The 144179-nt window shown below is 44.3% G+C and overlaps 1 protein-coding gene across 5 annotated transcripts; it reads right to left on the reverse strand.

Annotated features, from left to right (window-relative positions):
* Positions 1 to 9303: 9303 nt before the first annotated feature.
* Positions 9304 to 101416, reverse strand: EIF4G1 (eukaryotic translation initiation factor 4 gamma 1). 5 transcript variants are annotated; one of them, XM_073626614.1, is made up of 33 exons: positions 101275 to 101354; positions 69115 to 69268; positions 52585 to 52681; positions 49359 to 49439; positions 46564 to 46584; positions 44284 to 44454; positions 44093 to 44189; positions 43217 to 43314; positions 40318 to 40410; positions 39386 to 39455; positions 37859 to 38725; positions 36729 to 36817; positions 35611 to 35791; positions 33754 to 33887; positions 33547 to 33666; positions 33116 to 33289; positions 32647 to 32844; positions 28342 to 28488; positions 27996 to 28232; positions 27366 to 27470; positions 26944 to 27204; positions 26742 to 26841; positions 26557 to 26653; positions 22092 to 22336; positions 21850 to 21977; positions 21589 to 21761; positions 19897 to 20022; positions 19723 to 19804; positions 19536 to 19634; positions 15589 to 15726; positions 15414 to 15495; positions 11890 to 12030; positions 9304 to 10657 (listed from the first exon to the last, which is right to left on the reverse strand). In XM_073626614.1, exons 2-33 carry the CDS (start codon positions 69216 to 69218, stop codon positions 10467 to 10469), a joined length of 4947 nt encoding a protein of 1648 aa, XP_073482715.1. In that variant the 5' UTR covers positions 69219 to 69268; positions 101275 to 101354; the 3' UTR covers positions 9304 to 10466. The 5 variants fall into 5 exon arrangements, with proteins under 5 accessions (XP_073482715.1, XP_073482714.1, XP_073482717.1 ...); XM_073626613.1 differs by having other exon boundaries at positions 43217 to 43317; XM_073626616.1 differs by lacking the exon at positions 69115 to 69268 and having other exon boundaries at positions 43217 to 43317; positions 101275 to 101416.
* Between the last annotated feature and the right edge of the window lie 42763 nt (positions 101417 to 144179).

Consider the following 144179-nt stretch of genomic DNA (forward strand, 5'->3'; position numbering starts at 1 on the left):
CGGAATGAGTATGAGTATCTGAAAGTGAAGGAGTTTAATATCCCTACAATCTACATCATTCCTAAAGTCCATAAATCCCTGACGAACCCACCAGGCAGGCCAATCGTTTCAGCGGTGAAGGGTCCTCTGGAGAAAATTGGAAGATACCTAGATGCCCTACTGAAAGAAATGGTCTTTGAGTTACCCTCATACATTAGAGATACCCTTGATGTATTAGCAAAAATTGAAGAGGTAACCGTATCTCCTGGAACTCTCCTGGTAGGCATTGATGTAGAGTCTCTTTATACATCTATACCCCATGCATGGGGCTTGGCAGCAGTGGCACACTTTCTTGACCAGAAATTTCCACGTATGGGACCTCAGAATGAGTTCATCCTTGAGATGCTGCAGTTTGCCCTGACTAACAACTGCTTTGAATTCCTAGGGGTCTATTACAGACAAATACAAGGCACCTCTATGGGGGCCCCTTGGGCACCTTCCTACGCATGTTTACATCTTGGTTATTGGGAAGAGGAAGTTGTTTATTGCTCTGAATCTTATCTAGACCATGCCAAATTGTGGCTACGATTTATCGATGATGTCCTGCTGCTTTGGCAGGGGTCTGTCGAATCTCTTGAAGGGTTTTTGAGTGAACTGAATGAAAACAGCCGTAATATACGCCTAACATTTACCTACGACTTGAACGAAATTTCTTTTCTGGACCTCCTAATAAGGATTGATGGAGACCATCTGTCCACGAAAACATTTCGTAAAGCAACAGCAGCAAACACCCTTCTTGAGGCAACCAGCCATCATCCCAAGTCCCTGGTCAGAGGTATACCAACAGGGCAATTTCTGAGAATTAGACGCAACTGCTCACTGGATCAAGACTATCAGGCTGAATCAAAGCAACTCTATAAAAGATTTAGAGAAAGGGGTTACCCGCATAGATCTTTAAAGAACTCAAGAAAACGAGCATCTGCAATTGACCGGAAAGAACTGCTAATACCAAAGAATGACCAAGATGCCAACAAGAGCCTTTCTGATCAAGTGAAAATCATCACCACGTTTGGTACACAGTGGGAAGATGTGCGAACGATCTTGACTAAACATTGGCACGTACTGACTCGAGCTCCCCAGATGGCTTCTATAGTTGGCCCTAAACCCTTCATGGTAGCAAGAAGAGCCAAAAATCTGACTGATGAACTCGTCAGATCTGAATATACCAGACCCAATCCACGCAATTGGCTCACGGACCTGCCTCCATTGCGAGGGATGTATGCTTGTGGAAAATGCCATATTTGCAGATTTGTAGATAGATCTGACTCATTTACAGATGCAACAGGAAGAAAGGTGTATCAAATTAAACATTTCATTAACTGCAATACTACACGAGTACTGTATATGCTGGAATGTTCCTGTCATAAATTGTATATAGGCAAAACAAAGCGTCCTTTAAAGGTCCGTATAGGGGAACACCTCTCAAGCATTCGATCCCCAGATGATGATACCCCCATAGGAGAACACTTTTCAAAATATCATAATAGGGAAACAAACGGACTCAAAATTAAGGGGTTCTATGCTCTAAAACTTCCAGTAAGAAGAGGTGACTTCGACCTGATACTACTTCAAAAAGAAAAGGAGTGGATTTTTCGGCTGGGGACGCTCGCGCCAAATGGATTAAACACTGAGCTGAATTTACAGGTATTCCTGACTCCATAAGTTGATCTCCACTGAATTGATCGATTGTCAAAATATCATAATAAGCCTCAGTCTGTATAAATGTATCTATCTGTATTTAGCTTTACATTCATATCTTAATATAACTACTATTGAATTTAATAGATGTGATTAAAAGCATAAAATGTCAACTTGTGAATGGCAATTTTACCTTTTACATCAATGATTATACTATGAACTGCAATAGTCATATACTGCCACAAGATGGCAGCTGTGTAAAAACACTTTTTCCTTACAGCAGTCTGAATTCCCCTATGGGGTTAACATGACCAGGTCTAGGCAGGAAGTGATGTAACAGGAAGTAATTCACTGAGTGTCACTCTGCCTATAAAAGGATTCTGTTCATGCAAACACTTCACCCTGAAGAAACCCACGTCACAAGTGGGTGAAACATGTCGGTGTGTGTGCCTACGCATGCCCTCTGCTGATAGCCAACTTGGGCTTTTCATCACTCCTTAGCCCTCATCCTATCTCCGCAAACTGGAAATCCACAAACAACTGAAAACTGGAAGTAAATGGCCAGGCGGCCCCATGCTGGTTTTGAGTGGATAACATCCTGTGCGTGTCACCAGGACTAGGAATACAGAGATTTGCATCCTGCACACCTGTGGACCCCTGCAAAGGACTCTGGATTCACCACCTTGTCGCTGCTATTGAGCACCAATCTAATATCATCTAAACAGTGAGTCTCTTTTCAACTGGTATATCCAGCAAGCAATCACAGCCTGAACATTTAAAGAATAGAAAGGGAAGAAGGAAAGGGAAAGAGAATTTAATTTTTTTTTTTTTTTTTTCTCTTTGGAGGCTCTGTATTTTGACTCAGCTGACTATATTTTCCCATCCAATCCATATGCGGTGCTATCTTTAATGTTTCATGGAAACATGGTGCTGAATGACTAACAAGCTTGTTGTGGATCTATTGTTTCTCCTGGACTCAAGTCGCATGCCTGCATCACAGCGTGCTGCATTTTTTTATTTTTATTATATATATATATATTATCTCTATGATTGATAGTGCTACATCCAGAAATCAAACCTGTCCTGTTCACCAACTATCAGGAATACTTTCTAGCCAGAATTGCATTTATTTGTCTGAGATAACTAATGCTTTCTTTAACATTGTAAAGACTCAATGCAGCAACTCTATAGGCATATAGGGAGTCTGGAGGTCCATGGTTAAGCACAATACGGGTACCAACTTGTGCTACCAAGGTTTCCCGGAACTCACCTCGCCTAAACATATGTAAGCATTATATATTAAGTCACACTTAATGACTTGAGATGATTGACACGTGTGGATGACTTGGATATGGCTGAGCTCATGGGCATGCGTTTTTAAGTGACAACGTTGTCAGTTTTTACCTTATGCAATCTCCTATTGTTTATGCTTTCCTTTCAATGATTAAAATGTTTTTCTACTAATTGTTCTAATAAAGTTATATCAGGTTAAACCGCAGTTTGTTCCTTTTCCTTCACTGAAGGTAAGGACACCTTGGGTCCTATCCCCAATCTCCTTTTATTTTGACTACTTCTCCTGTTCTGACAAGGAACACCACCTTATTAGGTGAGCCGGTAACCTGTTACCTGATTTGACTAACGATGCTGGTCATCAGGACCCCGCCCATTGCGTTTTTTTTTTTTTTACTATGATCTGTGTGCTCCATAGACAGCCTGATCGCTCGCAGCCCCAGGATGTTGATGGATAGCCAAGCCTCCTTCAGAGTCCAGTGATCTAGTGCAGATCTAGAACCCAGAACATCTAGGCCAGACAGGCTGGCAACTGTTGTGACTATCGTCCAGTGAAAGGAGAAAAAGGACTTCCTAGTCTCTAGGGGAGAAAACCCAGAGGCACCAGTGGAGGTAGGCACTTGTCGACCAGACCAATTTGGTTGTCCAGGGAAGCAGGAGTCCTGTCCAATGTCAATAGGATTTCCCTGTGCAGAACTCTTGTACGGAAGTACACATATGGGGCTGCCTTTAAATCAGACCTTAAGACCCAGAGCCTGCATGAAAGGACAAGAGTAGTTGAACGGCAGTCCGAGGGCTTTCAAAGCTCCTCAACCTTTGCCACCAAGGCCTTTTTAGAAGTTTGGTCAGCAGACGAGCATTTGAGCCAAAGCACAGCAGCCAAGATGTAGAGCTTGGAATGGAGCAAAGCAGTATCGAAGGATGCATCACAAACGTGTTTCAGGCCTTGGGCCAACTGGTCCACCAGATACATGTATACCTAATCACTTGTCCATTGTACAAACTTTGCCACAGAACCTTGGCCCATTCATTAAGCGTCTGATACACCAGGGCCGTGGCTAAGATGGAGCATAGTGAACCCCTCAATAATATCACGGCTGCTTTAGCCAGCCTCAAACTAGGGGGATCCACCACAGGAGACGAGGTCCACTTTTTCAGAAGGACCTCCTCAAAGGGCTAACATACCGCAAAGCATTTCCGAACAAAAAGGATGCTTCAGACATTCCCAATCTTTGTAAACATATCAAAGCATGCATGGTAAGGAAAAACCTTAATGGACCTAGCTAGCTGGTGCGTTCCAAAGAGGACAGATGCATTGTCAGCCACCCTAGCAAAGTCTTAAATTACAAGCGTCTCTTGCACAGAAGTAATCAGCGTGGTCACCAGTGCTTTCCCTTGTGCGATTACAGAGACAGAGGACTCGATTTTGTTGTCAGAGGAACCAGGTGAGGCCTTTTCAGGTCTCACAGAGAACGTAGAGCTGACTCGCCTTGCACCTGAATGCTGCCTCCACCTGGGAAATGAATGACTCCAGCATCCTCTACACCATGTCTAGGGGGAAAGAGGACCTTGAGGAGCCTGCCACCTTCATAATGGGACCAGGAGGGGACATTATGCACCCAAGACTCCATACAGCCCACCCACTCAGGCAAGAAATCAAACATTAGGACACCCGGAGCCAGCAGTGGATGCTGCTGTTCTGCAAAAAGCAAGCTCTCCTGTCCTAAGTACTGCATCTGTGTCCAGTCAGAGAGGGGATCACTGGCAAGATGGCCAAAATGCAATTCCCTAGTCAGCTCACATACAAGCCAATAGGGATCACTGGCAAGATGGCTGCTGCCATGTGGCTACAAGAAAATGGCTGCCATGCACTTCCCCAGCCAGCTTACATACAAATCAATAGGAAAGTCCACCCTTCCTTTACAACACACACTGGCAGCTGGATCACTGAAAAAATGTCTGCCACCAGAGTAAAGCACATGGCAGCTGTAATGCGGCACTATGCAGAACTGAGAAGGGCCCCCTGCTACCCTGGGATGCCAGGAACAAAACAGCCTAAGCACCAAGGATTTGAAAGTAGGATGAGGGGCCAGGATGAAATACCATAGTGGGGGCAGAGGGGACCCTGCAGGACTGGCTCCACCCCAGGAAGTACCCACACCACATCTGTGGAGGGGGCATCTACTTACAGATCGAGCAGAGCATGCAGGTAAGGTTCCCATGACAGATCCTCCACTCCATCGAAGTGGGGAGGTGTCGGCCAGGGTAACATTGTGACATGAACTCTGGTGTCTAGTTATATGTGGCCCTGCGAGACGTTTAACTTACTCCCGCTCGGTGCAAGATGGGACTGTTGCAGCCAACCCAGCACGTAGCTAAAGGCCTGCGTGCGCTCGTTGGCCAGACTGGGGTGAACACTGAGTTTAGATTGGCCAGCTGTTAATTATCTCAACAGGAAAAAAATTAAAAAAAAAGCTAGGGAACTAGAAAGCTGTGTCTCAAAAAAAAAAAAAAAAAAAAAGGTAGTGTTGGATGACTAATCAAAGTATGAGTGCTGAAAATTGGCCAGGGGTAGGAAGGGTGTGAAAGTGTCTAGTACTGAAGTGGTTAAATTATGCTATGTTAATAGGAATATGTAACAACTATAATGTAGGCATTATGCTAATTTGGCTGCAAAAGTGGACACACCCTTTAAGCTATATGTCTAACCAAAACATTTTAGAGTTAGGTTGGAGGGTTAGAACATCTGTCAATTTTTGTTTACTTTCTGTCCTGGTGAATATAGTTACATTAGACAGGGAGCGAGTGTAAATCTACAAGAGACAAACACCAAGCAATAACCGACTGACTGGGGTTCAATATATTATATATTTATTTGGGAAATTGTTGTGTATATATATATATATATATTATATATCCGATGGGAAACAGTATATCCACTGGGAAACAAATCTAGATGCCTCACATCTTCCCCTGTGGTCCCCACTAGAGAAAGGGGTTATTATGGGCTTGGGATATGCACTACATATCCAGTTTTAATGTACACAGTATCACCTGTCTACCTGACTGAGGAAGCGTGAAATTACAACACCACTACTTGGCTTTATGCAGTAGCTTCTACATTAGAGATCAATTATAATAGACGACTACCATGTCTTATAGCATTCAATATATGTAAAAATAAAGGGTAGCAGACTTTTTTTTCACAATTTTCCTTCATACAAGCATTTTAAAAATACCAAAATAGAAAATGGTGAAACTTAATTTTCACCCTGTCGTTGCAGGTCTTGAAAATCAACTCACATCCTCTCCGAAAAGGCACAGAGCAAGGGGTATAACACCAAGGAATCACAATAACTCAAGTACTGAGCTCCTGTGGCTATCTTTGAGGTATTGGGTAATATGTGAGACATGTCAGCAGAAATGGCAGCCAGAAGTGCACAATCACGGGGTCTTATGAGCATGTCAATAGCCAGAGGAACTTCCAGTAGTGAGATTGAAAAGACTACCGCCAATTTTACATAGATAAAGGTTATAATGTTGCTTATAAGGCCAAGTGAGCAAGATAATAAATGGGTAAAAGCATGTAAAATGTTTTTTTCACCATAACCTAACTCTTCAAAACCAATTGTGTGCCTAGCACTGCAGTATGTCTTAGAGGTTACAAGGATATAGTGTAGGATCTACTACATATCCATATAATAATCTAACAAGATATGTGTAGCCAAGAACCAATATGTAAAAAGGTACAGGGAAACCCTCTTACCTTATTCCACATCTCAGGTCCAGGCTTCGCCTGTCACTGTGGATATACCCCTGAAGAGATCTTCAGGGTTTGGGTGCCATAGGGAATGGATCACAGCCCTGGACCTGTATAGCAGGCTGCAGCTAACACACTCAGCACCACATACCCAGGTGTGCAGGATTCAGTGCCATACATAGTCATACGTTAAAAAGGTCAGCCCCGCTACCGAGGTGTGGGTATAGTTCCAAAGATGTACATCAAGGGAAACTGCTACTGAGCCATAAGAGAGTCAGATTTTGAGTGTCAGCTAAAGAACAAACAAAAACTGGTAAAATATAGTAGTCTCTCCAATAGCAGAAGGGGTCTATACCAATGGAAACTAGCAAAAAACTGGAGCCTCACAAAGTGGGCAGTTATATGGGTATTCTGGGTGGTTTCCAGCAAAGCCTTTGCCAATCACCTGAAGTTAGTGGCATATAGCTCATGATCTAAAAATCAACTTGTGTGTCATGTACGGTTTCTCACTTTTTACCACAAGCTTCCAGCTGCTTTTGGTGTGTTGTACCAGTGATGTCCTTGAGCATTCTCCCAGGGTTCAGGAAATACAAAAGATCCCAGATCTTGTGAGGAGGCACTCCAGCACTATACAGAAGCATCTTGTGAGATTTGGAATCTTCAGCTTTGCTAGGATAAGGCTCAGCAGCATTCATTTTGTCTAAGGAAACTCATCAGAAGCCTGGTGTAAGGGAAGTATTTTTTATTTTTGAATGCTTTTTTTTTTCCTCTCAAACTTTACATTTATTTTGCTAGAAGGAGATCTATAAGGTAGGAAGAGTTAGCATTTTGATGCAAGGTCTGCTTAAAGCAACAAATCAGAAGAAAACCTTATGCGCCAAATGGAGCAATTCATAGTAACCATGAAATCTGTTACGTGGGAATACATTAAGCTAAAATCTGGTTGCCACTGCACTTTAGACCCTTTCCCACCCTGCCATTCCTTTGAGTGGGCCTATTATGCCCCATGAGCAAGGTCTGCCCGAGCAAGTGAATGCAATTGACTCAGTCACTGTGCTAGAAACACACTTTCAGCACAAAAACCTCTGCCATCTATAGAAGTATATATGTGGCATGGCCATACCGCATATGCTGCAATCAAAACTTTCGCTTTTTTTTTTCTGCTGAGAGACGTATGGAGGCTGTCGTTTCTGAAAATGCAAATTACTACCTCCTTGCTTTAATACGCTTACGTTACTGGTCTGGAACAAGCATGACCAAGTGAACACAGAACTCTAGATCTGGACCAGGATAACTAAACCACTACCTTTCAGAAGGACGTATGCAAAGAAAGCCCAAATTTCCCCTAGTATTCTATTTTCCTACAATATTCTATTTCCCCTCCCCAAACTGAGTTTATGCAGTTCAGAAAGGAAATTTCAATAGTTTGTGCTATTTTAAAGACACAAAACTGCTTCTGGCCCTTCATTTATAAATAGGTCCAGTCGTGGTGTGCTTCATAACAGATACAACAGTGACACCTTCATTAGGATCTGTAGATGAAATGGGAAGGTATGAGGGACAGATTACGGTTGAGAAATCTCTGCATTGTAAATCTCAGGACATATGCTGATGCACAATCCAGATCACCATGGCTTGCCCAAAACAAACATAACCTTTTGTTAGAGTGGACCTTGAACCAGAATATTTGCCTGTATAAGTATAAAACATGAAAAGGTGGCTGGAACAGCAGGAGTCAAACTGTAGATCTGAACGAACTGCAGGCCCTAATTTCATAATAAATATAATTTTAACACCGTCTTTATATCAGCCATTCCATATATCAAAAATGCAGTAAGGCTGGGTTCACATATATGAGGATTCCGTTCTGGTGCATTGTCCGATGTGATTTCCATTCAGTGGTTCAAGTGTGAAAAATGCACAGTATCCTTTTAAAATTCGCACCGCAAATGGCCCACATTTATGTGAGCCGGCTCCATTGAAAGCCGATCTGGTTCACATGTTATGTAAATGGGATGCAATTCAAATTGCATCCCATTCACATATATGTGAACCAAGCCTAACACTGTTGGAGGCAACAATTTTGCAGATAGCCAAGTGGGGTTCAGCTCTAAACCTCATGTAAGAATGATAGTCTCAACTTTATTTCACCTTGGAAATAACACCATAATGTGTTTATAAACTAGAAGATACTTATTGTGTGATGAAATTGTGTGTTTAGTAGGTGCTATTAATAACAAAGAGGTATTGTGATGCTTTAGGTTGCATTTTACTTGGGTACAATAGCATAATTTATGACCCTAATCATAGAGATTGGGAGAAAAAAAAAAAAACACACCTTAAATGCTAAATGTTCAAGTTTCAAGCCTGTACATCTTTCATATTATTCACAATTCTACAAGTGTATATAATCTCTGGAAGCATATACTTGCCAGCATAAACAATTACAGCATACATCAATTAGAAGAGATTACGCTTGTGATGTAAGCAATATGGAGACTGCTCCCCAGCCTTGTTGATACAGATGGGGGACATTACAGCCAATTTTGTGGACACAGAAAACAAGACACATCATATAAGGTTCTTATTTATTCCAGTTTCTGTGAAAAGAGGTTTTGGTGGGATTTGTAAGTCAGAATCATTTAAATACTTAATAAAGAAAGCAAAAAGTATTTACAAATTTCATTCTTTCTTGGTTTAATAATTACAAGAACCTCCAAAAAATTTTGGAAGGACAAATAACCAAAAGGCTTTGCTTTCTCTATAAATACAGAATTTGCTAGGGTTGAGAGATGCCTCTTTCCAACACATGGTGATTGCATTTGAAATAAAATAAATTTCTGACTCCAAGGAAGAGAGGAGTTTAAAAAAAAAAAAAAAAAAAAAATTCAGCTGTTGGTAATCGAGCATCCATCTGTTTCGATCATTACAGATCAATTAGAAGTTCATCGGATCATTTTAAAAAAAAAAAAAAAAAAAAAAAAAAAAACCAACACACAAAGAAAAAAAAAAAAAAAAAAAACACAAACATTCGCCGGTGTCCTGAACTCCATCATAAGATGGACAAAGGAGCATGATCTGAAAATAGCTTGTTGCCACTTCAAATCAAAAGAATTTGTAATAATTATATATATTTATATATATATTTATATATCTATATTTCAGCCATAAAGAGCATTAGAGAAGCTCAGGTGCTCCGTCCCACTGAAGCATGTAGGCTTCACACGCCCTTTTAAAAATCATATTTCCACAAGTGAAAATTGTGCATGTGCCCCAACCTGTGTAATGGAGGGCAGGGGGAAGGTTGGGCACAGCTTTCCACTCATCCTTCAGCAGTTGCAATACCTCATGTACTTTTTTTTTTCTTTTAATTATAGTGAAACCCCCCAAAAAAAAAACAAAAAAAAAAAAAAAAACCCTTCAACAAAGGAAAAAAAAAAAAAAAACCCCTCAAAAAAGGAAAAAACAGAAACAAACAAAAAAAGCTTGTGTACACCCCATGTGCCAACATTCTCTTTCAACAGCCCACACATGGCAGGCTTTCTGCCTTTCAATGCTGTGTGTCAGGCTACCTCCTACCCTCTGCCAGTCTTCATTACTCAAGGAGTCAAAACTCTCTCGCAAATGCAAAATCATTGGGATTTATGTATTTCTGTTAAAAAGTCAGCAGGGGAATGAGGGGAGAAAAAAAATGGAAGCCCCAGTGAAAACCAAGAGCAAGCATATGGGCAAATTTGTTTCAGTCCTTGTGATCGGTATCGGATTCATCTTCTGCTTCCCGCAGCCATGTAAAGAAGGCTGTTACAGATTTTAGAGCTACTCCTTTTCCCTGCTGCTCTGCTGGGTCCTTGCTGGATTCCCACTTGTAGAAAGGTTCCTCTTTTATGACGTCCTCATCATACAGGGCATCAAAAAACATTCGCAGCAGATCTGCAGGAGAAAAAAAAAAAAAAAAAATTATATATTATATTATATATATATATTATATTATAATGACTATATTATATATATAGTCAGTTCAAAATATTGTGAATTGTGCTTTCCAGAAGAAAACACAATCGCCTTCTAGTCTGCCAAACACAAGATGCAAATCTCAGATGACAAAGATCAGAAATGAGCATTAAAGCCGAACTCCATGTTTGAGTGAAATTTAACTAGTTAATTTGGACCAAGCTGGTCCAAAACTATTTCACTAACACATGCAACGACTATCAGCACTGTAAGAACTGTATGTAGCCACAGCTACATACCGTATACAAGCACTGCGTTCCAGCAGTGGCACAGGGACTTTGTCCTGCTCCCAAAACAACTGAGTTGGGATTATCACTGCTGAGATTGTGACATCCACCTGCCTCTCCACCTCAGTGACTCATAGGAAGTCTTGCATTCATTCAGAAAACACAAATCTTCCTATGAAAAGCTTAACTGCACTCAGCTCGACTCCATTTTTCTCCTGGAGCAGGACTGGAAGTCCTACTCCTGCTGCTAGAAAAAAGCTCTCAATACTTTAGCTAAGGCTACATAGTGCTGACAACTGCAGCACATTTGTAAGAAAATAGTTTGTTTGGACCAGCTTGGTCCAAACAAAGTTCACTAGAACCTGGAGGTAGACTTCTTTGAATAAGTCAACAGTATACCAAGTTTGAAGTTGTTTTTTTGTTTTAATATAAACATATCAAATGCATTCTAATATACATGTAAATACATAAATTATGTTGTTAAAATACTAGCAAGAAATATCAAGGACACCATCAAATATATAGCGCCAAGGCCTCATTCACACTGACAATCCTGTGTTTAATAATTATGCTACCTAGATAAAAAAAAAAAATGCCCCTGCTTTTAGATTTTCAGGTTTAAAGCAGGTTTAGGCAAGTCTGGCGTTGTTAATTAGATCATGGGCACACACACAATTATTTCTCGAAATGCAGCTAAACTGATCGCACCTAAACTCACTCAAACGCCTAGTGTGAATGGCACTTGAAAAATCATTACATATATTTATATGCGCTTAGAAATCTTGTTTAAAAGATATTTAATCACAGGTTTGACCATGCAAATGTAAATGAGGCCTAACACCTACTATACATTTGCATGCAGACATAAATCGCCAATGACTGTATAGCTAGAAAAAAAAAAAAAAAAATCAGATTGACACTTACTTGGAGGTTGATCTAGTTTAACAACTAGTGCTTGTAGCGAATACAATGCCTGCAATTCCTTTGCTTCGCTATTTAGGTATTTATGAAGTAACTTCGCTCTGTTGTGAATCACATTAACATCCACTTTATAGGGATTGTCAACTGTGGGGGGGGGTGGGGGGTGGAAAAAAAAAATAAATGAAATTAAAAAAAGGTTAAAATTGAAACTTAAAAACGAATGTGTGGTTGCAAGGATTTAAAAAACAAAAACAAACATATCAGAATAATAAATAAATCAGCATAAATAATAGTTAAAGTGGTTGTAAACCTCAGTCATGAAATCTGAACGAAAAACATACAGCATCTCACAAAAGTGAGTAGACCCCCTCACATTTTTTGTACATATATTATATCTTTTCATGTGACAACACTGAAGAAATGACACTTTGCTACCATGTAAAAGTAGTGAGTGTACAGCTTTGCTGTCCCCTCAAAATAACGCCACACACACAGCCGCCATTGTCTAAACCGCTAGCAACAAAAGTACACCCCTAAGTGAAAATGTCCAAATAGGGCCCATTTAGCCATTTTCCCTCCCGTGTCATGTGACTCAGTGTTACAAGGTCTCAGGTGTGAATGGGGAACAGGTGTGAAATTTGGTGTTATCGCTCTCACACTCTCATGGCACCTCATGGCAAATTACTCTGAGGAACCAAGGAGAAAAAAAAAAAAAAAAAAAAAAAAAAAAATTGTTGCTCAACATAAAGATGGCCTAGGCTATAAGGAGATCGCCAAGACCCTGAAAATGAGCTGCAGCACAGTGTCCAAGACCATACAGCGGTTTAACAGGACAGGATCCACTCAGAACAGGCCTAAACTTATTTAGTTCAGATGGTGTCAAGTGTGTGTGGTGGCAACCAGGTGAGGAGTACCAAAAGACAAGTGCGTCTTTGCTACAGTGAAGCATGGTAGTGGGCATGTTATGGTCTGTGACTGCATGGGTGCTGCCAGCACTGGGGAGCTACAGTTCCCTGAGGGAACCATGAATGCCAACATGTACTTTGACATACTGAAGCAGTGCATGATCCCCCTCCCTTCGGAGACTTGGCCGCAGGGCAGTATTCCAACATTAACGACCCCATGATGAACTGGCCAAGCATGTTTCCAGGCCTAAATCTTATTGCGCATCTGAGGGGCATCCTCAAACAGAAGGTGGAGGAGCGCAAGGTCTCTAATATCCACCAGCTCTGTGATGTTGTCATGGAGGAGTGGAAGAGGACTCCAGTGGCAACCTGTGAAGCTCTGGTGAACTCCATGCCCAAGAGGGTTAAGGCAGTGCTGGAAAATAATGCTGGCCAGATAAAATATTGACACTTTGGGCCCAATATGGACATTTTCACTAAGGGGTGTACTCACTTTGGATGCCGGCAGTATAGAAAATGGCTGTGTGTTGAGTTATTTTGAGGGAACAGCAAATTTACACTGTTATACAAGCTGTACACTCACTTTGTAGCAAAGTGTAATGTCTTCAGTGTCACATTAAAAGGTATAATAAAAGATTTACAAAAATGTGAGGGGTGTACTCACTTTTGTGAGATACTGTATATCTGTAGTGTTTTTACTCATCGCTCTCCAAAGCTCTAGGTCACAGGTGTCAAACTCCAGCTGCTGCAGAACTACAAGTCTCATGAGGCATTGCAAGGCTGAGTTACAAGCATGACTCCTACAGGCAGAGGTATAATGGGACTTTTAGTTCTGCAGCAGCTGGAGGGCCACCAGTTTGACACCCCTGCTCTAGGTGGTGTTTCTCTCTGGTGCTTCGCTCCTGTTATCAGCACGAGTCACTTCTGAGAAGTTTTCCCAACACGAGGTAAAATTTGTGTCAGGGAAGAGAGCTCAGCACACAGCTTGTTTATTCACAACACAGTTCTGTTGTATGAAGAGAGTGTTCCTTTCCTGCAATCAGCTCTCTCACAGGATTTAGTAAAGCTAGAGAGGGCAAAATTAGTCGCAATTCTGCAGAGAAACCAATGAGTTTCTAACCTCAGCTTGTTTAATTAAGCTATAGCAAAAAAAAACCTGGAAGTTTATTGGTTTATCTTCAGCATTGTGACTATTGCCCTCTCTAGCTTTAGTAAATAAACCCCAACAGTGTCTCAGATCTCTAACTGCAGCTCTCCAACCCCTCCTCCGATACTGAAAAATGCAGGAGACAAAGTCAGTCAGCCAGCCAATGAGAAGAGAAAAGAAGTGGGGCAGGCTGCAGCTCTGTGTCTGAATGGGCACATGGAGCTGTGACTCGGGTGCCCCCATAGCAAGCTGCTTGCTGTGAGGGGCACTCAACAGGAGGGAAGGGCCAGGAGCACTGAAGAGGGACCCGACAAGAGGAGGATCCAGGCTACTCTGTGCAAAACCATTTCATAGAGCAGCTTAGTATAACATGTTTAAACAAAAAAATAAATAAATAAAAAAAAACCAAGACTTTACAACCACTTTAAAAGGTTTTAAAGCATTGTTTCGGGGGTAGAATCTGAAAATGTAAGGAGAAAAAATGACTGGCAATATTTCAGAATCATTACAACACTGCACAAATGAGGATTGTGTTTCACTGCTTATTTTCACAATGTAAGCGCTCTTGCACTGTAATACAACTGTGAAGTGGATTTCCCAACAGTTGTTAAAATGTGGTGCTTCATAAATATAGTGGGCCTCAAGTGTAGGCTCCCAACATATCCAGAGTGTCGCACAATGGCTTAGTTTTCATAAATTTGCTATTCATATTGCATTGCTATGCACCCTAGAAAAAAATACCCATTTAAAATATGAATGTAAATACAGGATAAAAACCAAGTCGGGTTTGTGCAGAGAATTAGCAGGATAACGAAAATTATCACAGGTTTGTGATTGTTAAACATTTGACATAATATGTCAAATATATATTTGTTGTAAACGGGAGAACCCCCCCGATTTAATAAATTTAAGATCAGCTGCAGGACCTCCACCACCAGGAAAGCCAGTGTGCCATTTGCTGTGCTCCCACCTAGCGTCAGAGCTAATCAGTTACAGCTGCCCTTGTTCTGAATCACAGTACAAGGGCCTCCATATGGGCAGGCAGTTACTAACCTGCAGAAAGTGTTGGTGAACTATGAAGGAGCTGATGAGCACCCTAGTAGTTCATTGAAAACTACAAGTAATCTGCAACGGTTGCAGATGGGACTTTTAGTTCATTTATTCACAGATCTGAATGAATGATACAGCTGCCCAGGCTGAAGCCCACACAGCCGCATTTTTAAAAAATTTTTTTTTAAAATGTGTTGTCAGTGAGTGGATAGAGCAGAACCCCTGCCTGCTGTCACAGGGGTGATGTATAGTAACAGGTTACACGCTAAACCCTAAATACAGGTGTAACATTATTTAATAAAGTAAATTAAAATGCAAGAAAGGAAAGCTAAAAAGAAAAATGTATTTTGTAAAAGTGCTCACCAAAATTACCTAGTACATTCCTTTTAATACATATTTAGAATTTCAAAACTTTTCAAACTTACAAATAATGGCAGAGTGGCACACGGTACTCATTAGTGTCCGGACAAACGCGTTGGATGCCAACTGTTGGTCAGTTAAGTTGGCCTGTTGGTAAACAGAAAAAAAAGTGGATATTAAAACTGAACAAAGCTTGATGTTGGCTACAAAAAAAAAACTGAAGTCATTTTGTATTCTTACTTCGATCCAGTCGAATATCTTTTGGTTGCTACTGTTATTCTCTTTCAATAGTCTTGTAAGGACTTTTTCTAGCTCTGCTGGTGAAAGATCTTCCTTGCTAGGCGTTTCCGTCTCATCACCCAGGGTGTACTCCAGTTTCTACACAGAAAAAGCAAAAGTTTAGTTTGTGGCTTAAGGAAGATTTTGATTACCACTGGGAAAAAAAAAAGCTGTAAGAGAAAACTAAGATTTGTTTTTACTGTAAATGTTTCTTGCAGTCCATTGAGGGACACAGGAATTCTATTACAGTTGAGTTATGTTGACTACAGCAGGTTGAGACCCTGGCAAACAGAAAAACAGTAAGCCAGTCACCCATAAAAGCCCTCCTCTACCCAGGATGCCTCAGTTTTGTGAGAAACCAATACATGGGGCCGGAGAAAATACAGAGGGCAGGGACCAGTGTCCCGCAATGGACTATATGACAACAAGGTATATATAAAATAGGAATTTTGACTTGCCTGTAAATTCCATATTGTGGAGTACAATACAGGACACAGGAATTCTATTACAATTGGAATGCCCCAGAGCAGCCTGACTGAGGGGGGCAACAGCCATGAACTAGACCAGTGCTTTTCAACCTTTTTACAGTCAAGGCACCCTTTAAAAATGGTCAGTCTCGAGGCACCCCATTCTAAAATGTAAAAAATATTCTGATAGTTTTACATAACACAGCAACAGCAATACACATAGGACACCCAACATAGAAGTGAATACACTTTTGCAAACTGGCACTAAATAGCATTCCAACGTTTCTCTTCTCCAAGTTTTTCTCCATTCAGCTAATGTGACCCCAAAGCTGATGGAGAGGGGCAAGGGAGGGTCAAACAAGGATGCTATGCAAGCAACTGACATCCTTCATATCAACTGATGACACCATTGGTTGTTAGGACTCTAGCAAATAGAATATTCTTATTGTGCACAATGAAAACTTTGTGTAACTAAAAATGCAAGCTTCATCCACACGTTGGCTTGTATACAATATTTGGGTCATTTTTAGGCATTTTGCCAAAGCACCCCTGAAGACACCTCAAGGCACCCTGGTTGAAAAAGGCTGAACTAGACCATAACATTTAAGAGACTATCAAATGTCGGAGATCTCTAAAGGGCTCGTTCACACCATGGTGCAGAGACGTTAATTTTTTTCTGCACACGTTTTGCAAGGGCCCAAAGAAAACAATGGTTCTCTATGTGCCCAGTTCACCCCACAGCGTGTGGATTTTTTCTGCGCAGGAATCTGCAACGTGTATGCAGTTTACTGCACAGGGAGAAGAAAAAAAAAAAAAAGGCATGAAATCAACATTGGTTTGAACAGGACACAACTGAAGCGCATGAAAACTGAGGTCAACGTGAATAAAAACAAACACATTGAAATGTGCATGGAAAGGGATGTGAAACTGAGGTCTCTGCAAGTGAAATTTGCCTGGTGTGACCCCAACAGTCTAAATAAGTAAACAGGCTTTTAGCACCTACCTGCAATGACTGCAGTAGAAGAGGGAGGTTCCTGTGACCATTTTACAGATCTCCTGCCAATAAACTGTTCTGTGCCATGGTGTCAGATGCCATTGCAAATCAATGTGTCAAGAGTCAGTACAAAGAAACAATGTCCCTTGAAGGGCAACCGATTTAAATGCTCCCTGGACATATCTGTGTCCCAAGCAAGCAGCCCAAGTGCTCTCAGCTATAGTAACACAAGTCCCATGCAAGACATAAGTTTAGGTTTATGCAACAAGCCATTACAACTGAAGCACAAGACTCCAGGCATTTGTTCCAATCACTCCATAACCAGATAACCTGTGCTAGTCATGGGAGGGGTTCCATTTAAAAGGGTCCATTGATTCTGACACAGTTTGACAGGATAAGGTCACCATCAAAACACAGTGGAGAGCCACTCCAGTAAATCCAAACTGGGATCTGGAGGAGAGAATTTTACGGTCAGTAAAATCCCAAAAGGTGAGAACACCTCTGTGCTTGTAACCATGGCTAATTGGTGCATCCATGGTGGGAAGAGACCACCGATTTATGAGCTCCCTGTTAGAAGGTTGAGCTCCAATACACTTTTAAGATCAGCCCAGGATCCTTATGGGAGTTTCCAGTCCTCAAAAGGCACAACTCAAACAGCTGGAGTAATGAGTAGGTCTTAGCAGCCGAATGAGATCCAAAGACCCCAAGCCTGAACACCAGACTGATCCTTCAAATGCAGGATATTGCACTAATCAAGTTTGAGAAAACCCCTTGAAAAATCACTAGCGGATAGCACAATGTCAAAACTCTTCAGGAGAGGACAGTAAGGGCTCAGGAGGATCACAGGCAGACTCTACTGCAGATGGTGTCAAGGAACACTTAGAGCCATTAAGGGCAGATTGTTTCAGTACCTTGGCAGAGACAGAAAGCCCAGGAAGGACATGAGGGAGGCCTCAGCCAGCCTCACCTGACAGAACTGCAGGAGATTTGAAGAGGACCCAAAAACTAGTTAGAAGGCTAGCAAAAATTACATTGGAGATGAACAGACATCCAACCTTCTAGGACACTAGCAAAAACTTAAATTGATTGTAATTTTTTAACAAACATCTCTATACTTACCTGCTCTGTGCAATGGAGGTACAGAGCGGACATGAGCCTTTTTTTCAGGTCCCCAGCTGGCGCTCCTGGGCCCTCCCCTGTCCAGTGCCACCATGGGAAGCCGCTTCCCATGGGGGCACTTGTACGTGCTCGCACCCAAGCCCACACTACTGAGTCCATTGACACGAACAGCAAAACTGGGCCCCACCCCCCATCACTGGTTTAGATTGATAGCACTAGGAGCCAATGGCTCCCAGTGCCCCAGCAAAGCCAGCGAGACCCAAAGTGAGGGGAGAGAAGAGCTGCAGACATGCACAGCGCTGGATCAAATGAGGGCTCAGGTAAGTAAAGAGGGGGGGGGGGATGAAACCTCCAAAAAAAACTCACACCCTACACAAACACAACAGACACCACATGCCTATCAAAAGATTTAGACAAAAGCCAAAACAATGACAAAACTGCCTGTGTGGATAGTTAGCACACAGGTTACCACAAAACATTTGTTTTCAAAGAATGAGCTGGGGGTTTTCTAAAAATTGTAATGTTACGTTATGTTGACCTTTTGGATGCAAAGATTTTTGTGGCATTGTCCTTTAAATTGCATTCTTGACTGTCCGTGTTTGTTCAACACAATGCAGAAGATGTATAACTGAATGAGGGTTCTGTAGTCAATAATGGTAATCGCAAGCACTCTTAACTGCCTCTTCTGGCAAAGAGACTACAATTCTGGAGAAACTGTGTTGGTGTGAAGGTATGGCATCCTAGCTGCTAATTTTCAGACGGTTGGTGACAGAAGGGGTATGGAGCTTTATACAGAATGGTTTTATCTATCAGCCATTTTGAGGAATTGACTTTTCTCTATTGTAGACAAGCAACACAGCTAGGTCCCCTTTCTTACTCCAGCTTCTTACCGGATAGCAACAGACTTTTAGGCAATCGTGTCCCTTGTCAACAAATGTTAATGAAGATACCCGATTACTCCCAAGTGCTGCAAATGTTTCTCTAGTTTTAAAAGATTTTGTTCATAGCCATTACAAAAAGACAAATCAAGTCAAATTCAAGAACTTAAATATTTACTTCTGTATTTGCCTGGAATTCAAGCTTCAGTTTTAACATGCATAGAATAGGGTTAACATGTTTGTTGAAGAACCTGATAGTAAATGAGGCTATGGATCTATAAAGCTAGCCTAGAAATTACTGTATTTTGTCTTGGGGCTCTATTAGTTGACCAAGTGGATATCACCACAGCTCTGACTTATAGACCAAGGCAGTAATAGGAAACCAGGGAAAAAAGAAAAAAGTGGCTCCAATTTTCATTTTGTTGACGAAATGACAGCCCGTATACTTACATGATCAGTTATAAACTTGTTCACATCCTGATCCTTTGACAAGAACTCCTTCCAGGTAAGTCCAGATTCTTTCCAGAGTGCACCGGCTTTCTTATGAGACTACAATAGAAAAGAAAAACGTTCATACATTTACAGTCCAACACCAGCCAATCTTCAAAAGTAACCTAATAACAAGACTGACACTCACCATTCCTTTGCACTGCAAACCTAGGATTTCTGCTAGGAGGATGCCAGCCTTTCCATTTGGTATTAAAGGCTTTGTCAGATCTCTAAAAAAAGAAAAAAAAAAAAATCAAAAATATTGAAAATTGAGCAAAAAGGTTATTGGGCAACATGCCTTCAAGATCCATTTGATTTTTACCTAAACAACTCTCCCATAGGAATTCCTCCTTCGATTAAGACTGGACTGATTAGCTCAGCCAAGTAAAGCCATATATGAGGGATGTCTATCTCCATATCTTCTCCCACCTCAAGTACTTCCAACACTCTGTAAATAAGAAAAAGGTGTTATTAGTGAAGACACTTTACAGTTTTAAAAGTGAAAGTGAATCTCATAAAAAAGTAGTACCGACTTAAAAAAAAAACAAAAAAAAAACAACATTTTTACTACCCTAGGTGGATGCAGCATCACTCCGATGTGGCATCTGTCTCCTGTTTGCTAAGTAGTGAGAACTAAGTGATCAAACACCTCTGTTCTCCCCCTCCGCTCTGAGCAGAGCCGTGATGGTCAGTAGCTTGTCTGCAAAGGCCAACAAATGTTTCCCTACTTTGGAAAGAGGGCGTTCCCTCAAGCTGAAGATTTAGTTGGTCTGGGGAACTTGGAAGTCCAAGGTTTACAGACAGACTGGGAGAAAGGCTTGAACTGGGCTTTGGTGGTGAAGGCCTGAATGTAATGAAAAAACTACTTTTGGCCTACTCTAGTGTAAACCCTAGCCGCCTTCTGCTGAAGCGGATGGGTACTCTTTCCCTGAAGTGAAATGATTGCCAAGGGTGGAGTGTCAAAGGGATGCCGTCATTCAGCTGTGAAACAAGCATGAAAAAAGCACCCGCTTTGCATGCCCTTTGAACATTAACCAAAGAGCCTGACAGGAGACTTGTACAGGAAACGAGAAGGGAGACCAACAACCCAAACCATGCAGGCATGTGCTCTAAATACCCTTTAAGGAAGCTACTCTCAGTGTTTTGCTAGCAAAAGGCCCATAAACCACTAATTCTGCTGGCAGATCAGATAAGGATTCTGCAAGAGAAGGTAAAGAAGCACACTTGACTTGTGCAGTCAGATTGAGCAGGCAAGACTTTTATTTGGCCCAAAAACTCCTGCACGATTGTGGAGTAATTCTCTGTGCACAGAGTCGATAAACGGGCCATGCCAGCCAGAGCTAAGGAAGACTTAAAAGATGGTATAGACTCAAGCAGAGGATAAGATGCCAGTATCAGGCCATTCAGGCTGTACACTGAAGGCAGCATCAAAACCCTTAGATTGTTAGCTGGAGACACAGGGTTTGCTCCCCATGTGTCTAGGATCTGACATGTTGCACTGCAAGGTGGAGGCAACATAGCTTATGTCACAACCAATCCAGGTAGTAGCAGGAGAGGGTCAAGCAGCCAGATGCAACTAGGTCACTGCAGACAGCCAAAACCACACTTCAGTCTTTGCCATGGCCATGAACCTGGAGAATGCTCCGGGGTCAACAGTACATACAGGTAGGGAAAGAACCACAAGACAGAGCTAAGTGCCTGAAGGTCACATTCCAGATTAGTCCTGCAATGTCTTATTCAGCGGATATGGGTACAGCCCCCCAAAGCTAGTGCTGAGGAAACATTGAACTGAATAGCTGCATATAGAGACCAAAGAAAAAAACAAAGCATGCTGGGAGAAGTTATACCAGGCAATATTTTTTTTGTTTGCCAGTGTCCAAATCTTCATGTAGACGGCAATATAACCCTGAATTATTTTGCCCCCAATGAATGAGAAATACAACATTCCACATTAATACTGGAAATTGTATGTCACAGAAATAGAACTCCTGATGCTTAACTGATTGGTACTTACCCTTTGTAATACTGTTCTCTAGGTAACGTGCCAGTCTTCACTAGTGTATACAGGAATTGACCCATGTGTTCACGGGCAATAGTGCTCCTCTCCAACGTTGACTCAATGCCATTCCGTACAAAAATGAAAAGCAGTGTGGGGCTATTTAGTTCTTGCACACACTGGACTGCCTCCTGCAGATAGACAAAAATGTGTTAGAGAAAAAAAAAAAAATAACCACAGATGGATAGGCATACATATCTCCATCAATGGGCACCTTACCTTTGTATCATTGATATGTAAAAACTCTTCTATGATTGCTCTAGATTTTTTTTCGAGTTCTTCCTCAGACAAGGCAGGTTTGGAGGAGGCAGCAGTAACAGCCACTGGTGCTGGAGCTTCTCGCTTGACTAAGCAGAAAGACATGACGAATGTGCTTATTGCAACAATCAGGACCAACCAAGGGGAGCATATGCCACACGAGTATCACAAAAAGAAAAGTTCTTAATTAATGCTATACTTACTTTCTCTGCTGCGATCTCGGGGTTCAGTCATACTAGCTACTTTTCGCACGGCTTCTTGTGGAATTTGTGCCCCTCTCTCTCTACTGCGATCATCCGTCTCCTTGCTAAAACTCCTCTTTGTCAGTACAGCCCGGGACCGCTCTGAGCGGTCAGATCTCTCAAAGAGATCGGCTTTGTCGAATCTGTCCCGTCTATCAAATCGTTCTCCTCTATCTTTCTCAGAGCGTTCACGACTTGAACTACCTCTGCAAAAGAAGTCGTTAGATCAGTATATATAGACCACACAGATTTGTAGTAGATATTTACATTTATTCCTTTCAGTGAAGTTTAGAAACATGCTGTTCCTACTGTATCAGTGAAGGGCCTCCAACTGTACGCATTAACCCCACCAGCAGTTATGGGCAACAGTATACATTTGCAATCTGAGTAACACCAAAAATTACCTCACTCGTGGGCTCATGAGTCCTATAGTATTAAAAGAAATCTGAGGGTATGTGGCTTGAAAAACTGGGTGCTGAATGGAAATCGTTGGCCAGCAGCTAACAGCACCATTCTAGGGCTGCAACTAACAATTACCGTATTTATCGGCGTATAACACGCACTTTTTTTCCCCTGAAAATCAGGGGAAAATCGTGGGTGCGTGTTATACGCCGATCCCCCGCCGACTGTAAGCTTTTCGGACGCTCTCAGCGGCTTTTAGCTTTTCTCGGCGGCTTTGAAAATGGCGCCGCCGTTCTCGCCCGCCTTCGGCCATTCTCGGCGGCTCTCGCCCGCCTTCGGCCATTCTCGGCGCCTCTCGCAGTCCCGCGGGAGCCGCCGAAAGCCGCCAAGAACGGTCGCGCCCTTTTCAAAGATGCACAGACTACAGATGGACATGGACAAGGCTGCAATGGGGGGACAAGGCTGCAATGGGGGGACAAGGCTGCAATGGGGGGACAAGGCTGCAATGGGGGGACAAGGCTGCAATGGGGGGACAAGGCTGCAATGGGGGGACAAGGCTGCAATGGGGGGACAAGGCTGCAATGGGGGGACAAGGCTGCAATGGGGGGACAAGGCTGCAATGGGGGGACAAGGCTGCAATGGGGGGACAAGGCTGCAATGGGGGGACAAGGCTGCAATGGGGGGACAAGGCTGCAATGGGGGGACAAGGCTGCAATGGGGGGACAAGGCTGCAATGGGGGGACAAGGCTGCAATGGGGGGACAAGGCTGCAATGGGGGGACAAGGCTGCAATGGGGGGACAAGGCTGCAATGGGGGGACAAGGCTGCAATGGGGGGACAAGGCTGCAATGGGGGGACAAGGCTGCAATGGGGGGACAAGGCTGCAATGGGGGGACAAGGCTGCAATGGGGGGACAAGGCTGCAATGGGGGGACAAGGCTGCAATGGGGGGACAAGGCTGCAATGGGGGGACAAGGCTGCAATGGGGGGACAAGGCTGCAATGGGGGGACAAGGCTGCAATGGGGGGACAAGGCTGCAATGGGGGGACAAGGCTGCAATGGGGGGACAAGGCTGCAATGGGGGGACAAGGCTGCAATGGGGGGACAAGGCTGCAATGGGGGGACAAGGCTGCAATGGGGGGACAAGGCTGCAATGGGGGGACAAGGCTGCAATGGGGGGACAAGGCTGCAATGGGGGGACAAGGCTGCAATGGGGGGACAAGGCTGCAATGGGGGGACAAGGCTGCAATGGGGGGACAAGGCTGCAATGGGGGGACAAGGCTGCAATGGGGGGACAAGGCTGCAATGGGGGGACAAGGCTGCAATGGGGGGACAAGGCTGCAATGGGGGGGACAAGGCTGCAATGGGGGGACAAGGCTGCAATGGGGGGACAAGGCTGCAATGGGGGGACAAGGCTGCAATGGGGGGACAAGGCTGCAATGGGGGGACAAGGCTGCAATGGGGGGACAAGGCTGCAATGGGGGGACAAGGCTGCAATGGGGGGACAAGGCTGCAATGGGGGGACAAGGCTGCAATGGGGGGACAAGGCTGCAATGGGGGGACAAGGCTGCAATGGGGGGACAAGGCTGCAATGGGGGGACAAGGCTGCAATGGGGGGACAAGGCTGCAATGGGGGGACAAGGCTGCAATGGGGGGACAAGGCTGCAATGGGGGGACAAGGCTGCAATGGGGGGACAAGGCTGCAATGGGGGGACAAGGCTGCAATGGGGGGACAAGGCTGCAATGGGGGGACAAGGCTGCAATGGGGGGACAAGGCTGCAATGGGGGGACAAGGCTGCAATGGGGGGACAAGGCTGCAATGGGGGGACAAGGCTGCAATGGGGGGACAAGGCTGCAATGGGGGGACAAGGCTGCAATGGGGGGACAAGGCTGCAATGGGGGGACAAGGCTGCAATGGGGGGACAAGGCTGCAATGGGGGGACAAGGCTGCAATGGGGGGACAAGGCTGCAATGGGGGGACAAGGCTGCAATGGGGGGACAAGGCTGCAATGGGGGGACAAGGCTGCAATGGGGGGACAAGGCTGCAATGGGGGGACAAGGCTGCAATGGGGGGACAAGGCTGCAATGGGGGGACAAGGCTGCAGATGGACACTGATGAGGCTGCATTGATGGGCATTTAAATGTAAGTTTTTTTCCTTAAAATGCCCTCCTAAACTTGGGGTGCGTGTTATACGCCAATACAGTATTTTCATAATCGATTAGTTGGCCGATTATTGTTTCGATTAATCGGTTAATAACATTAAAAAAAAAAAAAGCGTGGTGTATAATTTAGGCAATATGTAAAGTTTTAAAAAAAAAGGCAATTTTTAAATATCTCTATGCAGTGGTAAATATAAAATAACCAACTATATGGTAAGGGAGCAATATTTAATCCCACTCTGAGCATAACAGACAAAAGAAATATACTGTATATACTATTGGAAATAGAAAACTTCTTGGTTAAAGAAATTTTTAGATAGCATGTGGTTTTCGTTCAGAATTGACATTCATTTTAAAAACAGAATGTTAAAAACAAGTGAAAATTCTTTCGTTCAGCAAATGTACAAAGATTTTTCTGAATATTTCCCTCACCCTTTACAAATATGCAGCTGCTGAAAAAAGTATAGATGTGAACTTGTTCCATAGGAAATCATGTAAATATGTAGTGCGTTTCTGCAAAAGGCACCAAAAAAAAACATAGACGTGAACCAGGTCTAAGACATTTAGTAACATAATGGGATATAAAAAAAAAAAAAAAAAAAAAAAAAAAAAAAGCTAAAAATGAGCCCTTTATAGTACAAAAAAATAAAAAATAAAAAAAAGCAGATAATCACTACTGTAAGGGGTTCATTTTTTACTGTAGAACTGTGAAAGTAATACTTACAGTAGCAATTATTTGCCTTTTTGTAATATAGAGGGCTCATTTTAGTTTTTTTTTTTTTTTTTTTTTTAACCCCATTATGTTACTGGCCGATCGGTTATGAAAATAGTAATCGATTAATTTCATAAATCGATTAGCCCTACACAATTCCTTCCACAAATGCAACTCACCATGCTTCCCCTCAGCTCATCATCCCTCCATGGCACAACAAATCATGTAGTTCACACTAATGCACAAATCTTGCCCTGGCACAGCACATCTACATAGGTCACCCTGCAGCTCACCATCTCTTCTCCCCAAGGGATCACATTCCCACCAGCTAGGAGGAACTGCTGGGGACGTGATCAAGTAGAGGAAAACTGGTGACCCTTGGGGATGCAGCCCTCTCTGCAAACCAAACTCTATTCGTCCAGTGTAGCAGCCAGCTTCCCCTGGAAGATCATGCCCTCCAATGCCTCCTGTACTGCCAAAAGCACTGCACCTTGACAAGTTCCCTGCACTCTGTTTCCTACATCTCCGCAAAACAACCAATGCTCTCTGCTGCCTACCACACTTCCTGGACCACTGCATCTCTACAACCTTGACACCTCCTAGGACACAGTTCTTTGCTGCCACTTCCATCCCCACAACCATTGCACTCTGCTGCTTTCCGCAGCTCCTTCGCCACTGCTCTCTACCACATCTGGCAGCTTCATAACCATTGCCTTCTGCACAGAGGATATGCTGAAGGAAGAGGCATCTCAAACACTATGCTCTCTCAAACTGAAAACACAAAGAAACTTGATTGATCATTCCACATTCAATTTCACAGTTGGAGCACACTGAATATAAAACTTAACACAGACATGTGTGAATAGCATAAAATATAAACTCAGTACAGCCAGCAGGTTGAAACACACCCACCAGCATCTTATATTCCAGACCTCAGGAGGTTTCGCATAACATTGTCAATCCAAAAGTCAAGCAATCTAGTTTCATTTTTGAAAGGGTAAACCCTATTTAAATACAAGACCCTTAAAAAAATTTTTTTTTTTAAATGGTGACACTCATATGGTAGTCTGATCTATTATCGTGACCCTCTAATCTGAAGTTGAAACCAGTAAAATTAGCCATGTACAGTCAGGGGTATGACTAAACCTACATACCTAGAAACAGGCCGCCTGGCATCTTGACTGTCTGCAGATGAAGACTGCTGAAGAGCAGAAAACCTATTAAGTGTGCTTGGTCGTCCAGATTCCGGAGCTAAAAAATAAGACCGTCCATGCGAAAAATTACAAAAAAAAAAAAACTAACTCCATTTACAACACCTTAAATAAAAGGGGTAGCTTACTTGACTCAGCAGGCTTTGCTCCAGAGCCTCCACTACTTCCTTTGCCCCAACTTAAACGTCCACCTGGTGCCAACAGTTGATTAGAGTCTATAGCACCAAGCTAAAAAAGGAGAAAGTAAAACCAACATTAATAAAGATTTACAAAATAATAAGTTTGACAAAGAAAGATTTACTATTGTAATAAAACCTGCCAATTACCCACCTTTGTTATTTTAGAGATTCTACTGGTGTCAATTGGACGGCTTCCCTTGGTTATGGGCACAGTGTTCCAACCATCATCCGATTGCGGATTACTTCGTCCACCCGTGGGACGTCCTGGTGGCTCTCGCCTTTTGTCTTGTTGTTTGGACGACATTAGTTGCTGAACTTTGACATGTTCCCGCTGTTTTTCCATTTCAGCTTCTTTATGAATCTGATCTATAGTCTTAGGTCCCTGGTCTGCACGACGAGGCACCCAATTGCACTTGCGGAGGAAGAGAAAGAAAATGATTAAAACACTGCAAGGACTGCCCTAATAGTAAATACATAAATCACAAACCAAAAGTGGTGTCAAAAGTTTGGCAGAGGGGACACTATAAAGTGGTGGCTTACAATTATTTCTTAAAACGTCCATAGTGTTCTTACCATTCTTAGATCAATGACATCCTGAAGCATGAAGCGTATACGAGAAGAGGTTTTTCTTTCTTTGATGATTTTATCCATTTGGTTAAAATACTGATCCATCCGAGGCTGTTAATGGAAAAAGAAAAATAATGTTAACTCCCTTACGATGACCATATGCACATATGTAACCTCACTGAAATGGCTCATCTTGTGTGGGGCACCATATGTGTGCACCTGTATTTGCACTGGTAGAGTTCTGCATATCTTGCTCCTATAACAAGGAGCCGAGCTGTCACCATCAGCTACAGGTCATGTACTAATGATCAGAAGCTGGTAGGGCAAGCTCTCGATCACAAGGCCACTTTGATTTGCCATCACAGAGATGGACAACCCATCCCCATGTTCTTTTTTATCCAACCTTTGACCCTGACCCCTGCCCATTTTAGCGTTATATTATCTTTTTACAAATTAATATAGCAGGGAGAAAAAGGATACAATGTAGCTTGTTTTTTCTCTAATCAATACACATTGTATCCTTTTTCTCCCTGCTATAGAAATTTGTTAAAAAAAATAAAATATAAAGATAAAATAGCAGGGGTCAGGGTCAAAGGCTGGATATATTAAAAAAAAAAAAAAAAAAAATATACAAACCTTGGCTTTGTCAAAGTCCAAGTCTTTCCCAATTGTAGACAGCAATCGGCAAAGACACTCTAAAGACTCCTCATCGTGGTTCTTTAACAGTTTAACTACACAATCGTGCATGATAGCTTCAGTAAGCATTTTCAATTTGAAAAGTTCTCCAATGAATTTAATGTTGCCTAGAGATCTGCGCCTAGCAATATCCTTCGCTGCCACCAGTTCATCATTTAGACGAGTCTTCTCTTCCGGCTGCAGGTAAAAAACAAAAACGCATTTTAGCTTTGAATGTAACAGTAAGGGTATTATGTATATAGATCCTACTGAATTGTACAGTTTTAATGCAAATCTGCACAATTACCATTGTAGCAGCATCTAATTCCTTCTGCTTCTTTTCAAAAACTTCGTCGTCGTCCTTGTCTTTTTCAAACTCCTTCTGGCAGCGGTTAAGTAGCAGCTTGCGGAAGTTCACAGTCACTCCTGGCTTGTCTGTAGTTGGGACTTTCAGCTAAGCAAGGAAAAAAAAAAAAAAAAATTGTCAGTCCGGAATCATGCAGTAAAACAATGCTCTACATTTCTGTTCTAAAGAATGCAAACGTTTTCATATCTCAACATCCCTACGAAATATCACATTATTGAAGGGATCATTCCAGCTTCAACTAGGTTTTCAGTCAAAATGACCACTGTGAAGCATGTTGTAAAGTAACTAAAGCTTTGAAAGGAGAAGTTCACCTTTTTTAAAAAAATAATAAAATGCACTTTTTTTGCAAAAATAAGTGCATTTAATATTTTTTCCTGCACGAGCCTAGAACACATTGCACACGTTATCGCTGGTGCAGTGTCAAGCTTCTATAGACAAGCCCTCCAGCTATTACCTCCAGAGGGGATGTCAGTTTAAAAGTTGCCAGGCTTGTGAATGAACTACAAGGGCACTCACCAGCCCACGCGTAGTCTATTCAGAACTATATGCAGTCTGCCACGATGGCATTTAGTTCATTAATTTACAGGCAACTGAATTAATGATGTGGCAGTGAGGGCAGAGCCCTGCACGGCCACACAGCTTTAGAATTATGACAGTAGGTACAGGGAGAGGATGATACCCCACCTGCTGTTATGGGGCGTTAACATGTTCTAAAAGGTGAAATCCTTATGACCCCTTTCACACTGGAGGCGTTTTAGCACTAAAAATAGCGCCTGTACAGCATCTCTTAATGCTCCCGCGTGAAAGCACGAGTAATTTCACACTGGGGCGCTGCGCTGGCAGGACTTTAGGAAAAGTCCTGCAAGCAACATCTTTGGGGCGCTTTAGGAGCGCTGTATACACCACTCCTAAAGCTCCCCTGCCCATTGAAATCAATGGGCAGTGCCTGCAAAAAACCTCGGCAGTGGTGCTTTTAACGCTTTATTCGGCAGCTAGTGGGGGTTAAAATCACCCCGCTAGCAGCCGAAAAGCGCCTTTAAAACTACGGTAAAGTGCCACTAAAATTAGAGGCGCTTTACCGTAAGCCAAGCGTGAAAGGGCCCTTAAGGAAATGTCCTAAACCAACAATCCAAGAATAAGCTATAAAAAAAAAATGTAGTAAAGTGATGTTTTATTTTTAAATAAAGCGAGCCTTTACAAACATGTTATACTTACCTCCTCTGTGCAGTTGGTTTTGCACAGAGCAGCCCAGATCCTCCTCTTCTCAGGTCCCTCTTTGCTGCTCCTGTCCCTGCCTCCCTTGAGTGCCCCTCAGCCAGCAGCTTGTTACAGGTTGTCATGAAGGATGAACTCCGGCGTGTTCGCACAGCCCACGTGCAGAGCCCGCCAGGAAGTCGGCACTGCGCTAATCACAGGCAGTGAACCATTGTCCCGATGAGCGGCTGCAGAGATCAGGAAATATCTCACTACCTGTAATTAGCGCAGCGCCAGCTTCCTGGCGGGCTCTGCACGTGGGCTGTGTGAACACGCCGGAGCTCATCCTTAATTGTCACCCAAGCTGAATCAGAGCTCCTTGTATCCATTCAGACAGGGAGCCCAGACCTGGCCCCAACCCCCCTCTCCCCTGAATGGCTGACTGACCGACAGCCGCGGGAGCCAATAGCGCCCCTGCTCTGTCTCAGTCAATCAGGAGGAGTGTACTGGATGGCTGAGGGGGATCATGGACTTTGCTGGAGAGAGAAGGTCAGGTAGGTAAGTTGGGGGGGAGCTGCTACACATGTTTTTTTTTTTTTTTTTTTTTATCTTTATGCATAGGATGCTTAAAGATAAAAAACCTTCTGCCTTTACAACTCCTTTAATTTAATTTTCAATTTACTAGAACTTGCGCTGTCTGGGGTGAGCAAAGAACAGGGTATCTTGATCACACTGTACAGGACACAGGCTGAATCATAGGCTGCTACCCTAAGGTAACTGGACACTGGCAAAGTTTTTTGGGAAATCCTAAGAGTTGGAGGACGTCTGTTATAGTTTGCCTTTTTATGGGCGACAGATGTCCCAGACCCGTGGGCTCAATCAGTGGTCTCAAAAGGTGTACAAAAAAAAAAAAAAAAAAAAAAAAAACTTTACCCCAACATTTTCTTCTTGTCTCAAACCAACTTAATCTTCTCCAGGACAGTCAGATCTGCAGACAGCCCTGAACCATTTCTTAGTCCAAGGGCAATATTCCCTACGCACACATTTAAGAAACTGGCTATTCATTAAAGTGGTGTTCCACCGAGAAATCAAAAAAACATTTGGAAAAAAAAATATTTTTTTTTTTTTACTCACCTCTAAATGGCTGTTGCTAGGGGGTCCCTCGTAGTCTGCCACCTTCAGTGCCTGGGCTGGTGACATCACTTCCCCTGGGCGCAGGAAGGGCTCAGCTCTGCCCCCTCCCTCTTGTCAATCTGGGACACATTACAGGTCCCAGATGACTGAGCTGGCAATCACGGGCCGTGGGCCGCTCGCGCATGTGCAGTGGGCGCCCGGCTGTGAAGCCACAGCCGGGCGCCCACAGTTGCAATGCTGGCGCCGCCGAATGGAGGGGGAGAGGAGCGGGGCTTCTGTCCCCCGCATCGCTAGACCCTGGGACAGGTAAGTGTCCGATTATTAAAAGTCAGCAGCTGCGGTATTTGTAGCTGCTGACTTTTTTTTTTTTTTTTTTTTTTTTAATGGGAACTCCTCTTGAATGCTGGGTGCTGTATGACAATAGGCTGGAAACCGTGGATGATCAAAGTGAAGAAAATTTTCATCACTGATGACATGTTCGTCACTCATTAACTAACTCACTAACCATTTCTTGTCCCAGGAAGTTGTCATTCCAGTTCCTCTGGAGGAAAAAAATTCTTTCAATCCTGTTTACTGTGCCAAAACCCAACAAGGGTATTCGTTCTATGCTGGATCTAAAAGCCCTAAACAAGTACCTTCATGTCCCAAAGTTTGGCATGGAATGTGCCCCTCAGACAGGAAAATACTTATGTAGATAAGCATCTTGGCGGTCTACCAATCACCACTTAACCTCTTCATCATCATCAGCGCTTCCTGCGTTTTCTAGTAGGAGATAAACAGGAAGAGGAAGCTCTGCAACTCCAGAGGAACAGTAAACAAAGGTGCTCTGGTTTGTAACTCCTGCAAAACCAACCCCAGATAACATTCCAACAAAGCCAGCAAAATGGTAGAAAGCGCAGGGTAAAGGCCAATTAATATACAAAACGTGGGTAAAAATCAGCCAAGCAACTCCTTGGCTGGTTTTCATACACTTTTTGTACATTAATAAATGTACTTTTACATTTCGGATTCTGAGATGTTGCCGACTTTTTCTGAAGGATTCTTCTACTCTTATCTGCAAACATCCAAAGGACTATTCAGATGCTTAAAGCCTTGTGTTGGGTAATCAAGTTTCATAAGTCTGCTCTCCAATTTCTCGTCTAGAATACTCAGACCTCATTATGGACACAGCCCAGGCAAAAAAAGTCTTTCATTAAAACAATATTCTCTAAGAGCTCATGCTTTAATCATAAGATCAAAGAGACAGCCCTCAGCAAGATTCTCTACTAGAGTTTTGGCTTACATGGTAGTTTCATTTGAGGCTGTTCCCGTTAATGCCATTCAAGGGCCCTCCAACTCAAGCTCTGAATCAATGAATCCACCATCAGGGTCACCCAATCTGGGTACATTCAGACATTGCCACAGCTGAGGCCTTTATCAACCACCAAGGGGGTACCAGGAAACCTCAATGGAATTAAGCCTGATCACCTTATGGAGGTGATGGTGGAAAAATACTGTCTAGCCCCCTTCAGCTGTCCCTATCCCAGGAGTAGACTATTGGAAGGTGAACTACCTCACTGTCTCCAACAGGACCAGGGAGGATAGGCCATTCATCTCAACATCTTCAATCTCCCGAGTGAGTCAGAAGGGACTCCTCTCTAATGTGTTCAGAACCCCTGGCGTTTCATTGAGAAAGAGTGCATCAAAAAGGCAAAACGGTTCTGGTGTGCTTTCTATTAAAAAAAAAAAAACATAACTCTTATTACTCAGGTTCCTGAGTGCACACTGTATGGAATGCGTTACACAAAAAACTTTGAGAAAACATTTCATTTTAAGGCTCGGAATATCAGTAAACACATCTTTTGGTAATTTTTAACCTTTTCCTAAATAAATGTGTATCAGATTGTGTCCAGCCCATATTCCACAAGAAAGACTCACCCCCATAAGGCAGCGGCACATATTGGCATACGCTACAGAAAAGTTTGGCTCAGAGATGGCTTTCTCAAATATCAAGTCGATTACACCCTTTAGTCGGTCCTCGGTATCTATGGCTAAATCAGTAACTTGCTTCATAAGTTGTTGAAACATCTGCGGTGTCAGCTTGTTGAGAATACTGCGCACTCTGCGGAACAATTCCTACAAAAAAAAAAGAAGACCATTAGCACTGCTGTGTGCAATACTGAACAAGACAGGCATTTAAAAACACACAATATCTGCATATAACAACTTCCTTGAAACAAACCTTGCAAAAGCTTAAGCTCAGCAAAGAAACCTATAGATTTAATGCATAAAACTAATTTTATTTAAGAGTTACAGTATGTTTCCAAAAACAACAATTTTACCTTTACAAAAGTGCTTAAAATACAGCCAATCTTAAATGGCTCCAAAGAGACTAACACCAACTCACCTGTGTCTTCAGAGATTCGGCATCATCTTCATCACCTGCTCTTTTATTCAGTGGTTTCCACGCTTTTTCAGCTTTATTCAGCTGAACATTCTCATTTAATGACACAGCTGCAATAATTTTCCGAGGCTCCTTTCGTGGTCCCTGTTGAGATCGTCGAGGACCCATTCCAGCTGGCTGCAGAACAAAAAATGTAAGGGTTCAGGTACTTTACAACAAAGCTGTTCAGAACAAACGGTGCAGTATAAAAAAAATGCACACTCCATGCTAGCTTGATACGGAAATGCATTGAACAGCATTGCTACCAAGATGCTAGTTGACATTGTATTATAGTTGAAATTATATTCTGAAATAAAATCAAGCATCAGAAGAAGCAGAAAGTCACCAAGTTTTATCTAAACCACGAAACAAAAATGAACAAAAAAGCCACTTACTGGTCCACGATTGCCCATAGTAGGCTTGCCAAGATTGGCAAAATGTGGGGTGAAGTCTGGCCCACAGTTCATGCCAGTCAATCTTGTTGGATCCAGAGGTCTAAGGGGAGTATGGTTGGCCTTTTGAAAACACAACAAATATGATTAGAAAGAGATGACAACTTCTATCTCAAATTAGGATATTTAAAAAAAAAAAAAAATACCCACCTTATCCAGCACTACATCCGTAATCTGAGGGAGGCCTTCTGGTTTTTGCATACTGGCCACAATAAACTGAAAGCCAAGCAAAAACTCCCGGTCATAGCTTTTCTTATCTTCAGGGCTTAATGGCTTCCATTGTTCTGTAGGAATAATACATGAAGTCAGAATCTAACCATTCACATCTGTTGGACTACTAAAAATGATAGGCCTAGTTAGCTCAACTTTTTTTTTTTTTTTTTTAAACTTACCTTAAAATCTATTGCTTGGGGGCTATTCAGGGACACCAGAATTCAGAAACAGTCAGGTCGTACAACCAGTGACACCGGCAAAAATTGCCAGCCCCTGAATAACCCCTTTTTTACCCAGGTCGTCTTAAGTTTTGTGGAAAATTAGGACCAAGGGTAAAAGCAAAAACAGAGGAGTTGGACCTGCATTCCTAAATGGACTCCAAGAAATAGATTTCACGGCATCTATAGAACATTTACCCCCCCCCCCCCCTTCTCATCTACTGCGTGGTCAAGAATTCATATCGGGGGCAACCATTACATTCCCAACCTTTAGCAATCTGTGAAAGAAGGTTCTATAATAAAAATGAGTTTGCCTGGCCAGGCAGCTAATCACACACACTAATGAATGTAAGAATCATCACCTCTTAAATATCCCATAAGAATAAAACCCAGGACTGGTAGATAACTAAAGTACCAACCCTAAAGTTGGCCCAAATGAAAAAGAAAGTAGAGTACATGAGAAGTACCCCTAGTAAGACAGGCTGGAATCATTGAAATACCACAATCCCAGACTGGTGCAAGGGAACATCAAAACAAGAGTGTTGTCAAAAATCACCCACATTAACACCCGGAGGGGTTTCTGGGACCGGACAGTCTCTGCAGGACCTGCCTACCCCAGAGCATAGAACGTGCTTCTAAGAATCTCCTGATAACCTCCAGTCTAGAAGAGCATCCAAAGTTTTGGAGCAGGGGAAAGGAACCTGAGCCACACTGCCAAATACATTCACCCGACTAAGGTCAGGACTGAGGTAGGGATCTGGAGAAAATTCCTCAAAAAGCGACAGATCAGTAAGGATCCATTTCCAGGTCTTACGAAGGCCTCCAGATGTACTCTATCCTTAACAGCAGGAGCGCACACATAAGCTGCTTGCTGACAATCCAGTGCACAAGCCACTCCTTTTGGTGGAGAGATCTCAGCTTGAAGAGATCCAGATGCTGATGTACTGTCTCCAATGCAGACTGTGCATTTAAGAGTAATACTCTCAAAAGTTGTCCAGCATAGGGACCAGGCTACTTGTGTTGTCAGCACTCCCAAACTCTCAGGAGTTAGGGGAAGCTCCTGCAATGACTAGGTGATGGTCTGATGGCATCCAAATCGGGAAACAGCTAACAGTGGGGCCCCCAAAGGATGTGGAGTACCCTCAGGGAAACAGCCGCCCCATTCACCCAAAGAGACTATTGGTTCATGCCAGCTGTGCTCAGCACAGCGGTCTATAACAGAGCAGAGCACTCAAATATAAACAAGCCCCCCTAGACTAGTCACAAACACCTATCTATTCAATTATATTCTACATGGCTTCCAAGGCAAAGCAGATAAGAGGCAGTCTTAGTGTTTATATCCCTATATTATATTTTATTACACTGCTGAGCTTCTGCCCCAAACTCTGTCCAAAGTGGCAAAATAAAATTATTTACACAACACTACTATGATAATCATCCACTAGGTTACTAGATGAAAACATGCACTACAATCCAAGCATCAGATTGTACAAAAATATTTGAAAAGGTCTAAAACTTGCTTCAGATACCAAAATATCATGGAATGACAAGTTGGCAAAAGGTGCCAATGACTTACCCGCTTTGTATTTATACTTATGATCCCCTGGCTTAATATTTTCAGCATCTAGCTTATCCTCCTTTTCCTCCCACGTCTCGTCCTGCTCTTCTGCTGGGACATTAGGGGTCTGCTCAGGTTCTGGTGCTGCAGGAGGTGGGATAGCAGCAGATTCTGGTGCTTCACTGGAGCCATCTCTAGCCTACAGGAGGTAAATAAAATGGAAACGTCATACTACACTAACAATTTTCAAGAAAACTATCCTACCCTTATGTTTTAGCCACTTCACGCCCAAAGACATCATATGGACTTCTCTGAATGATGCAGATTCCCTCCTGCACTGTAATAATTATAGCTGCAGTTCAGCCCCCCCCCCCCCCCCCCAGGGCTGCATTATGTAAAATGAAGGAAACTCATAGGCAAATACAAGCTGGGGTGACACAAATATCTACCACACAATCTAAAGGTGCTGTAAAATCTCAGGCAACAAGAAGCATCACACTTTGAGGATAATCCAATGTATGCTTCAAACATTCCAGAGGAAAAAAAAACACGGGGCACACAATGTTTTATATTTATGAGACTATAATAAAGTGTGTGTGGTTGGGGAATTTTTTTAGGCTTTACTCTCGGTTTTTACCTGGAGATCTGGCCAGTAATACACCCCCTGCATTAGAGCACCTAAAATTTTACATCAATAAAAGCTGATCATTGTAAGGATCCCTGTCGCTGTTTAATGGTTTGTCTCAACCCCCTAACTGCTACATCTGCAGGGTAGCTTGTTCTGTTGAAAAACAGACTGACCAGATCAGGTAAAAATAAGGGAAAGCCTAATAAAGTAAACGAAGCCACCACACATCTATAAATTGGTAAGCTGCAAAATATTTTTTGCTGGTTTTGCAAGGTTTACCTATGGGTTTAATACCACTAGACAAGAAAGATGGTTTCCTACTGCTTAAACTGTCAGTCCATCCAGAACTGATATTTCAGTTCTTGGTAGCTGCTGGTTTGTGGAAGCAATGTATCGTATTGAACATAACCTAATTAATACGGTTTGGGACACACACTGTAAAAAAAAAAAAAAAACTTGCAATTTCCTTATGAGGCTTATTCTTGTATTACAATAAACAATCACTCACCTCTTTAAATGCGTCCAACAGATCCCCAACTGCATCTTTCTTATTTAAATCTTTTATTTTTCTTTTCTTTTTTGGTACCGACATGGCAACTGTGGGAGAGAGGTGAAAAGTTACCTAACAAAACAGCCACCAACCTAAAGAATGCACCTCTGAAGAAACACTAAGGGAAAAAAAAAAAAAAAACAAGTTTTTTTTGTCTACTCGAAGATACAAAATAGAATGCACTTTACAGAGCCAACCTCACAGGAAACTACTAGCAGGCACAGCATAAAAAAAGGATTATAAGTAAACATAGCACACATCTTTTGCATACATACCTTGGGAGTTAATTGGAATTTTGATTTATTGCTTCCCACAAGAGTGGTACTTGTTAATGCACACTTAACGATTGGCGTTTGACCATACAAAAGCACTGTCTTTTTTAAACTGTACTCATGTGTAAAAAATAAATCTTGCATGAAAGCATACACCACAAGATGTCCACTATTTTGTCATAAAAAGACTCTTCTTCCATGCCCCTTTATAAACTAAATTAGTTTACTTTAACTGGCCCTGTCTGTGGTTTTGCACCAAACATCACACCCCCCCTTCCAATGAAAACACCCTCATCGACCACCCAATCAGGAAAGTGGTACTGAAGCAACTTTTTGCTAAGGTTTAAAGCAGGCATCTTGTGGTGTTGGTTCTTAAGCAGGTTCTTAAGCAGTACTGTCAAGTTTACAATGAAGCAGAGCTTCACTCAACCAGTGGTCAACTAGGTGCAAAAAAACAAACAAAAAACAAACAAAAGACAAACAAAAGACAAAAGACTGGCCTCAGGGGTGCCTTTAACATCAGTCACTTCACTGGGTATATGTAAGGGCCCTTTCACACTGGGACTATTAATAGCGCCTGCAAACCGACCCAAAAGTGCCGCTGCTTTGCCTCCAGTGTGAAAGCCCCGAGGGCTTTCACAGAGGCGCTTTGCGGTGGTTTTTAACCCTTTCTCGGCCGCTAGCGGGGGTAAAACTGCCCCGCTAGCAGCCGAATACCGACAATAAAGCGCCGCTTTACCGCCGATGCCGCCCCCCGCGTGAAAGGGCACTAAGGGTTTACAACCCCTTTAAATCTTTCAACAGATCTGGTTTTACCTGGCACAGGGACATCTGAGCTTTGTTTTGGAGCTTGGACAGGAGTTTGCTCTGACTCCGCAGGAGGCTCCTTCCCAGTATCTTCCTCTTGTGGTACAGGATCAACAACAGCTACCTTCTGCTCCTCAGGCTCAGCAATAGGGCTCACATGAGTTTCCTGCTCAGTTTCATGTGCATCAAGTTCTTTAAGTGCAGGGCTTCCTTCACCATTTGTTAGTAGCTCTTCTGGCTGAGCAATGGGGGAATCAATCGTGGGTTCAGAATGGCAAACCGGTGGTGGCTCCAACTGTGCAGGTGGCACAGAAACTTCTTCAGAGATGCCATTCGTTTGAACTTCAGTTGTAGACAAAGTGCCCTCAATGGAATCTGTTTCCTCTACAGGCTCTGGAGCAGGTTCCTTTGTTTCATCAAGGCAAGGCTCAGGTGAACTTTGGGTTGGGGGAGCCTGTACGTGATACTCTGATTCTGGAGCTACTAAAGAGGAATCCTGTTGTAAAGCAGCATCCTGTGAAACAGACACATCAGATAGCGAAGATAGATCAGACTCCTCAGGAGGCTGTACAACAGAAGCTTCTGGCAGAGGGTCTGCTTGTTTGACAGCTGTCTCTGTAATGGTAATTTCCATTAGGACTGGATTCTCTAAAATAGATGCAAGAACCTCTGGCTGTATTTCTTCCTGAGATGAAGGATTTTCCATCAAGGGCACTTCCTGTGTAATGAGAGGCGCCAACAAAGGTACCTCAGGTGTAGTGTTATCAAGAATCAAGTCTTGTTCACAAACCGTGTTCATTTCGGTTTCTATAGGAGGAGAGGAGGAGGGGCTCTCAGAAGTCTTAGTGAGCACTTGTGTGTTCTTTGAGCTGTCATCTGGAAAGTAAGATCGGAAATTAAAGCCAAAACTACTACAGAAACACTTTCTTTACCAAGCAGCGCACACCCCACCTAATAGAAGATATATCCATCATCTACATAGCAGTAATAGTTTACTGTGAATGCATTATCTGGAAATCTAGTTCACGAACCTAATGGTGGACAAGTATATTTATTTAGTAAAGATTATACTGATCTAAAGCTGAACTGGAAGTGGTTAACTGTGTCCTTTGTGCGGCGAAATAAGCAGGCAACGCAAGTTCAAACACTGCATCAGACATTCACAAAGGTCAGGCCATGTTCCTGATATTTGTAAAAAGCCTTACTTTTAGAATAACTAACTATGCCAGGATGTAAATGTAAGGACCCAATTCAACTCTGAAATAGTCTCTTGAAAAGAAGTAGAGTAGCATGGTCCAATGTGGGAGAAAAATTTGCAAACCTAATTTTATTTGAAGAAAAAAAAAAATGTTCTCTCTCGTACGGAATGAATGCAAAATGCATGCATATCCTGAACAGAACTTTTTTCAAAACAGAAATAATGCGATCATTCAAAAGTGACCAATTAGTAGCTAAACCTCAATCCACACACTTCTCTCAGGGGCTGCCATACCCAAGAATTAAAATCCCAAAGCAAAAAACTTGCATGCTTCTCACCTGGACGCACTACAATAGGCACATGGACGCTCTCGCCATTCGCCTGCACTTCGGAGCCTCCAGTTACAGACTAAAAAAGGGAAAGAGACATGGTTTAGATTGTTTAATAGGAATATATGTAAAAACGACAACTGTACATCTGAATACAAACAATATTTTTATTGCAACTACAGAATAACCTATAAAACCTAAATAGCTACTATGCAACCAAGTCCTTACAGTCAATGGTCCTTTCAAAGCTCCTTTTACAACTACAAGTTATTTTGCTAAGCAAACTAAACTATAAAAACTTGGTCCGGAATCCACAGGGTATTTCTGTAAAACGAGGCTGCCAAGCAATTATCTGAAAAAACATTGTGTAGGCCTCAAAGGATAGTGCATTTTTAATATGCAGGGCCATATTGTTTCATTCAGTTACTGTGCCCACAAACTTTATTTTCCAGATTTACTAGACCACTTGATTTTTAGTCCAAATATATGCGGATGTCATTTATTCTTATTCATAACATTCTTTCTAGAATAGCTGCTGTTTATTTGCCCAACTCTACAACTAAATGCCACAACATTTGGTGCATTTGTTTAGAATTCAGTTTTAGGATGGCAGAGGTGGATTTTCATCACTTACTAGGTTTTATTGGTCCCAGAAGCCCCAGTGGCAAAGCTCTTCTTTATGGTCCCGACCCCAAGGCATAACAGTGTAATACTTTATGTGACCTGTATTCCTTACATGCATAACATCCATATTTGGTTCCTGGGTGAGCATATCATAGTACCAAAAGAATCCATGAAAGATGCAAGATGCCAACACATGGATTTACCTCTAACAGAAATCAATCAAGAACAATGTACTAATGGAAAAGCTGTCCTACAAAAACAGAAAACATTTACAATCCTAATCAAAAAGGTTACAACATAGTGAGAAAGTGCTTTACCTGAGGAGGTGTTGGCGTTGATGAAGTTCTTCCTCCAGACAAGATTTCCTCAGTGATATCTTTACCACCTTGGTTTGGATCTCTGATCCTTATCTAATGAATGAACACCAGAAATCAGGCTACATAAGTAGACTGTCGAGTATTCTATTTAAGGTGGCCATAATTAGGCAGATGATTCACAAAAAATGCTGAGACTTCTGCACATATTTCAACCCATGTTACACCTTGTGACTAAGATCATGTAGCGTTTTTACATGCTTAAAACCTTCTATGCATTATGTGCATAAAAATGGGGCAGACTTTTAGGTCTCCTGCACACTGCTGCCCAAAAACAATGTTTTCAGGCATACAGCTGGCTGTTTTTTTTACTGATGTAAATGCAGACCATTATTTTCAATGTACTTGTGAAGATAAAGAATATCTTGCGTATAGATCATGAAAAAAAAACAAAAAAAAACAGAAAATCAAGTTGCAGGTCAGTCTTTATATACACACACACACATACAAGCTAGATTTTTTACGCTTGTATGCGCATTCACACAAATGATATACAGCTGCCAGGAATGTCTGATGCTCATACATCAATAGAGTGTGCAAGAGGCCTTAAATATAGTCTATTTGCAGTTGAAAATAAGAAGTTCTCTACATGTTCAGTATTAATAAATTATTATAATATTATAATAATAATAATAATAATGACCCTGCTTGGTCACAAGAATGACTATAATATTATATATAAATAAGACCCTGCTTGGTCACAAGAATTACTTAAATCATGCACCTACCTCAAATATTATATTTGACATTTTAAACTATGATAACACAAAAAAAAAAAAAAAAAAAAGACAACCTTTTTTGAAGCATCTCTTTTACACACAAAAATTTTACAAGATGGAGAAAGGTTCACGAAAAGATAAGAAAACACTCCCAGAACCCAGGGACAGCCACGTAGAGACTGTGTACTGCCACGCGCTTTAAAAACATAACATAAAGGCAGCCACAGACCTCTCTGGATAGCAGCCACATTTCCAAGTCCCAGGCACAGGAGACCAGTGCACACAGGGCAGCAGGAAATCCACCGAGGAAGCTTTAGCAGAGTTCCCAGAGCAGATGTTTTACCAGGTTAATTTAAGCACTGACAGAGCAAAGCACTTCTGAGAAAAATACATCACGTGACTAAGCTAGGTATTACTTCACACAGCTCCCTATATATCTGTGTTAATACTAATCACCTCATTGACTGTGTATAATGATCTAGAAATATTGTCAGGAAGACAGTCCAAGCAAGTTAAGGGAAAGCAGACAAAAATGAAAGAACATTAAAATAGGAGAAAGAAAACGAACAGGAGAAATATATGAAGTCATAAGAAAATATATCGTTAGAGAGCAAGAAAGATGGGTCTAAATTGCAAAAGAGTAAGCAGGATAACGAAAGATAATCTTACGCGACATGTGAAGCACTCTGCCAGATATCTGAACACAAATTCATAAGGCTTGTCTGAGATGGGTGGAGTTCCAGCTGTAATTAGCATTAGCTTTCCTCATAAATTCCCCAGGCCTGAGTTGTCTTCTGAGGCCACTTTAACAAGACTTGTTATGCGTGGCTCTGCTCCACCCAGTAAAGTCATGTCAAAGCTGGGGACTAGCAATTGTAGTATCACAATTATTATTTCCACTAAATGGTCATATTCACTCAATCTTACTTTGTTCTGTTTAAAGTGTAAGGCTGGCCATACATTATACAATTTTTCTTTAGATTTACCAAAACCATATAATATGGGTGGTCAAACAAACACTTTTACTTTACAATGTGTGAGGCAGGCCTTTGCACTAGAGTTGAAGGTAAATCTAAAAAGGTAATTGAACAAGAAAATTGTATAATGTATGGCCAAGCTTAAACGCACCTTTACAGAAAATCTGTAAGTTGATCTTAAATCAGATCCCCTCCCCATCCCACCCGTTCCCGCTATACTAGACTGCCGTAATCCCCCGCTGTCAGACACCAAAAAGCCGTTTCCAGGGTTTTGAAACCCCCATGGCCCAATCTAAGTGTATTGCTTAGCCAGTACAGATTACAAGAATTCTAACTGGCCAGCACCGTCACATAGATGGCGCTGACCAATCAGAAGCCATACAGTCAGCACTGCGAGTAGAGGAGAGAAAGCCACCGGAGTTTGAAATCCCTGGACTGGTAAAACAGTGTGAGTGTGTGTTAGAAATCGTGGCAATCTGGTACAGTGAGACCAAGTAGGATGGGGAGGGGACCCAGTGTAAGGTCACCTTAAAGATTTTCTGTAAAAGGAACTTATACATTGAAGGAATGTTAGAAGATCCAACCCCCCCCCTTTAAAAAATAAAAAACAATGGTTGTGCACAAAGCAGCCCCGATCCTCCTTTTCTTGGTTCCCCTACCAATGCTCTGGGCAGAGTGCGTACCACCTCACTCATACACCCAACCTCCCACCCACGTCACCCCTTTCTGTTGAAATCTACCACCCACCTCATCCACAATCCCCACCCGCCATAGTACCTGTTGCCCAAATATTTACACACCCCAAACTACACAGCCTCCCACCTCAAAGTGCCTTCCACCCACTTCTCCCTCTCAAAATATCTTCCACCCAGTCTCATATCAACCCCTCCCCTACACTACAGCACCTGCCACCTCCCAAAACTCCCACTACTGGGAGGTGAGACTGAAGAGCAACGGCATTTTACGTTTCCCTGCAGACCCTTGATATACACATTTCAACAGAATGACAGCATCACTAAAAGCCAAAGCAATGAACAAGGTGAGCAGAAGGTGGTGAAAAAAAAGAAAGAAAGAAAAAAAAAAAAACAAAAAAAAAACAAAACAGTAAGGAAAAAAATAAATAAATCTGTAAAATCTTCAACTTACAGTCTTTCGTTCTCGCTTTGGAGGAATTGCCTGGTTTATCATGACTTGGGCTCCGGGAACCCCTGGAGGAAACTGCTGCTGGGCAGGATAATATGCTCCTGCTAAATAAAAGCAGAAAGTCACCCCCAAGGCAAAAAAATAAATAAATAGAAAAAAAAATAAATCCCGCACACAATCTTCTAAAGCAATTTTCTTATTTGGGAGCAAAATAAATGTCCCTGCTTAATCTTAAGACACGTACAACTCTTAAAACCCCCATCTACCGCCACTCTCTAAACTAAAGACATCTAAATCTGGTTATTAAGTCCTCGGATACTTGCATACTTTTTGCAGTTCTAAACTTAACAGAGCAGTGAAGAAAGTGAAGGGTGTTTTTCAAGTAAAGTGACCGTCTATTCCAAAATCCAGGCCTGCATGCAACCCTTAAAAGGCTGGGAGTTCAGACATAACTGATCTGGTATACAATTGCAAAAACCAACTTTAATAAGATTACCTCCACACCATTTCCTTTTCTGAACCCAAAACCCCTTAATCCACAGTTAAAACTTACAGGATGACTCTGCAAATCACCGCTGCCCCCACTCCTACCGAGCTTCTTTGCTATATCACAGCTACACTGAACTAAATATAGTCAAGTCCTGATCATATAAACATCGTGAAGGGGGAGGTGTGGAGAGCAACTAGAAGGATTGTACAGTTACAGTATCTGACAAAAAAAAAAAAAAAAAAAAAAAAAAAGCGGCTAGCCCTCACAAACTATACCCCAAAGATTAAATGCATAATGGCTAAGGAATTACATTAATGACTATGTACTAGTTAAAAAAAGAACAAACAAAAAACAAAAACACAAAAATCACCACACATGGTCTCACTCACCATATGTGCCAAACTCAGAGGGACTAGCACTAGGAAAAAAGCCAGCAGTGCCAGGTTGCACGGGGTACTGCTGTGTGGGCATAACGTAAGAGCGACCCTGCAAATGAAACAGATGCAATATAAAACGTTCTTTAAGTGAGGAGGAACTAAATCTAGCCAATAACCTTATTTTGTGTGTTGCTGCTACTTACCTGTCCACCTTGTATATAGTAGCCCTGGGAAGGATAGGATAACTGTGAGGGAATCATCATCACTTGAGAACCAGCAGGATAAACATGGGCAGGAGGCACTGCACGAGCCGAAGAAGAACTCTGGACTCTGGTAGCGTTGCTAGGAGGTTGGGTCCTGCTCTGGTAATAATGCTGGGAGGATGACAATTAGTAAAAATTAAAAAACACAAAACTCTACAAACTATAAAATTAGCTGTACAATTTAAATGCTCGTACCAAACCCGAGACCGTTACTAAAATTGTATATGAATGATGGTACACCAATCTGCTCTTACTCCTAGACAGCTGAACCAATATTAAGGGAAGTCAGGGGGGAAACAGTACTACCATTTCAGATAATGCCAGTGTCCAATGACCTGAAGCCTGCATATAACCATATGAATATAATCCTGTATGAGATTTAGATATTATTCACACACATATACACCTATACGTATATCCTTCAGTCCCTTTTTTGTGCTGTATGTATACACACACATTCAATTTGTGTATGTTTTTTTCCTATTTCTTTCTGGCACCAACAGGAGGAACGATTACTAAAGTTCAGAAGACACAAGAATAGAAGTCACAGTTGTTGATAGTAGCTAAAGGCAAGGCATCACCAAAAAGGAGGAAAATGTGTCCATCAACACAGCCTGGCTTATTTTATAAAAGCATAAAGCAGCATGCAAGGTGCTGTATTCCAATGAGGATTCACATGGACCGTGGAAAACAGTCATTGGTTTATGTATTACTACAGTTTGGTAAAAAAAGGTTTGGCCCTATGAAGAGCTTTAATCATTTGAAAAGGCTCCTGGCACCTTGAACTACCCACTGCAATGGAAAGGTGAGAAAAATCATAGCTCTAAGGCCCCTTTCACACGGATGGACCGATCGGGTCTGCCTGTCAGTTTTTCAGGTGGACCTGATCAGACTATCTATTGCTCTCTATGGAGCAATGGATGTCAGCGGGCACATATGTCTATTGACACCCGCCGACATTTGATCCGATCCTGTTCGCTAAAAGCAGATGGATAGGGATCCGTTCCTCACCCATCTGGTGGGTCGAATGGAAATGGACAGACGGTCAGTTTCCATCCGACAGCCCATAGAGGACAGCAGGCTGTATCCATGTCTGCTCTATATCAGCGGAGCAGACATGAGCCCGTCAACCGCCTGCTCAGCATGGATCAGGGGAGAGATCCCCTGCTAAGCAGGCGGATCTACTGGCGGACTCCGCCAGTGTGAAAGGGACCTAAATAGTAAGCTTAAAGTGGATTTTCAGGCTAATACTAAAACTGCTCCCGCCCCCTTCTGACGCCTATACTAACTATTCTGTGGAAGATCCATCTATATATTTACCTATTTTCAGGCAGCTCAAGTCCGGTCATGCGATTGGCTCTCTTATGTCAACTAGTTGCAGCTTCAGGGGAGAGGGAGCACCGGCAATGGGTTTCCCCGTAGTAGGTCAATGGGCGACATCACTGCTCAGTCATTCCAGCCATCTCCTCTTCCCTGCAGTTGACATGAGATCACATGAAAAGGACCAGCCTGAAAATATTTAAAGTAGAAGTTCATCCTAACACCAAAATCTCTAAATCTACAGACATCCACGATCTAAGACTAACCTATCTAGCCCTGTAAAGAAGAAATAGCTATACATACCTTTTTTGAAGCCAGTCTGGTCTCCAGTGGCAGAAGCTCTGCAGAGACAGCCGACAACTGCTGAGAAATGAATGGGAAGTGACGTCACCCATAGACTTACAAAGGGGCTTCTGTTGTCTGCTCTCTCGTCTGCCCGCGCCTCCACAGAGAAGCTGCCGTTGACAAAACAGGACCGGCTTCAAAAAAGGTATGTATAGCTATTTCTTCTTTCTTACACTAGTTAGTATGCATGTTAAAAGGAGGGTGGGATCAGTTTTCTGTGGGGATTTCTGTATAAGCTGATAAAGATTTTTTTCCATTTGGAAACATGCCAAAACATGGACTGCCACAGAGGTTTCAAAAAAATGCTGGGTGTCGCAAAGCCAGAAAAAAAAAAAAAATAATCATTTCAATTTGATAGTGTCACTTCCTGCACGACTCCGCACTAAGGCCACAGACATCCAAACTACTAGCAAGGTGTCTGCAACGACGCACTACACATCTTTCATGACAGGTCACCTTTATCCCATGTGGCCTGTATTGCCATACTACATAGCAATACATATTTTCCACTTCTGACCAGCAATTAATGTATAGTAAAACAATGTGAAGGGTTACCTGAATTGATCTGAATCCTGCCTGTTAGAAGCAGCAGAAACAAGAAGTAGAGAGTGGAAGGAGACAAACGTGAAAAATTACACAAGAGGGGGTCATCAATATAGACGAATAAATGAGCAAGAATGTAGTCTTGTTAATAGAACATATGGCGCCAGAACAGAAAATTCTCAATTAACAGCTCAGTGGAAGGGTCAGAATTACACACATTGTAAAGCCAATAGGTGTAAGGACACATCATAACATCAACATTTTTATCACAATACAATTCTACGGAGTTGGGAAAACTACTAATATAGTAGGGAAAAATTTGCCATTTAATACATCCCAAACAGGTTTCCGCTTTGAATTCTAGTCTCCTTACCCTTTCCTCTTTCCAAGCAGGGAAGCAAAAAATGCCAATTTCAGGCCAGAAATTTCCAGCAATAAAAACCGAGACGCTAAACTCAAAATTATATATAATCTGTAAATTAAGGCGACTTTCAGAAATAAGTGTTAATAGTTTATATTTATCAATAGCAAAATGGAAAGTAAATGAACAGGAGAAATGCAAATCAACCACCTTTACCTAGCAATTATTTTAGGTACATTTGCACAGTTTTTAAAAGGAACTCAGCAGGTAGGTTGTTCCAAACATCTTGGAGAACTAACCACATATATTCTAGGCTGCCTCAAATTCTTTTGTCTTAGTGTAATCCCATACAGACTTGATGTTGAGATCAGGGCTCTGTGGGGTCCAAACCATGACTTCCAGAGACTCCTTGCTCTTTACACAGAAGATAGTTCTTAATGACATTGGCTGTAAGTTTAGGGTCGTTGTCCTGCTGCACAACAAATTTAGGACCAATCACACACCTCACCTCAAATTTATTCTGCAGGAGGACAACAACCTTTAAAAACATACAGCCAATGTCATTAAGAACTATCTTCAGTGTAAAAAACAAGGAGTCCTGGAAGTGATGGTTTGCCCCCCCCCCCACAGAGCCCTGAATGCAACATAAGGTCTGTCTGGGATTACATGGGGAGAGACAGAAGAATTTGAGGGAGCCTACAATATGTTTACAACAACCTACCTGCTGAGTTTTCAAAAACCTTGTCCAAATGTATCTAGAATTGATGCTGTTTAGAAGGCAAAGGGTGGTCACTCCAAAATGTCCATTTTGTTAATGGATAAAAATAAACGATTAACACTTCTAAAAGCATTCTTCGATCTTAAAACAGCATTTCCCGAAAGCTTGAACAAAAAAAATACAGGCAGTCTGCCCAAGTTTTATCACAACATGGGCATAACTATAAACAAAGTAACATTTCGTTCTTAGATAAAAATGCATGAACTTGTAGATGAGGGAAGTTTAACCACTTAAAGACTAAACCTTTTTCTGACACTTGCTGCATACAATTGAAATCAATATTTATTGCTAGAAAAATTACTTACTTAGAGGACCCCCCCCCTCCCCCCCTGTACATACAATACATATATACATACACTCATAAAATATTATTTTTGGCAGAGACCCTACAGCAGTGGTCATCAACCCTGTCCTCAGGGCCCACTAACAGGCCAGGTTTGCAAGATAACTGAAATACATCACAGGTGATATAATTTGCTGCTCAGTGATTGCAGTATTCTAGTCTGCATCTCCCCAAGGTAATACATAATACCTGGCCTGATAGTGGGCCCTGAGGACAGGGTTGATGACCACTGTCCTACAGAAAACATCGGTGGCTGTTGAAATATTTTATGTCACACTGTATTTGTGCAGCGGTCTTTAAAGAATTAAAAACACAGTACAGTTAGCCCAATTTTTTTGTATAATGTGAAAGATGTTACACCGCGAGAATCATGATCTTTATTATAAGCAAAAAATTGTGATTCTCATTTCAGCCAAAATCGTGCAATTCTAAAATATAGATAGAAGAGATAGAAATATTATATAGATATATCTATGTCACATACTGATACATCTAGCACATACTGTAGCTATAAAGATTGCCTCAAATTATTAGAATCTGCCAACAAAGGTCTAATTCTTAGGAAAATAAAAACTACCTTAGAAGCTAGAAAAATGAACACTGGTGAAGTCTAAAAATCTACACAGTAAATGAAATGAGATCAAGTATTTCGAAAGAACTCACTTTGTGCAGAAAGTCATTTTATAAAAGAGCATGATAAAAGTACATTTAGCACAACCATTTGTTGGTTTACGTTGGTTAGAATCCATGGGGACCATATACATTACACATTCAGATGGTCATAGTGTGTATTGCTAACCATACTAATTTATACACTCATGCAGCTCAATCATGTGTAGGAAACCAGCAATTTTTTCAGGTGTGGGTTTTTACACCACACACACACACACACACACACACACACACACACTACTAAATTTTCTTAATTATACAATCACTGCAAAATCACCACACTTCATACCCATACAATATTTTTGTTTCCACCCTCAAGAAACAAAACAAAAACACACAAACCCTGGTAGAATTTAGCTACCCACTTTATCTTTCCCTTTCTTTTTTCTATCAGTTTTGCATAGATTTGATCTTTTAAAATTTAAAATGACCATTCCACATTTCTAAAAATATTTTAAACCTATACTCATATGAATGACAAAGTTCTTCCATAAAACAAATATATTCTACTCTCAAGCCATCTTTGATTGATGGACTCTCCTGCAAACACCAAAACCTTGGTACAAGTCCCTTTGCTGCATTCCAAAATATTCTAAACACAAACAAATACAGGTATTTTAATTATCTTATGGCAAATGCTTTAGATCTCCTACCTGTCGGGGCTGAGACTGCGTATTCATTTGTGGGGTCTGTGGAGGTCCAAAAACCACAGGGGCCGTAGGTGTGGGGAATTGCTGAGAATAAAAAAGCAAAAAGTAATTAGTAAACATCAATGAACCATCTGAGGATCTGAAGTCAAAAGTATCACAACTAAGAGAGCCATCAACCAATGAACTAACACATGTGCCGTTCATTGGGTATTCCGCCCATGTCCAAACACACTGCCCGAAATAAGTAAAACATTTGAAGAGTCTGCCATTTAATCCACAGGGAGTGTCTAACCTGCAGCAGTATTTATAACATTCAAATACAAAAAAGGAATTTGACTTGCCTGTAGAGTACAGGACACAGGGTTGATATTCATAGACCCCAAGCTATAGGCTGGTAACTTCAGGTGATTGACATTGGAAAAGCTTTGAGAGCATGCTCTCCTGAGCATCCCTCCATAACCCTACCCCACTCAGTGATTCAGAAAGAACTTGTGGTGAAAAGATACTCCCAAAAAGGTTAGTTACTTCTAAAGGGATGCAGACCCTGCAACTTTTCTCATTTGAATACTGTAAGTGCATCAGCTGATTAATTGTGAAAAAAACACTCTCAGATTCACTCAGCAGATTGACTTAAACTGCTTTTTCATCAGAGTAAAAAAAAAAAAAAAAAAAAAAAAAGTGGGAATCTGCAACTCCTTAAGAGTACTTAAAGTGATTGTAAAGCTTCAAATATTAAAAAACACAAAAAAAAAAAACAACAAATAAACAAACATGTCATACTTACCTCCACTGTGTAGTTCGTTTTGCACAAAGTGGCTCCGATCGTCCATTTCTGGGGTCTCCCGGCAGCCCTCACGGCTCCTCCCCACATCAGATAACCCCCTCGGAGAGGGGGTTACCATGAGGGTGCGCTCCCCGCGTCATTGGATTTGATCGACAGCAATGGCTGCACTGCTATCAATCTATCCAATCAAGTGTCGAGAACCCCGGGCAAAAGGACAATGCGTCCTTGCCGTTAGATATTACAGGGCACAGGTAAGTAAAACTGGGGATGGTGGGTTGGGGGCCAGTAAAACTGGGGAGGGGGGGCTGGGGGCATTAAGGGGAAAAAAAAAACACTAGTGTTTACAACCCCTTTAAGTTCTGGTCAAGCCCTGGTTGTAGAAAGGCCAAAATGTGAGGCACATGAGTATTTTCTGGGATTTAAGTGCCTGCGCTCAAACCAGAAAGAGAAAAATTATTTCCAGGCATGTTGGCAGCAGACCGAGAAGCAGAATGCAACAGGGGACAGTTTGAAGTAGCAGGTCTGACCAGTTTGGATGTGGCCAGGGTTCATCTCCTAGAAATCTGAGTATGTCTATCAGGTTCCAGTCAGGGCCAGGTTTGATGCAATGAAAAAAAAAATAATCACTATTTTGAGGAGCAGTTGGAGGAAAATTTGCACTGGAGCAAAGGCATAGATTAGCCTAAACTAAGTTCAAGGAATTCCATTCAAGGAGCATCCATTGCCAATGCTACCTGCTGTTGAACCTGGAGTGCCCCATCTGACATACAGTTATAGGCCTAAGATGTTGGGGCTCATTCTCCTTGGTTCAGGTGGTAATTCACCTTCCAATTGTCCACTCCCAGGATGAGGACATCAGAGGTCACTGGACAGGGTTCCTCCGTCCATAAGATGATCAGGAATGCTGCAAGACTGCACGACTCCTGGTGTTCCTTGATGATGGATGTAGGCCAAAGCTGTTGGATTTTCTGATTGCACCCTGTTAGGGTGTTCCTGAAGAGGATGTGTTAGGCCTCATGCACACGAGACGCTGTTAAACTTGCGTTCAGAGGCAGTTGGACACTTTTTTCAACTGCCCCTGAACCAATTTAATGTTATCCTATGTGTCCATGTATACAGTCTCGTTTTTAGGCAATTGCCTTTTAACCTCGTTTTTCCAGAAGCAAAAAAATGGGTTCAGACGCAAAAGTTTTCCACGTTTCAAAACGCAGCTAAACGCTGGTACCACATTTAGCGGCGTTTGCGTTTATAAGTGTTTTTAAAGGAACATTTTACGACCCGACTTGAGGGCCCCATATCTTGGGGCCACTTGGTGCTAGGAACCCCACATTTAGTGTACAAACACAGTGGAACTAGCACTACAACATATCCAAATTTGGGGTTCCTAGCACCAAGTGGCCCCGAGATATGGGGCCCCAAATTCGGGTCACAAAATGTCATTCTCTGCTGCAGAAAAGTGCTTGACATTTTGCAACCCGAATTTGGGGCCCCATATCTCGGGGCCACTTAGTGCTAGGAACCCCAAATTTTGAGTGCCAACACAGTTTGACTAACAATATAACATATCCAAATTTGTGGTCCCTAGCACCAAGTGGCCTTGAGATATGGTGCCCCAAATTCAGGTCGGAAAATGTTATTCTCTGCTGCAGAAGTGCTTGACATTTTGCGACCCGACTTTGGGGCCCATTTGGATATGTTGTAGTACTAGTTCCACTGTGTTAGCACACCAAATTTGGGGTTCCTAGCACCAAGTGGCCCCAAAGTTGGGTTGCAAAATGTCATTCTCTGCTCTGCAGACGCTTCTAGATGCAAACTCGGTAAACCGCGGCATGCAAACGCGGCAAAACGGGTGTTTCTAAACGTCTGTTTCAGCTTTTAAAAACATGTTCAGCAGAGTTTGCACCGGCGTCTCGTGTGCATGAGGCCTTAAATGCTGCAGAGGCATTTTTATTTGTCTGAGTGCCTTTGAAAAGCACAAAAGCTTTGCCAGTGTCCAACCACCTGAAGGTACCAGTCTATATTCCAGGGTTTATGAATATCACCTTAGTCCAGCACTGTTAGATCAAGATTATGTGATTCTGTGTATATCATGGACATCAGGATAATGGTTTGCTAGGTCCCTGGTGCATAGCTAAAAGGCCACTAAATAAGCCCCACCCCGCTTCTAGCCAAGGACAAAATATATAATATATACTGCAATCAGAATTTCTTTAGCTTCACATATAATGGGGAGGGTTAGAAATGCCGTTTGGCTATTACTGCTGTCAGGTTTTCCACTGCAAAGACCTACCCCTCCAATCCTGGCTTGTCACCAGAATGTGAAGAGCTCTCCAATGAAAACACACAAACTAAACAAAAAAAACAAAAAAAAAAAAAAAAAAAAAAACCCCACACACTTTTTTGGTTGCGTTTGGAAATGTAAAAAATGGATATATATATATACACCTGTGGGAGTCCAGGGGAAGGGGCAGTAGGGGGTCCTCCTATAGGCTGAGTAGCTTTGCTCATCTCATGTGCTGCTGCATAGGGTCCCCCGTAAGGTCTATTAAGACAAAATATACACATATTTAACGTCAAACATTAAAGCCCGCGGTTGTATTAAAACAAATGACACCATGGCTTTTTAAAGGCATTGGGAAATCCCCCCAAGTGTAAGCCCCTAGTCGCCACCAAAAGCACAACTTGGCTATTCAGTGATCGGGACACCTGAATCACAAAGTGTCCTAAAATGAAGATATTGATTATAGTTTCAGGTTGAAAATTTGGTCCTCCCTCTTTATGCACCAAACTTATTAGCCGAGCAACTGCCCATCATAGCGATAGGCAAATAGAGCAGAGCATAATGTTGAAGGAGATGGGGCCCAGTTCTCGACCTGAAAGCATAACACATTTTTGAATTCTGAACCACACTTACAGTATTACAACCTTCGTTTAGCTCATCCTGCTACAATGTTGGAAATAAAACTTTAACCATGCAAAACAGCAGTGCCATGAAGTTTACTGCATGTGCTTTGATACTGGTTCACAAGGAATATAAAAAAGGGTAAAAATATGCACATTACACACAAACAGGGAATAAAGTACAATATATTTCTATGAACTGCAGCCGAATGTTGCCCTAAAGTATCCCTGAGAATATCTGTGGCAACTCTGTTTTTTGGACTGTGTAGGAGGTATACAAAGTTTAAAATAGTCAGTATCAAACAAAAGTGATCCAAAGTACACATGAAAACTGGTCAATATCAAATTTCACACACAGGAGGCTGTGGGCATTATCATGCATCTGCAGGGTGGGAGATGTTTGGTCAGCAAAGGGGGGGGGGGGGGGTTGTGTGTTCTAGGGAATTGTAGTGCTGAGAATGCCTACCGATAAGATATGACCTCCCAGCAGTTACCCCTAAAGCGTATGTACGTAAACCCTCACATATACCCAGTGAAGTGAACAGCCTCAGATGATACACAGGGGTGAAACAAATCTCCCTACATGAGTTTTGCATGTATATCTGCTGTCTTAAAGCGGGGTTCCACCCAAATTTTGAACATTATCTCTATGCATTCTCTTCCTTGCCTAGATGCTGACATGCTGTGTAAAAAAATTTAAATTGCCGTAATTACCTTTTTTTTTCTAATCTTCTTAGCACTACCTGGTTTTCCTCCCATGGGAGTAGGCGTGTTTCTAGCTCCCACAGTCCCCTGGGAGCTAGTCTCAGGCTTCCCAGCATGCATTGTGCAACAGCGTCATCACAACATCTCAGTGAATGCTGGGAGCACAGCATTCACCGCATCCAGGAAATACATGCTTGTGGGCTTCAAATGCCCACAATGAAGATGGAAACTGCCTTCAGTGAATTTTATAAGTTATTCTTTACAACGAAATCGGACACAGGCGGACTTATTACACAGAACATGTCAGTAGATAATGAGAAGAAAAGTTTGTGAATGAACTCCAAAAAAAAAAAAAAAAAAAAAAAAGATAGATAGGTGGACCCCCGCTTTAAGCATTACATACGCTTTAGAAAGTGCACATTGTGTTAGGGATTTTCTCTTCCTGTTCAGCACTGCAGTGAAGCCTGGGCATACAGCCAAGACAGTTGATTGGAAGAAAGGCACACACCGCCTTTCCTCATAGGTAGAAACTTTCAGAACTGTTGAATAGTTCAGCTTTCTGCTAATTTATAGCATCATCCCAACACAAAACTCTGGCTGGTTTTATCTCAGTTGAAGGAGAACTTGTCAGGAGTTATCAGGCTGATAACAGAAGAATGGGGCAGGAGATGCTACAGGACATAGTGCTTTGAAGAGAGATAAAACACTGCAGATATGTGCCCAGCTCAAATTTCATGAATTGGGTTTACATCCACTTTAAGGAATTTTACAAGCCTGGTGTCCTTCTTGCTACAGTTAAATAAAAAAAATAAAGTCATGTTGGGACATACTCCAGAGAAAGAGAGCGAGGTTTTGGAGTAAATATGGGTCATGCCCGAAGGTGAGCTTTAAAGTGGTTTTAAAGGCTCAAGGTTTTCTTTACCTTTATGCACCCCCCCCCCCTTCCAAATCTCAGCTGTGCTCCCTCTCGATCCAGCAATGCGCACAATAGCTGAGCTTACCCCGGGTCTCTCATTCCTCATTGGCTGAGACAGCAGCGGGAGTCTTTGGCTCCTGCTAGTCGATCACAGGAAGGAAGCCAATAAAAGAGGGGGGGGGGATGGACGACGGCTGTGTGTCTTATGAACGCATAGAGCGGGGCTGGGGATTGAGCATGCACCAGTGCCCCCCGAGCAAGCGGCACGCTATTGTGGCCACTGGCTGAAGAGGAGGAGCTAGGAGCCCCGGCAGGGGACCCGAAAAGAGAAGGATTGGGGCTGCTCTGTGCAAAACCACTGCACAGAGCAGGCGTGTATAACATGTTTGTTGTTTTTTAAATGAACCTGTGTCACTTTAAAAAGTCTAACTTAGGTAAAACACAATATAATATGATACACACACATATACACATTGAAGAGGTATTAAAACACCTAAGAACTCCTCCTGCCCCCCCCCCAACAATGTACATCCTTCTTACACAGGTTAGGAAGGGGCAGGAGCATTTTTAAAATTAGGTTTACCTTGAATTAGAATTTCAGGGAAGTGAACACAAATAAGGAGAGGGAAGGATAACCAGCTATACTGCAGAGGGTGGCTGGGAACATATACAGCTGCTTACACATTGTGAGTATATCCAAACACACACACACAGGAGGAAACATTCCACAAACGTACAGTAAACCTGCAAGTCTTATACGAAAGCTTAAAATGGCACCTTCCCAGATGAGGTTAGGACTGTAGCACTATACATCACCACTGTTGACAACATCCTCTGGAAGCCTGCTTGTTAAAAGTCAAAACCAAACGGGTTTGGGGGTACGTTTTAATGTAAGCATTTAGGCTTCATTCACATGAGGTGGTGCGTTCTCCATATGCCCTGATCACACAATACAGGTGCATTGTGTAAAAATTACCACTCACCGAATGCATTTTTGCCACCATTTGATGATTAAGCTGACATAAACAGGCAACTGTGACAGTCACCAATCACATCATGCCCTGAATGTAATCATTTTGGGAAACTTTTAAATCTGTTTAGTTCCGCTTTGAGGCAGAACTAAAAGGAAAAAAAATACTTACCTTTGTTCCAACGGTCCAAAGACTGCAAGGTCCCTCGCTGGTCCTGGCATTTTCTCCTGGGCTTCCTCCAGGTGCTGGTCATTGGTCAGTGTAAGATGTCACTCTCACGCATGCGCAGGACTGCATTCATCCTGGTGCACAGACAATGTGCTGGAATGTACACGGAGTTGAGGTTGTGCAGTTCACAGAAGGCTTGGAAAGTTGATATTGTTCAAGGCACAAGGAAATTACAAGGATGCTCGATTTCTATCAGGATCAAAATATATTTTTTTGTAATTGCAGAAAATGTATTTCAATGTGGTGGCTGCTTTGACTTTCTATTTTCAGGCTAAGCACTGATGAGCTACAATATATTAAAGTGGTATTAAACCCAAACCCAACAATGTATTCTATTGCAGCGTATCAATCATTACATGTGGTTGCTGCATACATTTTTATTTCTTTGGCTTTTTCCCCTGATGATCTGGCTTGTAACATGCCTCCTCTGTATTAGTGGGACAAATCTGGAAGAATGAGCACAGGAGACACAGCAGCAGTGTCAGTCTGGATGTGTATGGGGGGGTTAATGTATTTAACAGATTTAAATAAATATACTAACAAACTGAAGCCAGCTGCAGCTCACACTTTAAAATAGAGCTGCACGATCGTTAAGAATCGAGAGCCTGCTTTTCACCCCTCATACACTTAAAGAGGAAGTAAACCCTGATGGGTTTTACTTCCTCTTTTTTTCCCCTGCAAAGTAAAAGCATAATGGGCCTAGTATACATCGCATACTAAGCCCATTATGTTGCACTTAGCTGCAAACAAAGCTCGCGATGTCCCCGTTGGTGACTGCATCCATCTTCACCCCTCTTCCTTCCGGGGCCGTAGACTCTGGCTCAGTGAGCCGCGTGATGTCACTCCCATGCATGAGTCACGGCACGGGCCCTTTAGACATTGGGCCCTTTTTTTCAGCGTGCATGCGCGGATGACGCCAACGCAAACATATATGGTAAATATTGCGCAGGTTTAGGAGATATTTCCAGTACCTAAAAAGGGAAACTAATGTAGCTATCAGATCTAAGAACTGGTAAGCTGCAATATAATAATGGTTTGCTTTTGTGTGTAATACAACTAAGTTTTTCTTCTTTGGCTTATAGGCACTTTAAGAAAAAAAAAATATACAGTGAAGCATAATGAATTAATGTATGCATTCTTGATGCCCTGTATAGAAATGTATAAAGAAAGAGAAAGAGTAATTTTACAAAAGCACTCCAATACAAAATAAACACCCTGGGAAAAGCGTACAATTCACATACAATGTGCATGCTACACTAGTATTTTACAACTCAAATAACCTACAGTTCTAGATGAGCTCCAGGCCACGAGTTCACGCCCACTATTCAAAGTGTAATCAAAGTTCCACTCTGCATATCTTCTGTTACCTGCTGCTAACACACACAAAGGAATTTGAGGACTGGGCCATTAACCCTGTGTCCAAACAAGGAATGGTGGTGACAACTTCGTTAGGGGAACAAAAGCTGCTGATTAACAAAGAATTCAAAGCCGTATCTAACAACTGTAAGCATATGTAAAGAGCAGGAACCACAAGCTTCAAATCAGATGCTATACCATTTATATATCAATACAGAACATTCCATATAAACATACATGTTCTATCACAATTCTGTTCAAGAAAGGCACCTCTGAAATCACACACAAAATCAAAAATAAAAACCAAATGCAGACCTTCTGAAGAGCTTCTAACTGCTGCTAAAAGCTGGCACAAAAAACACTATAAGCATTTCTTATATATGGACCTGACCTGAATGTAGACGTATTGTAGGGCTATGGGCCCATCCACACAGGTACAATGTGGTCAGTATTCCCCCATAGCACCAAGCTGCAAAAACCTAAAGAAAAAAAAAAAAAAAAAAAAATTTCCACCACCATTTTGCATGCCTAACACATAAAATGGACCAGTGATGCACCGAAATTTCGGCGGCAGAAACATATTGGCTGAAAATGGCATTTTCTGCATTTTGCCGATAAGAGGAAAAAAAAGTGCCGTTTACCATGCTTAGTGTATTTTTCATTGGTAGGTCATGTGACTCAAAAACCGCATCAAAAAATGTAATACGGGTGTGCTGATGCTTTTTCAATGCATTTTAACGGGGAGGTGAATTTTTGGTGCGTTTTTTTTAACTGACCAAAAATGCAGCAAGATTTTTTTTTAACACCGCAACGGAAGCACAAGGGACCATGTGAAGGCATACATAAGAATTTAAAGGGATGCATTTTTCATTAAATTCATGATATTAATCACTTTAAGACCAGGCCTTTTTTCCGACATTTGTTGCTTACTAGTTAAAATAAGTAAAGTTACCAATTTTTTTGTATAAATGTGAAAGATGTTACGCTGAGTAAAAAGAAACCTAACATGTCATGCTTTAAAATTGTGTACGCTCATAGAATGGTGGCAAACTGCGGTACCTAAAAAATCTCCATAGGCAACGCTTTAAATTTTTTTACAGGTTACCTGTTTAGAGTTACAGAGGAGGTCTTGCGCTACAATTATTGCTCTTGCTCTAACAATCGCAGTGATACCTCACTTGTGTGGTTTGAACACGGTTTACATATACAGGCGGGATGTAAACATCCCTTGCAATAGAAATAAGCATGACAGGTTCTCTTTGTTGAGAGATCTGTGATCAAGAAGACCCCTGATCTTACACCTTGGGGGGGAACTGGCCGCTAGCTGTAAATAAAGAAAGATACTGGGGTTATGGCCGCTAACTGTAAATAAAGATACCAGGGTTATGGCCGCTAGCTGCTGCCATAACCTCAGTATTTAATGCCAAAGTAATGACGTATATTTACAGTGAGGTAGGCGGCAAGTGTTTATTTAAAAAGTCAAATATAATACAAATATATAAAAATATATTTTTTAAAAATTGACATTTTTGGTTTTGGCCAACTGCATCCTAAATTTTCAGTACCAAAAATTGTGAACCTCTAAAATGGACATTGCCCTGCAATTGGAATGAAAGGTTTGCACTAAATACCAGGTTCACACGCATGCCAGTCACACACACCTACCCTGACCTGCAGGCATTCATTCTTAAATGGTACCCCCACGCATCAGGAAAAGTGGTGCATTTTAAGGTGCAGCAAACTGCAATACGCCACGGCACAATGCTGTTCGTGTGGCCACATTTTGAGATAAAAGAAAAAAAACAAAAACACGAAGTCGGGCACCTTGTTCCCTATGGGTACAGCAGCCCCGTTCATAAGAATGGGCTGCTGTGCCCACACAAACGCGGCATGCAGGATCCGCATATGTTTGAACCTAGATGGGTCCTGCATGCCAAGTATTGTCGCTTCATTTGAATGGGCTGCTAAACCTGAGGGGAAAAGTCCCCATCTCTGTTTTTCAAAGCACAGCCGCACAGAACTGCATGGGGCAAAATAAATAAATAAATCACTGCGGTTTCCCAAAGCATGGGGGAGCCAGTAAGTATTAATGGCACCCCTTTGCATCTGCTAAAGAGCAGTGCATTTTGCCTGCGGGCTGGGGAATGTGCAATAAGCATTCGTTTCCTGACCCACATATCTATGAAGAGACAGATCTTTCTTTTTGCTTTCCGCCAGAAAAGTCCTGTCTAAATTTCATTATGGTGTGCATGAGAGCCAGGCTATAAAACATCTTTATCCGGAAAGCAAAGAATACAGATGTATTCAGAGAGTGCTCCATGCACACAATGCATCCAGTCCAAGAAAAAAAAAAAAAAAAAAAAAAAAAAATCACACACATGAAAAACAATTAGCATAGATCTCTCCCTTAATTTACACCTGATATGCTAATCTTATGCGTTTTCCCAAGACTTGCACTGGAGACAGGGATGCAAAGAGGTAAACAATGCATTCTAATGCAAAGGTAAGGGTAAAATAACAGGACCACTTGCTAAACACTTGAACAGGAGGGGGTCTGAACTTTAATCAAGGAAGGATCACAGAAGAGAAATCCATTGTTCAGTTAGATAATAAAACTCACCTAAACATACATATGGTAATACAGCATTTGTTTAGAATGACCAGCTGCGGCATTGTTAAATGAAACACATGTTAACACACACAGTTGATTAAAAAAGTCATTTAAACAAAACCGAATAAATCTCACCTTGAACATTGCAGACTCTTAACAGGAATTTCCCATTTGCACATTCTTCTGATGTACATTATACACAGCATATGCTTACCAATCTTGTTTACATACCATTCTATTAATGCTGCATTACCAAAAATGAACACGCCACCACATCCAATCAAAAAAGACTAAAGCCCCACACATACTATGGGCAGGAAGAGCAAGCAACCAAATGAATTCTTAAGATTTATTAAACTATGCTATAGCAACCATTAATTTTAGCTATGGTTTATTAGGAGCTAAAAAAGGAGCTTTATCTGTGGTGCACCATCACTTGTTGTGTAGCTTTGTCTGAATTTACAGCACATCTCCATGCCCTACCCTTCACCTTAGCATGTACACACATTTTTAATGTTGAGGACTTGAATATTACAAAGGCATGCAGAACACCCACGTCCCTAAATAAAATATCTTGATGTCATGAAATTGTTGCCACCACATGTGAACAGATCCAGCAAATTTTTGGAGAACTGCTCACCCGCAAAAGCCAAACAAAAATCCCGATATAACAATTCTCTAGCTCCCTACAGCAACTCCTCCAGCCAACCTGGCTATTACAGGTTTTGCAACTACGATTTATTAAAAAAAAAAAAAAAAGAAAAGAAAAAAAAGCCCAGCATGAATTAGGCCCTGTCCCTCCTTTGTTTAAAATTGCTAAAAGAAAGATATGAATCTTAGAGTAGAACTATAGATAAAACTTTCCTCCCCCCATTTTGAATAGAATAAAGAGGGTTATAACCCCTTCTAGATTTTTTTTGCCATCTGTCCCCCCATTGCAGAGATTTTCCTTCACTTCCTGTCCCAAGGCCAAACAGGAAGTGAGAGGAAATCCCTGCAAATTAGGGGAATCTTTTGGGGACACCCAGGTCACCAGAACTAGAGCCCCCATTGGTAGTGCTCTTCTATGACTTTTCTGGGGACAACCCAAACTTTGGGATTTTCTTTTACTTTTAGTGACAATGGTAAACAGGACAAAGAGGGTGAATCTCCTTAATGAGGGCACAGACAGCAGTAAAAACTGGAAAAAAAGACCAGAAGATGGAAGCACCGACAGCCCAGCTCTGGATGGTATCATTTGATAGGGGAGTGTGCCATATTGTTATGCATACCAATATATTATGGATATCAGCTGCTGGAGGGGCCCATTTAAAAAATGGAGTTTAATTCAGCTTAAAGCTCAAATGCCCACTGCAGAGCGATCCAGTGTGGATTGTTCTTCAGAGGTCACAGCAAGTGTAAATGAGCCCCAAGTGACACTTTTGCTGGACAGCTTGGTCTGTTCAAGGGTGTTAAAAAAAACACACCACAGATTACTGGCCGGATCACTAGGTGTAATTAAAAGGGGGAAAAACCTAAAAAGAAAAAACAAATGCAGCCATCACATCAAAGTATTGGTAGACTGCAGAACTGCCCTGAAGTGACATGCATCCCCCTGCAAAAAAAAAAAGGAGCTCAGTGAGATATTGTCAGCTTCCTTATTCAAACACAGGTTTATCCCACTTAGAGGTGGACTTAATAAAATTGCTAACAGAAAACAGCACTATTAGGACAGACAACAAAATGCAAAAACCAAGGCTGGCCATACATTATACAAGTTTCCTTTAGATTTATCAATACCATATAACATGAAGTCACCCCTTAATCCTTTCAATTTGTACGCAATCTGGCAAGCTCTTGCACTACATGAAAAGGTGCAGGCACCTAGTGCATTACCAATACATTAGAGCGATAAAAATTGCTGCAAATAGATACTCACAAAATTGCAACTAGTAAAAGCCAATACACCACAAGATTCCATACAGTGTGGGAGCATGTACTCCAACGCACCAACTTGACACCAAATTATGGTTTGATTGGAGTACATGCTTCTGCACTGTATGGCATCTTGTGGTCCATTGGCTTGTAACCATCGCATTTTTGTGAGTATCTATTTGCAGCGATTTCTATCACTCTAATAAATGTTTTGGTGCGTGCATCTTCCTGTTCATTTTTTGTAGCTGCACTTCGGATTACCCCGAATGTGGATGGTTCATCCGCCATGCATCTGGGATTTGAAAATATATTCTATAAAATTTTTTTTTTCATCCAATCTGTGGAGCACCTAATAGTGCTGGAAGTGACCCTTGCACTGCGCATAGCTGAAGGTAAATCTAAAGAAAATTGTATAGTGTATGGCCAGCTTAAAAGCTCCATTCAAATTTGTGAATGGGGCTCTTCGTTACATGTGAGAGACCCAGCAGGGGTTCCCAGTAATTAGCTGCAAGCACAAGGCCCGCTGAAAGCAAAAGGAAGCTGACCACTCCTGCAGCTATTCGTGGCACATCTAAACATGCCAATTCTTACATGTGATGGCTGCATTTGTTTTCTTAGTTAGGCTCTTTTATTTTCACTAAGTGATTCAGCCAGTAAGTCTTGATTTTCAACACAACAAGCTGTCCTGCAGATGAAGCAGAGGCTTGAGACAAACCATTCAACACTGACATGGGTGCTTAAAATGATCAGCTTTTATTCATGCAAAACTTTTCCCCAAAAGGAACAAAAAACTGTTGGTGTAACTGCTTATAAACATGTTAGCTGGAATTTAGATTCAATTTGTCAGTGTATCTAAACTCCAGTCCGCAAGGCACCCCAACAGGTCATGTTTTCAGGTTTTCCCTCAGATCAAAACAGCTGTGGTATAATTACTAAGGCAGTGAAACTAATCAAATCACCTGAGCAAAAAAAAAAAAAAAATGGAAAGCCTGAACACATGACCTGTTGGGGGTGCCTTGAGGACTGGAGTTAAGAAACCCCGTTCTAAACCTGCTAGTACATCTAATACTCCCTCCTCCCAGACTGACAATGCTGATGTCCAAATCTGCCCCTGTGCTCCTTCAACCAGATTGTAGGCACTCTAATACAAGAGGTGTATTACTGACCAGTTTATTAGGTGAAAAAAGCCTAAAGAAACCTAATGCAGCCATCCCATCTAATGATTGGTAAGCTGCAATACATAACATTTGTTTTTGTGTGTAATACTGCTTTAAGAATTTACATGTACTTTGTCTTATTCCGTGTAGTCACTATACAACCGATTTGGAAGGTAACCGTGCTCCCGCTTCATAAAATCACCACAAGTATGGAAGTAAAGGCAAAGTTTACAGCTGCAAAAAAAGCAGATTGGCAATTCATGTCCTGTGCTAGCACTGGGATGAAATACACATAATAGCATTAAAGCAGCCCTACAGGCAAACAGAACTAAAAACATCCTTATATGTATGAAAATGTAGTGAAATGGTTTCTGTAATCTTCTCACAGTCTCCTGTACAGCAAAAATCCAGCTGCACAGTGTTGCCAAATAGGTGTTAATGAGCTAGCAGGGGGAGGGAAGCATTTAGGCAGCTCTCAGCAGGAAAGCAAAAGGAAGACCCTCTGAAATGTAAAAATCGGAGTCAGAGACAGGATCTGCCAGCCCCGGATGTTTACCGTAGAGATTTCCAGCAGATCAGATAGTCGCCGGAGTCTCTATGATTGTTCGGAGCCCGGGCGCAATGTTATGGCGTCACACCGGGCCTCTGCATTCAAACGAATGGCGCCGTCTTGGCTGGGAAGCCGAGATTTTTTTTTTTTTTTTTTTTTATTTCAGGCTTCCCAGCCTAGAGGTGAGATGTGGGGTCTTATTGACCCCATATCTCACTGTAAAGAGGACCGATCATACCATATTCCTATTACAAGGGATGTTTACATTCCTTGTAATAGGAATAAAATTGATCAACTTTTTTTTTTTTTTTTTTGTCAAACTAAAAAAAAATAAAAGTAAAATTATCAAAAAAACAAAAAAAAAAAGCCTCTGTACCCGTGTGCTTGCACGCAGAAGTGAACGCATACGCAAGTCCCCATATATGAAAATGGTGTTCAAACCACACATGTGAGGTATCACCGCAAACGTTAGAGCAAAAGCAATAATTCTAGCCCTAGACCTCCTCTGTAACTCAAAACATGTAACCAGTAAAAAGTTCTAAAGCGTCGCCTATGGGGATTTTTAAGTACCGAAGTTTGGCGCCATTCCACAAGCATGTGCAATTTTGAAGTGTGACTTTAACCACTTACCGACCAGCCACTGTATATATACACATTATTGCATTGAAGATGGATATCTCGGTAACGGCAGCAGCTGCTGCCACAACCGAGGTATCCATCTTTAGGGCCGGCGGTTCTGTACACGATAATGGTGGTCTCTGCGGCAGATTCACCACGATATCACCGTTATCGGTGGCAGGAGAGGTGCCCACCCCCCTCCCGCGCCCTCCGCCGCTTACCGGAGCCGTCGGTAGTGGCGGAGGCGATTGGGTCCTCTCACTTCCTAGGTATGGAGGCAAGTGAGGCTAAGATGGCCCCCACCCGTCTCCATAACATAGGAGGGCGGAAGCGACGTCATGACATCAGCTCTGCCCATTTGTCTTAAAGGCACATTTTTTTTGTCACTTTTTTTAAACGACTTTTTTTTTTTTTTTTTTTTTTTTTTTGCATTAAAGTACAAATTTGAGATGTGAGGACTTTTTGACCCCAGATCTCATATTTAAGAGGACCTGTCATGCTTTTTTCTATTACAAGGTATGTTTACATTCCTTGTAATAGGAATAAAAGTGATCCAAATTTTTATTTTCTTTTAAAAAGTGAAAAAAGAAATAAAATAAATAATAAAAAAAAATGTTTTAAGTGCCCTGTCCCGACGATCTCGCACGCAGAAGCAAACGCATACGTGAGTAGCGCCCGCATATGAAAACGATGGTCAAACCACACATGTGCGGTGTCGCTGCGATCAGTAGAGCGATAATTATTTTTTTCCCCAAAAATTGCGCTTATAAGACCGCTGCGCAAATACGGTGCAAAAAAAGTATTGCAATGACCGCCATTTTATTCTCTAGGGTGTTAGAAAAAAAACAATATATGTTTGGGGGTTCTAAGTAATTTTCTAGCAAAAAAAACAGTTGTAAACACCTAAAATCCAAAACGAGGCTGGTCCTTAAGTGGTTAATGATTTTTTTTTTTTTTTTTAAAGCATGAACCTTTTTTTTCACAAAAAAAAAAAAAGAAAAAAAAAAAAAGGAAGGTGTTCGAAAAATTGCTGCGCAAATACTATGCGAGATAAAAAAAATTGCAATGACCGCCATTGTATTCTCTAGGGTCTTTACTTAAAAAAAAAAAAAAAATACATATTTGGGGGTTCTATGTAATTTTCTAGCAAAAAAATGATGAATTTTACATGTAGGAGAAAATGTCAGAATTGGCCTGGATGGGAAGTGGTTAAACAGTATAGGCATTTATTTTTAAAGGTGTACATAGCTAGCAAGACTTCATTTTCTGACTAAAGTTTCACTTTACCTTCAGGTCCCTCTAGTGCCCATCAACTGTTGGTTCTTGGTTAACAGATTATATTGTACACATACTGTACTTTTTTTGCATGCCCCTTCTCTATGCAACGATCTGCCTTGACTTGCATAGAGATTTTATAACAGGTCAGATTATCTATTTCAGCATGTGGCCTCTAGCAATCTTATGATGTCAGAGGTACATATTAAAGCAGGATTCTAAATAGATTGGTCCTCATCAGAGCATTGAAATGAGAGATGAAATTCAGCCGTTTATTGGCACTCTACAACCACTAAGCTTAACTCTTAGGTTAAGAAAATTTACAGAACAGATTTGTAACAGAAAGCATGCAGTAATTTCCACTACATTCAAGATTTACTTACATCACAATACCAGTCCAGTGTGCATACATTTTTTATGTGTTTGTAATGCATTCTAGTGTAATTTTTCACTTTAAAACATCCTAATTTTTAAAAGCAGTATTATAGCATTTTCTTTGAGGTCACTTCCTGCCTCTTCCTTAAGCCTCAACATCTACCCAGGGTTTTTTTCTGCCATCTCCAGGAACATACACAGCTACTGCACACATTATCTAATAAACTGGGAAGTGGACCAAGGAGTATGGATCAACAGGGAAGCCAAATTAAAAATGGCACTTTTTTGATTTTTTTAAACCCCTCACACTTATGTGCATCCCAATGTGTTTACACACATTCCATGCAAGAAATAACAAAAATAAATAAATAAAAGCATGTTGCTGTACTTTAAAGTAAAAAAAAAAAAGCGAACACAGTGGTATGAACTTGGGTGATTTAAAAACATTGGTTTTGATGTGCATGTATTCAGGATTTGATTAACACACCTGAAAGGATCTGGTGTGAAAAAGCCTTTATACAGATGGTATGAAACTAAAAAAAAAAATATGTACTTGTACTATATAGTTTCAAAAGCCAATCCATGGCTGTTGTTGAACCCTTTACCTTATCTGCACAGAACACTATAGTCAACTACTTAGAAGGCTATGGTATTTCAATCATCACACATGCTTAACATTTAAACTTAAAAAAAAAAAAAATCTAATATTGTGTCTACAAAAAAAAAAAAAAAATACATTGAGAATACACAATATATCTTAAAAAAAAAAAAAAAAAGCCACATTAACCAACAACTGAGCTGTGCTTAAACAAAACCAAACGCAAAAAGGTTGGCCAAACACAAAGTTAAACATTGAAATATTAAGCTTGAATCACACAGGATACAATAACTTACAACAAAAGCCAAATAAAAGGCTTAGGACCTAGCTCAACCACCATTTCTTTAGCCAACCTACCCTATAGCTTAAGCAAACCAGCAATGCAATAAAAGTTGATGAAATTTCTACAGTGTGCCATAAATAAGCAGAAAAATATAACACTTACGTTAGAAGCGTGTAGAGCTGATGTAGCTTTCCAAACTCAACGTACTGTATAATGACCGAACCTCACGCTTATAAGCAGACACAGGTCAATCCCCTCCCCCAAAACAGCCACTAAGAGAGTCTCCCAGCCTGATAACATTTGGCATAAGGCATTGTTGGGGTAAGTTCATTGCATCTCAAAAGGGCAGCAGGATATGCACAGATGGCTCAACCCCCTCCCAAAAAACAAATAGTTAAGGGAGAGCCTTCTAACCTTGTTAAACCTGCTGATTAGGTATTCCCCCCCCCCAACACCACCAGAGCAATGCTAAATGCCTTCTCATATACACCTACAAGTTAAATGTAAAATAAATTACTGTACTATAACTTATTAAGGTTGCAGATCAATAACTCCCCACAATAGGGAACACTGATTACATAATATAAAAACATATACTATGTGTACATAATCACTTAATATATTACTATGAAAACTAATTTAGAATTCTTAAGCCCCATTTACACCTCAGCATTTTGTAGCTTGAAGCTCCAGAAAAAGCTAGGGGAGAAAAAAAAAAATTCAATTATTCTCTATGGAGATGGTTCACATCTCCACTCCAAGTCACCTGAAAAAAAAAAAAAGAAAAAAAAAAAAAAAAAAAAAAAGAAGGTTTTATTGCTTTTTTTGTAGCTCAAAACAGGCAGATTAGCACTTTATTTCCATAGAAATGAATGGAAACAAACGGCGCACTTTGTTGTGCATTTTTGCATCATTTTCTGCCCAAATTAAAAAAAAAAAAAAATGAACTATGAATAAACAACTAAAAATCATCATAAATAAAATAAATAAAAACACCCAAACCTGAAGAAAAAAAAAAAAAAAAAAAAGGGGCACCAAAAATTGCGCAAAAGCAGAGGAAAAAAAATGAACTACTTGAAAACAAACAAACAAAAAAAAAAAAAAAAAAAACACACAAAGTAAAAATTATAACATAGTAGAATATAAGAGTGGTCAAACATCAAGGGGTCCTAACCAGTTTGTACCAGGATGAGCACAACCTATGCCAATATGAGCAAGACTCCCTGGGTTTGTTTTGAGGCCCAGTTCACACTTGTGCGATGCGAGAACACCGCAAATCCAATGCGGGTTCTCGCATCACACCGACCCGCATGTCAGTTCACACTGCCATATGCGAATCGCTGTGGAGTATCAATACATTGTTAATGACACCCCCAGTTCAGCTTGCATATCGCACTGCGAACTGACAGTTCGGACATGAATCAGATCGCATATCTGTGAACACACATGCAACCTGATTCTGGTCCGAACAGAAAAAAGGGTCCTGTGCGTGTCTGGACCGAATGTGGTGCGATATCAACCATACTATCTGTATGCCAGATATCGCATCGCAGACATCGCATGTAATGTGAACAGCAGTGCGCTGCAAATTACATGCGATGTCTGGCATCACACAAGTGTGAACCGGGCCAGAGTGTTTTCTTATTCCTGCATCTATGACACTTACATAATGCACACAAGTAAGTTTTGTCTGTAGAACACAGAATCCAACAAATATTGGTGTACAATATTATATCAAGTAGTGCTGATGTTTGGATATGCTTATCGGTGGCATATCTTTTGATCCAAAAAGCCTCTGCCAACACAGAGCAGACTCCCAGACTGTGGCCCACTGAACGGGCAATGCTACCCTAACAAACCTTCCTAGGGAGTAAAGCTGGCCATACACTAGTAGATTAACTAACATTTACATCTATTTTTTTTATAACTCTAAAACAGGTAGAACATCATGTAGGATGTTCCCAAAGGTGAACGTATTCTTTAGGTCACTGTGGTTTTACCAAAGATAAAGCTGCCACCATTATATAGTGTAGTTCTTTGGGGTTGTCTGCCATGCGGTTTAAATGGATTCTGTCAGCAAATAGCCTTTCCAAAAACCTCTGAAGAAAGCAGACATTCCCAGACTTGCACACTATACAATATAGTCTAGTTCTAGATTCCAGACCGCAGTGTGAAAGGGGTCTAAAGGGTTAAAACCAGTCAATTTATAATTTAATGTCTGCTTCCAGACATGCAACAGAAATTAGCAAAAAAACAAAATGAGGGCAATTCCTCTTTGTCAGTTTTTACCTGAACGTGTGTCCCCCCCACTGGAAAATTTCCCTCCACCTCCTGCTCTGGTGACAACTAAAAATAAAACCTTATCGCGTCTCAGTAAAATTGGGCACAGGACAAAGAAGGCAAGTCTAACTAATGAGATAAAATCCTGACAAAGGTTGTAATACATGCCCAATAAAAAAAAAAAAAAAAAAAAAAAAAAAAAAAAAAAAACACGTTTTGGATAGAAATACACTTTACCTGTAAAAAAAAGTCTGCAGTGGAGCTCTCTCTGCGTTGCCATTTCTGATGAAGGGAATGCCTCTGACTTGGTTCCAGCCCAAAGCAAAGTCTGATTCATCCATTTAGACCTTGTTCATACCATGTACAGACAGGAGATTTTCTGCAGTTGTCTCTGCAAGGACACAAAGAAAACAATAGTTCTCTATGTGCCCTGTTCACACCACAACACTGGTATCACATGTGGATGATTGTTGTGCAGAAATATGCAATGTGTATGCAGTTATCTGCACAGAAAAACAAAACCAAAAAACAAAAAAAAGAAAAAACACAAAACAAAAAAAACACACCTCATGCGACAGCATTGTTCTGGTGTGAACAGGGCACACAGAAATCAATGGATTTCTTGGTATCCTTGAAGACCTACTTAAAAATTACGCACGTGATCTGCACATGGAGTAAACTAGCCCATGCAAGTCAAATCTGCGCGTTTTTTTCCAACAGTTTTTATGCATGTATGGTGGTAACGAGGCCTAAAGGTTTTCATTAACTACTGGCTGGTCACAGAGGTGCTATCATTCTGTGATAGCTTGACGTCATCTAGAAATATACATAAGGGTCGCCTCCAATGGCTGCTTCCATTTTCCCTGCTGCTGGCTCTGCCAGTCAGTTCTGTCCTCAATATCTCAATATAGTGACGGTGGTTTATACATTTATCCCCACTGAAAACCGTGGAGCCTGGTCATCACTAGGGATGGGCTCTGTTCGAGTCGAAACATGAGTTCGACTCGAACATTGGCCGTTCGCCCAACAGCGAACAATTTGGGGAGTTCGCAGCAAATTTGAAAAGCCGCGGAACACCCTTTAAAAATTCTATGGGAGAAATCTAAAGTGCTAATTTTGAAAGGCTAATATGCAAGTTATTGTCATAAAAAGTATTTGGGGTCCTGGGTCCTGCCCCAGGGGACATGTATCAATGTATAAAAAAAAAAAAAAAAAAAAAAAAAAAAAGTTTAAAAAAAAATAAAACAGCCGTTTTTTCAGGAGCAGTGATTTTAATAAAGCTTAAAAGTGAAACAATAAAAGTGAAATATTCCTTTAAATTTCGTACCTGGGGGGTGTCTATAGTATGCCTGTAAAGTAGCACATGTTTCCCGTGTTTAGAACAGTCCAAGAGCAAAATGACATTTCTAAAAGGAAAAAAAAAAAAAAAAAAGTCATTTAAAAGTACTAGTGCCAGCTATTAATGAATTGTCAGTCCCGACAATATACATAAAAGTCATTGAAAATAAAAAAATTAAAAAGCGCGGGGGTCCCCCAAAATTCCATTACCAGGCCCTTCAAGTCTGGTATGGATATTAAGGGGAACTCCGCGCCAAAATTAAAAAAAAAAAAAAAAGGCGTGTGGTTCCCTCAAAAAACCACACCAGACCCTTATCCGAGCACAAAACCTGGCAGGCCGCAGGAAAAGAGGGGGGACAAGAAAGCACCCCCCCCTCCTGAACCGTACCAGGCCACATGCCCTCAACATGGGGACGATGTCCCCATGTTGATGGGGACAAGGGCCTCATCCCCACAACCCTTGCCTGATGGTTGTGGGGGTCTGCGGGCGGGGGGGGCTTATCGGAATCTGGAAGCCCCCTTTAACAAAGGGGACACCAAGATCTTGCCCCCCCCCATGTGAATTGGTAAAGGGGTACATTGTATCCCTACCATTTCACAAAAAGAAAGTGCCAAAATGTTTTTTTTTTTTGTTTTTTGTTTTTTTAACAACTACAGGAGACTGCTTGGGACAAGTCTTTTTTTTTTTAATAAAAAAAAAAAAAAAAAGAAGATTCCAGCGATGTAATCCAATAAATCCAAGCTCTTACTCCAGCGATGTAATCCAATTCTCGATCTCCAGTGATGGATGATCTCCAGCGAGGAACACGCACAGGATCCTGCCTTCATCGGAGGCACCCAGCCAATGAAGCGGCGCTAGCTTGACAGCGTGACCCCATCCCCCTCTGACAAGGGGAAACGCCAGGGTTTCCCAGTCACGTGTACGGGTGACCCCGCCCCACTCTGATGCAATGGGAATCCTGCATTGCATCAGAGGGGGCGGGGTCACCTGTACATGCCATTGGGAAACCCCGGCGTTTCCCCTTGTCGGAAAGGGGTGGGGTCACGTGATGGATGGCCCCGCCCTCAGCTACATAAGCGCTGTCAAGCTAGTGCCACGTCGGTGGAGGCAGGATCTGTGCATGTTCCTCGCTGGAGATCGAGAATTGGATTACTTCGCTGGAGTAGGAGCATGGATTTATTGGATTACATCACTGGAATCTTTTTTTATTTTTAAAAAAAGGACTTGTCCCAAGCCTTCTCCTGTTGTTTAACATTTTACCCCTTACCAATTCACAAAGGGGGGGGGGGGGACGGGATCTGGGTGTCCCCTTTGTTAAAAGTGGCTTCCAGATTCCGATAAGCCCCCCGCCCACAGACCCCCACAACCACCGGGCAAGGGTTGTGGGGACAAAGCCCTTGTCCCCATCAACATGGGGACATCCTCCCCATGTTGAGGGCATGTGGCCTGGTACGCTTCAGGAAGGGGGCGCTCTCTCGTCCCCCCTCTTTTCCTGCTGCCTGCCAGGTTGCGTGCTCTGATAAGGATCTGGAGTGGAATTTTGGGGGGGAACCCCCATGTCATCTTTTTAATATTTTGGCGCACAGTTCCCCTTAATATCCATACCAGACATGAAGGGCCTGGTAATGGATTTTTGGGGGACCCCCACGCATTTAAAAAAAAAAAATTTTCAATGACTTATGTGTATTGTCAGGACCGACAATTCATTAATAGCCGGCACTAGTACTTTTAAATTACTTTTTCCCCCTTTAGAAATCTCATTTTGCTCTCGGACTGTTATAAACACGGGAAATATGCGCTACTTTACAGGCATACTATAGGACACCCCCCGGGTACAAAATTTAAAGGAATATTTCACTTTAAGCATTATTAAAATCACCGCTCCCAAAAAAACGGACATTTTTAAATCTTTTTTTGCATTGATACATGTCCCCTGGGGCAGGACCCAGGTCCCCAAACACTTTTTATGACAATAACTTGCATATTAATCTTTAAAATTAGCACTTGATTTTTCATGTCCGTGTCCCATAGACTTTAACGGTGTTCAAACAAATTTTTTGCCTGTTCGCATGTTCTGGATGCGAACCGAACAGGGGGGTGCTCGGCCCATTCCTAGTCATCACTGGTTGTGTCAACCTTACTTCATCCTGTCAAATTTCAAAATTTTTACTCAGTTTTGTCTGGGGAGTATAAAGTTGTGATGTTCCCCATCTCAAATGGTAAAGTTAAAGAGTAACTCCGCTTTCGTGGGGAGAAAAAAAAAAAATTGCAAATAAAAGAAAAAAAAAAAAAGTCACATTGATAATTGGTTATTAAAAAAAAAAAAACACCTTTCCTTTTCAATCTGCAGCAGTGTAATTTTCTGAAAATGTAATGCAACATGGCTACCTGGAGGTGTTCTGTACACAGAGTGTGTACTGACCACGCCCCAGAAACAATTTTCTGCTTGTGTGATTGGCTCACCAGTTTTCCCAGAAGACTGCACTAAGATACAAGCCAAGTTTCAGGCATCCCCTGCAACAAGTGTCATTTTTGGTGAGATATTTCCAATAGGAACACATCTAAAAAGGGATGCAGGCCCAGCAGCATTCCTCTCACATTTGTGCCCTGCAGCGGCTTAATACTTATGAAACCACTCCCATTAGACCCACTGAGAATAGAGGCACAGAAGAACAAGCAGGGATTTCTTCAGAATAACAAAAAGGTAGGAATCTACAACAAAGTTTGTTAAAATCCTTGTAATGTACATATCACCCAGGGAGGAATGTTATTTTCTCAAAATAAAGTGGCGTTACGCATTAAAGTGGCAGGCCACCTTAAAATCTGTAAATCTAAAGGCATCCATTATCTAAGATTAACCTATCTCCCTGTAAAGAAGAAATCGCTATACATACCTTTTTGAAGCAGCTCCAATACGATCTCCAGCGGCGGAAGCTCTGCAGAGGACACAGCCAACAACAGTTGTAAAATGAATGGGAAGGGATGTCACCCATAGACTTACTATGGGGCTTCCATTGTCTGCTGCCTCTTCTGCACCCGCCTCCAGAGAAGCCACCGCTGACAGCTCAGTGTGGCAGCGGACCGGAGAAGCTGCAAAAAAGGTACGTATAGCGATTTCTTCTTTTCAGGACTAGATACAACAGTCTTAGATTGTGGATGTCTGTAGATTTAGAGAGATTTTAGTGTTAGGGTAGACCTCCGCTTTAAACGTGTGAGGAAGATGGGTCAAGGGCATAGTAGCTAGGGTGGCAAAATAAAAAACGTATCCTATTGGGACCCATATGAAAAGCTCATCTCAATTCCCCCATATTATTTTAATAGGTTCCCTGCAAAGTAGGCAATAATATAATGTGTAAGGTCCATCTGTCCACTGAAATGCTAGTAACTTGCCCACAAATGGGGAGGAAATATTAAACTGGGAATAAAAATTCTATTTCAATATCTCATGTGTGATGTTCTCCGCTAATGAGGGTCCATTTTTGGCATAAAAACAGGTCCAGTAAAGTAGAATGGAGCATCTGCAACTCTCAACAACCATTTAAAAGCACATTGAAACCTTAAAAACACCAAAGCCCAAATTTTGTCTTCCCCATCAACTAAAATGCATTCTTTAAAATGTTGCTGAAACATCTTTTTTACTTGAAAATGAACACATGATTATGCCGATTTCTAGTGCCATCCTTTCCCTCCTCTTCTAAAAACATGTCTATGTTGCTTTCATTGTACTCAACCAGGAGATTTTCCTTTACTTTCAGTGTGACAGGAAGTGCAGGGGAGACTCCTCTATTGGACTGGCCATGCTAGTCAAAACAAATGTAAGATATGGCTGGAGCTGGACTATTACTATGAGTGGAAATCTAGCTGATCCAACTAGCTACTTAAAATAGTATTCAATCCAAAAACCAAATGGAATATATTGCAGCTAGGGTTGTCCAGGTACCGATACTAGTATCGGTACCGATACCAAGCAATAGCCAGAGTACTTGTACTCGGGCAAATGCTCCCGATACTTCACCTGATACCTGGACAGTCAGCAGTGATCGGTGACTGGGGGAGTTACGAGCTCCCCCCACCTTCAGCTGCTTTAGTGAAATCTATACAGCGGTGATCGGTGCTGGTAACTCCCCCACACGCGATTACCGCTGACTGTCACCGCATCCTCCTCCAGTCCCCCTCCGTTCTGTTGTCCTACTCCTTTCTTCCTCCGTGTCCCCCTCCGTCCTGCTGTACCTCTCCATGTCCTCCTCCTTCCTTTATTGTATGGACAGAGTCAGCTGACTGTCCATTCACATAACTGAAACATTGTAACCTCCTGTGATTACGATGTCTCCGTTTATGAATGGAGAGTAGCCGCTGTCTTCTCTCCATTCATTTTCAGTGCAGCTGAGGCTGCAGAGAAAGGAACTGGGGAATCTCTATCCTCGGTCTCTTTCTCTGTCTCAAGGGGGAGATTTCAGGGGTCTATTAAGACCCCTGATATCGCACAAAAAAAAAAAAAAAAGAAACCATGTGACAAAAAAAAAAAAAGGTATCGATATCAGTGAGTACTTGAAAGTATCGGTACTTGTACTCAGTCTTAAAAAAGTGGTATCGGGACAACCTTAATTGCAGCTTACCAATCATTAGATATGGTGGCTGCATTTGTTTTCTCCCTCCATTTTTCACCTGGTGATCTGGCTAGTAACATACCTCCTATATTCGAAAGCCCTCACTCTGGATGAAAGATCAGAGGCACAACAGAGAGCAACATTGTCAGCCGGTGGGGGGAGGGGGGGTAAAGAGTGTTAAATAAATATACTAAGCAGATTTAGATACACTAACAAATTGGCTAATAATTTTACAGCAAGCTTTTTTCTTTTGGGATAAATTCAATACAATGTTTGCTTTTAGGTTTAATTCAAAATAAAAGGGTCTTTTTTTTTTTTTGAAAGATTGGGGATTCTCACTTCCGTTTTAAATCTTGTGTCTCAGTTGAGAATTCTCCCATTAGCAAGTTGAAGTAAGGGGATCTCTTAACAGAGGTTCTAACCCTTCCCCATGCTACAAGAGAAAAAAAAAAGCGCTACTTCCGTCGGTCATATTTTAACCTCTTCTTGACCATACACCACATATATGATGTGAAAGGAAAGATGAGCTTCAACACACTGACCAAGCCGTCTCCAAAAGTGCTCCCAATCAATCATGTTATCTGAAGTGAAAACCAATCACAGCTGTAACGAGATTAGGAAGCTGTTCCACCTCCCAGCATTGAAGTGGTATTAAACACAAAAGTAAGCATTATATTGCAGATTGGCATTTTTTTTTTTTTTTTTTTTTTTTTTTAAGAAGCTTTCGATCTAGGGCTGCAACTAACAATTATTTTCACAATTGATTAGTTGGCCGATTGTTTTCGATTAATTAGTTTTTTTTTTCCGTTAAATAAAAAAATAAAGTTAGACTGTTTTGCAGATTTTCAAACAGAACTGTAATATATTATATGCTGGACATACAAAAACAATGTCTTCCTTAAAAAAAAAAAAAAAAAAAATTTTAACGAACGTTTGTTCGATTTTCTAATCGTTAGTGGGGTAAAATCGATGTTTGTTTTCAACCACAGTGATGGGAAAATTTAGAAATAGAAAACTACTTGGTCAAAAGGAACTTTCAGACAACGTATACGGTTTTCGTTCAGAAATTACATTCGTTTTAAAACAGAATGTTAGAAGCAAGTGAAAATTTCAAACATTCTTTCATTAAGTGAATGTACAAAGATTTTTCGTATGAATATTGTCGTCTGAAAATTGATCCGTGTGGCCAGCATAAGGCTCGGTACACACCTATGCAGTTTGCTTTTGATCTGTTTCTGCAGTGCGTTTTGATTTATTGCGCACGTGATTTTGCTGCGATTTGCTTTTTTTTTTTTAAAGCTTTTTTTGGCCAATTTGTTGTTGGGCAGATTAAAAAAAAAAACCCACAAATTTCTGCAAAAACGCATTACATGCTTTTCTGCAGCTTCTCCAATGAAGACTATTGAACCAAAAAAGCACCGTTTCTGCGCCGAAAAACTCCCTGACCCTCTCCAAATACACAGCAGCTGAAAAAAAGCATAGATGTGAACGTTAAATGAACTGTAGCGCATTTCTGCAAAAGGCACCCAAAAACAGGCATAAGGCATTTAGTAACAAAATGGGGTAAAAAAAAAAAAAAAAAAAAAGCCCTTTATAGTACAAAGAGCAAACAATTGCTACTGTAAGGGGTGCATTTTTTTTTTTTACTGTGCAACAGTGAAATATTTACAGTAGTGATTATTTGCTCTTTTTGTACTCTAAAGCTAATTTAAGTTTTTTTTAACCCCATTATGTTACTGACCGATCAATTATGAAAATAGTAATCAATTAATTTCATAAATCGATTAGTTGTTTCAGCCCTATTTCGAGCCTTTATTTTTGCCTGGTGATCCAAGTCTGTTTTTCAACAGAACAAGCTCTCCTGCAAATGCAGCAGTTAGAATGTTGAAAAAAACTATTTACCACTGACAGGTGTGCTTACAATGGTCAGCTTTTATTTATTCATGCAAATCCTTTTTGCCACAAGAAAAAAAAAAACTGTTGCTGTAACTGAAACATTAAAGCGGGGGTTCACCCACACCGCCAAAAAAAAAAAAAAAAAAAAAAAAATTAAAAGCCAGCAGCTACAAATACTGCAGCTGCTGACGTTTAATACATGGCCACTTACCTGTCCCAGGGTCCAGCGATGTCGGCAGGGGACGCCGAGAACCCGCTCGGTTCTCGACAGCTGCCGCCGCCATCCTAGGTGAGGGAATCAGGAAGTGAAGCGTTGCGGCTTCACTTCCCGGTTCCCTACTGCGCATGCGCGAGTCGCGCTGCGCGTCCCTAGTGGTCCCCGCTCTCTCCTGGGAGCTGTGTGTTCCCAGCAGACAGCGCGGTCGGGACGGGAAGAGGCATAGACTCCCATGGGAGTCTATGCCGGAAGTGGGTGCAAATACCTGTCTTAGACAGGTATCTGCACCCCCCTCCCCCCTGAAAGGTGCCAAATTTGACATCAGAGGGGGGGAGGGTTCCGAAAAGCGGAAGTTCCATTTTTGTGTGGAACTCCGCTTTAACTGTAGTTTGGCTTCAATTTGTTAGGATATCTAAATCTGCTAATGCATTTGAAATGCCCCTCCAGAAAGAGCTGCTGTACCCCCTATACTTATTAATCCGGAGTGTGGGCACTAAAACAGGAGGTGTTACTGACCAGGTCACTAAGTGAAAGCAGAGGGGGGGAAAAGTCTAAAAGAGGAGAATGAATGCAGCCACCACATCTAATTGGTAAGCTGCAATAGATTACATTTTTATTTTGGGTTTAATAGTGCTTTAAAGCCCACTTATAAGTCTGCCAGCAGCTGTTGGGAAAAGGTGAATGTGGGATTAAACCCAAAACCAAAATGTTAACATGTTGCAGATTGCAAATCATTAGATGCATTAGGTTTTTTTTTGGCGGTTTTCACCTGGTCATCCTGCCACTAACATGCCTCCTGTATTATGGTGCCTCTAGATGAAGGAGCAACAGAGACACCTTTGGACAGCAGCAGCGTTAGACTACTTTCACGCTGGGGCGGGTGGGCGTCGGTGGTAAAACGGCGCTATTTTTAGTGCCACTTTACAGTCGCTATTCGGCCCGCTAGTGGGCAAAAAAGGGTTAAAACAGCCCGCAAAGCGCAGTGGCAGTTTGCCAGCGCTGCCCCATTGTTAGCGGTGCTAACCCCCACTAGCGGCCAAAAAGGGTTAAAACCGCTCACAAAGCACTGCTATGCCGGTGGCGCTTCCCATTGATTTCAATGGGCAGGGGCGCTTTAGGAGTGGCATATACACCACTGATGCAGCTTGTAGGACTTTTTTTTGGAGTCCTGCCAGCGCACCGCTCCAGTGTGAAAGCATCGGGCTTTCACAGTGGAGTGAGAGGAGAGGCTCTTTACAGGCGCTATATCACTAAAAATAGCGCCTGTAAAGTGCCTCAGTGTGAAAGCAGCCATACTTTAATTCCACAGTCACATTTAGGCAGGCCATACACTGAGCAAATTTCTTTCCTGCAATCTTAAGTTGCAGGAAAGAAATTAGCTGGATTCCCCCCAGACTGTTTATGCAGGAGTCCCTCCTGCTGGGCCATTGTCTTCTCTCAGCAGAGGGGGGGGGGGGGAGCCATCTCGGCTGGTTATACCAAAGATGATTGATCAACTTGGTAAAGCCTACCCATTAACGGTTCAAATTGAACTGTGTATGGCAGGCCTTAGAGTCCATTCACACTTGTGCGACTTAAAAACCATGCAATTTCCATTGCAACTTCATGCGACTGATGCAATTTTGGAGTGCGACTTCATCTTTGACCCATGTGATTGTGCTCTAAAACGTTGCACACAGGTCACATGTATATCATACAGGTGCGACTTTCAAGGGTTTACATTGAAGTCTATAGCCCTCAGGTCGCATGAAAGTCAGACCAAAGTAGTGCAGTAACTACTTTTAAGTTGTACAAATATAAAGGGTAGTCATTGGGAAACATGGGGTGCGACTTTTCATGCGACTGCTTGCTTTTCCCCCCCATAAGACCACTCTCACACTGAGTCGCGGCTGCACTAGTGCTAAAGCACCGCTTTTTCAGCGGCGTTTAAGCAGCGCTTTTTGGTCTGCTAGCGGGGCGCTTTTAACCTCTGCTAGTGGAAGAAGGGGTTAAAAACGCCCGTGTTGCAGCGCTTCCGAAGCACTGCCCATTCATTGCAATGGGCAGGGGCGTTTTGGGAGGACTGTATACAGTCCTCCCAAACCACACCAAACATGCTGCTTGCAGGACTTTTTCTAACGTTCCGCAAGCGCACCGCCCCAGTGTGAAAGCACTCGGGCCTTCACATTTTGGTGGCATGGGAGGGAGTTTGCAGGCGCAATTTCTATCGCTAAAACACCTGAAAACTGCCTCGGTGTGAAAGGGATCTAACAGTTTTGATACTGGCTGATTTTGTCGGACTGGATATTTTTGTAGCTCCTGTAACAAGGTAAGGATATAGAGAATTAGGCTTGATTCACACCAATGCATTTTTAGTGCTTTTTGCACTACAACCCATTTAACATTGTTTACTATGGAACACATTCTGTAGAGCAAATCTGAAAAATGCAAAAAAGCACTAAAAATGACTAGGTGTGAATCAAGCCTAAGGCACGTTGTTGGGTGGAGAATGGTTACAACCTTTAAAGCGGGAGTCCCGCGAAAATTTTTTTTTTTTTTTAAAGTCAGCAGCTGCAAATACTGCAGCTGCTGACTTTTAAAATAAGGACACTCACCTGTCCCGGGGGGTCCAGCGATGTCGGCACCCAAGACCGAACCGTCCCTCGGGTGCTGCCTCCATTCTCAGTGAGGGAATCCGGAAGTGAAGCGTTGCGGCTTCACTTCCCGGTTCCCTACTGTGCATGCGCGAGTCGCGCTGCGCGTACTAAATGGTCTCCGCTATCTCCTGGGACCTGTGTGTTTCCCAGGAGACAGCGGGGGGAATGCGGGAATGGGCGTGACTCCCGCGGGAGTGTATTCCTGGAAGTGGGTGCAGATACCTGTATTAGACAGGTATCTGCTCCCTCCTCCCCCTGAAAGGTGCCAACTGTGGCACCGAAAGGGGGGGGGGGGGGTGGAATCCGATGTGCGGAAGTTCCACTTTTGGGTGGAACCCTGCTTTAAGTATTACTGCCTGAGTTTATATGGATTTGTTTTGCTCATTCCTGTATGGTCAGTGGAACAGTGGACACGTGTGGTAGCAAAAATACTGACTGAGGTTCTAACCATTATGTACTTTATTCAAAACACCAAAACAATTTGCACACTATATACTAAGAATGGCTTCCTTATCAAGAGCCCTTGGAAAGGATTTTTAGAAAAGATTTACAAAAACACTTGTTTTTCAAGAACAATGGGAATCAGAGTCCCTTCCTGTCCTTGGAAACTGCCTTTATCATAACAGAGGATACTCAAATGAAACAGTAAATAGCAGCCCTAAAGAATCATTGTCTATTACCTAACCCATTTTCTGTAGGTACCCTAAACAGGTAACATTCTCATGGATGCACGAGTGGGATTTATATAGAATTTACTAGATCTGTGCCAAATGAGGCGAGTTCTGAACACAAACTCCTTACAGAAACTCAAGTTGGGAAACAGCAATCTGAATCTGGTATAATACTCTCTGTACTACAGAAAGGTGTGTTAATGTGATACTCTGCTTGCCATTTTCTACAAGAGAACTGCTATATTTACTCTTCATACTCCAACTATATCACCACCTACAGAGCAGGTTCATTATAGATATAATCATATCTGCCCGATTTCTAAACCTGTGCCAGGTTAGTGATGTGGCGTTTGGAAGCCGACCCATCAGCTGGACAGTCAGCCTTTTGAGCCTGGAAAGTAAAAGGTTAGGGTTTCTTCATTGAAATTAAAGTGCATCTAAACGCAAAACCAAGAGCATCTCTTGCATTATTTTCTCCTGGTAACCTTGCAAATATACATACTGGACGGCTGTCACTGCATCTATGGAGGGAGCCATGGTTCTCATAGAGCCTAGTCTGCTTTTCGGATATGGACTATACAGGTCTGTATCTTAACTACATGGGAAGGCAGGGCAATTGGGAGCCACAAGATGGCTAGGAGAAAGATATTCTTCATTGCAATTCAGAGGACGTAACAAGGACACTGCATTTCTGGCAAGATTAATGGATATTTGCTGAAAAATGTTCTTAGCCAAAAAAAAAGAAAAAAAAGTGTAAGTATTAGGGCTGTGGAAATTAACGATTAATTCCTCGATTAATCGTTAATTTTTTTTGATCGATCAAAATATTTTTTGATCCGTAGGCTGCCTGCCCTGGGGCCACTTTGGGCCAAGCTGTGGCTGCAGTGCAGCGCTCTGCTCCCTCCTCCACTATATGTCATACACAGGCTGCGGGCATCTCCCGCTGTGTGTCTCCGAGCTGAGTGTGAAAACTTTGGCCGCGCTGTGAGAAAAGTCCCGTCCTCCTCCTAGATCAGCTCGTGTGACGTGATAGACAGAACACTGTGCATCACACGAGCTGATTTAGGAGGACGGGACTTTTCTCACAGCGCGGCCAAAGTTCTCACACTCAGCGGGAGATGCCAGCAGACTGTGTAATCCAGGCACAGGCACTGACTACAGTGAGGCTGCGATTATAACATGTGACGTCCTAGCCATTCCCCGCTATGTCCGGCTTTGGGCGTTGCCATAGCAACGGTGCTAAATCAGCTAAAAGTAGTTGGATCTGTATGTGCGTTATAATTAATCGAAATTAGATTTTTAAAAAAAAATGGATTAATTGAACACAAAAATTTAAATCAGTAACAGCCCTAAAATTATATACACATACATGAGTATGTGTACATACATATACACATATATACACATTTTTGTTCTTGGGTTTTAAGAAGACTTTCCAAAAATCTATATTACTTGAAAAGTACTCCTGTTGTAAATGGTGCCCCTCACCCCTCTCCTGAGTTTTTCAAGGACTGAATGTTATAGTAATGTGCCCCCTAGTGGCTGCTCAGAAGACGACGCTTAAACTGTGCGCCTAGCTCTTCCCTCCTCTAGCTGAGCTCAGATTTGGAGTTTCATCTGCATTGAGCTGCCGCGACAGAGTGGCCGAAACAGGGAGTGCGTAAGCGAGCAGTTTACGCAGAACAGAGCTAATATGTACTAGTCAGGGAATTGGAAGGAGGCTTTTTGGAAAATTGTTCTGGAAGTGAACTTACACTTTGAGTCCACGTTCACACTGGGCCGATTTGGCATGCAGTTTGACATGTCAAATCGGCAGCTATTGCCAGTAATGGCACCGCGCAAATCAGTGTGACCCCATTTGCGGCGCCGCACTGATTCCCAAAAGAAGTTCCTGTACTACTTTTGGCGACTTCGGGGGCGACAGATGTCTGTAAAATTGCCCCCGAAATTGGACTGCATTTCCGGTTTGAAATCGTGCGAGTTCAGTTGAATTTGCACGATTTCAAACGCACATCAGTGTGAACCTAGGTTAAAGGGGCACTAGGGGCACGTGCCATAAATTGCAAGTATGCATTGGAAACTTGCACATTATGGCAAAATATACCTTGGAGTTTGACTTCCCACAGAAATAAATGGCATTTCAATATTTCTCCCTTCTGCTGTTGGATGGCCCAGTATGATTTAGCTCCTGTCCAGAAGATTTGCATTATTACATCATGCAGTTGCACTCTTGAGCATCTCAAAGATTCCAAGAGTATACACTGCATGCAAGAAGTTCACTTTAGAGGGGACATTAAAAAAGTGTACTTGTATTTAAAAGGTAACTGTTGCAATTCATGTCAGTCTTGAAGGATAGTTTTCCAGCTTACTGTAGAGGTATTCCTTATCAGCTAGCTGCACAAAGAAAAGTGCACAAGTTATTTGCATATCTGGACTTCTAAGAAAGTCAAGATATTATCTTTGTCTCCACAACTGCAGCCACTCACCGACTGATAGGTACATCAGTAGGTGAATTAAAAACCTTGTCTCCAGTAACAATTTGCACACAATTGCTTTCTGCTTTGAGATGCTAAATAATGGCTGTGCTTTAAAACTCCTCACAATGTAAGCCTCGGGGGGGGGGGTCATCTGAATGAGTTGTGAATATTTTATCTCAGTTACTAAAAACTTAACGACCAGCAACGTACCCATACGTCACTGGACTTTTGGTGGTTATACCAGAATGATGCCTGCAGCCATCATCCCGATATCGGTTTTTAGAGCCAGCGGTCAGCTCTCTTGTAATAGCAGTCAAAGTGGTTAATTAGCCACTTGACTGCTATTACAAGAAGCAGGAGGGGACATATTCATCCCCCTCCTGTGGCTCTCGGGCTCTCCTATCCCACCGTCTGCCGGCACAGCTTAGCAAAGCTGGGATCAGCTGTTCGCTATAGTAACACCACTTCCAGTTTACCCAGATGTCAATTTTGAAAACCGAACTTATTAAAAAATACTGATTTTGGTTTCAAGGACAGAGGAGGGATTTTAGACCCCCAGATTCCTCCATAAAGAGTACCTGTCTCATGCGTATTGCTGTCACAAAGGAGGTTTACATTTACAAAAAAAGTGTAAAAATAAAAATTAGAAAAAAAATGATATTTAACCACTTCAGCCCCGGAAGATTTGGCTGCCCAATGACCGGGCCATTTTTTGTGATTCGGCACTGCGTCGCTTTAACTGACAATTGCGCGGTCATGCGACATGGCTCCCAAACAAAATTGACGTCCTTTTTTTCCCACAAATAGAGCTCTCTTTTGGTGGTATTTGATCACCTCTGCGGTTTTTATTTTTTGCGCTATAAACAAAAATAGAGCGACAATTTTTTTAAAAAAGCAATATTTTTTACTTTTTGCTATAATAAATATCCCCAAAACATTTTTTCCTCAGTTTAGGCCGATACGTATTCTTCTACATATTTTTGGAAAAAAATAAAATAAAAATTGCAATAAGCGTTTATTGATTGGTTTGCATAAAAGTTATAGAATCTACAAAATAGGGGATAGTTTAATGACATTTTTATTTTATCTTTTTTTACTAGTAATGGTGGCGATCAGCGATTTTTATCGTGACCACGACATTATGGCGGACACTTTTGGCACCATTTTGGGACCATTCACATTTATACAGCGACTAGTGCTATAAAAATGCACTCATTACTGTGTAAATGCAACTGGCAGTGAAGGGGTTAAAAAGTAGGGGGCAAGGTGTTTCCTAGGGATGTGTGTAACTGTAGGGGGGGGGGGGCTACGTGTGACACGACACTGATCTCCGCTCCCCATCACAGGGAGCGGTGATCAGTGTCCTGTCACTAGGAAGAATGGGGAAATGCTTGTTTACATTAGAATTTCCCCATCCTTCCTCTCCGCGAGACGATTGCGGGACTCCCGGCGGACATAAAGTGCAGAGAGCAGGGGCGCGCATGCCTCCTATCCGGACCCCGCGAGATCACGTACATTGACATGATTTCACGCAGGGGAGCCAACCTGCCGCAGTAAAACTGTAGCGGATGGTCCGGAAGCAGTTAAAGTGCCCCTGTGCTAGTCCACAAGGGTGAACATGCGCGTTGGTCCCGCACACACATAGTGATCATCCCACACATGTAAGGTATTGTTGCGAAAGTCAGATCACAGGCAGTAAATATAGCACTAGACCTTAGCGTTGCACTGATACCACTTCAAGACCGAGTACAAGTACCGATACTTTTATTTAATGTCAAGTGACCGTTTTCAAGCACAATACAGATATACAATACAGGCACTGACAGGTGGCACTTAGTGATGGGCACCGATTTGCAGCACTGATAGGTGGCACTAACTGATGGGCACTGATGGGTGGAACTTATGGGCAATGATAGGTGGAATTGACTGGTAGGCAGAGGCACTGATAATGGCTGGCAACCTGGCATTAAAAAATTAAATCGATATAAGGAGAGTAACTATACAAGAGCTCATCTTGATTCACCCTGCGCTCTGCCTCAGTAAGCCTAGTCATAATGCAGCAGCGGCCATCTTGTTACACCCAGCCCACATAATTAATGAACTATATGGGCTGGGTGTAACGAGATGTCCACTGCCGCCTTGTGACTGCAGGCTTACTGAGGCCGAGCGCGCGGTGTACCAAGATGAGCGTCGCAGTGTACAGTCTGATGGAGAAACAGGCAATCACTTCCATTAACGATTCTGCCAGCCTGGGTCACCGATTCCGACAGGCAGCTGCAACCCACACCCCTGCCAGCTTACCTTCCACTGCAAGGACTTGCTCTCCACTGTGCCAGGACTTGCGATCCGAACCGCCTCTCAGCCCACTGACTTCCGGGATGCTAAGGTATTTGTGTGAAGCATCAGGAGCATTTGTCCGAGTACAAGTACTCTCGCAAATACTCGGTATCGGCACAGATACTAGTATCTGTGCAACCCTACTAGACCTCCTCTGTAAATATAAAGTGGTAACCTGTAAAGGCTTTTAAAGTGTTGCCTATGGATAGTAAAATGTATGTCATTTGTTGCTGTTGCACGGGCGTGCACAGGTTCAAAGTGCAACATGTTTGGCATCAATTTCCTTGGCATAACAACTTTTTCTACATTTTACAAATAATTGTTACAGATAGTGTTTTTGTGCATTACATTTTGTAAAAAGTGTAATGGAAAAAAAAAAAAATGTAAAAATAGTTTTACATGTAAACAAAAGGTGTTATAAGAGTCCTGGAACTGAAGTGGTTAAAGGACAAGTTCACCTTTTGAAATTTTAAGGTCCAACATTACTATAAATCTTCTCCCTGCACCCGCTGTTACAATTTAAAAAAAAAGCATGGCATCATTCATTCATGGTGACCTTTGAACGAACGAACTACAAAGTCCAAATTTTCACTGCAGCAGACAGCTTGTAGCCAATGGACTGTGAGGGCACAGATTCTTGCTAACATGTTGCATAATATCACACTGCATTCTGGTCTACACATGACACAGAAAATTGTTTCACCAGTATATCTGTAATTTTTTTTGCTGCCAAGTGTGCTGGGAAAACTTTTTTGCTTATGTCATTTCCCATAAGCCCTGACAGAAATAAGACCTCATTCGCATGTCTTCAAGGGGCCATACAGTGAGAAGGAGGAGAATTTCTTCAGCTGGAAATTCCAGGTTTTTGTGTACAGCCATGAGCAGGGATTGTACAAAATCAATGGCAGCCTGACAGACGTTTGAGTTAGAAGAGGAGATTGAGGACACAGGGCCACAGCCCCGCACTTACCAACACTTAACACAAGAATGCGCAGCACAGAGTGCTTCTGTGTTTATCTGCAAACAAAAGCTATAGTAAACATGCCATACATCATGGCTCAACAATAACCGCAGCAAAGCCAACGCTTTTTTTTTCCCCACTTGACATACCGCACCACCTGGTATTCTCTACCCCTTCCTCCAGTAGATCCACTGCTGCTGTGCAGAAAGGCATTAGCCAATGAGCTTTGTGGTTCACCTCTCCTCCCTGCTAGTCCCCACACGCGGTACTGTGGACAAGCAGGGAGGCGAGTAGTTTAGCTCAAACAGCATGTACCACATGATTACAACACAGGCTAAAAATTTTAGCCCCAACAACTTCTAAGTATTAAATCTTCGTATAAGTTTTAAAGGGTCATGCATCCCTTGAAATTACCTAGTGAGAAAGCGGTCTCATTCAGTAGCATTCTAACTGAACGAGGCAGTTGTCTGATTTTTCAATAAAATTGATTAAAATAAAAGCCATAAATTACTTAAAATTGCCTGCCCCATGGGATTGGCAGGGTAAGTACAAGTCATTTATAGCTTTTATTTTCTTCTGCAATGTGGTATTCTGAAAAAACAAAAACACTGACATTTCATAATGTATTTGGGGTGAGATTTACTAAAACTGATGAACACAATCTGGTGCAGCTCTGCAAAAAAAAAAACAATCAGCTTCCAGGTTTTATTCTCAAAGCTTAATTGAACAAGCTGAAGTTAGAAGCCAATTGGCTAGTATGCACAGCTACTAGAGCTGCACAATTCTGGCTAAAATGAGACTCACAATTTTTTTGCTTAGAAGATAGATCACGATTCTCTCACAATTCTCGCGGCGTAACATCATCTTACACATTAAAACAAAAAAAAATTAAAAATTGGGCTAACTTTACCGTTTCTTTTTTTATTCATTGAAGTGTATTTTTTCCCAAAGAATTGCATTTGAAAGACCGCTGGGCAAATACAGTGTTACATAAAATATTGCAGCAATTGACATTTTATTCCCTAGGGTCTCTGCTAAATAATATATATTATTATGTTTGGGGGTTCCAAGTAATTTTCTAGCAAATAATATTGATTTTATCTTAAGAAACAAGTGTCAGAAAAAGATTTAGACTAAGTGGTTAAATGATGGGCGGCACAGTGGTGTAGTGGGTAGCACTCTTGCCTAGCTGTGTTGCTGGTTCGAATCCCGACCACGACACTACCTGCCTGGAGTTTGCATGTTCTCCCTGTGCCTGCGTGGGTTTCCTCCGGGTACTCCGGTTTCCTCCCACACTCCAAAGACATGCTGGTAGGTTAATTGGATCCTGTCTAAATTGGCCCTAGTATGTATGAATGTGAGTTAGGGACCTTAGATTGTAAGCTCCTTGAGGGTGTAGGGACTGATGTGAATGTATAATATATATGTAAAGCGCTGCGTAAACTGACAGCGCTATATAAGTACCTGAAATAAATAAAATACATGCATTTACACGTTGTTAAAAAAAAAAAAAAATAAAAAATAAAAACTTGGCAGACTGCCTGGATTTTTTTTCCCCCCACACAGAAATTAATCCCTTTGATCTAACAAGGAAGAGTTAGTTACAGTGTTTCATGTTAAAAATTTGGCAGACTGCCCCAGATGTTTTCTTTTGACAGCTGAGTGAGCAGATAAGTCTCTCCACTGCTTATATGAAAGAATCGGCAAACTCTGCAATAGAGATAGTCAGGGGGGTTGAATCGAGATATTTATTTTTTAACAATTGTGCAGCTCTAACAGCTACACCAGTTTTAGTAAATCTAGCCCCTTGTGTCACATCAGAATATATTCATTAAGCTGCAGATGTTAAAAGGCCCATGATGTTTGGTTCTAGACATATTTGTAAATTTTAGACCTGGCTCCTAGATTCAAAGCAAATTTGTCAAACCCTGCCATATACTTTTCCTTCAGTTATACAGTATATTAACATTGGAGTGACCACTATTGAGCTCCACTGTGTTCATTCAGTCGGGAAACATGAGAAAAAGGTTTACTGCACTCCATCCTGAATAAATTAATCCTGCCGCCAGGCTGAGGTAACAGAAAGAGGGGGTGTTTTGAGGTCAGCATAGGATGGAGAGTGCAGTGGGGATCAGAGGGCACAGATTGCGCCGAGAACAGCCCTTATCCATCCATTTGAAGGAATTCTAACCCATTCCAATACCCCCTCCTTCCCAACAGACACACGTACATAACATACACATACTGTTACGTGTGTTGTTGCAATGCATCAACACACTAAGGACTCATTCACATCAGTGGGTGTATGTCATGGTGTGCATTTTGTGCGCTGGTCTGTACTGTTCAAAAAATACAAAAAAAATTAACACTTGGTTCTTAAAAATTAGATTTGTCAACTTTGGGCGTAGTAACAATTTGTTGCATATTATAACATGCTGTATTGGGACAAAATGCAAGCATACATGCCAATGCAGTGTGCGCACAGCACTGCAGATCAGGGGTTGCCACAACACAGAGTCCAACCTCCAGATTTTAGATGTAAAGTTGCTTACTTACAGATTTAAATACCATTCATTTTTCATTATTAAATCAATACTGTTTTAGTGGGAATCTTTGCAAGTTATGTTGTGCACTAATAATGATTTTAGTGTATTTTTATTGAAAATATCCTTTTGATAAAAAAAAAAAAAAAAAATTGTGTAACCGTTACGGGAGCTTCAAAATCAGTAGAACCATAATTTTATTCCATCGGTCCCGGTCCGGTGCTTTTAGAAAATGTATGGTTTGGGGTATTTTACAAACTCTGAAAGCTTTACGCATAAATTATTAAAAAGTAAAACATTTGCAAAATTGATCTGGCCACCTAAGGTTAGGAGTAGAGAGCAGGGCCTGGCAGCAAAAGGGTTTACGTGTATGCAGTAATCTATTGTAGCTTATCAATCATTAGATGCAGTGCAGCATACGTTTTGATTTTTTAAGCTTCGCTCCCATTTTCACCTGGTGATCTGGCCAGTTACACACCTTCTGTATTAGTGTGCCTACGCTCTGGAAGAAAGGAGCAAGAGACACCTTTGGATAGCAACATTGTTAAAGGGTAAGTTCACCTTTACAGAAAAATCCGTAAGGTGACCTTTCACAGGACCCCCTCCTCACGCACCCCCCCACCCCCAAGTATATCTGTGTCAGGAGTTGGGGCTTAAAAATCCCGAGCTGAATGTCCAAAACGTACCTCGTCAGGGACGTTTCAAAGCATTCAATTGGTCAGCGCCGACACAATCAGCAGCTACATAACCCGTCCTGTCAGCTATGGAGAAGACGCGTGGATGCCAAGGGGATTTCTAGGCCCTGGACTCCTGACACGGATATATCGGGGCATGCCGCAGTCCAGGTCAGCTGGACTGGGGGGGGGGGGGGGTCCTGTGTAAGTTTACCTTACAGATTTATCTGTAAAGGTGAAATTACACTTTAAGTCTGGGGAAAGGGGAGTGTTCGATGTAGTAGCACAGTGTTTCTCAACCTATTGAGTGCCGTGACCCCTTGATAAAATTTCCCAAGTTGTGGGGACCCCTAACAGTACACTCGTACAGTATTAAAACCCCTTATGGTACATTTTAAGATGTACCATTCCTTCTTTGTTCTCCTTTCTTTCCCTTTTATCTCTCTCTGCTAATTTCTTGTTTTTTTCTCATTCCTCTCTCTAGCCATCTTTCTTGTTCTTTTTTCGTATTCTCTCCCTTTTTCTTTGTTCCTCCCCCTCTTTTCCTCTCTTCCATGTATTCTGTTTTTATTTCTTCTCTTACTCCTTAGTGGGGGGAATGGGATGAGTGGCAGTGCTGGGGGGAGTTCTGATCAGCCAACTCAAGGTGCTCTTGATCGAGGTCATCTGCTGATCTGAGAACTGTAGTGGGGACTTTTAATGGCAACTATAATCACATGTAGTGTTACTCACTGTGTCTCCGACTTTGTGGTGTCTTGTAGCAGTGACACCTATGCCGAAATCAGGAGATAGGGTCTTCTCCAGCCCCTCCCACTTCACATTCCTCACCAGTCAGCTGACCTCTAGTCTCTACCCCCCCCCCCCCAGCCATGCCGTGAACTGAATGGGCGGGTGCAAAGAGGCTGAGTAGGCAGCCACAGGCTCCTAGAAAAAACCCAACAGGGCGGTCACAATCTTCAGTGACAGCCCTGCAGGGCAGCCGCAAAAAGGCTGGGAGAGCAGCGTGGGCTTCAGGAACAGCCCAGGATTCCGTGACCCCTGGCAAATCATCATTTGACCCCCAGGTTGAGAACCACTGTAGTAGCAGTTCTAGATACACTATTTGAGCCAAACTCCAGCTCACACTTAAGCAGTTACTAGGGTTTCACTGATGCAGATTTAAAAAAGTAAAAAAAAAAAGTGAGTACTGATAGTTTAAATAAAGTACACGCAGATGCAGAGTACTGGCACTTTGCAGTGCGATTTGCATCAGTAAAAAATGAATGGCCACAAATTGCACTGCAAAAAAAAAAAACCATATGCAATTTGAACAGGAATGTGGAGCGCTACCTGTCCGAATAGGATGCGATTTACCCCACCGCGTGTGTGTATCCAGTATGGCAAGCACCATCTAGTGGGCAGTTCATTAAAAATGTTATAGCTCACATTTAAGTACATATCTGCTCAAATCCAAATCTGCAGTGTCCCCACCCTGTCAATGATAGATAACCACAGCCTCTGGAGGTGCTTACAGGGCTGGAGAAGTTCCGGGACCCCTGTAGGTATAGGCTGGAAGTGATGTCAGCTTGGGGGCGGACCGCCTATACATCTCCAGCAGCTGTGGTTTTCTATCATGGGCAGGATAGGGACACTATGCAGAGTTGGGTTTGAGCAGATATGTACTTTAACCGCCTTAGCCCCTTAAGATTTTACCCCCTTCCTGACCAGAGAAATTTTTACAATTTGTTACTGCGTCACTTTAACTGACAATTGCACGGTCATGCGACGTTGTACCCAATCGAAATTTGCGTCCATTTTTCCCCACAAATAGAGCTTTCTTTTGGTGTTTTTTTTGCACTATAAACGAAAAAAGAGCGACAATTTTGAAAAAAATTTTTTACTTTTAGCTATAATAAATATTCCCAAAAGTTTTTTTTAAAAAACAAAATTTCTTCATCAGTTTAGGACACTATATATATATATATATATATATATATATATATATATATATATATATATATATATATATATATATATATATATATACACACACACATATACATTTTTTTTCCCCCAAAAAATATCGCAATAAGTGTATATTGATTGGTTTGCGCAAAAGTTATAGCGTCTGCAAACTATGGGAAAGATTTGTCATTTTTATTTATTTTACTAGCAATGGCGGTGATCTGCGATTTTTAGCAGTACTGCAACATACAGATCAGAGACTTGACACTTTTTTTGGGACCATTGACAATTATACAGCGATTGGTGCTATAAAAATGGACTGATTACTGTGTAAATGTCACTGGCAGGGAAGGGGTTAACGCTAAGGGGCAATCAAGGGGTTAAATGTGTGTTCCCTCAGTGTGTTCTGTGTGGGGATGGGAGTGACTAGGAGGAGCCATATCGTTTGTTCCTACTTAGTAGGAACAAACGATATGGCTCAGCTCCTCTCTGATAGCAAACAGATTTGTGTGTTTACACACACAAATCCCCATGCTGGCAATCGCACATGGCTGGTGGCGAACGTGCCCGTCGACCATGCGCATTGGGTCCCCCGCCACGCAGTGGGCGCGCCCTCTGATGGCCGAAAACAGGTAAGACGTACCCATTCAGTATTTCCCCCAGGAGAGCCATTGTGCCACAGTATATCTGCATGTACGGTTGGCAAATGGTTAAGGGGCGTTAAAACATGTTTCATAAACTGCCCACTAGACAGCGTTTTTTTTTCTATACTGGTTCACACACACGGCGGGAAATATAATGCGATACGGACAGGAAACACACCGCATTCGTGTTCAAATAACATGCGATTCTTTGAAGTGCAATTTGCACCCATTTTGTATTCGCGCAAATACAAAGTATACGTTTCCTGAGCATTTTTCACAAGTAGGAGTACTTGTAACAAAACTCAAATAGTGCATCCCTAACATTTAAAGCGGAGCTCCACCCTGTTTTACAAGTTTTGCTCAATCACATGCCAGGACTATATTCAGTTATAAACGGATATTTTTTTTTTTCGTTTGTACCTGTGTTTTTTCAATGTCCATCTCTGCTTCCTGTCTTAGCTCCCTGCGGATATGGGCGGGTCATCTGCGGCTATTTCGTAATTTCCTTTGTAGCTGCAATGTCTCCTGGGAGCTCCTGTCATTATTCCCAGGAGTCATTACGGAGGTCTGCCGCGAGTTCTCGCGGGATTTCGATGACGACGCCCGCCCGTTGTGATGGCAACCCTGAATTTTACAGGGATGCTCACCGTAAATACTGAGCATGCGCAGGAAATAGCGGTGAATGCTGGGAGCTCAGCATTCACCAGATCCCGGAAATCCATGCTTGTGGGCTTCATATGCCCACAAGCAAGATGGGAACGGTCACGATCGAGATTTATAAGTATATATTTAAAACGAAAACGGACAGCAGCAGCTTAAAACAACTAAAACAGTGAGTGTCACTTTATGATTGTACATGTGTAATAATGATTAAAAAAAAAAAAATGGGAATGGTCGAGTGGAACCCCGCTTTAAAGTAACAGGTTTTTTTCCCTTTTGGGATACATCTTATACACAAACGAATAAAATCTGCTCACTGTAAACTAAGCACCCCCATCAGTGGTAGATAGTTTCAAACACCTCTAACTGCTACATCTAAAGGACAGCATGTTCTGTTGAAAAACAGCCTTACTAGCAAGATCACCAGGTAAAAAAGTAAAGAATCCCAAGACGGCATTCACACATGATCGAGGGCAGAATCGCCGTGATTACGCCCCGCTATTTCAAATGGCTGCAAAACGCAGGACGAGTTTGCAATTCCATTACTTCTAATGGCCCCCCAATTGCACCGTGATTTTGCTGCAGTAAGTTGCAATGTGACGTTGTCTCCCAAAAGAAGCTCATGTTCCTTTTTTGAGCAACAAGCGTCGTGCATTGAGTTTGCAGCGCAATTTACCTCACGACAAAATTGCAGCGTGACTGGGGTGCCATTAGAAGTAATGGCATGGCAAAAGTGTCCTGCGTTTTGCAGCCATTTGAAATTGCAAGGCAGAATCTCGCCGATTTGGCCTGCGATCATGTGTGAATGCAGGCTAAAAAAAAAGAAAGCCAAGTGGTTGGTCTCATCCAATCTTCTGGAGAGCCTGTGCTATGAAAGGCAGACTTGCTGGCTGGATTACTAGATGAAAATAGAAGAAAGCCTTAAAAAGAAAACCAATACAGCCATCACATCTAAAATTGGTAAGCTGTAATATAATAAAGGTTTGCTTTTGGATTTAATACTGTTTTAAATTGGATTTGACAAAATGGAGTTGATTGGCCAAGGCAGAAGAATATCGGTTTGCATCAATCAGCATTACTAAAACTTTGTTGATGAATACATCTGAATTTCGATGAATTATATTATAAGATGGTGGAAACAGATGTGAATGTGATTGATAACTTACAACAGTTACAAATAATTTGTGAGATTTTCCCTCACTTTCTGGTATGGCGGCAAAAGTTCCATCTGCAACAAGGAAAAAAAAAAGTGTCTTTATAGCTGTGTTTTTGCGTTAACCTCACTTCCTGTCTGTTAAATGTCAGGACAGGAAGTTATTACATTTCACTAATTGAGTTGTGAATAGCAGTAAAAACCCAACTGGAGATCCAAACACCGCAAATTCAAAGCAAATATGGGAATAGCATATTTTATAAAGATGGGCAGTTTTCTACTCTTTGGTTTATCCGCTTGCCGACCGTATACTGCATGTATACGGCAGCAAGCCGGCTCCCCAGGTGCAGGATCACGTACCTGTACGTGATCCTGCAGTTCAGGGTCAGGGGCGCACACGGCGGTGATTGGATACAGCGGTGGCCAATCAGCAGGCCAAGCGGACGCAATGTCCGCCGATCATTCGGGACACAGACAGAACGGTGGTCTGCCTATGTAAACAAGGCAGATCGCCGTTCTATGAGAATGGAAGGTTGTGATCCCTTGCTCCTGCAAGGCAAGAACATGGATCTCTGCCTATCCATAGTACAAGCACCTCCCCCACACTTAGTAAGCACTCCCCCTAGGCACACATTTAACCCTTTGACCGCCCCTGATATTAACCCCTTCACTGCCAGTGTCATTAGCACAGTGACAGTGCATATTTTTAGCATTGATCACTCTATTAGTGTCACTGGTCCCCAAAAAGTGTCACTTAGTGTCCATCACAATGTCACAGTCCTGCTATAAGTCACAGACTGCCTTATTTACTAGTAAAAAAAAAAAATCCATAAATCTATCCCATTGCTAGATGCTATAACTTTTGCGCAAACCAATCAATATACACTTATTTGGATTTTTTTTATAACAATATGTAGCAAAATACATATTGGCCTGAATTGATGAAGAATTCGATTTGTTTTTTTTTTTTTTTTCCTTTTTGGATAGGTTTTAAAAGAAGAAAGTAAGAAACAGGTTTGTTTTTTTAACTGGTAGGTCTTTGTTTTTAGCGCAAAAAAAAAAAAAAAGAATAAAAAACCACCACAGGAGGTGATCAAATACCACCAAAAGAAAGCTCCATTTGTGGGGAAAATTGGACACAAATTATATTGCTGTACCTATACAATTGTCAGTTAAATTAATGCAGTGCCGTATTGCAAAAAAATGGCCTGGTCATGAAGGGGAATAAACCTTCCGAAGCTGAAGTGGTTAAAGTGGCTGTGAAGCCTAAACATTTCACTATAGGCAAAACTTAACATTTTGGATAGAGCACGGGAGGATTATAATCCCTTTCAGATATTTTTTCGCCATCTGTGTCCCATTGCTGAGATTTCCCCCTCACTTCCTGTTTTATAGCCAAACAGGAAGTGAGAGGAAATCCATGCAAATTAAGGGAATTCCTTGGGGACCCCCAGGTCACCAGAACTAGTGTCCCCATTGGATGTTTTGCCCTCTATTACTTTTCAGGAGACAACCCAAAATGTGGGCTTTTTCTTTACTTTAAATAATAATGGTAAAACAGGACAAAGAGTAGATCTCCTCCAACAGCGGCACATGCAGCAATAAAAAAAAAAAACAAAAAAACTGACAAACGTTCCGATCCTTTTTCACTATCCAAAACAAAAAGTTTTGCCTTTAATCAATTTTCAGCATTCAGTACGTCGCACTTTGAATGACAAATTGCGACATTCTACATTGTACCCATATGAAACGTATTTTTTTCATACAAATAGAGCTTGGGAGTGAGCATGCACAAGTGCCCCCCATAGCAAGCAGCTTGCTATGGTGACACTCAGCAGGGGGGAGGGCCCAGAGTGCCAGTGGGGGACCTGAGAAGAGGATCAGGGCTGCTCTGTGCAAAACCAATGTACAGAACAGGAAAGTATGATGTTTGCTGTTTATTTTTTTTTTTTTTTTATTGCCTAAAGGTAAAGAAAAAAAAAAAGTAGCAGTATGTGTATCGCCCCCTCATCCCTCTTCTAATTCCCCCACTCAATCAAATGCTGTGCCCAGAAGCAGAGGCTCCCTCCTCTCTGCATGCCCTAAAATTATTTTTAATGTATTTTATCTGAAAATATAGGTTTACATTAGAATGTGTGTAAATATAAAAAGCAGTCCTGTGTTAAAAAGATAAAAATTTTTTTTTTTTTTTCAATAAAACTGCTTAAAAGCGACTGTAAAGGCTCAGGTTTTTTTGGTTTTGTTAAATAAACAGGTTATACTTACCTGCTCTGTGCAATGGTAATGCCCACAAACTTCCTCTTGTGGGATTATCCCCCAGTGCTTTAGGCCCCTCCTCTCCGCATCCCCATAGGAAGGTGCTTCCTATTGTTGGGGACATCTGGAGGCTCACTCCTGAACAGCCCCTTCATACTATCTATTAAAGTATTAAAATGTAACAACGGCTGTGGGGGGAGGAACCCCCTGATTGTTGTCACAGAGAAGGGAGGGTATGCTGAACATATTACATCCTAAATATGGGTGTAACATGTTCAAAAGGTGAACTTATCCTTCAAGAATGGTGCTACACATGTGATTAGTCACAACACCAGCCTTTTGATAGTTTAACTGCTTCAGATCCGCGCTATAGCCTAATGACGGCTACAGCGTGGACCTACGTTGCTGGGGGTACGTCTATTGATGTCCTCCCGTGCCCGAGCGGTCTGCGTGCCCCCCGGCAGGGCGCATGCAGCATGCTCTGTGATCAGCGAATCTTTGAGACTCAACTGATCACAGATTGGAGTAAGGGGTTGATCCCAACCCCTTAGCACGTGATCAGCTGTCAGCCAATGACAGCTGATCGTGTGATGTAAACAAAGCCGGTAATCGGCTATTTTTTTTCCTCGCGCCGACAGCGTGAGGAGAAAAAAAAAAGCCGATCTCTATCGGCTGTGAGAGGGACATCAGTCCCAATCAAGGAGAGCTGCACCTGGGTCATCTGTGCCCACCTGTGCCACTTAGCAGTACACAATCAGTGCCCCAATCAACAGTGCTGCCCATTAGTGCCGCCTCATCAGCGCACATCAATGAAGGAGAAAAATTACCCGTTTGAAAAATTTTATAACAAACTATGAAAAACATGATTTTTTTTCTTTAAAATTTTCCATCTTCTTTTGTTTGTTTAGCAAAAAATAAAAATCCCAGTTGTGATCAAATACCACCAAAAGAAAGCTCTATTTGTGTGAAAAAAATGATAATTTAATTTGGGTAAAGTGTTGTATGACCGCGCAATTGTCATTCAAAGTGCGTCAGCGCTGAAAATTGGTCTGGGCAGGAGGGGGAATTTAAGTGCCCAGTAAGCAAGCGGTTAACAGTTTGATGGAGAGCACAAGAAACTATGACTGTTGTTTGTGGCATGCCTTGAATGTAACGGTTTCAGGAAACTGTTAAACCAGTGGGTTCAGTTACATTTCAACCACCTCAATACAGGGCATACACCTTCCTGCCCAGGCCATTTTTTAGCTTTCAGCGCTCTCACACTTTGAATGACAATTGTGCGGTCATGCAACACTACCCAAATTTATTTTTTTATCTTTTTCTTTGCACAAATAGAACTTTCTTTTGGTGGCATTTTTTCACTGCTGGGATTTTTTTTGTAAAAAAATTAAAGGACCGAAAATAAAAATTTTGTAAATAAGTAATTTTTCTCCTACAATGATGTGCGCTGATGAGGCGGCACTAATATGCCGCACTGAGAGGTGGCACTGATAGGCGGTGCTGATGGGCATTACCGATGAGCAGGCACTGACTAGCATCACTTATGGGCACCGATTGGTGGCATACATGGGGCTTTCCTGTAATCAGGACACTGATGTCCAGTGCCCTTATTACCTGCCCAGGTCTCCTCTGCGCTGATCGGCACTCCTCGCCACACACACTGTCAGTGTGAGGCGAGGAGAGCCAATTCGCAAATTCCATCTTTACATGTCACTGGCTGTGATGGGACACAGCCGATCACATGATTAAAGAGATCGGGGTCATGCTGTGTCCTAGCAACACAGCACGACCGCGATCGGCTTGCCGCGGGCACATGCAATAGCGGCCATTCTGGGAGGACGTCGTATAACGTCCTCCCAGAATGAGAGCCGCACGCGGTTAAAGCAGTAGTAAGCCCTCGTTCACATTCAAGCAACTTGACAGGTCGAATCGCATGTCGCAGCCTATTTCCAGCAATGGCATCGTTCTAATCGGTGCAGCACCGATTTGCAAAAGTAGTTTCACTACTTTTGCCGATTTTTGGTGCGATTTCAAATAGAAAGATGTGCATTAAGCCGCACAAAATCAAAGCAGTGTTCAATGTGAACAACGGCTAAATCCAAAAAGAAAGCATATTACAGCTTATCAATTCTTAGATGTGATGGCTGCATTTAATTTAGGCTCTTTCTTCTTTTCAATACCGTAATCCAGCCAGCAAGTCTGTTTTTCACAGCATAAGCTCTCCAGCAGATTGTATCACTTCACATGGATAAGAGAAACCATGCAACACTGACAGGGGTAATTTTAAAATTATCTACTTTTACATAAAATCTTTACTCCAAAAGGAAACAAACTGTTACTGCTTCTAAAGTGTGAGCTGGGGTTTGGCTTTAGTGTATCTAAATCTGCTAACACTCCCCTCCCTGACAGACAATGCTGCTGTGCCTCCTGTGTTCATTCCTCCAGAATTGTGTCTTTCTTCTTCAGGTGGTGTGTTACTGGCCAGGTTACAAGGTGAAAACAGAGTAAAGATGCCAAAGGAAAACTGATGCCGTCAACACACGATTGGTAAGCTGCAATAAAATTTTTAGATTTTGGGTTTAATAGCACTTTAAGGGTAGTAGAGAAATCAATAGATCTGCTGGCAGGGTCCACATCAATTAACTACCTAGATTGCTCAACAGTGCTCTGGTAGTTCATTGAGAACAAGCTGACAGCCTTCGCAAAGGCTGTTGGTACTTGTAGTTTCACATCCACGGAACTCTAAATGAAGGATGCAGCCAGGTTGGCGGAGCCTCTTGCAGCCGTGACTTTTTTTTATTGCGACAGCCAGCAGAGGGAGAAGATCCCCAGCTTGCTGTCACAGTGCGGACTCAGGATGGAAGTGAGGGCAAAGGGGTGCTGCAGCAGTAACATGTTACACCCTGAATACAGATGTAACATGTAATAAAAGGTGAACTTATCCTTTAAAGTGGAAGTAAAACCTGCTATTTTTTTTTCAGCCAAGGAAGCTGCCATCTTGGGCTCTGTTTGATCCTCAACTGCCATGGTGCTGCACGTGTGTCAGTTAAGACACCAGCCATCAGATGGTTTGACAGCTTGGTTGAGCGCACAACCAATGTGACAGTTACATTCCCAGCATGCTGGGAATGTAACTTTTTTTAAACTGTTAAATAGATGGGTTTACCTCCACTTTAATGCTACTGATAAAGAGCTACACTACTGTTTACACTCACTGATGCCAAAAAAACTATTCCCCCTGACCAGAGTCCAGGCCCCCCCCCCCCTAAAATATGATGGGCAGTAAACTGGCCTTTTGTGTATAAAGTTCAGAGACTCCCTGTCTAGGGCAGGGATGCCCAAACTACGGCCCTCCAGCTGTCGCGGAACTACACGTTCCGTAAGGCATTGTAAAACTCTGACATTCACAGACATGACTAGGCATGATGGGAATAATAGTTCCTGAACAACTGGAGGGCCATAGTTTAGAGACCCTTGGTCTAGGGGATTAAAAAAAAAAAAAGCTTATACTTACCTGATCCTCCAGTGCACCTGGAAACGCACTCCCACGCGATCCAGCAGTGGACTGTTTCTGACATTCTCATGTCCAGAGCAGGTCTATGAGCATCACGACACCAGGAACAGTCTACTGCACAAGACAAGGGGGGAGCAGGAGCCACAGGGCAGTCTCGTGCATGGAGGATGAGGCAAGCATATCTCAGTTCCTCAGCCCCCTAAACCAGGGATTTCCAAACTATGGCCCTCCAGCTGTTTCAGAACTACACATACCATGAGGCATTGTAAAACTGACATTCACAGACATAACTAGGCATGATGGGAATTGTAGTTCCTGAACAACTGGATGGCCATAGTTTGAAGACCCTTGACCAAGACAAAAATGAGCAGTTGACCCATGCAGTCTGGGTACAGCCCCACTGCATGGGAAAAAAAAATTGCACGGAGTTGTGCTTTAAAAGAATGTCGTATTTATGAAAGCTATTTTTTTTATCTAAAGAAAATTCCCAAAACATGACTTACAGGAGGTACCCGAGGTTAGGAAACATTGCCCTATGTGAATATCTCAATCTTACACAGTGATAAGAATATAACAGCTTCCATTAATTACAAACATTAAGAAACAAAGGTTAATGTTCCATGTGTGCATCAGTAGAATTGTTAGTGAAAATATAACAGCTGGTGGCATGACTGGTGTAAAGTGTGATGACGATGCATGAGGGGGGGTGGGAAAGGGGAATAATGACTTGACAAAATACCAATGTTCCCATATGTAGTAAAATGACTAGCATTAGCAGCCATACCCCCAGCAGAACTTCCTTAGTCACGGGGCTGAGTTAGTAACTGCAGCTCGTCTGTAACATGTGAAGGCAGCAAGTGATGAAATCTATGCGAACACAAGGAACATTGCCAAAAAAAAAGGGCCTGAAAACAAGAAACGCAAGAGGGGAAAAAAATAGAAATATCCCCAGCCACAAAGTGCAGGCTAACCTTGATCACTGACGACAGACACAAAAGGCTCCATTCTACGACCTCTGCACCAGCTTTATTTTAACCGCTTAATAGATTTTCATGTCTCGTGGAAAAAAAAAAAAATTGGTTGAGTTTTGGGCAATGAGGATCCTGTGTGGCACAGGGCCTCAATAAACAGACTGCCCACATGTCAGGTACGGGCCTGTACACACGTGTGCTGGGTGTACAGGAACACATCCCCTGCCGGTGTGCAGGTCACATGTGACTGGACCGGCTGCCTCATGATCCCACTTGTAGAAAAGGGAACAAAGTAGAACGCAGGGTGACAGGCGGGTCATTGTGCCCCCCCCCCCCCCCCGTGGATGGGATGAATGAGAGGCACACAGACCCCACCATCCCCCCCCCCCCCACACCAGTGACGTCACATGGCAGGAGCTCCCCCTTCCCCCCACAATGCAGGTGAATGTCACCCTGTGGGGTAGAGGGGGGGCGGGCACTGGCCTGGTCTCCTGACACTCTAGGCCTTATAGACTGTATACATGTGCGGGGACACATATGATGTCAGTGCAGACGTGTGATGTCATTCATTCTCACGCTGGGCTCTGCCATACGTGGCACATGCCACCCTCTACTCCTCACACAGCGCCTCCCTTCCCCCTCCGGATACCACTCTCAGCCCACCGCTTGTCAGGGAAGCGGCTTCTGCCGACCGGCGCTGGGCTAGGCTGCCGGAGGAGGGGGGGGGGAGAGGGCCTGGGCGACAGCGCACAGCAAGCCGGCTAACGGAACATACGTATAAGGCCGGACCGGGCACACAGGCCTCCGTGCACCATGCGGATGAGTGCCAGGCGCCGGAGAAAACGGCTACAGTAGAGGATGGGATCGGATTCGTAGCCGGGCCCCGCCGAGTCTCACCTGCTCTCCTTAGTCCGCGCAGCCGGGCGCAGCCGCACCAGCCAGATAGCCCATTTCCGGATCCCGGCGACGTACTACGCAAGCGCACATTCCGAATACGTGACGTAGGAGAGCGGAAAGGGCCGAGCCTCGCTAAGAGCTGCGTCGGCTTCCACGCTGATGTCACGTGGGGGCTGTGCAACCGGCGAGTGCAGAGGATGGGCGGGGTCAGGGGCATGTGATATGTACATAGGGCTGTGCGGGAGGAAGGGCGGCATGTAGGCTTATTAAATGCAGATGGTGCTTAGTGAGTTCCCGTGCTGTGTACGTGCGGTGGGTTAGTGATTCGGTACTGAAGCTACAGGGTCCCTGTCATGACTCATGGGTCTATATCCGAGGGTCAGGGATGAAGACAGAGAAAGTGGGCTATACTATGTTACAAGGAGTTGGGGAATAGTGGGCTATACCATGTTCATAGCTCCCAACTGTCCCTGATTTGGAGCAATGTCCCTCTTTCCTCCTCATTTGTCCCTCATTTTGGTCTGATATATATATATATATATATATATATATATAGATGTATATAAAAGTCACTTTTTATCTTTCAAAAAGTGTTTCAAGTGCTAAATATTTCATCCAAATTCTAAATGGCTGCATTTGTAAAAGCCAATATAAAGGAATAGTAGTAGTAAAAAAAAAAGCCCTTGTGGATTTAATTAACCTTATTTTTGGTTAATTCTCCTTGAAGGGGGCGTGCCCTATGCCTACATACATTTGGTAGTAGGTGTCCCTCATTCTCATCTCAAAATATTGGGAGGTATGCATGTTACATGGAGTCGGGGAATAGTGGGCTATACTATGGTACAAGGAGTCGGGGAATAGTGGGCTATACTATGGTACAAGGAGTTGGGGAATAGTGGGCTATACTATGGTACAAGGAGTTGGGGAATAGTGGGCTATATCATGTTACATGGAGTCGGGGAATAGTGGGCTATACTATGGTACAAGGAGTTGGGGAATAGTGGGCTATACCATGTTACAAGGTGTTGGGGAATAGTGGGCTATACCATGTTATAAGGAGTTGGGGAATAGTGGGCTATACCATGTTACAAGGTGTTGGGGAATAGTGGGCTATACCATGCTATAAGGAGTTGGGGAATAGTGGGCTATACCACGTTACAAGGTGTTGAGGAATAGTGGGCTATACCATGTTACAAGGAGTTGGGGAATAGTGGGCTATACCATGTTACAAAGAGTTGGGGAATAGTTGGCTATACCATGTTACAAGGAGTTGGGGAATAGTTGGCTATACCATGTTATAAGGAGTTGGGGAATAGTGGGCTATACCATGTTACAAGGAGTTGGGAAATAGTTGGCTATACAATGTTACAAAGAGTTGGGGAATAGTTGGCTATACCATGTTATAAGGAGTTGGGGAATAGTGGGCTATAACATGTTACAAGGAGTTGGGGAATAGTGGGCTATACCATGTTACAAGGAGTTGGGGAATAGTGGGCTGCTCCACATGACACTGCATGCGATAATAGATGCTGTTCCACATTACACTGCATGTGATAATACGCAGGGGTTGACAGGCAACTTTTGGCCCTGGGGGTAAGTACAACCCAGAAGCAAAGTAGTGCACCGCTCAAGGTAGTCACCCTTGAAGTTCCACCTCCACTGCACAAGCAAAGGGCCCTGCACATAGCAGAAAGTCTGAAGTAAAGAAGAGACAATCCAGAGGCCCATGGTGCAGTGATTTGGCCCCCTCTCACTGTCCCTTTTCCCTGCCTCCTCCCATCCTCCATTCCAGGTTGAAGCTCCTCTCCAGGTACTCTCTGCTCACTGAGCAGGTTGGGCTGGACCGCAACTGCTCCACTGACTCCGGGTTCCTGAACTGACCAGCCGGGGCTGCAGAGGGGAGCTGGGGCTAGCCAGGGGAGAAGAGCCTCCTGTAGGGCACGGAGTCGGCTTCTGCTCAGACATGGCACACACCATCTATGGAGGTGCCTGCGCACTGTTCCTGTCCTCAGTACAAATGGCCACTGCCACAACTTATAACTGGCCTTTGCAGCAAGGAGCACATGGAAGGGCGACACATTTCAAACAAAACAAAAAGAAATTCCGAGCTCAACTTACCGACCAGCTTGCAACCAACCAAATTATCCTGTCTAACAGTATGCGTTAAAAACAAGTTTCGTTTGCACACATTTGCAAATACGTTCATGAGCAGCAGAGCCACTTCACAGCACCCCAGTATTATCTGCAGTCCTAAGGCTTTGTTCACACTTATGTGAACTGGATTCGGGTTTCTCCACATCCAAATCGCATGACAGGAGAGTGTGACCGGCTCTCAATAAAACCATTTCACACATCTCCGGGGCAGCCGCAGAGCTCATAGCAAAAGGGTCCTTTGCATCTTTGGCTCAGTTTTACGTCCAAATTCAGGCAAAAATTCAGACCTAAAACAGTGAACAGAGACGCACTGGACCCCCTGCTTTGCTCCGTACATAGTGTTATCTCCTGTCATTCGCATGACAGGAGAGTGTGACCGGCTCTCAATAAAGCCGTTTCACACATCTCCGGGGCAGCTGCAGAGCTCATAGCAAAAGGGTCCTTTGCATCTTTGGCTTATTTTTACGTCAATAAAGCCATTTCACACATCTCCGGGGCAGCTGCAGAGCTCATAGCAAAAGGGTCCTTTGCAACTTTGGCTCAGTTTTACGTCCAAATTCAGACCTAAAACGGTGAACGGGAACGCACTGGACCCCCTGCTGTGCCCCGTACATAGTGTTAACCCAGCCTAACTCTACAAATTTTAAGAGCCTCAATAGTAGAAGCACATGCATTATAATGGATAGGCAGAGGGCAGATAAGCCTGGAGGGAGCCCACCCCTCCTTAAAGGCACAGAGGCACACTGGACACCCAGATTATAGAACAATGGCAGCAAAGGTACCCAGTGTGTCCCCTTGCCAGTATTCCAATAGTACAAACAAATGGCCACTGCCCCCACCTGCAACTGGGCTTCATAGCAAAGAGCACATGGAAGGGTGATGCATGTCAAACAAAAAACAATGAAAATTCCAAGCTCAACTTGCCGACCAGCCATCCATCAGCCGAATTATCCTATCTAACAGGATCCTGTCAATCTAGGCTCACATGTTCTCTGCCTATCCATTGTAATGGATGAGTTAGGACTGCAGATAATACTGGTCAGAGCCATGTGCAGTGGCTCTGCAGCTTACGCATGATTTGCAAATGCGTGCAAACTAAACCTCTTTTTAACATATACTGTTAGTATAATTTGCAAGGCTAATTGGCAGACTCTGAGACTTCTATAGGTAGACAGCTATAGAGTGGAAGGCCTCCAGCTGGACACCACTTCTGTATAGGGATGAGCCGAGCACCCTCTGGTTCGATTCACACCAGAACCTGCGAACGGACCGAAAGTTTGCACGAACTTTAGAACCCGTTAAAGTCTATGGGACTATGGGTCAAAAGTGCTAATTTTAAAGGCTAATATGCACGTTATTGTCCTAAAAAGGGTTTGGGGACCTGGGTCCTACCCCAGGGGACATGTATCAATGCAAAAAAAAGTCTTAAAAACGTCCGTTTTTTCGGGAGCAGTGATTTTAATGATGCTTAAAGTGAAAAAAAGTGAAATATTCTTTTAAATATTCTACCTGGGGGGTGTCTATAGTATGCCTGTAAAGTGACATGTGTTTCCCGTTCTTAGAACAGTCCCTGCACAAAATGACATTTGTAAAGGAATAAAAGTCATTTAAAACTGCTTGCAGCGTTAATGTAATGTCAGGTCCCGGCAATATGGATGAAAATCAGTGAGACAAACGGCATGGGTACCCCCCCCAGTCCATTACCAGGCCCTTTGGGTCTTGTATGGATATTAAGGGGAACCCCGCACCCAAAAAAAGGCCCTATATAGTCTGAACAGCAGTATACAGGCGGTGCAAACAAGACAGGAACTGTAGGTTTGCTGTTAAGTAGAATCTGTTTGTAATTTTGAACTGGTACATTTTTAAAGTGTAGCTCCAGCCAAAAAATCTATTTTTAAGCTTTTTGGAAAACATAGGGAAGGGTTATCACCCTGTAACATTTTTTTTTGCTGTCTGTGCACCTCTTCAGAAGATTTCACCTCACTTTCTGTCCCAATGACAAAGGTTTTTTGAAAATTTGGGGTTTTTAGTGAAACAAGGATTAGTGATAAAGCATCAGTGGAGAGGAGACACATTTTTCCTATATTAACTCTTACAGGAGAGAATTTCCCTTCCTAGGGGTAGATTTCATCTCACTTCCTGTTGTCTCCTTCCGTTTGCAAGTAGGAGTCGTTTGTAAGTTGGATGTTTGAAAGTGGGGGCCTGCCCTATATACTCTGCAGAAATTGGGGCCTTAGGTGTTGGTGTTGCCACAACACTGTAAGCCCTCACAGTTACTCTTGGTGGGCGCAGGAACGGGCCCTGCTGTGAAATATAAGATCAAGAATTGTAATTACATGCCATTGTTGAACAGTGGTAGAAAAATTGGGCCTTTGGTGGTGCTGGTGCCACAACACTGTAAGTTCTCACAGTTACTCTTGGTGGGCGCAGGAGCGGGCCCTGCTGTGAAATATTATATCAAGAATTGTAATTACATGCACCTGTTGAACAGGGGCAGAAAAATTGGGCCTTTGGTGGTGGTGTTGCCACAACACTGTAAGCCCTCACAGTTACTCTTGGTGGGCACAGGAACAGGCCCTGCTGTGAAATATAAGATCAAGAATTGTAGTTACATGCCATTGTTGAACAGTGGTAGAAAAATTGGGCCTTTGGTGGTGCTGGTGCCACAACACTGTAAGTTCTCACAGTTACTCTTGGTGGGCGCAGGAACGGGCCCTGCTGTGAAATATTATATCAAGAATTGTAATTACATGCACCTGTTGAACAGGGGCAGAAAAATTGGGCCTTTGGTGGTGGTGTTGCCACAACACTGTAAGCCCTCACAGTTACTCTTGGTGGGCGCAGGAATGGGCCCTGCTGTGAAATATTAGAACAAGAATTGTAATTACATGTCCCTGTTGAACAGGGGCAGAAAAGTTGGGCCGTAGGCACTGGTGCCACAACACTGCAACCCTTCCAAGATGCTAAAGTTGGAGTGCAGGAATGAGCCCTGCTGCAAAGTATTGCATCAAAAATTGTAATTATACGACCCTGCTAAACAGGGGCTGAAAAATTGGGCCTTGGGCACTGGTGCTGGTGCCACAACACTGCAACCTCTAACAGATTCTCTAGTTGGAGCACAGGAATGAGCCCTGCTGCAAAGAATTGCATCAAAAATTGTAATTACATGCCACTGTTAAACAGGGGCAGAAAAATTGGGCCTTAACCACTGCTGCCACAACACTGCAACCCCTCACAGATACTATAGTTGGAGCGCAGGAATGAGCCCTGCTGCACAGCATTGCATCAAAAATTGTACTTATACGCCCCTGTTAAACAGGGGCAGAAAAATTGGGCCTTAGCCACTGGTGGCGGTGCCCAGAACCAAAAATGTTCTTACAAGCTATCAGTATGAAAATTGAGGAGGAAGAGGATTGTCACTCAGCATAACAGGATAGTCACTCAGCATAGGCAGTCTTGAAGGGATCTCACATTAAAAAAAATAATAATTCAGTTACATCAGCATCAGGTGCTTGGTAGCTGGTGATCCAAGACTGATTCATTTTTATGAAGGTCAGCCGATCGACCGATTCGGTGGACAGGCGCACCCTGTGATCGGTTACAAAGCCTTCAGCAGCACTGAATGTGCCTTCCAAAAGAATGCTGGATGCAGGACAGGCCAGTAGCTCAATTGCATACTGTGCAAGCTCTGGCCAGTGATCCATCCTCAAGACCCAGTAACCCAGAGGATTTTCGGTGGGAAAGGTGTCCAAGTCTGATCTTGCCTCTAGGTAATCCTGCACCATGTGAATCAGATGCTGGCGATGGTTGCTGGAACCGATCATACCTTGGGGCCGCGGACTAAAAAATTGTCTGAACCCATCAGTCAGACGGCCACCTTCTCCACCGCTCCTTCTGTGACTGACCGAAGCCTCAGCAACACTTTTGTCCAGGAGGGCCAGGAAATTGTGACCTCCCAGGCTCTGGAAACGCATTGCACAAACCTTTCTGCAAGGCCTCCCGAAGATGTTTCATCCTCTGCTCCCTCTGTGACGGCAAGATAAGGTCCGCAACCTTACCCTTATAATGTGGATGAAGGAGGGTTGCCAGCCAGTAATGATCCCTCCCCTTGATACCACAAATACGAGCGCCTTCCGCAGGCTTTGCAGGATCAGGGAGGCCATGCATCGTAGGTTTGCTGAGGCATTCGGTCCAGAGACCTCTGGGTCACTAAGGATGACATGATCCGCAGCCACCTCCTCCCAGCCACGTACAACTCCATGGGTTTCTTCGGACTGTAAATGATCCCTTGAAGACTGCTGCTGATGCTGAGTGCCAGGCTCCACCTCCATGCTGACACAATTCTCCTCCTCCTCGTCCTCTTACTGTGTGATCGGCGGGCACGCAGGAACAATGTCTGTATAAAGGGGGCCTTGAGAGGTAAGGAAGACCTCCTCTTCCTCCCTCTGTTCTGCCTCAAGAGCCCTGTCCATTATTCCACACAGCGTGTGCTCCAACAGGTGGACAAGAGGGACAGTGTCACTGATGCATGCACTGTCACTGCTTCCCATCCTCGCGGCCTCTTCAAATGGTGACAGGACAGTGCATGCATCCCTGATCATAGCCCACTGGCGTGGGGAAAAAAAAACAAGCTCCCCTGACCCTGTCCTGGTGCCATAGTCGCATAGGTACTCATTGATGGCCCTCTGCTGCATTTGCAGCCGTTGCATCTTGGCCAACGTTGAGTTCCACCTGGTGGACATGTCACAGATTAGGCGGTTCTTGGGCAGGTTAAATTCCTTTTGGAGGTCCGCCAGCCAAGCACTGGTATTATATGACCTGCGGAAATGCACACAGACTTTCCTGGCCTGCCTCAGGACATCCTGTTAGCCCGGGTACCTGCCCAAGAACCGCTGCACCACCAAGTTAAGGACATGAGCCAAACAGGGCACATGGGTCAGTTGTCCCTGTCGGAGGGCGGAGAGGAGGTTGGTGCCATTGTCGCAAACCACCATTCCTGGCTTAAGCTGGCGTGGCGTTAACCACCTCCGAACCTGCCCCTGCAGAGCTGACAGAATCTCTGCCCCAGTGTGGCTCCTGTCCCCCAAGCACACCAGCTCAAGCACCGAATGGCATCTTTTTGCCTGCGTGCTTGTGTAGCCCCTTGAACACCTACGGAGCACCGCTGGTTCCGAGGGCAAATCAGCACAAGAAGAAGCCATGGAGGAAGAAGAAGAAGAGGGGGTGGAGGAGAGAGGTGTGGCAGAATCACCACTAGTAGAATTTTGGAGCCGTGGTGGCGGAACAACCTCCAACACTACTGCACCCTGTCCTGCATCCTTCCCAGCTGCCAGAAGAGTCACCCAGTGCAAAACCTGCCACTGAGGAACCGCACATTCCACAAACTCACGGAAGGGGGCAGAGTCTACCAACTGAAAAGGCAGCAAGTGAAGTGCTTGCAATTTAGCCAAGCTAGCATTCAACCGCTGGGCATGTGGATGACTGGGAGTGAACTTCTTTCGGCGGTGCAGCAGCTGGGGCAGGGAAATTTGCCTGGTACAATCTGACATCAGTGTACCGCTAGCAGATTGCCCACAGTACTAGTCTGTGACACACCTAATTCTATACCTTCATTCCTCTCAGTGCAGGTTTCAGAGAGTACTGAAGGTATACTGGGGTTGGAGATCCCAGCTGATGAGGAGCAAGGAGAGGTCCGATTTGTTCTTTGGTGTGGGTCTTTTAGGTATGCTTGCCAATGAACTGCATGGCAGGTCGACATATGTCTGGTCAATCATGTGGTGCCCAAGTGGGTGATGTTTTGGCCACGCGAGATACGCTTGAGACATATGTTGCAAATAGCAGCGGTGCAATCTGATGCACTCGTCTAAAAAAAGGCCCACACCAAAAAACTTTTGTAATAACACGCAGGGACAGCAGTGCCCTGCACATGCGGAGCTCTGCGATGTGATGCAGTCGGTGTGCTGTCCTTAAGCTGGCCCCTGGAGGGCATCCTGCCTCATCGGAAATGTGCCTCCTCCTCCTCTCTCCTATCAGGCACCCACGTGGAGTCAGTGACTTCCTCATCATCCCCTCCCTCCTCATCACTGGAGCACAGTTGGCAGTTTGCTGCAGCTGGGGGAACATGACTTCCAGATTGCTGTCCTTCTTGGGCACCCCCTCTCTCTGGACTCACGTTACTGCCTTCCTCTAGCTGGGTACCATCATCGGAGCCTTCAAAACGCTGGTCATCCTCCTGGAGCATGTACCCAACACTGTGGTCAGTTTGGGGGACTCCTCAGGAGGACATGGTGGGGCTAGGGAAGGAGTGACTGATGCCATTGAGCCGAGGGAAGAGGCCGCGTTGGCAGCTGCTTTGCCAGACAAAGTACCCTGAGCCTGGGTGAGAGAGGATGAGGACAGCTTGGTCATCCACTCTACCAAGTCTTCGGCATGTTGCAGCACAACACGGCCAGCTGCCGAAAAAAAGGACAAGCGTGTCCCACGGCCATGTGCTGATGAGGATGCACCGTGTCCACGACCAGCACTGTTGCCTCTAGACACAGAGCCTGCTTGCCCTCTTTTATTGGTTTGTGACTGTCTGCCTCTCCTTGTTGGCCTTCCAGACATACTAATGGCCTGCAGTGAGATGTAGCTGTACAAAGCTGGGATGTATATATATACTTATTATTAGGGATGAGCTTCGTGTTCGAGTCAAACCCATGTTCGACTCCAACATCATCTGTTCGACTTGCGAACGATATGGGCCGTTCGCGCCAAATTCGTGTGGCGCGTCACGGCCCATAATTCACAGCGGCATTGCAGTGCATTGCTGGCTGATGATTGGTCAAGCATGCACTATGACCCGCATGCTTGGCCCAACACAGCGCCGTCAGTAGAGAGAGCTGTAATTGGCCAAAGCCAGGGTGGCTTTGGCCAATTATGGCTCAGGGGGTTTAGAACACACCCCACACTATATAAGGCCGCCTGCATGGTGGCCCTGTGCAGTGTGTTCCGGCGTGCTTAGATAGACAGTGTCATTTCATTTGAGTTAGCTAGATTAGGCAGGACAGTCAGTGAGTTAGCTGTACTTACAGTGTATTGTGTATATATATATGCATCCCAGGTGTTGTGTGTATGTATATACATATATATATATATATATATATATATATATATATATATACACTGTATTCAGTTTAGCTATATCCGTTCCTGTTATCTTCCTACTGACAGGCAGGCTTGTCTTGTTACAGTATTTACAGCTACCTGAAGAAAATTGCTGGTGTTCTTTTGATCCTATTAGTACCACAGTCAGGCAGCTAGACTATTTACAGTTAGTGTAGTGCGTCCTCCTCACAGTGTTCAGTTAAAGCTACAAGTTAGTTTAGTGTGACCTCTGCACATTGTTCAGCTAAAACTACAAGTTAGTGTAGTGCGTCCTCCTCACAGTGTTCAGCTAAAGCTACAAGTTAGTTTAGTGTGACCTCTGCACAGTGTTCAGCTAAAGCTACAAGTTAGGGTAGTGCATCCTCCTCACAGTGTTCAGCTAAAGCTACAAGTTAGTGTAGTGCGTCCTCTGAACAGTGTTCAGCTAAAACTACAAGTTAGTGTAGTGCGACCTCTGCACAGTGTTCAGCTAAAGCTACAAGTTAGTGTAGTGCGACCTCTGCACAGTGTTCAGCTAAAGCTACAAGTTAGTTTTTTGCGAGCTCTGCACAGTGTTCAGCTAAAGCTACAAGTTAGTGTAGTGCGTCCTCCTCACAGTGTTCAGCTAAAGCTACAAGTTAGTTTAGTGTAACCTCTGCACAGTGTTCAGCTAAAGCTACAAGTTAGGGTAGTGCGTCCTCCTCACAGTGTTCAGCTTAAGCTACAAGTTAGTGTAGTGCGTCCTCCTCACAGTGTTCAGCTAAAACTACAAGTTAGTGTAGTGCGACCTCTGCACAGTGTTCAGCTAAAGGTACAAGTTAGTGTAGTGCGTCCTCTGAACAGTGTTCAGCTAAAACTACAAGCTAGTGTAGTGCGACCTCTGCACAGTGTTCAGCTAAAGCTACAAGTTAGTGTAGTGCGTCCTCTGAACAGTGTTCAGCTAAAACTACAAGTTAGGGTAGTGTGTCCTCCTCACAGTGTTCAGCTTAAGCTACAAGTTAGTGTAGTGCGTCCTCTGAACAGTGTTCAGCTAAAACTACAAGTTAGTGTAGTGCAACCTCTGCACAGTGTTCAGCTAAAGCTACAAGTTAGTGTAGTGCGTCCTCTGAACAGTGTTCAGCTAAAGCTACAAGTTAGTGTAGTGCGTCCTCTGAACAGTGTTCAGCTAAAACTACAAGTTAGTGTAGTGCGACCTCTGCACAGTGTTCAGCTAAAGCTACATGTTAGTGTAGTGCGTCCTCCTCACAGTGTTCAGCTAAAGCTACAAGTTAGTTTAGTGTGACCTCTGCACAGTGTTCAGCTAAAGCTACAAGTTAGGTTAGTGCGTCCTCCTCACAGTGTTCAGCTAAAGCTACAAGATAGTGTAGTGCGTCCTCCTCACAGTGTTCAGCTAAAACTACAAGTTAGTGTAGTGCGACCTCTGCACAGTGCTCAGCTAAAGCTACAAGTTAGTGTAGTGCGTCCTCCTCACAGCGTTCAGCTAAAACTACAAGTTAGTGTAGTGCGACCTCTGCACAGTGTTCAGCTAAAGCTACAAGTTAGTGTAGTGCGTCCTCTGAACAGTGTTCAGCTAAAACTACAAGTTAGTGTAGAGCGACCTCTGCACAGTGTTTAGCTAAAGCTACAAGTTAGTGTAGTGCGTCCTCTGAACAGTGTTCAGCTAAAACTACAAGTTAGTGTAGTGCGACCTCTGCACAGTGTTCAGCTAAAGCTACAAGTTAGTGTAGTGCGTCCTCCTCACACTGTTCAGCTAAAACTACAAGTTAGTTTTTTGCGAGCTCTGCACAGTGTTCAGCTAAAGCTACCTGTAGAAGGTTGGTGGTGTTTTCCTGATCCTATCACTACCGCAGGCAGCTAAATAAGCTACAGGTTAGTTTTTTGCGAGCTCTGCACAGTGTTCAGCTAAAACTACAAGTTAGTTTTTTGCAATCTCTGCACAGTGTTCAGCTAAAACTACCTATAGAAGGTTGGTGGTGTTCTCATACTACAGGCAGGCAGTTGATACTGCTAGCTGCAGTATCAATATATATATATATATATATATATATATATTGTAATAGTGAGAGTCCCTGTCGCTATAAAAATGGGGTTAAAGTGGACATAGGGTATGCACATTTGCTTGAGGCAAGGCTTCAGAGCATAAATGTGGACTGGAGAAAACTGCTTTTGCAGCTTTCTCCAGGTTTTGAGATCCACCAGCAGATTGACTGGTCAGGTGTGTGTTGGGCTATTTGTAGACACCTGACCATAGTTCTGGGCTCCACCCTCCCGAGGAGTCCAGGCAAGTAAGGGAGAAGTGTGCATGTCTGCACAGGTCTGTCAGAGTAGACAGAGGGTCCAAGCCTGTGGGCTGGAAAAGGAAGCTGAAAAAGAGTGCTGAGGTACTGGGTGTACAGGAACTCTGTTATAGAGCCGAGAGGGCTGAAGCATAAGTCTGAGCAGCAGTGCTGCTAAAGAGAGCCGAGAGGGCTGAAGCATAAGTCTGAGCAGCAGTGCTGCTAAAGAGAGCCGAGAGGGCTGAAGCATAAGTCTGAGCAGCAGTGCTGCTAAAGAGAGCCAGGTGGCTTGGTATGTTTTCCTATTTTTTGGAGTGCTTAATGAAGTTAAACCCCTGCGTGGGAATCCTGAATGGACCTTTTTGCTTTTGTTTTTCGGTTTAATAAACGTGGGCTACCAGGCCCTCAACTATAATGCCTGGCTGATGTGGACTCACTGCACTAAAAACGCATTTATCACTTGAGCTAAATACCCCAAACATTACAATATATATATATATATATATATATATATATATATATATATATATATATATATATCCCAGCTTAGTGCAGCTACAGGTCATTAGTATGTCTGGAAGGCCAACAAGGAGAGGCAGACGGTCACAAGCCAATAAAAAGAAGGCAAGCAGGTTCTGTGTCTAGAGGCAACAGTGCTGGTCGTGGAGACGGTGCATCCTCATCAGCACGTGGCTGTGGGACACGCTTGGCCTTTTTTTCGGCAGCTGGCCATTTTGAGCCGCAACATGCGGAAGACTTGGTCGAGTGGATGACCAAGCCGTCCTCATCCTCCTCATCCTCTCTCACCCATGCTCAGGGTACTTTGTCTGGCAAAGCAGCTGCCAACGCGGCCTCTTCCCTCGGCTCAATGGCATCAGTGACTCCTTCCCTAGCCCCACCATGTCCTCCTGAGGAGTCCCTCGAACTGTTTGACCCACAGTGTTGGGTACATGCTCCAGGAGGATGCCCAGCGTTTAGAAGGCTCTGATGATGATACTGAGCTAGATGAAGGCAGTAACGTGAGTACGGACAGAAGGGGTGCCCAAGGAGGACAGCAATCTGGCAGTCATGCTCCCCCTGCTGCAGCATACTGCCAGGTTTGCTCCAGTGATGAGGAGGGAGTGGATGATGAGGTCACTGACTCAACGTGGGTGCCTGATAGGAGAGAGGAGGAGGAGGCACATCACCAACGAGGCAGGATGCCCTCCAGGGGCCAGCCTAAGGGCAGCACACTGACTGCATCACACCCCAAAGCTCCGCATGTGCAGGGCGCTGCTGTCTCTGCGCGTTATTCCAAAAGTTTACAGTTAGTGTACTGGGTCCTCTGCACAGCGTGCACCTAAAGCTACCTGTAGACAATGCTGGTGGTCTGATCCTATTAATACCACAGGCAGGCAGCTGCAATATTTACAGTTAGTGTACTGTGTCCTCTGCACAGTGTGCACATAAAGCTACCTGAAGACAATTGCTGGTGTTCTGATCCTATTAATACTACAGGCAGGCAGCTGCAGTATTTACAGTTAGTGTACTGTGTCCTCTGCACAGTGTGCACCTAAAGCTACCTGAAGACAATTGCTGGTGTTCTGATCCTATTAATACCACAGGCAGGCAGCTGCTGTATTTACAGTTAGTGTACTGTGTCCTCTGCACAGTGTGCACCTAAAGCTGCCTGAAGACAATTGCTGGTGTTCTTCTGATCCTATTAGTACCACAGGCAGGCAGCTGCAGTATTTACAGCTAGTGTACTGTGTCCTCTGCACAGTGTGCACCTAAAGCTGCCTGAAGACAATTGCTGGTGTTCTTCTGATCCTATTAGTACCACAGGCAGGCAGCTGCAGTATTTACAGTTAGTGTACTGTGTCCTCTGGACAGTGTGCACCTAAAGCTACCTGAAGAAAGTTGCTGGTGTTCTTCTAAACCTATTAATACCACAGGCAGGCAGCTGCAGTATTTACAGTTAGTGTACTGTGTCCTCTGCACAGTGTACACCTAAAGCTACCTGAGGACAATTGCTGGTGTTCTGATCCTATTAATACCACAGGCAGGCAGCTGCAGTATTTACAGTTAGTGTACTGTGTCATCTGGACAGTGTGCACCTAAAGCTACCTGAAGAAAGTTGCTGGTGTTCTTCTAAACCTATTAATACCACAGGCAGGCAGCTGCAGTATTTACAGTTAGTGTACTGTGTCCTCTGCACAGTGTACACCTAAAGCTACCTGAGGACAATTGCTGGTGTTCTGATCCTATTAATACCACAGGCAAGCAGCTACAGTATTTACAGTTAGTGTACTGTGCCCTCTGCACAGTGTGCACCTAAAGCTACCTGAAGACAATTGCTGGTGTTCTGATCCTATTAATACCACAGGCAGGCAGCTGCAGTATTTACAGTTAGTGTACTGTGTCATCTGCACAGTGTGCACCTAAAGCTGCCTGAAGACAATTTCTGTTGTTCTTCTGGTCCTATTAGTACCACAGGCAGGCAGCTGCGGTATTTACAGTTAGTGTGCTGTGTCCTCTGCACAGTGTGCACCTAAAGCTACCTGAAGAAAGTTGCTGGTGTTCTTCTGATCCTATTAATACCACAGGCAGCTGCAGTATTTACAGTTAGTGTACTGTGTCCTCTGCACAGTGTGCACCTAAAGCTGCCTGAAGACAAATGCTGGTGTTCTGATCCTATTAATACCACAGGCAGGCAGTTGATTCTGCTAGCTGCAGTATAATCAGTAGGGATGAGCCGAACACCCCTCGGTTCAGTTCGCACCAGAACCTGCGAACGGACCTAAAATTCGCACGAACGTTAGAACCCCATTGACGTCTATGGGACTCGAACGTTCAAAATCAAAAGTGCTCATTTTAAAGGCTAATTTGCATGGTATTGTCCAAAAAAGGGTTTGGGGACCCAGGTCCTGCCCCAGGGGATATGTATCAATGCAAAAAGAATTTTTAAATACGACCGTTTTTTCGGGAGCATCGATTTTAATGATGCTTAAAGTAAAAAGTGAAATATTCCTTTAAATATCATACCTGGGGGGTGTCTATAGTATGCATGTAAAGTGGCGTGTGTTTCCCGTGCTTAGAACAGTCCCTGCACAAAATGTCATTTTTAAAGGAAAAAAGGTAATTTAAAACTGCTTGCGGCTTTAATGTAATGTCGGGTCCTGGCAATATGGATGAAAATCAGTGAGACAAACGCCATGGGTACCCCCCAATCCATTACCAGGCCCTTTGGGTCTTGTATGGATATTAAGGGGAACCCCGCACCCAAATTAAAAAAGGAAACAGCAGTATACAGGGTCTGTACTCTGAACAGCAGTATACAGGCGGTGCAAACAAGACAGGGACTTGTAGGTTTGTTGTTAAGTAGAATCTGTTTGTAATTTTGAACTGGTACATTTTTAACGTGTTTAGCTCCAGCCAAAAAATCTATTTTAAGCTTTTTTGAAAACATAGGGAAGGGTTATCACCCCTGTGACATTTAGTTTGCTGTCTGTGCTCCTCTTCAGAAGATTTCACCTCACTTTTTGTCCCAATGACAAATGTTTTTTGAAAATTTGGGTTTTTTTCTGAAACAGGGATTGGTGATAAAGCATCAGTGGAAAGGAGAAATGTTTTTCCCATATTAACTCTTACAGGAGAGAATTTCCCTTCCTAGGGGTAGATTTCATCTCACTTCCTGTTGTCTCCTTCCGTTTGCAAGTAGGAGTCGTTCGTAAGTTGGATGTTTGATGTTTGCCCTATATACTCAGCAGAAATTTGGGCTTTAGGTGTTGTTGTGGCCACAACACTGTAAGCCCTCACAGGGCCCTGCTGTGAAATATTAGATCAAGAATTGTAATTACATGCCCCTGTTGAACAGGGGAAGAAAAATTGAGCATTTGGTGGTGGTGGTGGTGCTGGTGCCACAACACTGTAAGTCCTCACTCGCTCTTGGTGGGCGCAGAAACGGTCCCTGCTGTGAAATATTAGATCATGAATTTTAATTACATGCCCCTGTTGAACAGGGGCTGCAAAATTGGGCCTTAGGCACTGGTGCTGGTGCCACAACACTGCAACCCCTCACAGATACTTTAGTTGGAAGGCAGGAATGAGCCCTGCTGCAAAGTATTGCATCAAAAATTGTAATTACACGCCCCTGTTAAACAGGGGCTGAAAAATTAGGCCTTAGGCACTGGTGCTGGTGCCACAACACTGCAACCCCTCACAGATACTCTAGTTGGAAGGCAGGAATGAGCCCTGCTGCAAAGTATTGCATCAAAAATTGTAATTACACGCCCCTGTTAAACAGGGGCTGAAAAATTGGGCCTTAGGCACTGGTGCTGGTGCCACAACACTGCAACCCCTCACAGATACTCTAGTTGGAATGCAGGAACGAGCCCTGCTGCAAAGTATTGCATCAAAAATTGTAATTTAACAGGGTTCTTACAAGCTATCAGCGAGCTCATTGAGGAGGAAGAGGATAATTACTCAGGATAGTCACTCAGCATCAGCATAGGCAGTCTTTGAAGGGATCTGAGATTTCAAAAAAAATTATTCGGTTACATCAGCATCAGGTGCTTGGTAGCTGGTGGTGATCCAAGACTGATTCATTTTTATGAAGGTCAGTCGATCGACTGAGTCGGTGGACAGATGCACCCTGTGATCGGTTACAAAGCCTCCAGCAGCACTGAGTGTGCGTTCCGAATGAACACTGGATGCAGGACAGGCCAGTAGCTCAATTGCATACTGTGCAAGCTCTGGCCAGTGATCCATCCTCAAGACCCAGTAACCCAGAGGATTTTCGGTGGGAAAGGTGTCCAAGTCAGATCCCTAGGTATTCCTGCACCATGTAAAACAGACGCTGGCGATGGTTGCTGGAATCAATCATACCTTGGGGCTGTGGACAAAAAAATTGTCTGAACGCCACCTTCTCCACCGCTCCTTCTTTGACTGACCGAAGCCTCAGCAACACGTTGTCCAGTCTCTGGGAACGCATTGCACAGACCTTTCTGCAAGGCCTCCTGAAGATGTTTCATCCTCTGCTCCCTCTGCAACGGCAAGATAAGGTCTGCAACCTTACCCTTGTAACGTGGATCAAGGAGGGTTGCCAGCCAGTATTGATCCCTCTCCTTGATACCACGAATACGAGGATCCTTCCGCAGGCTTTGCAGGATCAGGGAGGCCATGCAGAGTAAGTTTGCTGAGGCATTCGGTCCAGAGTCCTCTGGGTCACTAAGGACGACACGATCCGCAGCCACCTCCTCCCAGCCACGTACAAGTCCTTGGGTTTCTTGGGACTGTCAATGATCCCTTAAAGACTGCTGCTGATGCTGAGTGCCAGGCTCTACCTCCATGCTGACACAATCCTCCTCCTCCTCGTCCTCTTCCTGTGTGATCGGCGGGCATGCAGGAACACTGTCTGTATAAAGGGGGCCTTGAGAGCTAAGTCCTCCTCTTCCGGCCTCTGTTCTGCCTCAAGCGCCCTGTTCATTATTCCACGCAGCGTGTGCTCCAACAGGTGGACAAGGGGGACAGTGTCACTGATGCATGCACTGTCACTGCTCACCATCCTCGAGGCCTCCTCAAATGGTGACAGGACAGTGTATGCATCCCTGATCATGGCCCACTGGCGTGGGGAAAAAAAAACAAGCTCCCCTGACCCTGTCCTGGTGCCATAGTCGCACAGGTACTCATTGATGGCCCTCTGCTGCGTGTGCAGCCGCTGCAGCATGGCCAACATTGAGTTCCACCTGGTGGGCATGTCACAGATTAGGCGGTTCTTGGGCAGGTTAAATTCCTTTTGGAGGTCTGCCAGCCGAGCATTGGCATTATTTGACCGGCGGAAATGCACACAGACTTTCCTGGCCTGCCTCAGGACATCCTGTAAGACCGGGTATCTGCCCAAGAACTGCTGCACCACCAAATTAGGGACGTGAGCCAAACAGGGCACATGGGTCAGTTGTCCCTGTCAGAGGGCGGAGAGGAGGTTGGTGCCATTGTCGCAAACCACTATTCCTGCCTTAAGTTGGCGTGGCATCAACCACCTCTGAACCTGCCTGTCAGAGAGGTTACCTGGTTGGGCGCCGGGGCGCGTTGGTGCCCGGTTTCCTGTGCGTGCTGGGGCGCGTGTTCCTGGGGGCACTGGCGTGTCTGGTCTGGCCGGCCGTGGCGTGCAGGGTGGCGTCCGGGCGTGCTTGCGTCCGCGCGTCCGCCTATGGGCGTTACCGCGGGCGTGCCCGGTGGTGTTGGCGTGCACGCCGGTGTCGGGGGCGCGCTCGGGCACGTGCGGGGGCACAGGGCGCCTTGGCGAATCGCGCGTGCACGAGCGCAGCGTTTTGGCGCCAATCGGCCTATTTAAGTCTGCCTCTATCCCTGTTCGGTGCTGCCTGATCAACAGCTCTGTGTCTAGTTCCGTGATCCTCTCTGTGTTCCGTATCTCTGAAGTTTGACCCGTTGTGACCCGGCTTGCCCTTTGGACCTCCTTGACTGCTGCCTGAACCTGACCCCGGCTTGTTTGACCTTGCTTCTGCCTGCTCCCTTTGTACCGTTGTTGCCAGCCCGTTGCCGACCTCTGCCTGTGTGTGACCAACCCGATAAGCTCCTGTCAGCATCAGTTCCAGTATTCCTGAGTTCTACCTGCTGCTGGAAAGACCACCTTTCTCCAGGATCCAAACACCAGGCCCTCATACCACTCCGTATTCGCGGGCTTCCTCTCTGTTCTATCAGGGGCCCCAAATCGGATACGTAAGGGAGCCTACCCTCTGCCCAAGCGGACTCACCTGTCTGGTAAGTGAGGGACCTGACAGTATCAGGCAGCCATGACTGAGTCCGGGCAGGGGGCCTCCCCCATGGATGGACTCAGTGGATGGCCTCACCCAAGCAGTTAAAAGCTTACAGGAGGGCTATACAAGACTGGAAGGACAGGTCCAAGCCCTCTCAGCATCTCCTCAGGGAGCAGCACCTGCTAATCCTGCCTCAGCACCCTCTGTAGTAATGCTCCCACCAGAGCCCAGGGTGCCTACACCTGAAAAGTTCTCCGGAGAACGTTGCAAGTTCCGGGCGTTCCGCAACGCATGCGAACTTTATTTTGCTTTACAACCCCGTACATTTTCCCTGGAGGCCACCAAGGTGGGGTTGTCATATCTCTTTTGACCGTTGAGCCTCAGACCTGGGCCCATCACCTGCTGGAGCAAAAAGCCAGATCTCTGGATTCCCTGAATGACCTCTTCAGTGCAATGTCACAGTTATACGAGGACCCCCAGCTAACAGCCACAGCAGAAGCCGCCTTGCACTCCCTACAACAAGGCCGCAGAGCGGCCGAAGATTACGCTGTGGAGTTTAGGCGTTGGAGCTCTGACACGGAGTGGAATGACGCGGCCTTGCATCACCAATACCGGCTGGGGTTGTCTGACCCTCTTAAAGACGAATTGGCACGGGTAGGGATACCTCAGACACTGGATGAGCTCATAAATCTGTCAATCCAGATTGACCGCCGCCTTAGAGAAAGACGTTCTGAGAGGTCCATTGGCCATCCACGCCTCACTTGGATGTTGCCCAGGGCTCCTAGTGCCCCGAACCGAGCTCCTCCTGTCCCGTCTGTTCCAACTCAGGAAGTTCCTGAACCCATGCAGCTAGGACTGCTCCGTCCCTCTTTGACCCCAGAAGAGAAAACGTGCAGACGCACACTCAATCTGTGCCTGTACTGTGGAGAGTCTGGACATTTTGCAAGGGCATGCCCCAACAAGAGACGTAAGTGCCTGCCGTCCTCCTCTTTGTGTGCACCTGTTTCACCCAGATCCAGTAACCATCTAACACTCTCTGTTATATTACAGCTACCTGGAAGGAACATCCCAGTACCGGTCATTATTGATTCGGGAGCATGTAGCGGATTCATTGACCGGACCTTCATTGAAAATCATCATATTCCTATCCAACCCAAGGCCCAGGGACTGGCAGTTTTCTTAGCGGACGGTTCCACCTTCAGCTCCGGACCTGTTACCCAGGAAACTGTTCCTCTACTGGCCACCATTGGCCCGGAACACCAGGAACTTTTACGTCTGGATGTCATCTCATCTCCTCTCTTTCCAATAATCTTAGGAATGCCTTGGCTACAGGCTCACAATCCCAGTATCAACTGGTCCACAGGCAAGATCCAGTTTTCATCTGAATATTGCAAACAACACTGTTTACGGGGGACCCCCATGACATCCTCTCAATGCCTTTGCCTAGACTCAGAAACCAAGTCTTATCAAAACCTTCCCGAACCCTACCGGGATTTCCTGGATGTGTTCAGCGAAAAGGGGGCAGAAACCCTTCCGGTACATAGACCCTACGATTGCCCGATAGAACAACTTTGAAGTTCCCTTCGGGAGGATTTTTCCCTTAACTGAGCAGGAGCTGGGCACCTTGAAAGCCTATATTGACGAAAACCTAAAGAAAGGATTCATTCGTCCCTCCACATCTCCAGCAGGTGCAGGCATCTTTTTTGTAGAGAAGAAAGATCATTCCTTACGTCCCTGCATCGATTACCGGAAACTCAATAAAATTACTATAAAGAACAGATATCCGCTACCTCTAGTGCCCGAGAGATTAGGATCTGCTACCGTCTTCACCAAGCTGGACCTCCGCAGAGCCTACAATTTGATCTGCATAAGAGAGGGGGACGAATGGAAGACGGCCTTTCGTACTCGATTTGGGCACTACGAGTACCTCGTCATGCCCTTTGGCCTGTGCAACACGCCAGCCACATTCCAGCACTTCGTCATCGATGTCTTTCGTGACTTTCTGGACCTATACATCATCGTTTATCTAGACGATATCCTGGTTTTCTCTGCTTCCCTGACTGACCATCGCAAACACGTGCGAAACGTACTTACCCAACTTAGACAACATGGGCTTTATGCCAAACTCGAAAAATGCGAGTTCGAGCTCCAATCCATCCAGTTCCTAGGCTTGGTCATCTCTCCTGACGGTATCAAAATGGACCCGCAAAAGGTATCTGCTATCTTGGATTGGCCTGCACCTGTAGACAAAAAAGGAGTACAGCGCTTTATTGGCTTCGCCAATTTTTATAGAAAATTCATTAAAGGATTCTCTTCAATAATAACTCCCATTACGGAACTCATTAAACAGGGAATCCGGTTCTGCTGGACCCCTAAGGCGCAAGTGGCCTTTGAAAAACTCAAAGCTCTGTTTACTTCAGCCTCCATCCTCAAACATCCCAATCCTGCCTTGCCTTTCGTCCTAGAAGTGGATGCTTCCGAAGTCGCGGTTGGAGCCGTGCTCTCACAAAGACAAGGTGCTAAAGCACTCCTGTACCCTGTGGGATTCTTTTCACGCAAACTCTCCCCTTACGAGAGGAACTATGACGTGGGAGATCGGGAACTTCTAGCCATTAAGGCAGCTCTGGAGGAATGGCGTTATCTCCTGGAGGGTGCAGCTCACCCCATTTTGGTCTACACAGACCATAAAAACTTAGAATATCTAAGGACGGCTAAGAGACTTAAACCCCGGCAAGCCAGATGGGCACTTTTTTTTTCCTGATTTATTTTTCACATTACCTACAGACTCGGATCCAAGAATGTCAAATCCGACGCCCTCTCCCGAATGTTCCTTGACTCAGAGAAGACCCTGCCTCCAGACACCATCCTCTCTTCTGGGAATTTCCTGATCTTACAGGAGGATCTCATCTCTCAGATCAGACGGTCCTCTATGGGAATGTCATCACCTGCTGAAGCTTGTACCAAAGATGGGCTGTTCTGGTACAAAAACAAAATTGTGGTCCCTGAGAAGCTAAAAGTACGGGTGTTAAACTTGTGCCATGATCACAAATTGGCCAGTCACTTCGGCACACGGAAGACAATTAATCTCGTCCAACGCACCTTCTGGTGGCCTCACCTTGCTAAAGACTGCAAGGAATACGTCGAGTCCTGTAATACTTGTGCCAGAAGCAAGAGTAGCCGGGCAAGAGCATGGGGTCTGTTGAGACCATTACCAGTCCCAGAGAGACCGTGGGCCATGATTTCAATGGACTTTATTGTTGAACTCCCCCCATCAGAAGGTTTCTCTTCCATCATTGTTGTGGTAGACAGGCTGTCTAAAATGGCCCACTTTCTCCCCATGAAGGGCACCCCTTCGGCCATGGAAACCGCTACCATCTTTATTAAAGAAATCATCAGATTGCATGGAGTACCAACCAACATAGTTTCCGACAGAGGCGTCCAATTTACCTCCAGATTCTGGAAAGCCCTCTGTGGCGCCCTAGAGATTGAATTATCATTTTCTTCGGCCTATCACCCCCAGTCAAATGGACAAACCGAGAGGACGAATCAGACCTTGGAGCAATACCTCCGCTGTTTTTCTGCATTCTCCCAGGATGACTGGGCTTCCCTGCTCCCCATCGCAGAGTTTTCTTACAATAACTCACTGCACTCAGCTACCAATCAGTCACCATTCTATGCTAACTATGGTTTCCATCCATCCTTCTTGCCTGGGTCTATTCCCGAGTGCCCAGTCCCTGCAGTATCCGAAACCTTGGACTTTTTCTCAAATAATAACAAACTACTGCAGGATACCATGACCAAAGCTCAAGAAGACTACAAAATAATTTTTGACAGGAAGAGACATGGAGAACTTGCTCTGGAACCGGGCAACTCTGTCTGGTTATCGACTACTAACCTTAAGTTGGTCTGTCCGTCCAGAAAACTAGGCCCTAAATACTTGGGTCCTTTTCTGGTGAAAAGAAAAATTAACGATGTGGCATATGAACTTGACCTTCCTAACGCCCTGCGGATACACCCAGTCTTCCATGTGTCCCTCTTGAAGCCGGTCACCCCCAACTCCTTTGTCGACCGTAGTATTGGCCCACCCAAGCCTATCCTAGTTAATGGCGAAGAGGAGTTCGAGGTGGAGGCAATTTTAGATTGCAGAAGAAGACGCAACCAAGTTCAATACCTTGTAAAATGGAAGGGCTATGGGCCCGAAGATAATTCTTGGGAGCCAGAGAGCAACTTGCACGCCAGGGAACTCTTACAGTCTTTTAAAGCTTCTCATGCCTCAAAAATGGCCCAGCTGGGCATCCGGAGTCTGCCCTTGAGGAGGGGGCACTGTCAGAGAGGTTACCTGGTTGGGCGCTGGTGCGCGCCAGGGCGCGTTGGTGCCCGGGTTCCTGTGCGTGCTGGGGCGCATGTTCCTGGGGGCACTGGCGTGTCTGGTCTGGCTGGCCGTGGCCTGCAGGGTGGCGTCGGGGCGTGCGTGCGTTCGCGCTAGCGTGCGTCCGCCTATGGGCGTTGCCGCGGGCGTGCCCGGTGGTGTTGGCGTGCACGCCGGTGACGGGGGCACGCTCGGGCGCGTGCGGGGGCGCCTTGGCGAATCGGCGCGTGCACAAGCGCGGCGTTTTGGTGCCAATCGGCCTATTTAAGTCTGCCTCTATCCCTGTTCGGTGCTGCCTGATCAACAGCTCTGTGTCTAGTTCCATGATCCTCTCTGTGTTCCGTATCTCTGAAGTTTGACCCGTTGTGACCCGGCTTGCCCTTTGGACCTCCTTGACTGCTGCCTGAACCCGACCCCAGCTTGTTTGACCTTGCTTCTGCCTGCTCCCTTTGTACCGTTGTTGCCAGCCCGTTGCCGACCTCTGCCTGTGTGTGACCAACCCGATAAGCTCCTGCTCAGCATCAGTTCCAGTATTCCTGAGTTCTACCTGCTGCTGGAAAGACCACCTTTCTCCAGGATCCAAACACCAGGCCCTCATACCACTCCGTATTTGCGGGCTTCCTGTCTGTTCTATCAGGGGCCCCGAATCGGATACGTAAGGGAGCCTACCCTCTGCCCAAGCGGACTCACCTGTCTGGTAAGTGAGGGACCTGACACTGCCCCTGCAGAGCTGACAGAATCTCTGCCCCAGTGTGGCTCCTGTCCCCCAAGCACACCAGCTCAAGCACCGCATGGCATCTTTTGGCCTGCGTACTTGTGTAGCCCCTTGAACGCCTACGGAGCACCGCTGGTTTCAAGGACAAAGCACAGGAAGAGGCCATGGAGGAAGAAGAAGAGGAGGGGGTGTAGGAGAGAGGTGTGTCAGAATCAGCAGCACTGGCATTTTGGAGGCATGGTGGCGGAACAACCTCCAACACTACTGCACCTTGTCCTGCATCCTTCCCAGCTGCCAGCAGTCACCCAATGCGCCGTGAAACTTAGGTAACGTCCCTGTCCATGCCTGCTGGACCATGAGTCAGTGGTAATATGTACCTTACTGCTGACCGCCCTGTCCAGCGAGGCCAAGACATTGCCTTCCACATGCCGGTAGAGAGCCGGAATCGCCTTCCATGAGAAAAAGTGGCGTTTGGGTACCTGCCCCTGAGGAACCGCACATTCCACAAACTCACGGAAGGGGGCAGAGTCTATCAACTGAAAAGGTAGCAGTTGAAGTGCTAGCAATTTAGCCAAGCTAGCATTCAACCGCTGGGCATGTGGATGGCTGGGAGCGAACTTCTTTCTGCGGTGCAGCAGCTGGGGCAGGGAAATTTGCCTGGTACAATCTGACGTCGGTGTACCGATAGTAGATTGCCCGCAAGTACTTGGCTGTGACACACCTAATTCTACACCTTCCTCTCAGTGCAGGTCTCAGAGAGGACTGAAGGTATAGTGGGGTTGGAGATCCCAGCTGATGAGGAGCAAGGAGAGGTCCTCTTTGTTCTTTGGTGTGTGTCTTTTAGGTACGCTTGCCAACGAACTGCATGGCAGGTCAACATATGTCTGGTCAAGCATGTGGTGCCCAAGTGGGAGATGTTTTGGCCATGCGAGATACGCTTGAGACATATGTTGCAAATAGCAGCAGTGGGATCTGATGCACTTGTCTCAAAAAAGGCCCACACCGAAGAACTTTTGGAATAACGCGCAGAGACAGCAGCGCCCTGCACATGCGGAGCTCTGTGGTGTGATGCAGTCAGTGTGCTGCCCTTAGGCTGGCCCCTGGAGGGCATCCTGCCTCGTTGGTGATGTGCCTCCTCCTCCTCCTCTCTCCTATCAGGCACCCACATGGAGTCAGTGACCTCATCATCCCCTCCCTCCTCATCACTGGAGCAAACCTGGCAGTATGCTGCAGCAAGGGGAACATGACTGCAGTCTTTCTAGGGCACCCCCTCTGTCTGGGCTCACGTTACTGCCATCCTCTAGCTGAGTACCACCATCAGAGCCTTCAAAATGCTAGGCATCCTCCTGGAGCATGTACCCAACACTGTGGTCAAACAGTTTGAGGGACTCCTCAGGAGGACATGGTGGGGCTAGGGAAGGAGTCACTGATGCCATTGAGCCGAGGGATGAGGCCACGTTGGCAGCTGCTTTGCCAGACAAAGTACCCTGAGTCTGGGTGAGAGAGGATGAGGATGATGAGGACAGCTTGGTCATCCACTCGACCAAGTCTTCTGCATGTTGCGGCTCAACACGGCCATCTGCCGAAAAAAAGGCCAAGCGTGTCCCACGGCCACGTGCTGATGAGGATGCACCGTGTCCCCGACCAGCACTGTTGCCTCTAGACACAGAGCCTGCTTGCCCTCTTTTATTGACTTGTGACTGTCTGCCTCTCCTTGTTGGCCTTTCAGACATACTATTGGCCTGCAGTGAGCTGCACAAAACTGGGATGTATATATATATACCGATTATACTGCAGCTAGCAGAATCAACTGCCTGCCTGTAGTATTATTAGTATGATAACACCTGCACTTGTCTTCTGGTAGCTATACTGTAGTTGCAACTGTGCGGGGTACACAGTACAGTAACTGCAAATACTTCAAAGAGCCTACACAAGCACCTGGCTGCAGGTAGCTATACTGTAGGTGCAACTGTGCGGGGTACACAGTACAGTAACTGGAAATACTTCAAAAAGCCTACACAAGCACCTGGCTGCAGGTAGCTATACTGTAGGTGCAACTGTGCGGGGTATACAGTACAGTAACTGGAAATACTTCAAAGAGCCTACACAAGCACTTGGCTGCAGGTAGCTATACTGTAGGTGCAACTGTGCGGGGTACACAGTACAGTAACTGGAAATAACTGAAAGAGCCTACATAAGCACCTGGCTGCAGGTAGCTATATTGTAGGTGCAACTGTGTGGGGTACACAGTACAGTAACTGGAAATACTTCAAAGAGCCTACACAAGCACCTGGCTGCAGGTAGCTATACTGTAGGTTCAACTGTGCGGGGTACACAGTACAGTAACTGGAAATACTTCAAAGAGCCTACACAAGCACCTGGCTGCAGGTAGCTATACTGTAGGTGCAACTGTGCGGGGTACACAGTACAGTAACTAGAAATACTTCAAGAGCCTACACAAGCACCTGGCTGCAGGTAGCTATAGTGTAGGTGCAACTGTGCGGGGTACCCAGTACAGTAACTGGAAATACTTCAAAGAGCCTACACAAGCACCTGGCTGCAGGTAGCTATAGTGTAGGTGCAACTGTGCGGGGTACACAGTACAGTAACTGGAAATAATTGAAAGAGCCTACACAAGCACCTGGCTGCAGGTAGCTATACTGTAGGTGCAACTGTGCGGGGTACACAGTACAGTAACTGGAAATACTTCAAGAGCCTACACAAGCACCTGGCTGCAGGTAGCTATACTGTAGGTGCAACTGTGCGGGGTACACAGTACAGTAACTGGAAATACTTCAAAAAGCCTACACAAGCACCTGGCTGCAGGTAGCTATACTGTAGGTGCAACTGTGCGGGGTATACAGTACAGTAACTGGAAATAATTGAAAGAGCCTACACAAGCACCTGGCTGCAGGTAGCTATACTGTAGGTGCAACTGTGCGGGGTACACAGTACAGTAACTGCAAATACTTCAAAAAGCCTATACAAGCACCTGGCTGCAGGTAGCTATACTGTAGGTGCAACTGTGCGGGGTATACAGTACAGTAACTGGAAATAATTGAAAGAGCCTACACAAGCACCTGGCTGCAGGTAGCTATACTTTAGGTGCAACTGTGCGGGGTACACAGTACAGTAACTGGAAATACTTCAAAAAGCCTACACAAGCACCTGGCTGCAGGTAGCTATACTGTAGGTGCAACTGTGCGGGGTATACAGTACAGTAACTGGAAATAATTGAAAGAGCCTACACAAGCACCTGGCTGCAGGTAGCTATACTGTAGGTGCAACTGTGCGGGGTACACAGTACAGTAACTGGAAATACTTCAAAAAGCCTACACAAGCACCTGGCTGCAGGTAGCTATACTGTAGGTGCAACTGTGCAGGGTATACAGTACAGTAACTGGAAATAATTGAAAGAGCCTACACAAGCACCTGGCTGCAGGTAGCTATACTGTAGGTGCAACTGTGCGGGGTACACAGTACAGTAACTGGAAATACTTCAAAAAGCCTACACAAGCACCTGGCTGCAGGTAGCTATACTGTAGGTGCAACTGTGCGGGGTATACAGTACAGTAACTGGAAATAATTGAAAGAGCCTACACAAGCACTTGGCTGCAGGTAGCTATACTGTAGGTGCAACTGTGCGGGGTACACAGTACAGTAACTGGAAATACTTCAAGAGCCTACAGAAGCACCTGGCTGCAGGTAGCTATACTGTAGGTGCAACTGTGCAGGGTACACAGTACAGTAACTGGAAATACTTCAAAAAGCCTACACAAGCACCTGGCTGCAGGTAGCTATACTGTAGGTGCAACTGTGCGGGGTATACAGTACAGTAACTGGAAATACTTCAAAGAGCCTACACAAGCACCTGGCTGCAGGTAGCTATACTGTAGGTGCAACTGTGCGGGGTACACAGTACAGTAACTGGAAATAACTGAAAGAGCCTATACAAGCACCTGGCTGCAGGTAGCTATACTGTAGGTGCATCTGTGCGGGGTGCACAGTACAGTAACTGGAAATACTTCAAAGAGCCTACACAAGCACCTGGCTGCAGGTAGCTATACTGTACACACAGCGCTGTGATTGGCCAAGCATGCGGGTCATAGTGCATGCTTGGCCAATCATCAGCCAGCAATGCACTGCGATGCCGCAGTGAATTATGGGCTGTGACGCGTCACTCGAATTTGGTGCGAACGGCCCATTTTGTTCGTAACTCAGCGAACGACCGAACACACGATGTTCGAGTTGAACATGGGTTCGACTCGAACACGAAGCTCATCCCTATTGAGGAGTATGAGGTACAGTCCATTGTTGACTCCTGTAGGTTCCGTGGGCACATACAGTACCTGGTGCATTGGAAGGGGTACTGTCCAGAGGAACGCTCTTGGGTCTTATCCTTGGACGTACATGCCCCTGTCCTCCTCCTCCATGATTTCCACAGATGTTTTCCCCTCAAGCCTGGTGGTCCTCCAAGGGGGAGGGGTCGTTGAGGAGGGGGTACTGTCAGGGCTGGGCTCAGCCCTTCCTTCTCTGAGCTGGCCGCTCAGCTGTCGGCTAATTGCCATCCACAGTTACTCAGCTGTTGATGATATCCTGCTCGTCAGTCCTGCCTACTTAAGCCATCCAGCCCAGAGGATCTCTGCCTTCACCTTAGTCAACATCACAGAGATGCTCTCCTGCATTCCTGTTAAAAGACTTGCTTGGCTGACATCCCTTCTGGCTCCAGATCCTGCTTGCTGTTTTACTACGCTCATCTCCGGATCCCTGACGTTTGGCTTGTCTGACTATCCGTTCCAGTTCCTGAACTCTAGCTATGTTTTGATTACGTTTTGTTCTGTTAAATTTTATTATTAAACAAGAGTGATTTAACTGTACTTCTGTCTCAGTCTGATTTCATGGTTGCTGACACTATGGTAACAAATCTTGTAACAGTCACTAACGGTGGTTGTATTTAACTATTGGTAACACAAATAGTTTTCCTCGCACTCTACAGTCTCTCACTGTAGGTCTTCACTCACTGAGTGCCCAGTCTCTCATTAGACTCTCAGACACAATTGCCACTGGATCTCCTGAGCTCTTCCACTTCCATAACTCGGTATCTTCCTCAAGCATCACCCCCGCTTCCCTGCTGGGTCCCTGGCTTTGGCAATCACAGCTATTCCTCAACCTTCACCCCTGATGACCCGCTAATTCCCTGGCTTGGCACTCAATGATGCTCCTCAAGTGTCACCTCTGCTGTCCCACTGGGTCCTTGGCTTGGCACTTCCTGAAGTTTTCCCACTTCTTCATCGTCCCTGGATGGTGAGAAGACTGCTCTGGTACTGGCTCCAGCTTACTCACAGTGGTCTCCGGTAACAAGGTGGATGGTCCCTTAGTGGCGACACTTTCCCCTTTACCACCGACCACAACTGGTTCCCCATCTGGCTGAACCGTTACTCTCGGGTGGACTCCAATTCTGCAGTGCCAACTCTGCGCTGCTTCTCCTGCTTCTGGATAGGCCCTCAGACAGCATAGCAGCCAGATGTCCCCGGGATAGGCCTCAGGCTTCTGTCCTAGCAGCCGGGGGCAGCATAACACCCGTCCACCCAGACAGACGTTCAGTGGCACAGAACCCTGATCACCTGACTCCACCCAAATAAATAGGCTCTCCCAGCAGGCCAAGGGACTAAAGAAACTACAAAGGCACTACATCCATTCATAACCTGACCTTGCTAAGCCCTTGTCTATCCAATATCACCAGCATAACTCCACCTAGTGACAGAAGTGAGAAGGTGCAGCAAGTCCAGAACTAGAGCGGAATCAGTGGATCTATTAACAATTACCCAGGACAACTACCGCCAGGCAAACTAAATTTAATAGCAACCCTGCCTAAACACCAAGGTGCTACATTTATGTTACCCAGATGAGCCTCTTATTTCTGACTTTCTACACGGTTACAATGTTACAGTCTGATCACCAAAGGGAAAGTAAATGCTTCTTCCTGCCTACAGCAGTCACTTGACTGGAACTTATAAACACATTTGTAATGATAAACGGTACAGCTTTTCTGAAAAAGTTTACTTTGGCAGTATATTGTGACATGTCAGCAATTCATTTATGGAGAATTGTATTATTCTTTATAGGTCCACTTCAACTTTTTAGTAAATACAGCTACAATGACCTTACACATGCTGAAAGGCTTAAGGCAGGGGTGTATATTCAGAGTGGACACCATAGGCTTGCGCACAGGGTGTGCCGGGTGTGCCTGGGCACACCCTAATGTGTGTCCGGAGATCTGCTGTAAAATGCTGCAAGAAACTGTATAGGGAGCTACCTGTGAGACAGTTTCCCATTGAGCAGTCAGGGAGGCATGTAAGAGCCGCTTAGTGCTTTAAACTGTAATGTAATGTCACTGCTTGCAGATAGGAGCTGTCAAAACTCAGGGCTGATGTCGGGGGTGGGCGGGACCAAACAGCTAGCCTATCAAACACGATCATGTTGAGGGCTGGGCTGGCCGCTCTCTGTATGCGGCTCCGCCCCCTTTTATATCAGCTATTAAACACCAGCCAATGATTGGGCTGCTTAAGAAAGAGGGCGGATCCATATACATGGAGCAGCCCACCCAGCCCCTATTCCTTTGGCTGGTGTTTGATAGCTGATAGAAAGGGGCAGAGCCACATACACGGAGCGGCCCACCCAGCCCCTATCCCATTGGCTTGTGTTTGATAGGCTAGCTGTTCAGTCCCACCCATGCCCGACATCAGCTCCGAGTTCTGACAGCTCCTCTCTGCAAGCACTGACATTACATTACAGTTTCACGCACTGAGTGGCTCTTACATGCCTAGCTGACTGCTCAATGGGAAACTTCCCCTCTCCTAGATCAGTGCCTATCAGTGCCACCTGTCATTGCCAACCAATGCCACCTATCAGTGCCACCTGTCAGTGCCCATCAGTGCCACATGTCAATGCCAATCAGTGCCCACCAGTGCCACCTGTCAGTGCCCATCAGTGCCACATGTCAGTGCCCACCAGTGCCACCTGTCAGTGCCAATCATTGCTCATCAGTGCCACCTGTCAGTGCCAATCAGTGCCCACCAGTGCCACCTGTCAGTGCCCACCAGTGCCACCTGTCAGTGCCCATCAGTTCCACATGTCAGTGCCAACCAATGCCACCTATCAGTGCCCAACAGTGCTTCCAGTCAGTGCCACCACCTATCAGTGCTGCCTATCAGTGCCCATCAGTTCTGTCCATCAGTGCCCATCAGTGCTGCCTATCAGTACCCATCAGTTTTGCCTATCAGTGCCAATCAGTGCCCATCAGTGCTGTCAATGAGTGCCCATCAGTGCTGCCTATCTGTACCACCTATCAGTGCCAACCAATGCCACCTATCAGTGCCACCTGTCAGTGCCCATCAGTGCCACATGTTAGTGCCAATCAGTGCCCACCAGTGCCACCTGTCAGTGTCAACCAGTGCCCATCAGTGCCACCTGTCAGTACCAATCAGTGCCCACCAGTACCACATGTCAGTGCCCACCAGTGCCACCTGTCAGTGCCAATCATTGCTCATCAGTGCCAATCAATGCCACCTGTCAGTGCCCACCAGTGCCACCTGTCAGTGCCAACCAATGCCACCTATCAGAGACAATCCGTGCCACCTGTCAGTGCCAATCAGTGCTGCCAGTCAGTGCCAACCAATGCCACCTATCAGTGCTGCCACCTATCAGTGCTGCTTATCAGTGCACATCAGTGCTGCCTATCAGTACCCATCAATTTTGCCTATCAGTGCCAATCAGTGCCCATCAGTGCTGCCAATGAGTGCCCATCAGTGCTGCCTATCAGTGCCACCTATCAGTGCCAACCAATGCCATAAATCAGTGCCCATCAGTGCTGCCTATCAGTGTCCACCTGTGCTGCCAATCAGTGAAGCCTATTAGTGCCAACCAATGCTACCTATCAGTGCCAATCAGTGCTGCCTATCAGTGCCAATCAGTGCTGCCTATCAGTGCTTCCAATCAGTGCCACCTATCAGTGCCCATCAGTGCTGCCAATCAGTGTTGCCTAGCAGTGCCATCTATCAGTGACAATCAGTGCCCATCAGTGCTGCCTATCGGTGCAGCCTATCAGTGTCCATCAGTGCTGCCTATCAATGCCCATCAGTGCCACCTATCAGTGCTGCATATCAGTGCCAATCAGTGCTGCCAATTAGTGCCAATCAGTGCCACTTATCAATGCCACCTTGCAGTGCTTATCAGTGCTGCCAACCAGTACCACCTATCAGTGCCCATCGGTGCTGCCAATAAGTGCTGCCTATCAGTGCCCATGAGTGCTGCCAATCAGTGTCACCTATCAGTGCCAATCAGTGCTGGCTATCAGTGCTGGCTATCAGTGCTTCCAATCAGTGCCCATCAGCAGCTAGGCACATTGTCTATGGGGGCCGGCCTGGTGGGGCACAACTGAAATCTGTCGATGTTTATTAATGCCACATGCCGATCTTTAGTATAATACGTAATTTCCACACTACTATTTACAGTAAACTACTGGAGGTAAATTTAAAAAGTGTCAGTAAAAGGCCTGCCGCTAAGCACTGTTATGTGTTCCCACACCACAAAAAAAAGAAAAAAGGGCAGCGCTAACTTACTAATTATTAACTTAACAATAATTGTGGAACCCTCTAATGTATGGAAATCTCAATAAACGTCAATATTACCACAATACCGGTGATATGTAACATCACATATAATACACATCAAAATGAAAAAATCTATATAAAATGAAACTTAGCAGGTATGGTGGAAACCCCTCCTATAGATATTTGCCATACAGATTAACTACAAGTGTAATAATTCCAGTGATATGTGATTTCACATGTAATACACGTCAACATGAGAATAAGACATCTTTTTTTTTTAACTTAGCAGGGATGGTGGAAACCCCTCTAGAGATAATTGCAATAAAAATTAACTAAAACTAACTAACTTCAAGTGCAACAACTTTTTAGTTGGGAGGTTCACACCATTATAGCACTTTCAATTTTTTATTGTTTAGATTGTTACACCTAATTTTATATGTTTTAGTTACTAATATAATGTGATTTTTTGCGCTTGAAGGTAACTTGCTCAGTCCATGTCTTTATGGACCTTACTTTGTGCACTGGTGGGCAGTCATGTTGGAACAGGAAGGGGCCATCCGCAAACTGTTCCCACAACATTGAGAGCATGAAAGTGTCCCATATGTCTTGGTATGCTGATGTCTTAAGAGTTCCCTTCACTGGAACTAAGGGGCCAAGCCCAACCCCTGAAAAACAACCCCACACCATAATCCCCCTCCACCAAATGATTTGGACCAGTGCACAAAGCAAGGTCCATAAAGACATGGATGAGTGAGTTTGGGATGGAGGAACTTGACTGGCCTTCACATTAAAGTGGAGACTGCGAGTCAGGTCTTCTCATCCAACATCAGTGCCTGGCCTCACAAATGCTCTTCTGGAAGAATGGTCAAACATTCCCATAGACACACTTCTAAACAGCCTTCCCAGAAGAGTTGAAGCTGTTATAGCTGCAAAGAGTGGGCCAACTCAACATTGAACCCCACGGACTAAGACTGGGATGCCATTAAAGTTCATGTGCGTGTAAAGGCAGGCGTCCCAATTCTTCTGGTAATACATATGTGTGTGTGTATATATATATATATATATGTGTGTGTTTGAGCTTTGGAGTGCACACCCTAATGCAATAGGCTGCGCACGCCTATGGTGGACACAGACACAGCCCACTCTACTCTACGGGCACTCCGATCCACCCAGACGGAAGGGAATGAATCCCCTTCTGTTTTCTTTAGCGGAACAGATTGGAGGTAGGCGGGTGTAAACAGACACAAGTCCATTTACATTTGCCGCTTCATAGAGGTGACTCAAGGGTCTGATTGGGTCAGACCGATCGTGTGAAAGGGGCCTAATGCTCTGGCACCTCTGGCTTTCCTGCGGGTTAGCTGCACTTTGCCATAGAATTCTATTACTGTATCATAGTTGCCAACAGTCCCGATTTTCCCGGGACAATCCCGATTTTGGGACCCTCGTCCCGATTGGAGAGTGTCCCGAATCGGGATTTTCCATAAGGAAAATCGGGAATGTTGGTTTTTTTTTTTTTTTTTTTTTTTTTTTTTTTTTTTTGGAGCAGCGGGCTCCAGCAAAATGGCGGCCGGCGCTGCCGCTCTAGCTGCCTCTAGTGGAGAGGGGAAGGGGGCTCGATCCGTGCAGCCAATGAAGCGGCTTCTTTGGCTGCACGGCCCCTCCCCTCTCCACTGAAGCGAGCAGAAGACACGGCGCCGGCGCCGTGTCTTCCTGAAAGTTCCCCAGCCCCGTACTGCGCAAGCGCTGCGCCTGCGCAGTACAGGGGGTCCGCCATTGCCGAGGGGAACTTTCTCGGCAGAACACCGGCCGCTCCTCCACTGAGCGGGGGCCGGGCTGCATTGAGGGGGGGAGGCTGCACTAACTGAGGGGGGGCTGCAATAACTGAGGGGGGGGCTGCAGTGAGGGGGGCTGCACTAACTGAGGGAGGGCTGCAGTGAGGGGGGCTGCAATAACTGAGGGGGGGCTGCAATAACTGAGGGGGGGCTGCACTAACTGAGGGGGGGGCTGCACTGAGGGGAGGCTGCACTGAGGGGGGCTGCACTAACTGAGGGGGGGGGGCTGCACTGAGGGGGGAGGCTGTACTAACTGGGGGGGGGCTGCACTGAGGGGAGGCTGCACTAACTGGGGGGGCTGCACTGAGGGGGGGAGGCTGCACTAACTGAGTGGGGCTGCACTGAGGGTGGGCTGCACTAACTGAAGGGGGGCTGCACTGAGGGGGGGGCTGCATTAACTGAGGGGGGGGCTGCATTAACTGAGGGGGGGCTTCACTGAGGGGGGGCTGCACTGAGGGGGGGCTGCACTAACTGAGGGGGGGCTGCACTGGCGGGGGCACCTGATGCAAGGACAGACTCTGGCGGGGGCACCTGATGCAAGGACAGACTCTGGCGGGGGCACCTGATGCAAGGACAGACTCTGCTGGTGGCAGGCGACGTGGCTAGTGACACGCTCAGGGATCCCACTGATTCTGCATTATGGTGAGTTGAATGATTTAATTTTATATTACAATGTAATAATAGAAATAATGCGCTTCAATCATCCTGACACCATAACAACCATGGTGCCGGGATGATTGAAGCGTTAACACCAGGTGTTTGGAGTATCTTTATCTGCTGATTGTTAAACTTTCTAGAATACACATATTTCTATTGTTGTGTAGGACCTGGGGCTGCTGTCCCGTCATTCCCCTCTCCCCCTTTCCCTCCCCCATTCATCTCAGACTCTAACCATACCCTCTTGAGCCACGCCCACTTTCCGCGTAAGTCACGCCCACTTTCCGCGTAAGTCACGCCCACTTTCCGCGTAAGCCACGCCCATTTTTCGCCGCGGCGCGCTTCGCGCGCCGCAACTGTTATTTTTTACTAGGTCACGCCTACAAACAAATGCCCCGCCTCCTAATTATTGATTGGCTCCGCCTACAGCAAAAAAAAGTGTCCCACATATTTTTTTTTCAATGTTGGCAACTATGCTGTATATCCTGTAGGTGTGGTGCACTTTCTGAAAGCACGCCACACATGCAGGTTATAACAGATGTCTATGGCTCAGTGCAGTTAACCCACAGGCACACTGCGCTGCACCTGCGGATCAGTTTGAAAGCAGCCCAGTAACCACAGCAGAACAGATATGCCCAAATATACATTGTGATTTTAGTAATAAACTTCCCTTTAATAACAGACTTCCATTCAGGTATTGCCTGCTGTCTCAGGCAGTGTGCATTTGGTATCACTCTACCTCTGACAGGAGCCAACGCTATACAGGAAGCATTGGTTTATGCAGCTCTCTTTCTCAGCCGCTTGCTTCCTTTACCACTGGCTTCAGTCACAACACTGATGCTCTGGGATGGTGGGTTTGCCAACCCACCATCCCAGAACAGGAAGTCGCAGGCCACATCAGAGGGCTCCGTGGGCCACTGGTTGGGCACCCCTGGCCTAAGGTAATGCTGGTACCTCTGGATTAAACCTCATACTATGATAAATTATAGGCAGGGCAAATGTAGATGGATGGATGTATGTATAGTGTGACAAATGCCTGATGAAGGGTTCCTGCGAGGCTCTGAAACGTTGCTATTTGCTGTAACGATGTGATCACTAAATAAACCTTTGGACCCATTCTGGAGATTCATGGTGTGCTGGTGACATTTCTCACTCTGACTATTCACGGTTCCAGCTGGTGGTCGCTTCAGCACCCACTACACAAAGCCATTTCTACAGGAACTTATGTGATAGGAATAGTGCATTTTTAATAATTCTCTGATCTCAGCTCGGGCTAATCTACGCCTTCCCTCAAGTGCTAATTCTGCCTCATCTGCTCGAAGAGATAGAGCAAGAGAGGAAATCAGTGATTCTATTAGCCCCAAACTAACCCAGAAGGGCCTGCTACACACATATACTCAGACTTCTAGAAATTACTGATTACTAATCAATACTAATGTGCCTTGCATTCTGGCCTTCCTACAAACAGGTCTTGACCCGAACTTAGCCTTAAAGGAGAAGTCCAGCCTGAGCTCGTTTGGCTGGGCTTCTCCTATGGGCCACGGGAGTGCAATTCGTTTTGCACTCTGTGACCCGTTTTCAGCAGAAAGTGGACTGAAGTCCACTCTTAGCTGACATCACTGGAATCAGTTCAGGCACCACGTCATCACAACAATAAGGTCTGAATCCGCCAGGTGCCTGAAATGTCCACTCTCAGCTGACATCACTGAAATCAGTTCAGGCACCACGTCATCACAACAATAAGGTCTGGATCCGCCAGGTGCCTGAAATGTCCGCTCTCAGCTGACATCACTGAAATCAGTTCAGGCACCACGTCATCACAACAATAAGGTCTGGATCCGCCAGGTGCCTGAAATGTCCGCTCTCAGATGACATCACTGAAATCAGTTCAGGCACCACGTCATCACAACAATAAGGTCTGGATCCTCCAGGTGCCTGAAATGATGCCTTTCTCAGCCTCTCAGCGAGTCACAGAGAGCCTGGGATGGCTGTTCCCTGCCCCTCCACAGCTCAGCGCTCCAGTGAGCATGGAGGAGCGGAGAGGAGAGCTGCTGATTGACAGTCAGCAGCTCTCCGCTTGGGGATCTTGGGGAACCGAGCCATCGGTCAAGTCATCACAGCACAGGGATGGTGGGAGCCCCTCATAATGAGCACAGCAGGGGTACAAACCCAGGAAGTCAGCACAGCACAGGGGTGGTGGGAGTCCCTCATAATGAGCACAGCAGGGTACAAACCCAGGAAGTCAGCACAGGGATGGTGGGAGCCCCTCATAATGAGCCCAGCAGGGGTACAAACCCAGGGAGTCATCACAGCACAGGGATGGTGGGAGCCCCCTCATAATGAGCACAGAAGGGGTACAAACCCAGGGAGTCATCATAGCACAGGGATGGTGGGAGCCCCTCATAATGAGCACAGCAGGGGTACAAACTCAGGAAGTCAGCACAGCACAGGGATGGTGGGAGCCCCTCATAATAAGCACAGCAGAGGTACAAACCCAGGAAGTCAGCACAGGGATGGTGGGAGCCCCCTCATAATAAGCACAGCAGGGGTACAAGCCCAGGAAGTCAGCACAGCACAGGGATGGTGGGAGCCCCTCATAATGAGCCCAGCAGGGGTACAAACCCAGGGAGTCATCACAGCACATGGATGGTGGGAGCCCCTCATAATGAGCATAGAAGGGGTACAAACCCAGGGAGTCATCGTAGCACAGGGATGGTGGGAGCCCCTCATAATGAGCACAGCAGGGTACAAACCCAGGAAGTCAGCACAGCACAGGGATGGTGGGAGCCCCTCATAATAAGCACAGCAGGGGTACAAACCCAGGAAGTCAGCACAGCACAGGGATGGTGGGAGTCCCTCATAATGAGCACAGCAGGGGTACAAACCCAGGAAGTCATCACAGCACAGGGATGGTGGGAGCCCCGTCATAATGAGCACAGCAGAAATACAAACCCAGGAAGTCAGCACAGCACAGGGATGGTGGGAGCCCCTCATAATGAGCACAGCAGGAATACAAACCCAGGAAGTCAGCACAGCACAGGGATGGTGGGAGCCCCTCATAATGAGCACAGCAGGGGTACAAACCCAGGAAGTCAGCACAGCACAGGGATGGTGGGAGCCCCGTCATAATGAGCACAGCAGGAATACAAACCCAGGAAGTCAGCACAGCACAGGGATGGTGGGAGCCCCTCATAATAAGCACAGCAGGGGTACAAACCCAGGAAGTCATCACAGCACAGGGATGGTGGGAGCCCCGTCATAATGAGCACAGCAGGAATACAAACCCAGGAAGTCAGCACAGCACAGGGATGGTGGGAGCCCCTCATAATGAGCACAGCAGGGGTACAAACCCAGGAAGTCAGCACAGCACAGGGATGGTGGGAGCCCCTCATAATGAGCCCAGCAGGGGTACAAACCCAGGGAGTCATCACAGCACAGGGATGGTGGGAGCCCCCTCATAATGAGCACAGAAGGGGTACAAACCCAGGAAGTCAGCACAGCACAGGGATGGTGGGAGCCCCTCATCATGGGCATAATGAGTTCGACGACTGCCATATTAGAGAAAGGTGTTTTTTGCTCTTTAAATTCATCATAACGAACGTTCGTAATTGTTACGAAAAGTTTACGAACCTAACGAAAATTCGTATACAAATCCAAATTGCATTTTGGACACGAATTTCGAAATACGCATTAATGGCTAAAACGGAACGGAACGAAACGAAACGAATTTATTGACGGCGCACATGTCTATTTTCTAGCTGGTCTAAAACCCCTTTTGACGTAAAGGGGCACTTTTTGATGCCATGGACATTCTCAAGTTTGCAGGCAGAAAGAATAGTATATATAATATAAAAGTGCAGGCAGGGCACTGGACAAAGCACTAAGGACAAAAGGGAGGTGAAATGATTTGATACAGTAATGTGATCTGTAAGATTACAGTGTACTATATGTGTTATGTTTTTTTGTACTTTTTGAATTTGCTGCCGGGCTATGCCCCAATGCCTCATGACGCTCGCAGGCAATGGAGCCCGGAACACAGAGCATCGGGCAGAGGATCCGGCAGGGGACACAGCAAGGGGACATCGCAGGATCCTGGGGACAAGGTAAGTTACCTGTACCAGGATTCTGCAATGCAATCCTGAGTCTGGCTCGGGGTTACCACTAATGGTAATGAAAATTAACCCCTGAGCCACACTCGGGATTACCGCCAGGGAGGTTAAAGGAGAAGTCTGTACTGGGCTGAAATCCGCTCTCTGCTGATGTCACTGCTGTCAGTCAAGGCTCCCCCTCATCATGACCACAGAGTCGGGATCCTCCAGATCCCTGGACTGACACCTGGTTCAGCCTCTCAGCGAGCCGCTGAGAGCCTGAGACAGCTGTTCCCTGCCCCTCCACAGCTCAGCGCTCCAGTGAGAATGGAGGAGCAGAGAGGAGAGCTGCTGATTGAGATCCAAGCTCTTTCTCCCTGAAGCTGGCAGGTCCTTCAGGCACCCTCCTCCCTAGTCCAGAGGACTTCCACTATACACCTCTCATAGTCCAGGGCCTCCAGACACCTGCTGTCCTAGTCCACACCACTTTTCAAGTCCAGGGTCCTCTCTACACCTCCCAGTCCAGGGCCTCTGGCCTCTGGTGTACCCCCTCCTAGTCCAGGGCCTCTTCTGCATCTCCTAGTTCAAGGCCTCCTCTGCACTCCCCTGCTAGTCCAGGGCCTCCTGTATACTCCCCTACTAGTCCAGGGGCCTCCTCTCCTAATCCAGGGTCCTTGCCACACCAACCCTTTTCTAGTCCAGGGCCTCCTCTGCACCCCTCCCCCACTCTAGCGCCTCCTCTGCACCTCCCCAGTCCAAGGTCTCTGCTGCACCCCGCCAGTCCAGGACCTCCTCTGCTCCCCCCCTTACTCCAGAGCCTCCTCCACTACCCTCATCAGTCCAGGGCCTTCTCTGCACTCCCCCCCCCCAGGCCCCCCAATCCTTTGCCATACCAACCCCAACTTCCTAGTCCAGGGCCTTCTGCACACAAACCCCTCTCCATGTCCTACTAAATGGCTTTCAGTTCTTCGAAGGCTCTCCCATGCTGAAGTGTCACTCTGGAATGCCTTTCCACAGTGCCGGCAGGTGAGAGGAGCAGAGTTATTCAGAGCTAGTGTGCCTGTGCAATCTCCCTCCTGTTTGGTTCTCTGGTATTTGGCAAACTATACAGAAGGCGCTGCCTGTCCATTACACTTGACTGAGCAGTGCTTCCCAGTGTGGGTGGGGGTGACAGAACCCCTGGCGGCATTCCCCTAGATGCATCACCCGGGGCATCTACCCCCCCCCCCCCCCCCCCAGTTTCGGCCCTGCCCAGGATCTATAAATACTTTGCCTGTGTCCTGTACTGTACTCCAAGATATGGAGTTTACAGGTGAGCCAAAATGACTCTTTTTCAAGTCTTATAGGTGCAGTGGTCATTTTTGCAAAAAGTCGACTTGCGAGCTAAGTAGGAATAACAGCCTTAGAAAGGCCTCTGTATCTAAGCACCTGGGCTTTGACAGCCATACTGTTATTAGAGGATTAGATGATTAGACCATGGGATAGTAGATCTAGCTAGTCTGGTAATCACCACAGCGTGTCTCTGAGCAAGCAAATCAGGTAAAAGTACCTCGCCCAGTCTAAACCTATGAGAACAACTGGGATCTCTTTTAGCTCTATTCTCCAAAGAAGCTTAGGTTTAAACTTCAAGGTGGGAAACACATAAATCAAAGCATATTGATCCCACTATGCCGCTAAGGAATCCTCAAGGGAACTGGATCGTTCAAAAAACTGCCTAGTTTACAGTTGAAATAGGATGCCATCAAAATCACTTGCTGCGCTCCCCACTGCTGACAAATCTGTTGAAAATCCTCTTGGAAATCTGCTTGCTGGATTTCTATGCTGGTAATGTGCATTACCTGGAGGGCCACAACTCACTGTGCCTCCCATCTGAGAGGCATTGTTATTCCCCTTTGGCGGTTCACATATGCTAGAACCTTGACATTTCACTGAACTTACATTGGATTGGACTTCGAAAAGGGTAGTCCAATGAATCAGAGACAGCTGTATCTATGACAGCTGCAACAAAGCTGGATGAGATAAGATGGAGAGATTGGAATCCTCTGGGGACCAACAACCCTACACTAACAGGGTGCCCAGAACAGACTTACGTCTATCGTGAGGAATGTTCACCTGAGAGGGAGGATTTGCCCAATTTGGTCAGAGTGTTTTCTGTCCATGAAAAAGGGTTACTTAGCCCACCTTGACAAGATCTCACTCTGAAAAGTCTTTGTATGGAATTCAGTGACTGCCTCAAAGAAAGCAAAACCATTAGACCCAGGACTCACATACACTTGTGCAGGGAGTAGCAGCACTGTGTCCTGATCTCCGTGTCTGTAGTTTCTTTCCAATCCGTGTCCAGGATCAGACCTAGATATTTCAACCAAGAGATTAAAGCCTCGTACACACGATCAAATTTGACAACCTTTGTTGCATGCTAGTCTCATGTAGAAAGTGAAGAGGTTACTCACCATACAAAAATTTCCGTACAACAGATTACAACTTCAGAAGTGACATCATGTGTTGAATAGTTTTGTATGTATTCTTTCGCTTCTGAGCATGCATAGTCTTGCTCTTATGTTTTTTTGTACGAAAACCGTACTAATTAAATGGAAATCGGACGTTGAGTTCACATACGACAAAAATGTTATAGTCTGCACATCCAGCTTTTGTCTGACGAAAAAACGGAATCGGCTGTTGAAAGCACTATACTAACGATCCGAAAATCGGCAGATCGTTTGTCAGATGAAATTTTACTTTCGATTTTCGTTTTGTGTGTACGGGCCTTAAGGGTCTGCAGAGTGATGCTGATGTTGATTTCATCCAGGTAGCCCACTATGAGTATGCCCCTAAGTCACAGGAGGATCTGAGTAAACAAACATCTTACAGAACAACCAGGGAGACAAAGTCAGTCTAAAATGGTAGTGACGCTCTCCTACAGTAATGTGCAAAAGGCATTGGAGACTTGCAAATAAAGGCTTTCTAGCTGTATATGGCAGCTAAAAAGTCTCCCCAATAGAGTGAGACAACCATCAAGCAAACCAACTTCATACAGAACCTATAAGACCTCACAGAAGCACTTAGGCTCCATTCACACTAGCGCGTTTTTTGATGCATTTTGCATTTTGCAGAAATGCATGGGAATTTTTTAACATGGGTTCCTATGGAACATGTTCACATCAATGCTTTTTTGTATCTCTGCGTTTTTGGAAAGGGTCGGGGACTTTTTTTCATGCAAAAAGCAGCGTTTTGCATGTAATGGATTTCAATGGACAAGCATCAAAAACGCAAGTGCACCGTTTTTGCAGCGTTTTTGCAGCGTTTTTGGTGCGTTTTTGGTGCGTTTTTGCCGTTTTTTTTTTTTGTAATTTTTTTTTGTAATTTTTTTTTAAGACTGTAAAAAAAAATGAAAAAAAAAACAAAAAAAAAAAAAACGCAAAACGCAAATCGCGGCAAAAACGCGGCAAAAACGCTACAAAAACGCTGCTCAAAAACGTGCCAAGCATGAAAAAAAAACCTCCAAAAACGCTCAAAAGCAACATGCATAGGTGTGAATCGAGCCTTAGGGCCTTTTAATCCAAAACTGAATGAATTAAACTCCTCTTGGGAACATGAAGAGTAGATGCCCTTGAATGGTTCTCAAACCTGAGCAGAAATTGAAAACAATGAAATGAATGGAAATAGGGAGATTTAAAGAAGATTTACATTTTTTTCTTGGGAGGTATGGACTTGAACTCCATCCATTAGTCCATGGCCACTATCAGTTATACCCAAGCATCTGAGATGTGCAAGAGCCCACAGTCTGTGATGGTTAAGATGCCCCCAACTTTATGATCACCAGGTGGGGCTAGCTTTCATGCTGAGGTGGATTTGACTTTGAACTTTTAGCTTGCCTAGGCTGCTGGAGCCACACAAGGTGACCAATTTTTAGAGGTATGAGTCACTTTGTATGACATTTCTTGTGAATTGTGAATAAAAGAACTGCTTAAATTCTGAAAATGATTGTGCACTTATGCATTGAGGGGTCTTGGGTTTGCAAGACAAAGAATGAGTTCTGCTTCCTCTACTATATTTTTGGATGTTGCCATTCAAGGTAGCTCTAAAAAGACTGGCTCTTCTTGAAGTATAGCCTTTCCTAGATACTTGATTAGCTGATGTGAATTCGAGCTATAGAACCCTTCTTCATGACAGAGGTTGTTTAATTTGAGACATCAGACAGCTGGAATCCAGTGATGCAGCATACAAGTATTTGAGTGCCTGCACCATACGCTTGGTTGATTTCCAGTGCAGTATGTACTTCTTGATCAGGTCCTGTTTCAGAGATCTGCAACAACATCAAA

The sequence above is a fragment of the Aquarana catesbeiana genome, linkage group LG04 (assembly GCF_042186555.1).
Source record: "Aquarana catesbeiana isolate 2022-GZ linkage group LG04, ASM4218655v1, whole genome shotgun sequence".
Classification (NCBI taxonomy): domain Eukaryota; kingdom Metazoa; phylum Chordata; class Amphibia; order Anura; family Ranidae; genus Aquarana; species Aquarana catesbeiana.

What these genes read in the sequence shown, in the direction of transcription:
- EIF4G1 (XM_073626613.1), bottom strand. Translation starts at nt 69,218, where the DNA reads ATGGATGAATCAGACTTTGCTTTGGGCTGGAACCAAGTCAGAGGCATT. An exon ending in CAGGATTCAGATCAATTCAG is followed by an intron (nt 44,455 to 46,563) that starts GTAACCCTTCAC and finishes TCATCCTCCCAG; the next exon opens with CATTATTACCAGAGCAGGAC. An exon ending in TGGACTTTGACAAAGCCAAG is followed by an intron (nt 27,471 to 27,995) that starts GTTTGTATATTT and finishes TTCCATTAACAG; the next exon opens with CCTCGGATGGATCAGTATTT.